This window comes from Corylus avellana, chromosome 4, assembly GCF_965113065.1.
Source record: "Corylus avellana chromosome 4, dhCorAvel1.hap1.2, whole genome shotgun sequence".
NCBI classification, from domain to species: Eukaryota; Viridiplantae; Streptophyta; class Magnoliopsida; order Fagales; family Betulaceae; genus Corylus; species Corylus avellana.
Genome location: NC_142493.1, coordinates 3,239,185 through 3,360,689, shown reverse-complemented (window position 1 = coordinate 3,360,689; position 121,505 = coordinate 3,239,185). Strand labels below are relative to the sequence as shown.

Sequence of the window (121,505 nt, the reverse complement as noted above, 5' to 3'; positions counted from 1 at the left end):
CCCTCATTTATTTTTTTTATTTTTATTTTTTGTATTTTTAGTGTCTTCTTGGGCCCAATTGCTATAAAAAGAGCCCATATTAAAAAATCAAAAATATTTGACCTAAAATTTACATTTACTTGTACATTAAAAAAATTCTTTAAATATTAAATCATAACCGGTTAACTTTTTTTTTTTTTTTTTTTTAAAAAAAAAATTCAACACAACATATAAAAAAAGTTCAGAATTTAGACAACTGTCACAACAAATAATTATAAGTAACACATTAGTCATTGTTTAATCCAATGTCAATTACTTTGCAACAGGCTGTACCTGAAGAGCTGAGGTGACATTTCTTATGCTTTCAAGACATTATAAGACAGCTGGCAAGGGTTTGAGAAGGCACGTGGGGGAATGTAGGAGCTGCAGCAACTACTTAGCAGTTAGTGTTATGGTAGTTAGTTTCTGTTAAGTTTGTTAGCAGCTAAAGCATAGTATAAAGTCTATAGCTCATTCTGTAATTGGTTAGCTTTTGATGGTTGTAAGTTCATTCTGAACTTGGAGGTAGAGCATCCTTGAAATGTTCATGGAGGTTAAGCAATCCTCAAAATTGCTTGTTCAATAAAGATCCTTCCATTTCTCTCTCTTTTCCATTCTTTTACATTCTTTCTCTCTTGTTAAAAGCTCAATTACAGTGCATTCATTATCAGCACTGTAACAAGTGGTATCAAAGCCCTTTGATCCATTGAGTTTTTTTTTTTTTTTTTCTTTTCTTTTCTTCCTTTTCTCTTCTTTCTTTCTTCATGAAAACGAGGTCTGCAATGGCAAAAGATCAGCAGAATGATGAAATGAGAGAAATTCAGATTGCTCTTACCACTTTGGCTGCCAGTATTAGGCAGAAGATGAATGATATGAAGGCTGACCTGAGGGCTGACATGCGAACTGAGATAGCCAATGTGTGTAAACAGAAGGGCACAATGCATCAGGCGGAGGAGGATGTTGATGACCCTCGAGTTCATCCAGCTCAGTGGGGAAGGCAATCAAGGAGGGAGTCATCAAGCTTTAGTGAGGGACTTTACACTAAAGGCTTGCGGCTGGAATTTCCTTGTTTTAATGGGGACAATCCAGATGCTTGGTGTTATAGAGTAGAACAATTTTTTGAGTTTTATGACATCCCTGAAAAGCAGAGGTTGAGTATTGCTGCATTTCACATGGAAGGTAAGGCTTTGTCTTGGTTTCAAGCTTTACGTAGTGCTAATAATCTTTCCAGTTGTGAGTTCTTGATAGCTATTCAAGTGAGGTTTGGTAGAGGGTCTTATGATGATCCTATGGAGTCTCTATCCAAGTTAAAAAAAACTGGTTCTTTAGATGACTATAAGACTCAGTTTGAAGTCTTGGCAAATCGAGTCCATAGGTTGATTGATCCCCATAAACTAAGCTGTTTTTTGGGAGGATTAAGGGATGATATTTGATTGCCTGTTAGAATGTTTAACCCTAAGACATTGAATGATGCCTATTCTTTGGCAAAGATTCAGGAGGAATGTCTTGCAAATAACATCAAATCTGGTAAGTCAATGTGGGGTTCTAGTAGAAGTCAGGGTGTTGTGGGTGAAAACAACTCTGCTTTTATGATATATGGGAATCCTTATGGTAATAGGATGCAATTTTCTCAGCCTAGACAATATCAAGGAGGAGTTGGAGGGAATAACAAGCAGAAAGGTTCTACTCAGGAGAATACTAAGGCTTTTGTACCGGTTCAGAAAATTTCTCCTGCTCAGATGGATAAGAGGAGGAAGAAGGGGTTGTGTTATTCATGTGATGCCAAGTGGAGTAAGGGTCATGTTTGTGCTGTCCCTAAATTGTTTCTTATTGAGGAGGTTGAGGAGGATTCCATCACAGTTGAAGAAATAGTGGGAAAAGATGAGGAAGATCTTGGAAAATTTTTTATGCACCAGGAACCAGAAATCTCACTAAATGCTATCACAAGAACCCATAATCCAAAAACTATGAGAATGGTAGGAATTATCAAGGGTCAGCAGGTTATAATTCTCATTGATTCGGGTAGCACTCATAATTTTGTAGATGAGCAGGTGGCCAAAATGATTGGGATAACAAGCACAAATAAGGATGTGATTAAAGTGAGAATAGCTAATGGTCAACAAATTAGTAGTCCGGGGAAATGTGAAGATCTTTCTGTTAAGGTGCAAGGAAATGTTTTTCCAAGTGGATTTGTACATTTTACCATTAGCTGGTTGTGATGTCGTTCTAGGGATTCAATGGTTGAGGTTGTTGGGTCCAATTCTATGGAACTTTGATGACCTTACCATGGTTTTTCAGTGGGGTGCTAAGAGATGTAGTTTAAAGGGATTACATAAGGGTCCTAACTTGAGCTTGGAAGATGAAAACTCCTTTAGGTGGTTGAAAAAAGGGAATAAGGGGGTTCTCTTACAGTTGGTAGAGACAAAAGATCACTCAAAAGGACACAGTATAGCTGCTTTGGAGGTGGTTCAAAATTCTGGTTTGTGGGATGATATTCTGGAGGAGTTTCAGGATATTTTTCAAGTACCTACTGAATTACCACCAAAAAGAGCTCATGACCATGCAATTAACTTGCAAGAAGGGGTGCAGCCTGTTTTTGTCAGGCCATACAGGTACCCATTTTATCAGAAAACAGAAATAGAGAAGATTGTCAAGGACTTGTTGAAGTCTGGGGTGATTCGACACAGCAACAACCCTTTTTCTTCTCCAGTGATCCTAGTGAGAAAAGCTGATGCAACTTGGAGGATGTGCATGGACTACAGGGCTCTCAACAAGGTGACAATTAAAGATTGTTTTCCAATTCCTGTTGTAGATGAACTGTTGGATGAATTGTGGGGAGCTACTATTTTTTCTAAATTAGATTTGATTTCTGGTTATCATCAGATAAGGGTGGTTGAAAAAGATATTCATAAGACTGCCTTTAGAACTCATGAAGGTCATTATGAATTCTTGGTTATGCCATTTGGTTTAACAAATGCACCTTCTACTTTTCAAAGCCTAATGAACCATATTTTTCAACCTTACCTTAGGAAGTTTATCTTGGCATTCTTTGATGACATTCTTATCTTTAGTAAGGATTAAAACAGCCATAGAACACATTTGCAATTGACCTTAGCAGTCTTGAGGAGTCACAAGTTATTTGCTAAGAAGTCAAAATGTAAATTTGGCTGTAAAGAAGTAGATTACTTGGGCCATATTATTTCTGAAAGTGGGGTAAGGGCTGATCCAGGAAAAATCCAAGCCATGGTTGAGTGGCCTTTTCCAACCAGCATCAAAGCTTTGAGAGGTTACTTGGGATTGACTGGATACTACAGGAAGTTTATAAAAGGTTATGGTTCAATTGCTGCTCCCTTAACAGCTATGTTGAAGAAAAATGCATTCCATTGGGATGTTGCTGCCAAGGAAGCTTTTCAGAATCTCAAGGCTGCAGTGACTGAAGCTCCTGTTTTGGCTTTACCTAATTTTGCACAGCCCTTCGTAATTGAATGTGATACAAGTGGTTTTGGTATAGGAGCAGTCTTGATGCAGAATGGTAGACCTATTGCTTACTTGAGTAAGGCCTTGAAAGGGAGAGCTCTTCTTATGTCTACATATGAGAAAGAGCTGTTTGCTTTGGTGACTGCTATTCAGAAATGGAGACCATATCTGTTAGGCCAAAGTTTTGTGGTCAAAACTGACCAACAAAGCTTGAAATTCTTATTAGAACAGAAGGTGGGTACACCCTTTCAGCAGAAATGGATTACCAAACTGCTTGGTTATGATTTTACAGTGGAGTATAAAAAAGGAGTAGAGAATCGAGTAGCTGATGCATTGTCTAGAAGGGAAGGTTGGGCAGAAGAGGTGGCTCTTTCTCTGTTATCTATTCCAACACCTGATTGGATTGATAGGCTTAAGGAGCAATACCAGGAGGATGAGGAGTTGAAGTCTTTGTTTGCAAGGTGGAAGAGCAATTCCTTAAATTCATCTAAGTATGCTGTCAGGGATGGCCTTTTGTTCTATAAGGATAGGCTGTATTTGGGGAAGTTGTCAAACCATTAAGAAGCAAGTGTTGGCTTTTGTCCATAGTGATCTTGTGGCAGGTTATTCAGGTTATGAAAGATCCATGCAGAGGGCCAAGAGGGATTTTTTTTTGGAAGGGAATGAAAAAGGAATTGAAGCAGTTTATAAGGGAGTGTGAAATCTGCCAGAAGAATAAGCATGACAACACATCTCCAGCTGGATTACTGCAACCTCTTCCAATTCCTTCTCAAGTGTGGTCAGATTTATCTATGGATTTTGTGGAAGGATTACCCCTTTCCAATGGACATTCAGTGATCCTAGTGGTGGTGGACTGGTTATGTAAGTACAACCATTTCATTTCTTTGGCTCATCCATATGCTGCATCTAAGGTTGCTCAGCTTTTTGTAGCTCACATCATCAAGTTACAAAGTATGCCCACATCTATTGTCTCTGATCGTGACCCTACCTTTACTAGTGTCTTTTGGAGAGAGCTGTTTAGATTACAAGAAACTTCACTAAAGATGAGCACTAGCTATCATTCACAAACAGATGGCCAGACTAAATTGGTTAACAAGAGTTTAGAAAATTATTTGAGGTGTTTTACTCAAGATAGGCCTAAGCAGTGGCTATCTTGGCTGCCTTGGGCTGAATACTGGTATAACACCAGTTGGCATGGATCTATCAAAATGACTCCTTTTGAGGCTGTCTATGGCAGATTACCTCCTAGGTTGTTGACCTATGTACCAGGTACTACTAAGGTGGCTGCTGTGGATGAAGTTTCAAGATTTAGAGAAGAGATTCTAGCACTCTTACAGCATAACCTGCAGCATGCTCAGCAGAGGATGAAAAAATATGCTGACTTAAGGAGGTCTGAGTGAACATTGGAGGTGGGGCAGCAGGTTTTTCTCAGGTTGCAACCCTATAGACAGGGCTCTGTGGTGGTTAGGAGAGCTTTGAAATTAGCTCCAAGGTTTTTATGGACCCTTTATAGTGGTCAGGAAGATAGGTGAGGTAGCTTATGAGCTGGATCTACCAGCTACTACCAAGATTCATCCTGTGTTCCACATCTCTCAACTAAAGGCCAAGATAGGAAGAAGCAATATTGCACTTCCCACCTTGCCACCTGTGGACTCCAATGGAATTATTCAGCCTGAACCTGAGGTAGTTTTGGATAGGAGGGTCAGAGCTCAAGCTAATCATGTAGTCACTGACTTGTTGATTAGGTGGGCAGGCCAATCTGCTGAGGATGCTACATGGGAAGAGTTTCAAGCATTGAAGAAGGCCTATCCACACCTTGTGGGCAAGGTGTTTTGAAACAGGGAGTAGTGCAACATGCTGTACCTGAAGAGCTGAGGTAGCATTTCTTATGCTTTCAAGACATTATAAGACAGCTGGCAAGGGTTTGAGAAGGCACGTGGGGGAATGGAGGAGCTGCAGCAACTACTTAGCAGTTAGTTGTTATGGTAGTTAGTTTCTATTAAGTTTGTTAGCAGCTAAAGCATAGTATAAAGTCTATAGCTCATTCTGTAATTGGTTAGCTTTTGATGGTTGTAAGTTCATTCTGAACTTGGAGGTAGAGCATCCTTGAAATGTTCATGGAGGTTAAGCAATCCTCGAAATTGCTTGTTCAATAAAGATCCTTCCATTTCTCTCTCTTTTCCTTTCTTTTACATTCTTTCTCTCTTGTTAAAAGCTCAATTACAGTGCATTCATCATCAACACTGTAACATACTTAATTTGATATTATACGAACCATATCATCATTATACATTAATAATATGATTCACTTGAAGTCTTGAATAAAGTATTTGAATTGTCATTGAATCATATGATTACGTATTGATATTATACATTTATATTATTCATATGCATATGTAGACTTATATAGACTTATAAGTTTATAACATACATTGGAAATAATTTGTACCAGTCTAGATATTTAATTGTTGTATTAGTATGAATTGGTATACTTATGAGTTATGTCATATTATATATGTATAATTTGTTATTATATAATCAAATGATTTAATGATCAATTGTTCATGTGATATAATCATATAAATTATAGTGATAATATATTAATACTCAAATTGTAATTTAAGGATCAAGTGATTATGTTATATGTATAAATATTTTTATAATTATAATTATAAAAATATATTATATAAAAATGCGAGGTTAGCGGTTATGGTTAGTAAACCCAATAACCACTAATTGTTAACCGCTAGGCGGTTATAGCGGTTAGGCAGTTAGCGGTTAATACGGTTAAGCGGTTAAGCAAAACCGCCCGCATTGACACCCCTATCTCTCTCTCTCTCTTAGAGTAGAAGGTCTATATTTAATTAATAAAGTTAATTCAAGTTAGAGTAGGGGAAAAAAATGAATTCAAGGGGAAAATTAGGGATGCCATGTGGAATTTGTTTCTAGAAATGAGGGTTTAGTGTTTTAAGGAATTTATTTTGTAAAAATTTGTTACGTCAGTATCCCATGACCTATGTTTTAGCCCCTTTTAATTTCACCCCTCTAGTTGATAATGCCAAATTATCCAAAATAACACGTGTTTTATTTTAAAAATAAAAAAAAGAAAAATATATTTCAAGTGACTCATAGCCTTGTCATACCCCTAATGGTCGTGGGTCTAGCTCCCATGATTATAAAATTTCACTATAAGTTTGGAATAGTTGTATTAAAAAATGGACATCAATAATATTTTAGTTTATCATTATCAAAGTGTGTTTATTTGTGTATTGAGAACCTAGTTTTTCAATCATGTTTATCTTTTTCGCTACACTAATTTTCTTAATTATGGATTCATGTTTTTTTCTTTATTAATTATTTTTCGAAGAGAAAGAGCAAATACCACGATGATGTATTGTGATACACAAATTAAATTGAAAAATGGTATAGATTTGAGAGAATGTGTTGATGACAGAACTAGAAATTCTAATTGATATTTCAACGAGAAATATATTAAGATTACAAATTAAAGCTCTCTCTCTCTCTCTCTCTCTATATATATATATATATATATTGGTCATACAATCAATGTAAAATTTTTGTCGCATGTCAACATGGATCTTATTGACATGGTTATGCATTACCAATAATCTTTCCATTAATTCCAATGACAGATGAAGGTTTTGTCAATTATAAAAAAAAAATAATAATAATAACAAATAAAAAATTGCCTTTTGGTCATTTTTCTATCTGTCCCTTAACAAATTCCCTTTCTCAACTTGGTTTTCTTTTATTGAAGAAAGAAAAATAGAAAGCCTATCAAGTTGGGGAAATTAAGTTGGCCTCTAAACACACTTTCTTAAGAACAAACAATAAAATTGAATCAAGTGCTATCACGAAATCTAAATCATACTCATATCAAGACGTATGTATAATTAAGATTATGTTATGTGAATGATTTTGCAAACATGTAATAGAATAGAAATTAGGTTCCGAGAGAACATAAACCTTTTAGATTTTAAACAAACCTAAAATCATTTTTTCAAACACAATGTTTAAGTTTAATTTTTTGATTCTCCTTTATTAACTGAATGTCCTTAAATAAGGATACAGTGGAAAGATAAAGATAAAGATACAAAGAAACGGCTAACTAATGGATAACAATTGAAACTAGTTAAGTCTCCTTTAAGTAATTAAACTATTATTTTTTTAAGATATTTATTAAACTATTCTACTCTAGGATAAGGTAAAGACAAGATAACTTCAAGTTTCATAAAATACATGCCTGCTAGTAGTCTCTTTGTTGTAGAATTATACTCTCATAACAAATTATAACTCCGGGGGTTGGCCTAAGTGATAAAAGCCTTAAATTTTGGTAGTATAATCATTAAGTTTGAGGTTTAAATTCTTTTGGGTGCAAATAATCTTTCGGGCCACACCCCTGGTGAAGCCAAAATTTAACCGATCCGTGTCATGAGGTATGTTACACGGGTCTGGAGTTTAACGTCCACTCTATAGATGACACATGTATGATAAATCTTTGGTTCCAAAAAAGCCTTCACAAGAAGATGTGGATGGATAAATCTTTGGTAGATGGGCTCTTTACTTTTCCTTTTTCCCTTTGGATTTGGTGTGTTTTGGTTTTAACCGACTTAAAAAAAGGCTTGTATAAAAACAAAGAGTCCTCTATATACTTTGGTTGAGCCGCATCGGCGTACAGAGAGAAATCTGAGTCTTTTTGTTTCTTCTTTTGAGAGCGCCGCACCATAGCTTTTGTCTCTTTAAGGAGTGAAAACAGAGAGCCAATCCTTTTCCTTTCATTCTTGGATCATCTTTAAAGTTCCTCTCCCGTGTTCGTCTTCTCCCAGCAACGCAAAGTCAGCAAAAAGGGAAAAAAAAAAAAAAAAAATCACAGAGATGTCAAACCGGCTTCTTCCACGCGATCTTCAGAACGAAATCCTGGTAAGACTACCCGTCAAATCGCTTTTACGATTCCAAGGTGTTTGTCAATCATGGAAATCCTTCATCTCTAGTCCCAGATTTATTTCCATGCACACCCAATATAGTGAGAGCACCGACAATTATGCTCACCTATTACATTGGGAGGAGAAAAATGATAAAGACGGAGTGATACAATACCAATTACACCATATCGATGGTTCATTCAACAAGTTTCAAAAACTTGAATATCCATGCCAAATTAGAGATAGAGAGTATAGTTTCGCCCTTGAATGCAAAGGATTAATACTTTTTACTATGACTATGATCAAAGATGAGATTGATGACCATCGTTTCGAGCCCCTGATTCTTTGGAACCCTGCAATTAGAATGTCTATCACGCTTCCTCGACCTTGCATTGATGTACCGGCCAACAGAGGCCGCTGTGTTCATGGGTTCGGTTTTGACCATAAAAGTAACGATTACAAGGTGGTGAGAATAGTCTATGGACGATACTCATCTTTTTCACCTAAGGCGGAACTGTATAAACTCTGCACAGGCACTTGGAAGACGGTTAAGGTTGCCGACGATTTTAAGTATACTATATATGCATGTATGCAGGCTTTAGTTAATGGGGCAATCCACTGGCTTGGAAATCATTTAAGAGGTTGGCCATCTTCCGGTACTGAATTGGAATTTGGTGTTGTGTTGTTTCATATTTGTGATGAAGAATTCCAAGTGATGAAGTTTCCGGATCATCTAATAAGTAGTTTGAAGAAGAATTATGCTGAAATTGGGGTTTATGGTGGATTGCTTTCTTTAATGGAGTATAACCGGCAACAATTTATTCATTTCAGCTGCAGCATTTGGTTAATGAAGGAATATGGCGTAGCAGAGTCTTGGACTAAACAATTTACTATTGATTTAAAGAATGTGTACTTGGGGTCGATGTTCAGTTTTAAGAACAACGAAAGGATTTTGTGGATAAGGCAAAAAAAGCTGGTCTTATATGATCCTAAGGCACATAAATTTATTAATCTAGAAATTAAAGCCGAGGGATTTCTTTTTGCCAAGAATACTTTCGTTGAAAGTCTTGTTTTACTCAATGAAGTAAATGTTATACAAACATGCCAAACTTATTCAAGGAAATGCCGGTGGTGCGAGTCAAAGAAAGGAAAAGAAAAGAAAAGAAAAGAAGATAAGCATGACATCATGAGAGAAGGCTAAGCAAAGCAAAGCAAAGCAAAATAGATCTGAATATCTACGAAGAAAAGGTTAGAAGCATGATATTTCTTATTTATCAATTTATGACATCATTTTTAGTAAATTTGAAGCAATAACTTATGAATGTCTTGTTGCTTATTGGTTCATTTAAGTTCATATAACTGTCACGTTGCTTGAGCATGAGGTTGCATTTCAATTGTTAACTTTAATTAATATGCAATTTTTGTAATAATATTTTCATTTGAATATTCAGCCTGGAATTAAGTTATTAATCTTTTGATTTATATGTATTTGTGCATAACAACTATGTTTAGCAATGCAATTCCTTGAGTGGTCAATAAATTGAAATGTATTACAACCTCTTCAAATCTCATATTTGCTATCTTTTCAGGCTTTTCACTAGCAAGGGTGACCAACAATTAACAACTATGAAAGACAGAGGAACATATAGAAGAGCTAGACCATCTGCTTTTATTTGATCATTACCTTCTTTTCTTTGATAAGATAATATTTAAGTCTTTACTCATTTTATGAAAGATTCATTTATTGAATCGTATCAGATGTTTATTTCATTGAACTTCAGATGTATGATGTTTTTTTTTGGGTATTAATTATTTGTCGGTGAGAAAGATGATGATGTAATTTTTTGATACAATCATGAAATTGCTTGTGGGTGACATGTAATTTATGTGGAATGCAAAAGCAATTTTCAATTGTGCTGTGTTCTTCCCATCTGGACGGAGCAAGGAACTTCACATTCTCATTCAATTGTGCTCTGTTCCTTTATGAAAACTTCTGCTGGTGGGTTGGGTTTTGGCCACACAACTAACGAATACAAGGGGCTAAGGATGGTATTTTCCTCTAAATTTCTTTCCACTCAAGCGGAGCATTATAAACTCCGCACAGGTACGTGGGAGACTGTTATATGTGGCCATAGATAGATCAATTTATGCGGGCTTTCACGAACGGGCAAGTCATTGAGTTGGATATGGTTCAAATGTTGTTAGGGTCAACTTTTCTGAATAGGTGGTTGTGTTGTTTCATATGCGTGATGAGTAATTCTGAGTTATGAAGCTTTCTTAAATGTGATTTTACTATAGTTATTTTGGAGTTTGAGGGAGTTGTTTGTTGGAATTTGACATGGGTAATAGGTTGTCAATTGGAATAGTCTATGAACAAGCTTGGACAATTACAATTAGGAGTAACTTCATTTTAGACTCTTGAATTACTACACGATTTGAGAAGGCCCTTCCCAAGCTTCAAAACCTCTCAATTTAAACCCCTAAACTTTTAATTGTAGTCAATTTAAACCCCTCCGTCAGATTTAGCGGTTAACTTCCTTGATTTATCCTTGAAATGACCAAAATATCTTTGATTTTTTTTTTAAAAAAAAATTTAATTTGGAATTAATGGTAAATTTGAAATTTTATAAAAATTCAGGGGTATAAATGTGTTATTATCTCACTTTTAACGTTTTAAATCTGACGGAATGATTCAAATTGATTGCAATTGAAAGTTTAGGGATCCAAATTGAGAGGTTTTGAAGTTTTTTTTGGGGGGGGGGAGGGAGGGGGGAGAGGGTTCTCAAATTGCGTGGTAATTAAGGGGTTTAAAGTAAAGTTACCCCTTACCATTATCAAGGGATAGTGCTGTGTTTGGTGTAGAAAGGGTAAAAATATCACACCTAGGTATTGCAGAGTACCCATTCACTCCATTTTTCTGGGTGGAGCAGATCATTTATGAAAAGTATTTGATGGGAATGTTATTGTGGTATTTGGTTGTATTTTAATTAATTTGTGATGGGCACAAGATGATAAGATCTATATTTGATTAATAAAGTGAATTCAAGTTATAGTAGGGAAAAAAAAAAAATGAATTCAAGGGGAAAATAAGGGCTGCCATGTGGAATATGTTTGTAGAAATGAGGGTTTAGGGTTTAGGGAATTTATTTTATAAAAAATTGTTATGCCGTTATCCGTTTTAATTAGTCCTTTTTAATTTTACCCCTATAGTGGATGATGTCAAAATACCCAAAATAACATGTGTTTTATTTAAAAAATAAATAAAAAGAAAAATTTATTTCTAGTAACTCACGACCTTGTCATATCCATAGTGGTCGTGGGTCTAGTTCCCACGATTATAAAATTTCACTATAAGTTTGGAATAGTACTTGTATTAAAAAATGAACATCAATAATATTTTAGTTTATCATTATCAAAGCGTGTGTTTATTTGTGCATTGAGAACACAAATTTTCAATCATGTTTATCGTTTTCGCTACCATAATTTTCTTGATTATGGATTCATGTTTTTTTTTTTTTTTTTTTTTTTTTTATTAATTATTTTTCGTAGAAAAAGAGCAAATACCACAATGATATACCGTGATACACAAATTAAATTGAAAAATGGTATAGATTTGAGAGAATGCGTTGATGACACAACTAGAAATTCTTACTGCATGATAGGTGAATGAGAAATATATTAATGATAGGTGATGACACAAAATGATTGTTTCTCAATATATTTCAATTTTCAATTTAATTACCTATTAAAATGGAACCCGATTTTCTTTTAGATTTTGAAATTATTTATAATTGGATATATACTAAATTTCGCAGTAATTTAGACCAAATGCATACGTACCGACCATGTATATTTTTTTAGGCCATATGGACAACATTTGTTTGTGTAGCTAATTTTTTTGGACTGCTTTTTAAGTGGTAGAGGTGAAACTAAAATTTTTGGGTCCAAAAGATGCATCTGACTCGCAAGGAAATGATCAATTCAAACCATCATTACATAAGGAAGATATTGTGTTTGATAATCCCACAAATCAGGGGATTGTATTATGTTCTATCCTTCATGTAGATATGGATCAAATCAACTAAATAAACTCAACTAAATCAGCTACAAGATCAACTAAATCAGCGACAAAATCAACTCAAATCAACAAAAAAAATATATATATATAGAAACAAAAGAACACCCAGCTGAAAAAATCAGAACTTTGCAAAATTTTTTTTGAAATTTTCCATACAAAAGTTGTTACAGAAGTGCAAATCAACTATAAAAGACATGGATCTATGAATCCGTGGATTCTATATAAAAAAGTGAAGGAAAAGTGATGCGGGAGAGAAACAAAAAATGAAGAGAGAAGCAGATGTAGGCGTAGAGGGAAACAAAAAATGAAGAGAGAAGCAGATGTGGGCGTAGAAGGAAAAAAAAATGAAGAAAAAAAAGGCAATTCACCTTAAAAAAAAATGACATTATTACGAAGAAAAATACCATTTTTTTTTTTAAAAAAAATACCAAATAAAAGAAAGACCAAAAATAGATAGGGTTGCTTCATACATTTTTTTTTTTTTTTCCATTTTTTTTTTCTTTTATTTTTAAATAAAAAAATAAGCCAAAAGTTGGACTTATGTAAAAGTTGAGTTTGTATCATGCCTCATAGAGTAATGCAATAAGTCTTCCTAGAGTCATCCAAAATGTGATGTAACTTTTAAAATCACCGTTGAATTTGAGATGTAATTTATTAACTTTTGATCTATTGGTGATTTTAAAAGCTACATCACATTTGAGATGATTCTTGGAGGACTCTAAGAAGACTAATAGTATTACTCTGCCTCATAACTTATATCCGGATGAGGAGTAAAGAAAAACATGGATTTTACAACCTCCAATAATATGGTAAGTTGGTAACACCTCAGATAAAGTAAAAAAAAATTGCACAAAAATACCTTACAACAAAGACACCAGATTTCAGGTTTCTTGCCGTGGGTGTCTGCTCTTTCTCTCTCTCTCCAACAAAACTTGATCTTGTTAGCAAATTCTTTGGATCTTTGTTTTCAGTTTTAATTTCCAAAAATGGAAACAGCAAGAAACTATGTATTTTTTAAAACAAAACTCCCTCTAATGTCCCTCGTGATGATCATCGTGTCTCTGCCGGCAATGGCAAGTCTGGCAGCACACATCTCGTCCCTTGAACAAATTCCCTTTCTCAACTTGGTTTTGTTTTATTGAAGAAAGAAAAATAAAAAGCCTATCAAGTTGGGCGAAGTTGGCCTCTAACCATGCTTTCTTAAGAACAAACCATAAAATGCTAAATCAAGTGCTATCACCGGAATCTCAATTATACTTATATCAAGACGTATGTATAATTGACATTATGTTACGTACGTGAATGATTTTGCAAACACGTAATGGAATAAAAATTAAGTTTTGAGAGAACTTAAACCTTAGATTCTAAGAAAACCTAAACCTTTTAAGTTTTAAAGCAACCTAAAATCGTTTTTCAAACACAATGTTTGAGATTAATTTTCTAATTCTTCTTTAATTATTAACTGAACGGCCTTAAATAAGGATACAATGGAAAGATAAAGATACAAAGAAACTGCTAACTAATGGATTGAAACTAGCTAAGTCTCCTTAAGTAATTAAACTATTATTACTCTAGATATTTATTAAACTACTCTACTCTTGGATAAGGTAGAGACAAGATAACTTCAAATACTTAAAAGAGTTTCATAAGATACATGCTTGCAAATAGTCTCTTTGTTGTAGAATTATCACAGAGATGTCAAACCTGCTTCTTCCACGTGATCTTCAGAATGAAATCCTGGTAAGACTACCCGGCAAATCGCTTTTACGATTCCAATGTGTTTGTAAATCATGGAAATCCTTCTTCTCTAGTCCTAGATTTATTTCCATGCACACCCAATATAGTGAGAGCACCGACAATTACGCTCACCTATTACATTGGCATAAATATGATAAAGACGGAGCGAAGCAATATCAATTACACCATATCGATGGTTCATTCAATGAGTTTCAAAAACTTGATTATCCATTCCAAATTAGAGGTAGAGAGTATCGTTTCGTCCTTGAATGCAAGGGATTAATACTTTTTAAGACAACTATGATCAAAGATGAGATTGATGACCATGGTTTCGAGCGCCTGATTCTTTGGAACCCTGCAATTAGAATGTCTATCACTCTTCCTCAACCTTGCATTGATGTACCGGCCAACAGTGTCCACCGTGTTCACGGGTTCGGTTTTGACCATAAAAGTAACGATTACAAGGTGGTGAGATTAGTCTATGAACGATATGTTGGGAGAGAAAGCGATTATGGAGTTTTTACCAAGAGTACATTAATATAATTAAGTGAACACAACTCTAGCCCAAAAGCCTAAGCTAATGGGCTAAGGTCCACTTAGGTATATTAAGCACTTTTTCTTTTTATATTTTCTCAATGTGGGACACAACACTCACAAGTGCACTCACAACAATCTCCCCATCACTTGTGAATCTTTTTACATTTTCAAGAGTACTGTCTCACGTCAAGAGTTGCGAATGGAGACACAACTCTACACCCGACGCATCCGGACACCCGTCCCAGGAAGGTAACTATGGCTCTGATACCATTTGTTGGGAGATAAAGCGATTATGGAGTTTTTACCAAGAGTACATTAATATACATAAGTGAACACAACTCTAGCCTAAAAGTCTAAGCTAATGGGCTAAGGTCCATTTAGGTATATTAAGCACTTTTTCCTTTTATATTTTCTCAATGTGGGACACAACACTCACAAGTGCACTCACAACACGATACTCATCCTTTTCACCTAAGGCAGAACTGTATAAACTCAGCACAGACGTTTGGGAGACGGTTCAGGTTGCCGACAATTTTAAGTATACTATATATGAATATACGCAGGCTTTAGTGAATGGGGCTTTCGTGAATGGGGCAATCCACAGGGTTGGAAATCATTTAAGAGCTTGGCCATCTTTCAGTCATGAATTTGAATTTGTGGTTGTGTTGTTTCATATCTGTGATGAGGAACTCCAAGTGATGAAGTTTCCGGATCGTCTAATAAGTTGTTTGAACGAGAATTATGCTGAAATTGGGGTTTATGGTGGATTGCTTTCTTTAATGGAGTATAACCGGCAACAATATATTCATTTCAGCTGCAGCATTTGGTTAATGAAAGAATATGGCGTAGCAGAGTCTTGGACTAAACAATTTACTATTGATTTAAAGAATGAGTACTTTGGGCGGATGTTCAGTTTTAGGAACAACGAAAAGATTTTGTTGGAAAGGCAAGAAAAGCCGGTCTTATGTGATCCTAAGACACATAAATTTATTAATCTAGGAATTAAAGCCGAGGGATGTTTTTTTGCCAAGAATACTTTTGTTGAAAGTCTTGTTTTACTCAATAAAGTAAATGCTATTCAAAGTGTGCAAGAATTGTTTAAGGAAAGGCCAGTGATGTGACTCAAAGAAAGGAAAAGAAAAGGAAGACGTGCAAGGGAGAAGGCTAATTATGGTCAGTATTGAGAATTAGAAGGATTGAACAAGACCAATTGGTTTTTCTGTTTTTCTTTGATGTTTTAGTTCCTTGTCCTGTTCTGTGTTTAGTATTTAACCTAATAATTAAGCCCTGTTTTGTCTTATGATTTTTATTTCGAGGGCAAGAACTTGCTTAGAGTGTAAACAGAGAGCAAATTAATCTTTTCCAATATTGAGATTTAAGTTTTCAAGACATACATGTATTTTTTTTTTTCCTCGACAGATTTGAGTAAAGAAACTTTGAATGAACTAGTTAATAAAATAGAAAAATATGGCGTCAAACCAGAACATTTTTTTAGAGTTGTAACTAAAAAAAATAGAAACAGAACATATTTTTCATGAACATAAATCCCAAACCATCCTAGAAAGAGTAGTATGCCTCCAAACTGGAACTATCAAAATCCTTTTTATCAGGACACCCTTTACGTTATATTTGGCATTGCAATTTCATAGATAAAAAGTGCGCAAAAAATTTTGTGTTTTAAAGGAGTTGCTTTTTTTGAAACGCGAAATTTTAAAGGTTAAATTGCGATTTTAAAGGCCAAATCGTAATTTTGTCAAATGTTTAACAGAGGAAATAAAAATGACCAACAGACTCATTTATAAAATAAAATAAAACAGTAATTAGGGATGATTGAAATGGGCTGAAAGATTAAAACCCTACATTATAAATTTTTAAATTTAAATTACTTTTACTATTGGATTTGGTCTGTTCTGGTTTTAACCGACTTTAAAAAAGGCTTGTGTAAAAACAAATAGCCCTCCACTTTGCCTTTGGTTGAGCCGCATCGGCGTTGGTGAGAAAAATCTGAGTCTTTTTCTTTCTTCTTTTGAGATCGCCGCACGAGTTCGTCTTCTCCAAGCCACGCAAATTGAGGAAAAAGGAAAAAATGACAGAAATGTCAAACCGGCTTCTTGTTCCACACGATCTTCAGAATGAAATCCTGGTAAGAGTAGGCGTGAAATCGCTTTTACGATTCCAATGTGTTTGTAAATCATGGAAATCTTTGATTTCAAGTCCTTCATTTATTTCCATGCACACCCAATATAGTGCCAGTTACATTTGCGGAAATATAATGAAGACAGAGTGACGCCACACCAATTACTCTATATCGATGGTTCATTCAATGAGTTTCATGAACTTGAATATCCATGCCAAATTAGTAGAGATTTTAGATTCGTCTTTGATTGCAAGGGATTATTACTTTTTAAGACTATCATTAAACATGAGTTGGATGACCATTGTTTCGAGTCCCTGATTCTTTGGAACCCTGCAATTAGAAAATCTATCTCTCTTCCTCGACCTTCACCAACTACCGTGTTTATCACGGGTTTGGTTTTGATCATACAAGTAATGATTACAAGGTGTTGAGAATGGTCTATGACAATACCAAATTGTTTCCACCTGAGTTGGAACTCTATAAACTCTGCACAGGTGCTTGGGAAAGTGTTATGGTTGCTCACGATTTTCCAAATGTTGTACCTGCTACAAATACGCATGCTTATGTGAATGAGGCAAGTCATTGGGTTGGATTTCAAAAAAGAGATATTGGCCTTATCGCATCCGACTCTTCTAAACGAGTGGTTGTGTTGTTTCATATGTGTGATGAAGAGCTCCGAGTGATGAATCTTTCAGATCATCTAAGTAGATTTGACAATAATAATGCTCAAATTGGGGTTTCTGGTGGATTGCTTTCTATAATGGAGCATAGCCGACAATAACATAATCATTTGAGGGGCATCAACATTTGGTTGATGAAGGAATATGGCGTAGTAGAGTTTTGGACTAAACAATTTATTGTTCATTTAAGGGGGATCTACAGTTTTAGGAACAATGAAAAGATTTTTGGAAGAAATCAAGAAAAGCCAATCTTATATGATCTCAAGACACATAGGTTTATCAATTTAGGAATTAAAGTTGAAGGATTGATTTTTGCCGAGAATACTTTCGTTGAATGTTTTGTTTTACTCAATGAAGTAACTGCTTTACAAACGGGCCAGACTTGTTTGCCCAAGAGAAGGCTTAAAAAAAAAAAAAAAAGGTTAGAAACATAATATCTCTTATTTATCACAGTGCTTGTTGTCTTGTTGCTTATTGGCTCATATATAACTGTCACAATGCTTGTGCATGAGGCTGCATATCAATTGTTAATGTTAATATATATGCAATTTTTGTAAAACTCTTTTTCATTTAACTCTTCATTGTGGTCATTAAATTATAGGGGTAATTATCATTTCCCCCATGAATTATATACATAACTCGATTACCATATACCCCCATCAACTACCAACTTTACATTACTGACCCCATCAAACTACCATTTCGTTACCACCCTCCTTCCGTTAATCAAGGTCGTTAAGTCGAACGGTCAACTCATCACGTGCGCGTAAAGTTACAATACACCCTTAATGACAACAACGCGTTTTAAAGCCGTGATGGTCATGATCCCATCAGAACTCCGCAGTTGAGCATGTTTCTGCTGGAGAAGTACCAGGATGGGTGACCTCCTGGGAAGTCTGATTCGAGGGGAGCCAAAAGCGGACAATATTGTGTGTCATTGGGGTGGAATGTTACATTCATTCTCTCTCTTGCTTCTGCTTAATATTCTGCATCATTATTATTTCAACATAACAGATACAACCGACACCCATTGATTTTTAGGAAACTCAAACATTTCCTCGAAACTAATTTAGAAAATTAAAATTTGTCCTTATTCCAACGCATGGCCTAATAATTTCCTCGGGAAAATTCAAAGGCATTGTTCCTTAGACTTCAATCAGAGCATTTTCCTCGACATAATTTCAGCTACTTTTTGCCCTCCTTAGGCGTACATAACTTCCCCATATTTTTCTGACTATTTCTCCACCATTAGATCTTCTTTAACTCATCCTAGCCACTGTCTTGCTTTCTTCAGGATTTAACTCTCCCCCTCTACCTAGGCACATGTCACTCATGCAGCCAGCCTTCAAAACTCGCCCCCACCCAAAGCCGTTAGATCTCCCTCTTTTAATCTCGATCGTTAAATCGTTACAATCTGCATTTAATGAGCAGCTAGCCCCTACTCCGCACAGAGGAAAAGGATCCTCTCCATTTCAAAGTTCCTCAATTTCCTCCATTTAGTGCATTTTGAGGAAAATGATCATCTCCATTTCAAAATCCCTCTATTTCTTCCATTTAGTGTATTTTGAAGGGTATTGCATTTAATGCACTACCCTCATAAAAACTTTTAGACAACACTACCCTTCAAAATGCACTAAATGAAAAAAATTGAGGAATTTTGAAATAGAGAGAATCCGTTTCCGCATTTTGAAGGGTAGTTTTGTCCAAAAGTTTTAATGATGGTAGCGTATTAAATGCAATACCCTTAAAAATGCACTAGATAGAGGAAATTCATGGATTTTGAAATGGAGATGATCATTTTCCCCCTATCGTAATAGGATCTTCTCTAGTCTATTTTGGATTGGAGAATATCCAGTTAATGGTCAGGATTTCTTTAGAAAGATCCTAAGGTCATAAATGGGACACATGTCCCATTAATAAAAATAATAATAAAACAATATATATATTTTAAAAATAATTAAAAAAGAAAATAATAAAAAATTTAAAAACTGAGGGGTGGCCGGCCACCCTAGTTGAGGCTGGGGGTGGCTTTGGCCACCCCAAACCGCCGGTCTGGGGTGCCGAAGCCACCCCCATGGCCCATTGGGGGTAGATCGGCCACCCCTTAGTTTTTCAAAATTTTTTATTATTTTCTTTTATATATATATATATATATATTATTTTATTATTTTATTATTTTTTTGTTAATAAACAGGTGTCTCATTTATAGCCTCAGGATCTCTCTAAAAAGATCTTGACCATTAACTAGATATTCTCCAGTCCAAAATGGACTAGAAATATCCTGTTCCCCACGTATTGGGGGATCCAGATCCCCTGGAATTCTTAGGGGAATTCTAGTTTCTGAAATTTCAGATTCAAGCCATCCATTTTTATCCAAGAGTCATTATCCTGCCACGTGTCTCACTACAAAGTTTTTGGCGCCGTTGCCAGGGGATTGTTCAATTTTTAAAACCAATTTATTTCTAAATTAGTTTTATTCTTCTACTAATTATAATTAGGTTTTATTTTTTCTGTAATTTGTTTTGTTTTATTCCTTTTACTAATTATTATTATTATTATTTTTTATTTTTTATTTTTTTTAAAAAAGAGATTTTTCTTTTGTTTGTTTTTTGTTTTTTTTGGCTTGTTTTACAGCTCTGCCGCAGCACCTTCCGCACGACCCTGCTAGTGTGATCGATCGCAGCCCTATTATGGTCGAGCGCACTTTGGGCCAAGACAGGAAGTCAAGCGCACCTGCGCTCGTTAACTGCCACATCTTCATTCATACACAACGCAAGTGCAATCGAGGGCAACTACAGTATGCTCGAGCGCACTCACAGCAAAGGCAGCATGTAACACCCCGGTCCCATATTGGGAAGATGAGAATAAGCCAACATAGAGTGGATAGTTTATAGAGATAGTCATGGGTGCTAAGTCCCACATTGCCTAGTTACTAGGTGAAACTGGGCTTTATAATGAATTCTAGGGAAGCTCCAAATTGACTAGTCCTTTTAGGGTGATAGTGCAGATATGGCTAGCGCTTTTCCCTAGGTCGTTACAAGTGGTATCAGAGCCACCTAGTAACGCCAGGTCATGTGGTACTGGAGCACTGCATGACGTGGACCTGACGAGGACATCAGAAGTTTAAGAGGGGGAGTTTGTAACACTCTGGTCTCATATTGGGAAGATGAGAAGAAGCCCACATAGAGTGGATGGTTTATATAGATAGTCATGGGTGCTAAGTCCCACATTGCCTAGTTACTAGGTGAAACTGGGCTTTATAATGAATTATAGGGAAGCTCCAAATTGACTAGTCCTTTTGGGGTGATAACACGAATATGGCTAACGCTTTTCCCTGGGTTGTTACACAGCAACTGTAGCAATTCCGTAGATTTAAGCCAAACATTTATTTTGGTCCTTTTTGTGAGTTTTTCAGTTCTAGTTTTTTTTTTTTTAAAAAAAAAAAAAAAAAATTGTGTTAGTCTTATATATATATATATATATATATATATATATATATATATATAAAATTAGTTAATGTTTTATGTGGGATATTTGCATAATAAAGAGTGAGGGGGAAGCATGAATTTTCATTTTAATGATTTTAATGCATCTCCTAGTTATAGGACACCAGCTCCTACTAACTATCCTCAAAATTTTTACTCACATGAGTCATGTTCATACTGCTCCAATCCTTATCATCATTATAGTGATTGTCCATCATGGGGACAAGCTTCTAATTTTCCATATGTGCAAATGAACACCAATTTCTCTGGTCCAGAGTTTGATTCAGATTCCAATTATTACAATCCGGACTAGAACAACCAATCTAATTTCTCATGGTCAGCTCAGGCTACAGAAAATTACGCTCACCAATTTGATGAAGTGCAACACTCAGACTATATGCAGTTCAATCATCAAACTCAACCTCCTGTTTATCAGTCCACCACTCAAGTGCCACAGCCTGCACCACAATCATCATTGGAAGACATGATAAAAACACTCATACAAACTATCAACCAGTCTGAAAAGAAAGTAGAAAGTTGTTTTCAAGAAATAAAAGGTTTCACCAAACAATGGATTGGACAAAGTGAGAATGAACACCCATCTGAACATCAACTTGACCCAATGACTCAATATTGGGACAATGAGAGCATAGAGAATAACAATAAGGAAGAAGAGCTTCAAAGTCAGTTGATGGCTAAAGGAAACTACATGATTGACGAGGATGAGTCCGAAAATTCTTATCATGAGCATGTCCAAGCCACCTCCAACTTTTAAAGAGAGGAAAGTGATACAAGAAATTATCTTCCAAAAGATGAGGAAATTGCGGATAACAAAGAAGAGCACACAGAGCAAGTTCAGCATGCTCAAGTCACCACCACACTTGAGAGTGAGAAAATTGTTGATAACATTGAGGAGGAAGAAAAAGAAGAAGAAGTTTAGCACCCCGAGCAAGTTGAGTACCATGAGAACAGTGACCCCCCAACAAATCATGATCTGCACAGTGACATGGAAGTAAGTACTGAAGCTCATGCCTGTATCACTGTCCCTCTTGAGACACATCAAGAATCCAAAGCTTCATCGCCTGAATGTCTCAAAGAGCCATCTTATGTCAAGATACTCAAGGATTTGTGCACACAAGCACACAAATCTCGGAACCACTTTCCTAAAAAGATCCTTCGAAGCAAGAAATTCTACATAAGATGGCGAAATATCCTTCCAGAGGGGTATGAAGTTTTGAAGAAGAAGGGATGGAAGGGATTGGTTGGACATCCGCATGATAGGGGGAAGCGCTATAAAGTTTTCTCCTCCAGTTTATTTTATGCACTTCACTCCACAAATTCTTTCTTTCCTTTTTCATTGCATTTTTTTTTTTATTTGCTTTTGTTTCTAACAACAATTAATCTTTTGATGTTTGTTTCTATGAAAATATTGCTGTTAGTTTTTATGACAGGTGTTTTGGTGTTTGAGTTTGGAGGATGCCCTGTCCCTTTTTCACACCTTGATGTTTCCTTACTTCCGGTAATGTATTTCTATACTACACATTAAGGGCAATGTGTAATTCAAGTTTAGAGGTATGAAAAAACACTTTGTTTGTTTATTTTTATTTGTCATTTTTGTGTTAAAACTTTTGAAAAAAATATATATATATATATATGCTATGTTTTTGTTAAATTTGAGTTAAACTGTGACTGTGGTTTGCATTTCATTAGCTTGCTTAAATGGTTGAACACATTATTATGTCATTTGGAGTCTAAGTCCTTTGACTTATTTTTGGGTAAAAGAGATTTAACTTGTTTTGAGATAAATTTTATGAGCACATTAGCATGTTTTATGTGAGGTATGATGTGTGAGCTTAAGCTTGTTCTCTTTGAGATTTGTTGGATGACCTATTGATGAATAACTATTGGCTTGCAAGATATAAAAAATAAAAAAGAAGAAAAAAAAAATAAAAAAGAGAAGGAAAAAGAAAAGAAAGATCATGTTGAATTTTTCGCGGAATAACCGGACCTCTTACCTCATTAAGCATTGAATGTTCCCCTCAAAAGGTGTGAAGTTCAGTGTTGATTTATGATATGACTAATCTGACTTTGTAGCCTTTTTAACTTAATTAATAAGCCCTTAGGGATGTTCTACATCTAGTGCCCAAAAGCCACCTGGTTTGGGAGTCATTAGCCTAACACTTGGTACATGGGTCAATAAGAAAGCTTAAGAGAGTTAGACAATGCAGAGCCTGTAAAAAAAAAAAAAAAAAAAAATGCATATCTTGCCTCAGTTGTTTCATTTGATAGAGATTTTTACAAATTTTCTGGAATTTGTCTTGAGTTTAAACTGAAAGCTTCATGATTGTATACTAATTACACTTTATACTTTTCAGAACATATGAGGTCTCAATTGTCCATTTATGAGTGATTTGATTCTGAATTTCCCTTTTACTGTGATGATGATGTTTGTCTTTTTAAGCTTGCTCATGAATAAGAACCTTGGTTTGTGTGAAACTTCTTTCTTGTTAACAACATAGTGCTACAATGTTTGTGGGTATCATTCCTGTTAAGCTCTCACGAGAATTCACTCGTTCACTAGGGATGCCTAGGGGTTTAAAAGGCTTGTTGCATATACTAAATGCAATCGTCTCTCCCATGAAAGAGGATTTATGTTTCTTGATTTTATTTTATTTTTCGTTTTGTTTTGCTAAGGGACTAGCAAAATGTAAGTTTGGAGGTGTTTGATAAGTGTCAAATATTGCATACTTGGACCCCTTTATTTACATTAGTTAATCCTTTAGCTGTGTCGTTATTTAATGTTTTGTGTTAGTTTTGAGTTTTTAGTGTTTTGTAGGTCGTTGAAGAAAAACTACAACTTTAAAGGAAAAAATGCAAAGTTTGAAAGAAAGCATACTTTGAGAAGACCTAGATAATGTGGTTAAGTTTAATCAAATCCAAGAAAAATGTTAAATTGGATTAAAGATCAGATTGGATTAAATTTCAGATTTGATAAGATTTTGGATTGGATTCAAATTCAGATTCTGCACATGTTTCAGTATTTTGACCATAACTTTCCGCTAAAATATTGTATTGAAGTGATTCAAGCGGCATTGGAAAGCTAACTCAAAATACTACAGTTCATTGTGAAATAATATTTTCCTAATTCGGACGGTTACTATGCCAAAATCACCCCACAATAAAAAGACACAAATCTAGACGAATCTTATTTCGATTTCAGACTTCTATTTTGACTGAGAGATAGACCTCCGAAAAGTTTAGGTTTAATAGGGCTTCTAAGACTTTCCCAATGATATAAATAGACCTCTTTGTATTCAAGAAAATAGACAATTTCAGAGACTAGTTTTGGGATACAATTTTGGAGACAGAATGTAATCCACAGCTTTTCTTTTAGTTTAGTTTTTCTTTAGGTTTAGGTTTTAATTTCATAATCATGTGGAACTAAATTCTCAACTAAGGTTAGGATGAAGCCTCACCGGTGAAGAACAGCATCGCTTTATTGTAAGTTTTTACTATTCCGATTTTATTGGTTTATTATTTCAATTGTTTTACTTCTTTTAAATATGTGGTATGATTCTTGGATATCTTGTTGTGATTCAAGGATACACTTGATGATTTAGGATAATTTCACATAATTGATTACTTGATTTTATTTGCCTAAATAATTGGATATCCCTTGTGATTTGTTCTACGGATACATCTGGTGTTTCAATTAAATTTAGATTCCTTTTGTGATTTGGTCAATGAATGGATAATAGGATGATTTTGATTAATTCTTTGAAGCATAGTAAAACATACATAAGATTTAAATTGTGAGAACTTCGGATTTTTAATATTGATGAATATAAAATATGTTGCTATGATTTGGTGAGTGTAGATTCCACATCCTTAGTGCCTTTATCTATTGATTTACTTAGTTTATTTAGTTTATGTTTAGTCTTTTAATTTTCAAAATCAAAATCAAAACCCTTTTGGAACTAGGTTAGGGTAAAATTAGTTTATATATAAGTTGATCTTTTAAAAATACAATTCTCTGTGGGTTCGACCTCGTACTTGCAATCCATTAAACAATAATCGATTCGTACACTTCAGACACCCCCTTGGAGCCAAGGGGGTGGCCGAAACCACCCCCAATCCACCATCTGGCCACCCCATGGCCAAACCACCCCCAAATGGCTAAGGCCACCTCCAATTTTTTTTTTCTTTTTTTTTTTGAAAAAAAATATATATAATTTTTTTTTTTTTAAAAAAAAAAAAAAAAAAAATTAATTAGGTGGCCACGTCATCACTGATGACGCGGCCACTTATGCCAGGTGTCGAATTTTAATTGGTCCACGTGTCAGTAACGTGGACTTCCGTTAAGTCAACTAACGGTCAATGGATGGAATGACTAATTTTGTCTTTATCAAAACCACATGTACCTCCTGTGATACAAATCAAAACCTAGGGAAAAAAAAAAATAAAGTGTCAAAAGCCTAGGGGGTTTTTAGTATTTAACGCTTAAAATAATAAAAAATTCTTTTGGTTTATGAATGTCAAGTTTTTTTTGTTCCAAACTTCAAAAATAATTAAAGTAAGCCACTCTAGATATAACCTTTTTCAAGCTCCTGTTTACTCCAACTTACTTGTCATAATTAAGTTATATAATTTAGGACATAAATTTTCTCTAAATCAATCCGGAGAAAATATCCTCCTATCTATTTAAAATAGTATTAAGTGTTTATAAATATTTAAAAGACAATGACAGCCCTCTATGCTGTGATGTTTGGAAAAGAGAGGGGCTTTGTGGATATCATTGTGAACGCTGTGAATTCCTCAATTCCGTGTGATAGCCTCTTTGGGCACTTTGTAGAAGATGTAAAATCTGCTATGTGTTACTTGGGCAATTATAATTTTCAACATGCATGCATGTGAGGAGGGAGGCCAATTCTACTGTCCATGGGCTAGCAGAGGAGGCTTGTAACAATGTCACTGATTATGTTTGTTGGCATCAAATTCCATCTTGTATTGATGGTATTATCAGGAATGAAGAATTTCTTTTCCTACCTGATTTGCTCTTTATGAGCTGAATAATATTCTAAAACTTCCACTCAAAAAAAAAAAAAAAAATTAGAGCCCCAGGCGGCGGCCTAATCCGTTACTACCCAAAAATGGAGAGATCCTATTACTACCCAAAGCCGTTAGATCGCCCCTATTTTAAAAAATCTAGGTCTTTTTTTTTTTTTTCCTAAATCATTAGAAGCTGCATTGAATGAGCAGCACGAACTTCCCAAATGTGCTCACTCCAAACGCATCCCTCAATTTCAACCGTTGGATTGACTTCTTTAAATCTCAGCCATCAAAACTCCTTCAATACAATGCAAAAAGATAGAGCGGCGCGTGAACAGAGAGTTTTTGGAGAAGCAATACAAACTAGGGTTTGTCCTATTGGTACGTGTAGGCGTGCGTACGTCTTTAAAAGCCCTTCCTTAGTTCGTCTTCTCCAAGGCAAGCAAAAAATCACAGAGATGTCAAACAGGAGGCTTCTTCCACACGATCTTCAAAAAGAAATCCTGGTAAGACTACCCGTCAAATCCCTTTTACGATTCCAATGTGTTTGTAAATCATGGAAATACTTCATCAGAAGTCGTAGATTTATTGCCAATAGTGAGTATTAAAAATGGGTCCTAACCAATCCAAAAGCTAGCTCAAGAGTTGAGGTTTTCCTCACCCTTATAAATGACCCATTTCTTTAATACCCAGGCAATATGGGACTTCCAACACGCCCCATCACGTGTGGCGGAAGGATATCCAAGCCAACACGTGCGACAATAGGTGACGGTGGGCCACAGCCAATTAATTGGGTTAAGCTCTGATATCATATTAAAAATAAGTCTTGAGCTTAACTCAACCCAAAAGGTAGCTTATTTCCTTAATACCCAGGCAATGTGGGACTTCCAACAGTGAGAGCATGACAATTATTTTCACCTATTACATTCGAGTACATATGAATTACCTTATACGAAAATGCAATTATACCATATCAATGGTTCATTCAGTGAGTTTCAAAAACTTAAACTTCCATGCCAAATTGGAGCTAGAGATTATGAAGTTCTTGATTGTAAAGGATTAGTACTTTTTTGCACTACAATAGGCCAGATCTCCATACTTCGGAGCCCCTAATTCTTTGGAACCCTGCAATTCTATCACTCTCCCTCCACCTTGTATTGATGCAACCTTCGACAAATATTGCAAACAGTACTGCATGTGTTTACGGGTTCGGTTTTGACCATACAACTAATGATTACAAGGTGCTGAGAATGATGTTAGGTAAGTACGAATTTTTTCCACCTGAGGTGGAACTTTATATATAAGCTCCGCGCAGGCGCATGGGAGACTATTAGGGGTGTCGACAATTTTCAGTATGTTGCAAATGAAGGTACGCAAGCTTTAGTGAATGGGGCAAGCCACTGGATTGGATATCATAAAAGTTATAATTATATGGAGATTGAATCTGGCGATCCTGAATACGTAATTGGGTTGTTTCATATGTGTCACGAGGAACTCCGAGTGATGAAGCTTCCAGATCGTCTAAGTAGTTTAAACTTGCATAATTCTGTTCTTCGGGTTTCTAGTGGATTTCTTTATTTAATGGAGCATAGACAGCAACAAGATGCTTGTTTGAGCTACAACGCTTGGATGATGAAGGAATATGGCGTAGTAGATCGAGTCTTGGACTAAACAATTTACCCTTGATTTAAAGGGTTGGCGCTTTGGCCCGATGTTCTGTTTTAGGAACAACGAAAAGATTTTGGGAGAAAAGCTAAAAAAGCCGGTTTTATATGATCCCACAACAGATAGATTCACTAATCTAGGAATTAAAGCCGAGGGATCTTTTTTTGCCACGAATACTTTCGTTGAAAGTTTTGTTTTACTTAATGAAGTAAATGCTTTACAAACGTGCCAGACTTGTTTAAAGGAAGGCCGGTGGTGCGACTCAAAAGAAATTTTGTGCAGCCATGCACCAAATGTTTTGCTGCTATATATGCTTCTTCTTCCTCATTTGGCCACATATTTTTCCAATTCATGCTTCAGAAAAGCCCAATTCCGATCCACCGATCCAAATTTACCAAATTACCAAATCATGGTCATGTTAATATTTATACCTAGTGAAAATTCAACCATTTCACTTTGTCATGTTTATATAAGTGAACACATTGGACAGAAATATATAAAGCTTAGAAAATTCTTTGCACTTCTTAAGACTTTCAAGATTAATAAATTTTGCCCTCTCGAGCTTTCGATGTGATAATTGAACTCTTTGCTGTTACAAAATTCTTTGTGCCTCTGAAGGCTTAAGTCTAATTTGAAGTAATAAAGGAAATAAGAAAATGGAATAAATGGAAATAATTAATTTCTAGAATTGAAATTGTACTTGAGTACAACGTAGGTAGCTAACTCCAAATAACTATAATCTCTTAAAACAAAGTAATACAGACATCATATCGGTTGTGATGTCTTTAAGGGGTAACTCAATCGGTTGTGAACCACACCTCATGAAACAGAGGTTACTAGTTCGAATCCCCCATCCCCCTTCCCCTGTGTGGACATGTCAAAAAAAAAAAAAAAAAATACAGACATCATATGTTAACGTTTTCAAGGGTTTCTATGATTAAAAATTAGAAAATAAAAAGAAAAAGGGATAAATCAATTTCTCCAAAGGAATTGAACCTCCAATTGATCACTTTGAAGGGATTGATCAACCTCCAATTTCTACGGGGAAATTATGTGTATTCTTCCATGAATTACCATACGACATCTACATTTTTTTTATTTTTTTTTGAATTGCCATACGACATCTACATTGAATTTATAGGATAAAGCATGAATTATTTAGGTAAGAAAATCTAAGGTTTAGCCTATTAGACAAACAGCCTATTATAGAAATAAAATTAAATATACTAATACAACTTATTAAGGAAATCAAATATAGGGTTTCTAACAAAGCCACAGCCCACTAACAAGTAACTTATCAGTTTCCACAGAGACAACTCTGCTGATCATCACATTCAACTCATATACGAAGAGCAAAAATGTGTTTTGGTATTATTTTTAGAGAAAAAAGTCAAACAAATACTTTTTGAGTTTTTTTTAGCAAATTGATCAATTTTTGGTTTGACACAGTTTTTATGTACTAAAAATACTTTTTAAGCATCTTAACGTAAATTTAAACAAGCTCTAAATCTCTTTTCTATGAATTAAATCTGAAGTAATGTAAGGAGCTCGTTAAATGTCTTTTTAGAAGTTTTATTAGATTTTTAGAGAAAAGTTAAATGTAGAGAGCCGCATGCATCGTTTAGAACAAATTGAATACCCCCTAGCACAGTATTATCACCTGGATGGCCCTCAACTCTAGGTCTCTCACAACAAATCGAGTTAGCAGATTTTGTGAATGCTCTAAGCCCTTGATTAAAGTAGACATAAAGTCACTTATACGTAATGAAAAATTAGCTAAAATACGTAATAAAAAAGAAAGAAAGTAGAATTATCTATTTTAACTACTCTTTTTGTAAGTTCTTGTTGGCTTAATTCGGTAAGCAAAATGGTGACCAAAAGTGCCAAGATTCATCATCCATTCAATTACCGTTCGGACGAGAAGAAGTGTTGTTCGGATGCTCGAAGAATTCTATTTTCCTCGAGAGCCTCGTCTGCAATCTAGTTTGCAACCCCGTTCGGACGAGCTCGATAAATAGGAATTCCCGAGAGCCTCGTCTGCAGTCTCGTCTGAACCCCGTCCGGACGAGCTCGATAAACAAGAATTCCCGAGAGCCTCGTCTGCAGTCTCGTCTGAATCCTATCCGGACGACTTTTACTAAAAATGTCATATCTTGAGTTTCAAGCCTCTGATTGGAGCAATCTTTGCGGCGTTGGAAAGATAACTCAAGGATCTACAAAGTCATGTTTCACGAGGTTTAGCTAATTCTAATGTTTACTAGGTCAAAACGGGCCATAAAGAGAAGACTACGAAGCTGGGCGGAATGGCTCGTTTGCAATCTCGTCCGGACGAGATTGCAGACGGCCATGTGTTAAAAACACTTTCTGGCTGTGTTTTGTTGTCCCGTCCGGACGGCACATGTTCCCGTCCGGACGCCGCGTACCTGTAACAGTTTTAAATGAATATAAACTCTTTCCTAGGTCTAGGGATGATGGAGCTATTATAAATACACCTCTATAGGAAGAGAGAGGGACGAATTTCTGCATCTAGAATTCGCTTTTGTGTGCTAAGAGGGTAGAGTCTATTCTCTCTCTTAGAGTGATCATTTGTGTTTACTTGTTGATTGTTGATGTGAAGTCAACCGGAGTTCCGGTGAAGGGAGATCACGTAGAAGGATTGTGCCAGCTGTCTCTGGAAAGGGCTACTGCGGTAGAAGGCAAGTGGGTCGCTTGTCTTATACAAGATCGTGTCAATTGCAAAGGTTTTGTAAGTGTGAACGTCTTGTAATCCTTTATTCTTTTACTGAGTTAGTTGATTTCCTGGGTTTGGCTGCCCCGGAGAGGTTTGACAATTAGAGAGTTCTCTAATTGGTTTCCTCTTCGTAACCAAAATATCTGTGTTGTTTATTGTTTATTGTTTCATATATTTTTGGTTGTTTATTAATTGTTAGGTCAGATCTATTTCCGCATAAATTGTGTGAAACACCTATACATTCAAAATAGGTGTCGTTTGGAGTCGTAATATAGAATTTTCAATTGGTATCAGAGCAGGTTCACTCTGTTTGGATTAATTTCCTGAGTGAGATCCTAGACTCCTCATAATATGTCTCACACAGTTGCACCTAACTCACTTCCCGTCTTTGACGGATCCAATTATACGTTTTGAAAAATTCGTATGAAAGCATATCTCAAATCTGTTGACATTTGGCATATTGTTGAATCTGGATGGACTAATCCTGATAAGGCAATTGCCGAATTTTCAAAGGATGAAAAGAGTGCTTCGTCTGCAAATGACAAAGCGTTAAATGCCATCTTCGCATCTATCTCCATCGAAGAATTCTCAAGAATTTCTCGATGTGTAATAGCTAAAGAAGCATGGGAAACATTGGAAATTACTCATGAAGGAACTAAAATTGTGAGAGCTTCAAAAATTCAGATGTTAGTTTCTCAATTTGAAGAGATTAGGATGGAAGAGGAAGAGACATTTGATGATTTTTATTCTAAGCTTAGCACTATTAGAAATTCTACTATTAATCTTGGAAAGAAAATGAGTGATGCTAAGATAATAAAGAAAATCTTAAGATCTCTACCTGCGAGGTTTATACCTCAGATTACTGCTATACAACAGAGCAAAGATCTAGAGTCAATGAGAGTAGAGGAACTTGTTGGTTCTCTTCAGACATTTGAACTCATGTTACCTAAGCCCAAAAGCTCAAAAAATCTTGCTCTTAAGATCAAGGCTGCTAAAGGTAAATCTGTAGTTCATTCTGATGAGGATTCTGGAGACGATGAAGAAATAGCAATTATTGCTAGGAAGTTTAGAAAATTTTTCAAAAACAATGGAAATTTTAGAAGTAGGGAATCAAAAAATTTTGTGAATCCTAGTAATGAGGTTAGAGATAATTATGAAGGCAAAAATGATGAAAATCATAAAGATAAATTATCTCGTGGTCGTAAGTGTCATGAATGTGGTGGTATTGGTCATATTCGTGCTAATTGTGGAAATTTGATAAATTCAAAAGGCAAGGCCTTTAATGTGACTCAAAGTGATGAGTCAGACAATGAGGAAAAAGCTGAAAATTGTGCTAATTATGTAGCCTTTGCGATTTCTTATGATAGTGAATATGAGGCTAGTGAGTCTAACTCTCTAGATAGTGAACATGACATATGTGATAATGAATCAGAAAAGGAGGGTGATTTGCAAAATGCTTATAATGATCTGTATGTGGAATGCATTAAATTGAAGAAGTTAAATAAGCAACACTTGCAGAAACTCAAAGATGTTAATCTTGAAAATGATCGACTTTCTGTTGCTTTAACTGATTTACATGCTATTCATAATACTTTGATGTCTGAAAATCACATGTTAATTGCCAAAGTGAAATCCTTAGAGAATGAGCTTAATGAATCAAGAAATCATCTGAAAACATTCTCTAGTGAAAAGCTAAATCACATGTTGCATAATCAGAAACATTCATTTGATAGAACTGGATTGGGATTTGATAAATCTGCTGTTTCTTCTATTAATGTTTCTTCTCCTTCAAAGTTAATTTTTGTGAAACCAGTTTGTAAAGAAGAAAGCTTGACTAAGAAGAAGGAAATGTATCCTCCAGTTTCAAGTGGTGAGAAAGGTAAGGGAATTCTAACTGATTCCTATGTGTCTCGTTCTACACCGAGACGTGCTCATATGCCAAGGAACCAACCTTCTCAAAGGTTCATTCCTACATGTCATCACTGTGGTAAGATTGGACATATTCGCCGTAATTGTTTTCAGTTGAATAATCATGAGTCAAAAAGAGACTATTTGCATTCTAGGGATAGTCATGAGGAATTATTCAACATGCTAAGGGGTGTTATCACCCAGTTAAATGACTTGGACAAGAGTCGCACTTCTGTTCCCAAAATGAAGAAAGTTTGGGTTAAGAAGGTTGATACCGTTCACCCGTTAAGGGGGAGTGGTATTGGACTCACCTAGTTTAGGTGGGCACATTGCACGCCTAGGATAGACGTTGCTTATATATATATATATATATATATATATATATATATATATATATATATATATATATATTTGTGTCCTAGTGTCATAGTTTGTTGGGTGTTTGTTTTGTTTTGTTTAAATTTTTGTTGTTGTTTGTTTTTGTTGTTTGTGTTTTGGTTTTTTTAACATGTTCTGTTTTGAGTTCATTTAAAAAAAAAAATCAAAAAGACAAAAATATTTTAATTTGGTTGTTTTTCTTTTCTCTTTTTTGTCTTATGTACCCAGATAGTCCATGAATTTCTCATGTTGCTTTCATGGATTTAATTCCTTACATCTTGGAATATTCTAAATATGCATGAGATAAACAATTGTTTCAATGGACTTGTTTTTGTGGTTACCTAAAGCTTGAGCGTATGTGGTACGTTTTACCTATGCTTAATTCTTACACACACTTAAGCTTAATTTGAGGAAATTTTTTAAAAAGTGAGGTATGATAGGTAACTACATGAGGTGTTTTTGACTAGTCATTTTTTTTCAAATTGACCATATGCTAGTTGAACCTAGGGCTTAAAAATTCCTGCATTATTTCTTTTGTATAAAGCACCAATTGTTTAAAGACACTCTCTCAAAGAGAAAAAGAATAAAAATAGCGAAACAAAATCAAAAGAACACGTTCCTTATGGAATTTAATTTCACTGTGTCAAACTTGTGCTATTTTTTCAAAAGAGGATTGTATTGGATGAGAGTGGCTAGGCCCTAGTATGATAAGGTTTGACTTTTGATTGAATTTACTTGTCAAAACCTCGTGTTGGTGAAACTTTCTCCTCTTTTGTAAACTGGTATTTTCTCTCTCATTAAATGGCTTACAAACACAACACACAAGCATGGGTTGAATGGATCATTTTTTCTTGGCTTGGGTTAAACAATATGAGTTTCTTGCCATTTCTAGTCTCATGTATATTTTGCATATTTGGAGTATGTTTGGGATATTCATTGCTAAAATACATGAGTTGTTGATATGTGTATCATGTGTGTTCATTTGACGTTTGAGGGGGAGAAATTTTTTTTAAAGTTTCTTGTTGATTATTAAGTCTTATATTGAGGGGGAGTTTCTGTTATTCATGATCTTGTTGTCTTCTTCATGCATTTTCCTATATGTGATCATGAGTGTTTGATTATTGTTTTTCCTGTTCCACATATGCCTTGATGTTTTTGTGTTGAGTGTTTCAGGAAACATGTTACCTTTTGTCAATTTGTGACAAAAAGGGGGAGTATAAAAATTGGGGAGATGATAGTGACTCGTCCGATTGATTTTGTCACCGAATTGCCAAAGGGGGAGTTTGTAAGTTCTTGTTGACTTAATTCGGTAAGCAAAATAGTGACCAAAAGTGCCAAGATTCATCATCCATTCAATTACCGTTCGGACGAGAAGAAGTGCCGTTCGGATGCTCGAAGAATTCTATTTTCCTCGAGAGCCTCGTCTGCAATCTAGTTTGCAACCCCGTTCGGACAAGCTCGATAAATAGGAATTCCCGAGAGCCTCGTCTGCAGTCTCGTCTGAACCCCGTCCGGACGAGCTCGATAAACAAGAATTCCCGAGAGCCTCGTCTGCAGTCTCGTCTGAATCCTATCCGGACGACTTTTACTAAAAATGTCATATCTTGAGTTTCAAGCCTCTGATTGGAGCAATCTTTACGGCGTTGGAAAGATAACTCAAGGATCTACAAAGTCATGTTTCACGAGATTTAGCTAATTCCAATGTTTACTAGGTCAAAACGGGCCATAAAGAGAAGACTACGAAGTTGGGCGGAATGGCTCGTTTGCAATCTCGTCCGGACGAGATTGCAGACGGCCATGTGTTAAAAACACTTTCTGGCTGTGTTTTGTTGTCCCGTCCGGACGGCACATGTTCCCGTCCGGACGCCGCGTACCTGTAACAGTTTTAAATGAATATAAACTCTTTCCTAGGTCTAGGGATGATGGGGCTATTATAAATACACCTCTATAGGAAGAGAGAGGGACGAATTTCTGCATCTAGAATTCGCTTTTGTGTGCTAAGAGGGTAGAGTCTATTCTCTCTCTTAGAGTGATCATTTGTGTTTACTTGTTGATTGTTGATGCGAAGTCAACCGGAGTTCCGGTGAAGGGAGATCACGTAGAAGGATTGTGCCAGCTGTCTCTGGAAAGGGCTACTGCGGTAGAAGGCAAGTGGGTCGCTTGTCTTATACAAGATCGTGTCAATTGCAAAGGTTTTGTAAGTGTGAACGTCTTGTAATCCTTTATTCTTTTACTGAGTTAGTTGATTTCCTGGGTTTGGCTGCCCCGAAGAGGTTTTACAATTAGAGAGTTCTCTAATTGGTTTCCTCTTCGTAATCAAAATATCTGTGTTGTTTATTGTTTATTGTTTCATATATTTTTGGTTGTTTATTAATTGTTAGGTCAGATCTATTTCCGCATAAATTGTGTGAAACACCTATACATTCAAAATAGGTGTCGTTTGGAGTCGTAATATAGAATTTTCACTTTTATTAAATAAATACACAGTCCAACATATTTTTTTAGGGATAAATGTAAAATTGGTTCTTGTGGTCGTTGGGGCCTAAATTACAAATTAATCACTCCATGTGGTATAACAAATAATTTATAAGTCTCTGTAGTTGGCATAAATTACAAATCACTCCCTTTTGTAATTTAGGTCAACCACAATGACCAATTTTTCATTTATCCATATTTTTTATTCACTTATCTACTTTTTTTAAAATATTATTTTTTATTATATTATATTCTCTTTCTCATCCGTTGTGCTTCTGAATTCTGATTACCCATTCTCTCTTAGAAGAAAAGAGAGAGTATATGATACAAGAAGCCAAATCTACTTTGTGCTCTTATGGCTGCGTGAATTCTCAAGCGAAGCCAAATCTTCTCTTTCACACCTTTCAATCTCAATACCATGGAAGAATATAGGGTTGGATGTTACGTGAATACATAACAGGCCAGGGATAGCGGGGATAGACTTTATATAGTATTTAATGGAATCTAGACTATTTGGATTTTAAGAGGACTTAAAAACATTTTTCAAACACAAAATTTAGAATTAATTTTCTGCTTAATTTTTATTAATTTATCACCCTTTAAATAAATGACTACAAGACTACTAGAATCAAACTAAATACCTAGAGATAAACGATCATACAAAGAACAATAGAAACCTACTACTAAATAACTTCTGCACCACAATATTACAAATAATTAAAAAATTAACTTAGATAACTATAACTATCATTATTTAACATAATTCTATCCTAATAATAATTCTAACTTCTTGTTTTTTTTTTTTTTTTTTTTAAAATAATAATAATAATAATTCTAACTTATCCCCATAGTGCATTTAATGAGCAGAGCACCAACTCCACTCACTCCCCCCTTACGCACCCCCTCAATTTCAACCGTAGATTGACTTCTTTAAATCTCAGCCATCAAATTAAAGCTCCTTCAATAAAAAGAAAAAAAAGATAGAGCGGCGTGCGTACGTCTTTCCTTCCTGAGTTCGTCTTCTCCAAGCCAAGCAAAAATTCACAGAGATGTCAAACCGGCTTCTTCCACACGATCTTCATAATGAAATCCTGGTAAGACTACCCGTGAAATCGCTTTTAAGATTCCAATGTGTTTGTAAATCATGGAAATCCTTCATCAGCAGTCCTACATTTATTTCCATGCACGTGGAACACAGTGAGAGCACCGACAATTATGTTCACCTATTATATGAAGGTTATTACCGCAAAACGAAAATACACCATACCGATGGTTCATTCCGTGAGTTTAAAAAACATGAACATCCATGCCAAATTGGAGGTAGACGTTATAGAGCTATTGATTGTAAAGGATTAATACTTATTAAGACTATGCGCCAAGAAAACAATGATTTGGCGCCCCTAATTCTTTGGAACCCTGCGATTAGAATGTCTATGACTCTCCCTCAACCTTCTTGCATTGATGTACCCATCTACAACTATTACTGTGTTTACGGGTTTGGTTTTGACCATATAACTAATGATTACAAGGTACTGAGAATGGTGTTTCATGCGTACAAATCTTTTTTGCTTCGGGCAGAGCTTTACAAACTCCGCACAGGTTCTTGGGAGACTGTTGGGGGTGTCGACAATTTTCAGTATGTTGCATATAGAGGTAGGCAGGCTTTAGTGAATGGAGCAAGTCACTGGATTGGGTGTCATAAAAGTTATATGCCGATTGAATCTCGTGACTTTTCTGAATTTGTGGTTGTGTTGTTTCATATGTGTCACGAAGAATTCCGAGTGATGAAGCTTCCAGATCGTTTAAGTAATTTTCGGTCTGATGATGCTATTCTTAAGGTTTCTGATGGATTGCTTTCTTTATTTATAAAGCATAGACATGCTTCCTTGAGTTGCAACATTTGGTTGATGAAGGAATATGGCGTAGTAGAGTCTTGGAGTAAACAATATACTCTTGATTTAGAGGGTTGGTGCTTTGAGCGGATGTACTCTTTTAGGAACAACAAAAAGATTTTGGGAACAGAGCGAGAAAAGCCATTCTTATATGATCCCGAGACAGACATATTCACCAGTCTTGGAAATCTAAGAATGAAAGACGATGGATTTTTTTTTACCACGAATACTTTCGTTGAAAGTCTTGTTTTACTTAATCAAGTAAATGCTTTACAAACATGTCAGACTTGTTTAAAGAAGGCCGGTGATGCGACTCAAAGAAAAGAAAGGAAAAGAATAGAAAAGGAAGACATGCAAAAAGATGGCTAAGCAGAGCACAAAGAGAATAGCTAGAAAGAAAAGGTTAGAAACATTATATCTCTTATTTATTTTTGTTGTTTATTGGTTATTTAAGTTCATATGATTGTCCCATTGCTTGAGCATGAGTCTACATATCAATTGTTAACTTTAATTAATATGCAAGTTTTGTAATTAATAAACTCTTTTCATTTGACCATTCAATGTGGCCAGCCAGGTAAAACATAAATAATTTTGATTTATATGTATTTGTGCATAACAATTATGTTTACCAATGCAATTCCTCGAGTGGTCAATAAATTGTAACAATAAATTGGCTATCTTTTCAGGCTTTTTACTAGCAATGGTGACCAACAATTAACACCTGTGAACCTGTGAAAGGGAGAGGAACAATGGATCGAAGAGCAAGACCATCTGCTTTTACTTGATTATCTTCTTTACTTTGATAACATAATATGTTATTCTTTTTACTTATTTGATGAAAGATGCATTTATGGTGTTTTTTTTTTTCCTTTTCAAATACTCCTTTCAACTATTTATTAGATATTTATTGATGAACTTATATTCCCATGAAATAACAGTGTCTTCTTTGTGTGTGTGTTTTTTTTGTTGTTTCAAATATAAAATGCTATAAATCACTGCTCATTGTAAATATCTTTTCATTGTTGACATTTCAATTTGATATATGTTTCCGATAAAATCTTTTAGTATTATTTGAATAGAAAATGCTAGGAGTTCTTCTAGTATTCTTCTGATGTCGTCCCAACTGTGATGTGACTTTTAAAATCACTAATAGATTGAAACTCAATAATGATAATATCAAATTCAAAGATAATTTTAAAAGTCATATCACAATTGGGAGGACACCAAGAAAATACTAAAAGAACACCTAGCATTTCCTTATTTGAATCCTGCAACTAGCTAGCATATATCCTTTTTGTCGTTTTTTCTTTCTTTTGTGGGTCACATGAACCAATTGTTTTCACATAAAGAATTTTGTAAAGAAAAAAGCGGGTATCACACCTTGCTTGACAATTTAAATTGGGCCTAAAAAAAAAATTCAATTCAATCTATTAAATTGTCGTCCGTCTTTAGAGGAGGTAATTTTTACATGCCCTAAGATTACTTGCTCTAGAGACAAATGTGAGTTTAATAGGCTAAGTTTAAAGATCTAAAAGGCTTAAAATGACTTAAGTTTTTGCCAAAAAGTGTTTTTCGACTTAAAAGCTCTATTTCTCAAACACAATCTCAAACAGGCTCTTAAAATATGTTTGGGATTATGTTTGAGAAATATAAATTTTAAATCAAAAAGTGTTTTTTTGGCAAAAGCTACATTTTTTAGCTTTTACCAAAAGTGTATTTTGGCAATTTTTAGAATAAAAAAGTCATATATATATATATATATATATATATATATATATATATATATATATATATATATATTTTTACCAAACATGTAGCTTTTGTTTGGCACAACTTTTTAAGTATTAAACGTACTTTTTAAGTTGTCTAACGCAATCTCAAATAAGCTCTTAGTCAATGATCTTTCTAATATAATCTCTCAATAACAAGTAACTTCCCAGTTCCGATAAAGACAACTTTGAGTTTGCGATTTCAAAAAATGCAATTTTAAAATGTATAATTTGAAAACTAAATTTTTTTTTTAAACGCAATTAAATTTTTAACAAAATTATAATTTGACATTTAAAATCGCAATTTAACTTTTAAAATTCTTGCTAAACCAACCAAAAAGCATCGGCCATAAAGTTTTTTGTTGGATCGCACCTTTGACCATTTCATCTGAAAATCAATTGGTGTCCAATGAAGGAAGCCAAATCCTTTTATGACATTCGAATATTACCCCGCAAGGTATTTAAGAGCCGTCCAAGTGAACAGAGCAATGGGGCATTATTGAACCTCAACAATCCCTCCCTCAACATGACGCTCCCGCGACTCGAACCTATGACCCTGACTCTGATATCATTTGTTGGATCGGGCCTTTGACCATCTCATCGGAAAACCAATTGGTGTCTAGTGAGAGAAGTCAAATTATTTTATGACATTCAAAATTACACTCCACAAAATATTTAATAGCCGTCCAAGTGAGCAGAACAGTGACATTGTTAAACCTCGACAATGCCACAACCCAAAGAGGCAACAGCCATGAGAGGAGCAGCAAAGTAGGCAGCTTATAACTTTCTACGTTCCCAAAAGCATCACTGATGAGTAATGTCGGCCCCGGCTAAATTGGAATTATGCTATTCTGTAACCGAAATTAAGATAGCCTATTCTCACAATAAGACACTCGAACACGCGCAGCCAAACAAGCAACTTTCTTAAACCAGAGTAAGAGAAGAAACCTACCTGTAGCCAAACGACCTTCTTCTTCTTCTACAAAGAACTCACAGTCGTTCCACCACCACGCGCACAAATCTCCGCGAACATCCCACCTCCTCGCACGGTGTTACTCACGTTCAGACCGCCCGCGTTCGAGCCTCCGCGGGAATCCCACGACTTCGCACCGCTACCACCGCTCGGTGTCGCAAACGCCTCCACGGTATGCACACAACTATACTCTCAATCCACACTACACCACTTCGACGCTCGGTACAGGTCTTCCCTTACTTCCAACACACGAATCACACCGCACCCACAGCACCGCTATACAATTTTGTTACTGGGTTTTGTGCGGAAAAAAGTTTCAGCGAGAGGGATATCCTAATTCCGAATAAAGAACCCTTAATTGAAAAAATGGCATTTAGAATCTTGTCTGTCATCAGTGAAATGTAAGAGGAAATGGCACATTGAATAAAGAACTTGATTGGGTGATTTTGTATGAGATCAGAACAGATAAAGAACCCTTTACTCTATATAATTTAAAAGGTGTTGAATTGCTAATTACTTCTACATTCTTAGTGTTTCTCCAATTGTAAAGTCCTGGAGTTAATGTGCTTAACAATTGGCAGATGGGGGAGCTTGCAGCTGAGAAACATGTTCAATACATTTTATCAGTAGAAAAGGTGTGCTTCATATATATATATATATATATATACACACATTTTTTTAGGTTATTCAAGTACATCTCGAATTGCTTACATGACTCTGTTATTATCATTTCTACCAAAAATTTTGTTTTTTTGTTTTGCTTCTTTTTTTTGTTTTTTTTGGTACTCAGAGAAAGGATGATTTAGTATCTGTTGTGATGGAACATCTGAGAATGAATGGGGCATACTGGGGTTTGACAACTCTGGATCTTCTAGGAAAGCTTGACAACGTAGATGTTGACAAGGTTGTTTCATGGGTCATGGAATGCCAGCACGAATCAGGTTCTAAATGGGTGCTTCTTCTTTTTTGTTTTGTTTTGTGGGATGAATGAATTTCTATTAACAACAAAACAAAGTATACGACACACTCCAGCATAAAAGCTGCTAGAACTCTAGATGCCAACAAGGCACCTTACAAACCAACGCCAAAATTCCAATACATACACTAAATGTACCATTCAGCTGACACTCAGCCTACAAAAAAATCACCAGCAGCTATACAACTCTTCAACTACTAACCAATTACAATTACGAAACATACAAATCATTAACAAGTCGACATATCAACAGGGAGCAAAACCAACTCAAAAAACTCTATACAATTTTCAACAAAACAGAAAACTGCAACTAAGCACATTCTGCTGCCTCTGCATATTTTGATTTGCCAAGCAACTACTCTGCACAGCAACATTCTGCTCCCTCTACAGTTTCTGCAGCCACTGAATCTTCATCAGCAACCAGACAGAAACCATCAAACAATCCTCCAACAATCAGGTCAGACAGGATACCTTAATAAAATAAACCAGCAATGCGCAACAGCTACAAAAAACTAGCTATTACACAGGTTCCAGAAACCAGCACCAGAAGAGGCCATCCCTGCCTCAAATTCCAGAAATCAGCTACAGCAGAGACCGACAGCAAATCAAAAACGTCCTGTTAACTCAGAATAGTTGATGGAATATTCCAACTACTACAAATGGCCACATTCTCCTCATTCATCTTGAATTTACCCTTTCCCATAGTTCTGGTTCTAACCTCCCAACAAATTTTATATAACAAATTTTCTTCCGAGTTCAAATGATTTCCAAATTCACATCATTTCGAGGTCTCCATATGTTGTACACTGCCGAGCCCCATGCCAATTTACACACCACAGCCTTCAACTTTTTACCCTGCCATTCTCCAATGTCTTTCCTTAAAATATCTCGAATCCATAGGAATATCAACCTGGAGGCATCTTTGCATTACTGTCCTCTATATCCTCCTACTAAAACCACAACAAAAAATTAAATGAATGTGTGCTTTGGTATTGCCATTGAGAACCATACCAGTTTCCACCAGTGTACCCTAGTCTGCTTCACCCTCAACTCTTCCCACGTCCCCATGCTAGTGTATTTAGTTGATTTGAAGCTAACCATATAGGGATATCATTATTTTCCCTCCCTATCATGGTTAACTTGCTTTGAATGTTAACCAAATTTTCAGATCTAGCCGGCAACCAATCCCATTCTTCCCCTCTAATTACACTTGACAATTTGTCAAGTTGTGTTCCGTTGCACGTTTCATGAGTTAGAATTCGTTGTCTGATGGTTCCCCCTTAAGATTGCTCTTCTTCCAATATTTGAATTTTCATATTGCTATAACCATTCAATAAGTGCAACTAATTAATGATTAAACTACAAGCTTTCTAATGCCTGTAAAAAAATGAAAAATGTAGATGATTATAGTAATGAAGCAGATGATGACACTTGGCTTTGCAGGTGGGTTTGGTGGTAACATTGGACATGACCCTCACATACTGTATACTCTGAGCGCCGTACAGATTTTAGCCCTTTTTGACAAGCTAAATGTTCTTGACGTTGATAAGGTGACTAATTGTATCCTTTGGTATACTGATTGGTGGACTTTAAAATTGTTCAAACTTGACAAGAGATCTTCTATATAATATCATATTAAATAGTGCTTTGTTTTTGTTTCTTTAAAAGTTTGTAGTAGCTGTAGTTTTTATAACTGTTGCAACTCTTTCTACATCCAGATATCCATGCTAGTTAACTGATAGTTTCAAATTTTCTATCTTGTTGATATTTAATGTTGGGTGGAATTTCCACTTTTGCTGCTCAGGTAGGTAACAAAGACATAGATAGGCTCTGTATAAGAGATTTTAAGCATTGGCAAAACTTAATATTTAAACCAACAATATAAAGCAGTGTATATCTACTGTTTCTTGTGGTTCTTAATATTTAAGTCAGATATTGCTGGGCTGCAAAATGAAGATGGATCTTTTTCAGGGGACATGTGGGGTGAAGTTGATACACGGTATTCATTGTTGTTTGGCAGATATTCCCTTCTGCTTTGTTATTTGGCATGTCACTGTTTTGGAAGTTAGCATCTTTGCAATTATATTTTACCAAACCAATTCTTTTTCCTACAGGTTCTCTTATATTTCTCTTTGTTGTCTCTCAATATTACGTTGTTTGAATAAAATCAATGTGGAGAAGGCTGTGAGCTACATTGTAAGCTGCAAAAATTTGGATGGTGGATTTGGAAGCACACCTGGTGGGGAGTCCCATGCAGGGCAAAGTATGTTAGATATATAACGCATAATCTTTGTGTGAAGTTTAACTTTCAGACTAGTACTTGATAAACCAAGTGTGTGTTTTACTATCATCTCGGTCTTTATTTCTTTGTTGGTCGTATTAGGGTGGAACAATTGTTCGGATTTTGCATCTATTAAAAAAAGTGTGTTTAGCTTTTGCTCAGAAGATCCTTACTCCTTTCTCAGATTCAATCGCTGACAATTTTTTAAATTTTGCATCTTTTTAGTTCAAACCTCCATGCTTGATGGAAGCCATTTCCTTCTCTTTTTTCTTTTTTTTTGGTCCAACAGTAATCTACAATAATCCATGCTTTTGTCTGAATAAATTTAAAGTGGAGGTTGCTTAGGCTCACATTCTGCCTATAGATTACAAGTATTGCAGAAAGGTCTGCGAAGTGGAGGTTGCTGTAAAACAGTTTCTTATTGTCAAGAGTTGTACATGAGCTGTCTGTCCAAGTCACTTGTTTATCTCACGAGCAATGTTGACTTAGCTGCTTCTTGAGCTGGTTATGCTAGAGCTGACTACCTTATCTTTTTAAGATAAGTTCAGTTCTTAGGTCAGAGGTCAATACGTAAGTTATTTGAGTGCTCCATACCCAACTGAGATTGTGTGAAGCTTGAGTAGCTTGGTTTGTTTTATAACCCTGTCCTGCATGGATTAGTAGTTGGTGCTGTAATCAAAAGAAAAGTATAAGTGATGAAATAGAAGAAACACTAGAAAATATGTGATTCCTATCTGCATGACACCATTCACAGGCAAATCTCAACTGTGCTTCCACTATAACTTTAAGCTGCAACTGTAAAATAATGGACTTTTTTTGCCCTTTTCCTTTACCAAGTGCCTCACTTCTCATTAGAGTCGGATATTTGAGAGTCGCTCAAAATGCTTGAAACTATTCATTTCATTTTGGCCCGTGTCACCTTTCATTACACTTAACAGTGTTGAACATCAGTCAATTCAAGCTGAAGTTGATACATAGGTGGTAGATATTAGTGTTCTCCTGCATAAGCTATGTAAATGTAAAAATTCAACAGCTATGTTTTTGAGTTTTCTGCATGTCAAATTTAGACTTGAAATTATGCCATGCATTGTCTGCATATCAAACCTTAGTGGTAATTTGCCATATCTATAGTGTTAGGTTCTTAATATCCTGTGTACAATTATGCTTTTTATTTGTCTGGGTGTCAAATCTAGTCCTTGGACTCTAATGAAATTCTTCTGTGTCCACTGTGATTGCAGTTTTCTGTTGTGTGGGTGCACTTGCATTAACAGGATCATTGCATCATGTTGACAAGGACCTTCTTGGGTGGTGGTTATGCGAGCGGCAAGTTAAATCTGGAGGTCTTAATGGCCGTCCTGAGAAACTTCCCGATGTGGGTGTATACTATATTTATTTATTATTATTATTTATAATAATTATTCTTTTGATTGAGACTTAGTTTTCCAAACATGGGACATTTTAGTAGTCTTCCTCACTGATTCTGTTGCATCAATTCAGGTCTGCTACTCGTGGTGGGTTCTTTCTAGCTTGATCATGATAGATAGGGTTCATTGGATCAATAAGGAAAAGCTTGTTCAGTTCATCTTAGACTGCCAGGTCTGAATGGGCTACTCTGTAGATTCAGATTATACCTGTTGGGAATTCTGGGCTTTTAGTCCTGTGTTTATTTCTGTATGTTTGCTTGAATTCTTTTAAGTTTCTCTGAGATATTGTACTTTATCGAAAATCTCAGGATATGGAAAATGGGGGTATATCTGATAGACCGGACGATGCTGTGGATGTCTACCATACGTACTTTGGGGTGGCTGGTAACTAAATGCTGCCTTACTGCCTTTTGGGCTTCTCATTTTTCTGTCTCTGACCTATGCATATGGCATGTGTTAAATCTTTGAACTTTGAGTTGGATCACCATTTCATGTTCCCACTCATTCATTCATTAAGGACTAATAGAACCTGCTTAAAAATGGGAGATCTTTATGGCTGGAAACTGATACGGCACATGATTTTATAATATACCTATTATTTTCTTACTATTTAATCTATAGGGATTAGGGAGGGTTGGGTGAGATTGTGTGGGAAAAGCATAGACTCATTATGTGCAACTGTTCTGCATCCATTTTCGTTTCACCTGATGTCTATTTATCAAATCTAAAGTCAATTCATATTTGTTGTTGCAGGACTCTCACTTCTTGAATATCCAGGATTGAGAGCCATAGATCCAGCTTATGCACTGCCTGTTGATGTTGTAAACAGAATTTTCTTCGGCAAATAATTCTCTTTAGTCATCCTCTATAACATCACTGGAAGCAATTTGGTACCTTTTTTGTTTCTCTGATAACATAAGGAACATTAAGATTGTATTGCTACATATATAAAGCTTCTCCAATGCTGTTTTCAGTATATTCCCTTGTAGATTGACCTAGTTTCTAAAAATTGCATTCACTCGTCGTATCTTCAATGAGTAATGTTAGAAACCACATTTTTATCCCATAATTGTGATGTGGCAATTCCAACTGACCCTTGAATAATGTTATATAAACTCCCTTTTTAAAACTACCATTTAATTAAAATTCAATATAGATTCATCACAAAATAGAAATATTTTTAAGTTGTAATTAATTGACATGATGTATAAAATCCGCCATTCAAGCCAACATTTTTCTTATCTTATTTAACATACTAAGTTTACGAATATTATTTCGAGAATAGACATGGTGTTATGTAAATAAAAACCTTATCATTATTGAGTGTCGTTAGAGGTAATACAAGTGTCTTACTTATCAAAAAAAAAAAAAAGAGGTAATACGAGTGCCTTGCAAGCTGATGTGGCTGTTCATGTGGCACTACCATGTCATCCACAATCAAATATTTGAAAGAGATTTTTGAAATACTACGAAGTGGAAATATTGAGACAAGGTTTGAAGGATTTTGATCAGTAAAGATTCTTTGATAATTGTCTTGAAAAGTAAAGGTACCTTATAATCGGTATGAAAAAGTAGATATTTTGTCAACCATATTTGCCTTGAAAAGTAAAGATGCTTCATAATTGGTCTAAAAAAGTAGATTCTTTGTCGACCATGATTGTTCTGACAAGTAGATTCCTTTATAATTTTTGGAATTCGGGAATAAGAATAACTTATATGTGGAGGTTGCACAACCCTCCACTAAATGAGTGACAACTAAACTTATTATAAATTAGAAAAAAAGTTTGAATGCACTAAATTATACCAACCTAGGGGGTGTTTGGCAAACAACATGCTTTTACACGGCACTATTCTCCTATGGGTTGGCACCTCTTCGTCAGGTACGGCTTGGTTGAACAGACTGGCTTCAGTGAGTCATAATAGCTGGTTTGAAAAATTGGAGGACACCCTATTTCTATTTTACCCCTTCGAAACACCTTACAATGTGCCCAATTTTTTCTCCTGTCTCACAATACCCCTCTTCCTCAGCGAGAAACTTCTTCCTAGTAAGAAACGTCTTCCTCTTCCTTACACCGAGTCGTCTCAATGTTCTTGTAATTAACAAGAACAACATCAGTCCACTGCCACCACACCCAGGCTGATTTCCACCACCGGTAAGTGATATTCTCTATCTCTTTGTCTCAATACTATTTGGTAGTTCTTTTTATTCATCTGAATCTATTTGATATTGGTGCAGACAACAATCCCTATGAAATTCCTTGAAGTTGTGGTTTGTGTGGAGTGATCTTTTTTGTGAGATTATGGTGACCATTATGAATGTAAGTTGTATGTTGTATATGGCTACATATGTTTGGTTTATTTTTTGTATAACCAACAATGTCGAAACTTGCAATATAACCCAAGAAAATACCATAGTGCATATGCAACTATTAAATTGAAAGTGCTCTAGAAGAAAAAAAAAAAAAAAAATGCAGGTGAAACTTAGAATTTTCAATTACATCAAGCATCTAGTTGCAGACATCCTTAAATACGAAGGATTTTTTAAGGGCCTTACTTAAAATCCCTTGTTAGTTAAAAAAATTAAAATAGTCCAAAAAAAGAAAGAACTTTCATCCACTACTGAGCGGTGCGAGTGGGCTGGGCGGCGGGGTTCGCTGGGCGGTTTGGGTGCGGCAAGGCTAGTTGGGCAGTGGGCTAGTGGGCGGTGCGGTGCGAGTGAGCTGGGCAGTGGGCTAGGCGGCGGTGAGCTAGACAGCGGTGGGCTGGGCGGCAGTGAACTTGGCACGGTAGGCTGATATATTGGAGAAAGAATGGGAATGATTATTGCAATTTGCGTGAAAAAACTGGGCGGCGGTAGGCTGATAATTAGGCCATTGCATTGCTGGATTTGGCATGATTACAATTTACGGGCTGGTCCCTTTGAACCCTTGATTCTATGGAATCTCGGATCCCACAATTAGAATGTCTATGATTCTTCTTCCATCTTTCATCAATGTTGCCAACACCAGCTACTACAGTGTATTTCACGGGTTCGGTTACGACCATATAAGTAATGATTATAAGGTACTGAGAGTGGTGTACGGTGATGAGACATTTCCACCTATAGCAAAACTGTTTAAACTCCGCACAAGAGCTTGGGAGACTATAAATGGCTTCGACGACTTTCACTATACTATATATAAGGGTACCAGTATATTTTTGCCACAGGCTTTCGTGAATGGGGCTACCCATTGGTTAGGATATAAAAGGTATTCCAACTTTGAAGAATATGCGGTCTTGTTGTTTCATATGAGTGATGAGAAATTTCGGGTTATGAAATTTCCGAATGTTCTAAATAATACACTACAATTCGATTTAATTTCTCTAGTTGTTTCGGATGGATTGCTCTCTCTAATAGCGTTGAACAATTGGGTCAAGTCAATTGTTGCGTTTGGTTGATGAAAGAATATGGCGTATCAGAGTCTTGGACTAAACAATATACTATTAATTTAGGGGATTGGGAATTGTTGTATCAAAAATTCATTAGTTTCAGGAACAAAAGCGAGTTTCTAGTTGTGACAAGTAGTCAAGAGTTGGCCTTATATAATCTCAAGACCCATAGATACGTTTTTCTTGGAATTAGAAAAAAAAAAAATTGTCTTGGTTGATTTTCAAAACATGCATAGAAAGCCTAGTTTTACTCGGTGAAATAAATGTTGTTTGAGAGTAGGAGACTTCTTCAAGGGAAAGGATGCGGCTCACAAAAGCTCATGGCAGTGGCAATTTCAATTCTTATAGAAAAGTATAAGGTTAGACAATTGTACTATATTGATTTAAGGGATTAGGGAGGGTTTGAAGCGGTTTTTCATATGAAGTATGCCCTTAAGCAGTTGTGTTTTTTTGTTTTGTCAATAAATCATCCGCATCATTTTGTTGTTGCTTATTTTGTTCATATCGTCATTTTTTTTTTTTTTTAAGTGAAACTCAAATTTTCTCATTAATAAATCATCATAACATACAAATTTCAGAAAATTACGAAACATCAAATCAAAAAACTCTCAGAGATGATTGTATCATGAAGGAAACTAGGATATTCGTCCATCCATGTATTATCTACATCTTGTTGGACAGCCGCTTTTGCCGAGAGATGAGCGGTCATATTTGCTTCCCTCCTTATATGTAGCACTTGCCAAGAATGGAAACTATTTAGAATAAATTTCGTATCAGCTATAAAATTCCCATATCGTCACATTGTTTGCACATAAGCTTAAGTATCAGTTGACTCATTTTGAATTGATGTTGTCGCATGGCTTGCCAGTTTAGGGTATTAATGTTTTGATCTTTATGGTCAGTTTGTGATTATGGTTTCAATAAGTTTGTTTTTAAAAATTGCATTTTTTAAATTGCCATTTTTTAAAATCGCAAAGTTGTTTGGTAAAACATGTTTAAAAGTATATATATATTTTTTATCAAATATTTGTTATGTGAAATCGTGATTTTGGTTTACGTCCGCGATTTTTCAAATAAGTACCCCATGACCTGCTTATAGAAATCACATATTTTTTTCTTCATATTTTAGATCATGTGCTTTTTAAATTATAATGTTAAAGATATCTTTTAAAAAAATAGATTATTCTTGTGAAATCGTAATCTTAATCACAAACCTTTGCATAACAATTGATGGGTATAGAAATAAGCCCGACAATACAGCCCAAAATTAGGCCTATCGTCACAAGAGCTCTAGAAGTTCTATAAACCAGAAATAAGGTCTTATCTTTTACCACACTTAGGTACAAAGCTCATCCTACCTTTAAAGAAGCTCTCTCCACACTTTCTCTCCTCAAGCTCAGAAACATTGACTTGAGCGTTAGAGTGGACGACCCCATCCCTCGTCTTGTAGGTGATCATTGGCCCTGTCCGAAGGCGCGAAATTTGGATCTATCAACAACTGCTAAATTCCTTTAGTGGTTAATAAATGATATAGAGGTGCTTCGGTCTTGGCAAAAAACCATTATGTTTTTCTGTCTTTTATTAAAATGTTGACACCTCATCTAAATACATTTTAAGAAACTAAAACTAAAACACGTAACTATCTTTTAAACATTAAAAAACCAACCAATCCACCGGATGGAGAGAAATACGCCGGAGAGAGATTACCGGCGGAGGCGTGGCGGTAATCTTTAAATCTCATGGCTATCTTTTTAGGCTTTTCATTAACAAGCGTGATCAACAGTTACTAACTAGGAGAAAAGAGGAGCATGTGAAAGAGTAAAATTACCTAGTTTGACTTGATTGCCTTCTTTGCTTCACTAAGATAACATTTAAAGTACACATAAACAAACCGTTGACTCCTCGTCTCTCTTATTTGCATATTTTAATTGTTAGTTGATTTCTTTCCTTTTTTTTTTCTTTGGCAAAGCGAGATTTCTTTGAAAAAAAAAAAAAAAAAAACAAAAACAAAAAGGATACACAAGTAGTAATTTAAGTTAAAAAGATGAGCAAAACAAAAAGATTACATCAATGAACAACCGCCTATAAAAATAAAAGATTATTTTTCTTAGGTTTCTTTTAACCATTTTTTTTTAAAAAATATTATCCAATAATAATTATTAATACTTATTTATCACGCTTATATTATATTAAACACATAACAAAAATAAAATAAAAATAATTTATAATACGTTAAATAAGCAACATAAATTTAGTGTGAAGTATGAGGAAAGCTCACGAGTCACGAGCGATTGTGTACGGCGAGAACCCGCCCGAAACCCGACCCATTTTCAACCCAATCCAGTATTCCAGTCGGTGCTCCAGCGCATAAATGTATATAAACTGAAGTCATTTTGCCGCTTCATTTGAACGAGACTGTTTGTTTGTATAAACCTTCCTCGACACACTTTCTCTAAGAAAATGAGTTTGGATTTGTCTCGCTCTGCTAACTCGTCCGGCAGCCAAAGATCCAAGCGAGGCTTCAATAATAACAACAATTCGACCTCTTCAAACCGTTCCAGTAACAGTAATGATAGCAATAAGAAGAAGAAGGTTAGCCAGAAAACCCTAGGCGTGGCCTGGGGCGCCAATTCTATCTCTTCCTCTCGCTCCTCCTCCTTCCGCAAATCACCGTTCTCCGATTTCGGCAGGTGCTCTTTTTTCTTCTCAATTCTTCCAAAAAAAAAAAAAAAAATCGTTTAATGTAGATTTTCTGATATAGTTTAGATGTATTCGGGATTTTTTTTTTTTTTTTTTTTTTTTTTTTTTTTTTTAAATTTTATATATATATGTATATATACTTTTTTTGGATTCAATGATTGAGGATAATTGGGAAATTTGTATGCTAAACATCGGTGTAGTTAGTGCACAACGTCCAAGTACAACATGGTTGCCATTTTTCTTCTGTTTAGTATTTAAATAAAATAGATGTAGCTTTGTGATATATATATATATATATATATATATATATATATATATATATATATATATATTTTGCATTCTTTTTGTTTTTGTTTTATTTTTTTATTTTTCCTTTTTGAGTTTTTCCTTTTCAGTTATTGAACTCAACTAGCCTTAATTGAGGTCAGCTACATGGATTCTTTTATGCTAATCGGCTCTATGTTGGGCCATTGTCCTCAGTTACCTCTTTAATAATCATGTCCTGTACTCCCTGCTTTTGTGTTCGATTATGTGTGTTAATGTGCGTGTGTTGTAGATTGCAACTTGTTACAGTTCTATTGACAATTGCAATGTAGTTATATGGTGGAGAAGAATCGGAAACTTCAGAAGCAGTTTGATGTGGAAGCTTCAGCTTCTTCTCATAGTGATTCGGGTTCCGGGAAGCCTATATTTCATGGAGTTTCCATCTTTGTTGATGGTTTCACGGTTCCTTCCAGTCAGGTTCAATTGCTGTCCAGTAATTATTTTTGGAGCTCTGCCTGGTAGCTGAGAAATAACAGCAGGAATAATGAAAATAAAAACAGATATAAAAGTTATCCACTTTAGACTTTATATTCAAATTCTTCTGGCCATGATCTGAATTAATGGATTATATAATTTTTCATGAAAGGAAAATGATTATATAATTCTTCTATAGTAAAATTAAATAGGTTAAGGTTTTCTTATTCATTGGTGGGATGAGGTGGGATTTAGAAGCCAAATAGTGGAAGTTGCTAAATTTTGAATTTATTATTTCTTGTTATCCTCAATGTTATAGAATAGAAAGCAAGGGCTATTGTTACTCTGGCATTTTTCATATTTATTTATAGCAAGTTATTTCAGGAACTGCGAGGCTACATGTTAAAGCATGGTGGAAGATTAGAGAATTACTTTTCAAGACGTCGTGTAACCCATATTATCTGCAGTAATCTCCCCGATAGTAAAATTAAGAACTTGAGGTTTATCTTAGTTTTCTTTTTTAAACTCATTACATTGGATTTTTTTTTTTTTTTTTTTTTGTTGGAGAAATTCAATTTTATTGTTATTGTTTGTACTTCCAATTCAGATCTTTTAGTGGTGGGCTCCCAGTAGTGAAACCCATGTGGATTTTGGATTCTGTTGCTGCAAACAAACTTTTGAGTTGTAAGTTTATGCATTTTGTTGGTTTAGACTTTTATTGATACATAACATGGTTAGACACTTGAACAATATAGTTCAGTCCCCTCAATATGGTTAAGGTTTGAAATTTTCAATGCATCATTCCTCATTATCAGTTTCCAAGGTCTGAAGATTTCTTTTTCTTCTCATTTGCTATTGATTTCATTTTGTCTTGACCAGGGGTTCCTTACCAACTTGACCAGCTTGCTAATAACCAACCAAAGCTGTCAGCCTTCTTTGCTCTGAAAAGCAGCCCACAGTCCCAGGATGCTTTGCCTTGTGCACCTGTTTGTCCAGGAAATCCTGAAGCCGAAGATTCATCTTTTAAAGGTGGCACATCAGTTGATGCATCTTTTTCTGATGTGGGTGAACCCGTTGAGCACAGTGGGCTAATTAGTGGAGAATCTAATAATCTTATGAATAAGAACTCGAATGTATCATTACTTGAGGAGCCAGCTAGCAGTTGTGGCAAACCTTCCGAAGTGACTATGACAAAACCAAGTAATTTTGATGTGGAAGATGAGAGCAGTGTAAGAAATGAACTGCAGTCAAGTCATTACCAACCCTCAGCATTGGTTAGCAGCAACTTCATGGACATTCATAATATGAAAGGTTCACCAAGTTCAACAGTTGGTGGGCCTTCTAATCAGCATCATTCAACTCTTGAGGATCCCAATTTTGTGGAAAATTATTTCAAGGTACTGAAATAGAAACAAAATTTCCTGTCAGAGATATGGTTGTTTATTCAATAAATATGTGTTTTGATAAGTTTGTTTGCTTGATGTGTTCAAATGAATATCAAACAGAACATTTTGTTCCCTCGAGTTAGTTATGGATTTTGTATGTATCTCCCTAGGGCATTTTCTGGTTGTACTTTTACCATGTTTTGCTATCTGCAGAACTCAAGGCTACACTTCATAGGAACCTGGAGAAATCGATACCGTAAGCGTTTTCCCAGCTTTTCTAATGGGTTTAAGTTCACAAGTTCCAATACTAAAGCCTCTGCTCCAAAGACTGCTGTTATACATGTTGACATGGTAATCTCTATTCCCTTGGCTGTTGTAATTGTGGCTTTTTCATATTTATCATTTTCCTTTTGTGATGGATATACTGTGGTTGTCAACTATACTAATTTTGGAGTAATGTGATTTTTGATCCTGCAAGTATAGATGTACTTTTTTGTTCCATCCTGTATTTATAGTTGTTCCATGATGCTAATGTGCTCTTTCAGGACTGCTTCTTTGTCTCAGTGGTCATCAGGAGCCATCCTGAAATGCAGGATAAACCTGTAGCTGTATGCCATTCAGACAACCCGAAAGGGACTGCTGAAATTTCATCTGCAAATTACCCTGCTCGAGATTATGGTTGGTTTGTGCAAAGTTCTCTCTATCTCAATTAGTCTTACCCTTCGTCTTGGAGGGTTTTTATTCTGTATTTAAGTCATATTCTTATTCTTACAGGAGTTAGAGCTGGAATGTTTGTTAGAGACGCCAAGGCTCTTTGTCCCCACCTGGTCATTTTTCCATACAACTTTGAAGCTTATGAGGAGGTAAGGAGTAAACTATACCTTTGGGCTTTGAGCATGTAATTTTCCTGTTCAAATGAATTGCGGGCAGAGGGTAAGAAGTTGCCTTTCTATTTTCATCTTCTGTTTTGTGTATCATTTTATCTTTTTACCTCTCTCTCTCTCTCTCTCTCTCTCTCTCTCTCTCTCTCACCCCTCTCTAATTTTTTTAAATAGCTGTTGAGTGGGTTGACTAGAAGTGTATTATCTGTTGGATAATTTGCAGGTAGCTGATCAGTTTTACAACATATTGCATAAGCACTGCAACAAAGTGCAGGTTTGCTTGAAAAAATGCATTCATTCAGTGTACATCAGTTTTCACTTGCCACCTTGTAAGTATTTTTACTGCTGTTGAATGTAGGCTGTAAGCTGTGATGAAGCATTTTTAGATGTTACAGACACAGACACAGAGGGGGATCCCCAGCTTCTTGCTTCAACAATAAGAAAAGAGATTCTTGAGACTACCGGGTGCACTGCAAGTGCTGGGATTGCTGAAAATATGCTTATGGCTCGTCTTGCCACTAGAACTGCAAAACCAGATGGTCAATGTTGCATTCCTCCTGAAAGGGTAATTTTTTTTTTTTTTTTTGGCGGGGGGGTGGGGGTGGGGCGCGTGGGTGGGGGGTGGGGTTGAATTTTCATGTTTATAATTTGTTTTGAACTTTCAAGCTTGCAAAGCATGAAATTTTACACCCTCATTATTTTGTTGGGATTCAGTGTCTTTTTCCTTTTTTTTTTTGGTGAATCGTGAATTGAAAACTTCTAGTTGTCTGTTCAGGAACTAGTTCAAACATAATTTTGTTTTTAAATTCTGAGAAATGTTTGTTCATTTATTCATCTTTTTTTGTTTTTTGTTTTTTTTTTTTGTTTTTTGTTTTTTTTTTTTTTTTATAGTCCCATAGCTCATAATATGTAGAAGTTTTATGCCGGGTAGTTGTCGATATTTGACGTTTCTCCCTCTTTTTTGCTCTCTTTACAAATAATTATTAAAAAAAAAAAAAAAAATCCCAATGAAGTTTGTGGTCCAAGGACGCCCATCTTCATAAACTTCACCTCATCTTATTTGTATATGTTCTATATGCTTGTTTGCATCTCTTCAACCAACTCATTGTCTATTTTCTTAATGGCCGTGTTGAGTCTATTGACTATCGTGGATCTATAGTTGGAATTTGGAAGAGTTGACTATAATTGTTGCATCACATGTCACCAAAATTGATGAAATTACCTTTTGTGGACCTTCCATGAGTCACTATTTTGCTTTGATCAGTCGAACTAGGTCATCTTTTCTAGTGCACTGTTCTTCTTTTTATCCTTTTTCTTTTTCTTTTTTAATTCAAGTCTCACTGCAATTATCTATCCACACTGCAAATGATGGGGGTTGACATTCTTTTGAACTATTGAGGATCCTTAATCTTCCATTGGTTGCACGTTTTACTTTTGTCCTTAACACCCCATGGGAGCTTTATTTATTTATTTATTTTATTTTTATTTTTTATTTATGATGAATAAACCCCATGGGAACTTATTGTTGATACAATACTTATGAAATTCTAGAGCATAGCTGAAAACTTGGCTTACCCTTTTTTGTTTCATGAGTTGAATTTCTCTGGTGTGATTTATGTTGCTGCTATATGATGGGCATGTTGCATTCCGAGCTCTGTTCTTTTCTGGTTTCCCCCTAACTTTTTATGTCTTTAATCATGCTTGTTGATGTTTGCTTTGTTTTTAACTTCACCTCTAATATCTGTAAGATTGACTTTCAAAATTTGATTTGTAATGCGTATTTTGTTACTGATACTTCGTAACTTGTTCTAACACACCTATGATGTGCTTCTTTTGGTCTTCTAGGTAAAATCATTTTTCAACATGTTTGAATGATGATTTAGAGACAAAACTTTTTATGGAACTAATGTCTTTAGTCCTTTTATCATACCATGTTGTCGTTACATAAATATTACTATATAAATCTTTTTTATTTTTAACATCTTGAAGTGGGTGGCAAGGGTGACCTAGATTTTTTACACTTTCTATTTTTCTTTTTTCTTTTCTGTCAAAACTTTCCAGTTGGTGCCATTTGCTCATGGTGACTTTTTGTTGGCTAATATTGTACCTATATGCAAATATCATTTAAAGCTATATATAGAAGTCCAGGAATGTTGTGGATACCTCCATATTGCCTAATGTTGTTTGAAAATGTCAGGCGGATGATTATTTAAGTCAACTTCCAATCAAGGCACTTCCAGGAATTGGGCATGTTTTGGAGGAGAAGTTGAAGAAGCAAAATGTTTGGACTTGTGGACAGCTGCGTATGATTTCCAAGGTCTTTTCTATACGAGGCATATTTTCTGTGGTTCATTTCCAAAATGGTTATGTTCCTATCTATGAAGTTTACATTATTTGTTTTCTTTCCTCGAGTTGCAAAATGGAGCATCTCTTATTCTGGTCTATCTTCAATTCTAGACGTACATAATTATACGATAATCTTGACCAGGTCATGATCTGACTAGTCAAATTTGCTCAACATTGATATTGCAATATGTATGAACAACCTCACAAACATTCAGAGCCAACCTTTGCAAATCAGTATGTTTTTTTTTTTGTTAAATTTTTAATAAGTGAGAACAACATTTTGACTAATCTTTTCAAATAATTGTGGTATTAGGAAAGAGATGCAAAGTGAACGAGTACTTAAGACCTTAGATAACTTGATAGAAACATAGATATATTAAAATCCTTACAGGAGATTGCTACAAAAGCTAGTGCAAATTTCTGACTTAACTGAAATTAATTTATGGATTATTAATTAAATAATAGCCAAAATTCTCAAATATGATGTCCCTTTAAATTTTCTCAGATATATAGAGAAAAGATCAATATTTTAAATTTTACTAAACTATAGCAGAAAAAGATGTTGTAATCACTTTTTTATTTCCCTTCCTAATTAGAAAAAAGGACAGGGATACCATATTCAATATATGCCTCAGGAACTCGGGAAAATGTAGAAAAGAGTTAGCACAAGTATAATAAGCAAATTTGGGTGATAATTGTTGTTTATATGAAGTAAACATCTGTTTCATATCAGGTATAATTCTTAGACTTTCTTTTCAATTAAGGAAGGGATTTAAAAAGGGACTTTCTATTCAGTTTAGCATTGAATTCTTAAGGTTCTACTGACCCTGGGAAGAGGGAACCTCTTGATAATGCAAATTCAAGTCCTTATGGAGCAATTTAAGAAGATTTGAGATTTTATCTAGTATGTCAAAACTGACATCTAGATTTGTTTCCATAGTTTGATGTAAAAAATGCTCGTTTGCTTCAGTTTGGCCTGTAGAGTATTTTACCTTACTTCTCACCCTAAGAAAAATGCTGCCTTATACTTTTTGATTGGGTTTTATGCTGTTCTTTAAATATTCATGTCAGAACTTATGCGGACCTGAAGCTGATAATGTCCTGATAATTATTTTCACGGTACGCACAAACACTTCATGAATTAGTTATCTTCCTAGAAGTCTGTGGATAATGGGTAAATCATTTTTCCTCCTTGGCTATCTTTGGAAGGAATAATCCTCGGAATTGTCTCAGTAAGCTATTTGTTAGGGATTGTATCCTAATCGCCTGTCTTTCGCAATACCTTGTCAGACAAACCTCAAAGCTTTATTCATATGATTTAAAGTTATTATTTTCCTATTATTGTGAGTGAGTTATTTCGAACTTATATTATTTAAATATGGTGATGTTCAAGTATATTACTATTCACACCTTTTTGGCATCTCCAGGACTCTCTTCAAAAGGACTTTGGAACGAAAACTGGAGAGATGCTGTGGAATTATAGCAGAGGAGTAGATAATCGGTTGGTTGGGGTGATACAGGTATTAGCAAAGAACATGATTATAATTAACTACATAGTTTTTAGTTCAAATAATTGCTTTCTCTTTAGTTTATGCTTGAGATAGCCAAGTACCAATTCAAACATATGTGTTGGTTGTCATGTAAGTTCTTTGCATTTTGTCAAATGGATGTTATCTACTTTCTTTCATTTTTTTTCTTCAAAAATTTTCCGTTAATTAGGTGCAGTGCTTGGCTGTAAAATTCAATTAGTAAGTACATAGTTATTAGTTTTTTTTCCTAGTCGTATACACCTATTAGTTACTAAGTTGATCTTATCTGAACTTTTTTTTTATTATAGATTGCAATGGCTTATAAGATTGTATATCACCTATCTTCATCTAATGCTTCAGCAAAGAATTTCATGGACCACTGTATAGTTTAAACACCTCCTTGCAACAATGGACTTTTATCACGCTAAATTTCATTCTGTGATTGGATGAAAAGAGGTGCCGATAGCAACATGAGCTCATCAACTTGAATTAGCTTTCTTGTTCAGATCAATCTTCTTTTCTTCTGTGTTGTTCATTTACCATCGTTTCAACCTTGCTTATCAGATAATGTGATCTGCAGGAAAGCAAGTCTATCGGTGCTGAAGTGAATTGGGGTGTGAGGTTTAAAGATGTGAAAGATGTTGGTATTCTGATGCACTGTCAAGCTAGTTTGTTTGGTTTTTTTTTATTTTTTTTTAATTTTTTATAAGAGGTTTGAATGGATAGAATAACATAGTAGTTATTTCAGTGTCAAAACTTCCTCTCAAACCTCTGCAAGGAAGTTTCATTGCGCTTGCAAGGTTGTGGAGTGAAAGGGCGCACTTTTACCCTGAAGGTATTGTCTTTTTGTTAAATATACCATTTGCATATATTTATTATTAATCACTTTGAGTGTAAAAAATAAAATTAAATTATTAATCACTTGAGTGGTTCATGAGTGGGTTCAAATTGACTGGTATAATTCCTTAAGAGATTATTATGCTTTAGATATTTTGGGAGCTTCTTCTAAATGATGGAATTTAATTAATTTGAAACTTCTTGGTTTATGTGATGCATTGATCTAGATAAAAAAGAGAAGAAAAGATGCTGAGGAGCCTGCAAAGTATATGGGCTGTGGAGAATGTGAAAACCTGAGCCACTCCACAACGGTAGAAATACATATTTTTATTCACATATCTATGTGTGCAATCATATCTATGCTGGCATCAATAAATGGTTGTGGCTTTGGGGATTTGGATTTAAAGGTCAATGATGTTATAATAGGTTCCAGTTGCTACTGATGATGTGGAAGTACTTCAAAGGATATCAAAGCAGCTTTTTGGGACCTTCCATTTAGGTAAGTTAGCTTTCCCATATTTAAAATATTTCTCTTGTTCTTTAGTATATATAGAAAAACTTATGGTGTATTTCTTTTCTTTACATAGAACTTATTGTTTGATTGAACTACAGAATTTTCACTTCTCTCACTCTTCCTCACCCCCCAGTGTGCGTCTTTTTTCTTTCCATTTTTGCTTCTGCCTCTTGCAATATAACTGTAATCTATTCCAAATATAGGAAGAGTGAAGTTAGCATTTGTTTTTTCTCGATAGAAGTATACAAAGGCATTCCTATCTAACAGTTGTGACTGGCCTTGGTCTGTCACTGTGTTTGTCACGTATGGACTTGTACGGGTTGGGTGTTGGAACCAGATCTTGACCATTATAGGTTAACTACTCCTCTTTGCTGCACTTTCCTTGATAATAGTAACATGTGTTCTCAGGTTAGTTTTGCAGTAGGAGATGATTTTCCATTTAAAAGGTTCTTGCTGAACGTAATTTTAATCTAGCATCTTCCTTGATAGTACATAAATGATTTTCAAGGTTAGTTTTATTGTAGGAGATGGTTCTCCATTTAAAAGTTTAAAACATCTTCATGTTTAGCTGCTTATTGATTTTACATAGATGTCAAGGAGATTCGGGGTCTTGGCTTGCAAGTTTCCAGGCTTGAAAGTGCAGATAATTCTAAGCAAGGTATGTTGTGTTTTTGAATATTGTCCTTATTTTCTTATCACATCAGCCGTTATGTTGTATGTTGTGCCTGTTTTAAGAGTAAATTAAACCCCTCCACCCCCGCCCACCCACACACACACACACACACACACACACACTCCCCCAACAAGCCACGCTGCTTGGTAGCTGTAGTACTTTATTGTCTGATGGTGAACCTTGTTACTTCATTGTTTGAAGCCTTTGAGAGAAATTCTTTGAAGTCATGGCTCATCTCTGCCTCAGCAAGTACAAAAGAACTATGGAGTAACGATAGTACAGCCAAAGACAGGTTTAATATAGGTAATTTGAAGTTATTATTCTAAACCTGATATACTTGACAATTTATTATGGTATGGCTAGTAATGTTATTAATATTTAAACCACAATCCCCATTTGTTTCTGTGTTTCTCTTGCTAAGCATTGTATTTCCAAAAATCTGATGCCGATCTGGCACAACAGAGAAAATGAGTTGCATGATTGTGTTTTGCTTTCTACTTTGCCTATAAACTGAGCATTGAGTTTTTTTTTTTTTTTTTTTTTTTAATTTAAATTGTTTTGTCCTTGTATTGTGTATCTAATTTTATGGTTTCTATTGGTGTAAATTCAATGTCGCAATTATCAATTTAAGAAGTCTAGCAATTCAATAATGTTTTGTATTTTTTTTTTTTATAAGTAATACAATCTCATTAGAGTAGCGCAATGGGGCGCAACCCTTGTAAATAAGAATTATACCAGAGAACTCCCCTATGAAGGAGAAAAGAAGAAAATAAAACCAAAAACTTAGAAAAACTAGAAAAGGGCAGCTTGAAGATGAGTAGTTAAATACAAAACAATTTTTTTTTTTTTTTTAAATTTAAATTGTTTTGTCCTTGTATTGTGTATCAAATTTTATGGTTTCTATTAGTGTAAATTCAACGTCTCAATTATCAATTTAAGAAGTCTAGCAATTCAATAATGTTTTGTATTTTTTTTTATAAGTAATACAATCTCATTAGAGTAGCGTAATGGGGCGCAATCCTAGTAAATAAGAATTATTCCATAGAACTCTCCTATTAAGGAGAAAAGAAGAAAATAAACCAAGAACTCAGAAAAACTAGAAAAGGGCAGCTTGAAGATGAGTAGTTAAATGCTGTTCTTATCTATTTTTTAACAATTATGTTATATGTCATTGAGGATTCAAAAATGAAGATCTTGCATGGTAATATGCCTATCTAGTAGATCCAAAAAACAAAATGACTTGACACGTGTTTGAAAAATGTGCACTTTTACTTTGATCAGGCGCATGTTGCTTGTGCTTTGTGCCTAGGCTCTGTGAGGCATTTTCCCGTAAGTGCGCATGGCTCTTTTAATGATGCTAGTGTGCAACAAACTGACACTGTGAGGTTCACTAATAGAGTTTGATTAGTGAAAGTTTGCAATAGGAAACTGCAAACGGGTGTCATTCAGATCTCTTTGGGTATCCAACAAAGTAAATTCTCATATATATTTTATTTCTACATGCACATATGTGGAGTAAGAGAGCATTTGGTGGTTTAGGGGGTGATTGGATTAGCTCTCAAAAAACTTTATTTCCCTTTTTCCTTGTGAAATAGGAGTTTCATATCTACTAATCTAGTTGTGGAACATTTTTAATATCTTTTATTGGTTCTAAAGTATCGGCCTTATGTTATTGATCATTGTTAGGTCCAATTGGATGAAATAATATCAGTACAATTATTATTATTTTTTTTTAAAAAAAAAAATTTAAAATATAAGTTATGAAAAGAGTTGAAACAAGTTCGAACATAATGTGCTGAAATGCTTGACTAGATAATAGCTACCAATGTTGCATCACAAGCAGCTAATTCATAAGATGCCTTGTCCTCTCCAAACTAGGTTCGTAGCCAATCATCAAAGGCAGCTTGTTGGGATTATACTTGAGCAGGGGTGAACAAGATATTATATAATCATTGTCATTACTGTAACATATTGACTGCAGAACGTATAAACGAGGCACTTTGACATTATTTCCAGCTTCAGGCTAAAAAAAGTTTATGCTTACTGATAAAACAGCTGCAATTGTTTTCCTAGTCTTACATATTTTTATGTATCTGTCTTCTTCTTCTTCTTCTTTTAACTTTTTTTTTTTTGGTATATTTGATTGATTGAAGATGAATAAAATTGTATCTCACCTGTGAATGGTGCCATTTTACTGATTGTGAAGGACAAGGCGATGGAGTTTCGGGTCAGACATGTGCTAATTCAGTTGGCCTTTCTATTGAAATGGACAATAATATGTCCGATAGTGAAGCTTGTCTGAACCAGGTTTCGGAGCTGCCACCTTTATGTCATCTTGATATGGGAGTTTTAGAGAGTCTTCCTCCTGAACTCTTTTCAGAATTGAATGAAATATATGGCAGAAAGTTAGTTGATTTAATTGCTAAAAATAAAGGCAAAAGTGTAAGCATTAGCAGTTCTTCGAGCACTCATTCACATGCGCGAGTTGAAGGTGAGAGTTTCTTTTTCTTTTCCAATCCATGAATATCAAATAGCTGGTGCTCTGCTAATTCTGAGTTCCTAAAAACACATGTTGAATTTGTTTGCTTAGGTGCAATGAATGAGGGACAGGCAGTTCTCCTTTTTGATCCGGTTCTCCATAATGAAATACCAGTAGAAAAAAAGGTAACATTTTTTTGTTGTTGAATTTATGTATGAATATTTTCTTTGTTTCTAGTGGCTACTTTCTCCAACAATTTTTTCTTTATAATGCCTTGCAGTAACGGGCTATTATCAACTTTATATGAAAGAATTGTCAGTTATTGCTTACACTCCTTTGAGCCTTCTATTAATTTCATGTCAATTTTAATTTTACTTTCTTTAATTGTTAATCCACCTTTTATAAGATCATACGTTTGGCAGCTTTCTAGTTTAAAATGCCACAATAAAGTTTTCACTGATTTTTTTTTATCTTTTGGATTCTTTCTTGTCCTTTCTGTCATCAATTTCTTCTTCAATGTTTTTGTCGATAGCAGACAGTAAATTTTTTATTTTATTTTATTTAAAGTGGGTCAAATTTCACCTTGTCTATAGGAAGAAACTCCAAGGCAACTTTCTTACTTGATTCTTATCTTATAAAGTTGCAACATTATTTCATTTATGTCCATCCATTCTAATTAGAAGCTGAAGGATACGATACAAGGGCATGCTTTGAAGACTATCTTCTGTCCAGTAATAGGACATAAATTTTCTTTTGGTCAATGATGCAAGGCACTGGGTTGTGAGATTTTAAATACGGTGTTAATTAAAGCTCCCAAGGAATCTCAATAAATTAAAATACTATGCTAAAAAGGCCAAAGATGTTGCTTGAGTTGAATCATTGGGTTGAATTTTGAATATTGCCTTGCTAAATATCAGGCAACTCTTCTTATTCTTCCTGTTTCCAATTTTTATTTATTTATTTATTTTTATTTATTTATTTTTTTGAGTTTCATTAAATGAATGAAAGAAAAATGACACTTCAGTTCCTTATTCCATACATAAGAGGGGTATTGCTACCAAGTATTACTGTTGCAGTTGTTTTAAAATGAAAATTAGATTCACGTTTGCTTTATTTACAAGCATTCTACATTATTATTTTTAGCGTATATAGTGATTCTCTATTGTTACTTTTTGCTCGGCAAAGCAGCATATATCTGAGGAAGTTCCGGCAGTCCTTGTTTCTGGGGCAGAATCCTACAGTGTGGCTATTCCTGCTTCTTGTCTTGAAAAAACTGATTTGATGCCCTCGTCTCTAAGTCAAGTAGATGTGACAGTGTTACAACAGTTGCCTGAAGAATTGAAAGCTGACATACTTGAGGTTCTTCCTGCACACAGGAGGCAAGATGTTTCTTCAAATGTTCTCTCAGAAGTCCCTCTGGAATCAAAAGGTATCAAGACAACTGAGAACCACTCTGGATCAAAGGATTCTGTCTTGGATAACAATCTTTGGGCTGGAACTCCTCCACAGTGGGTTGATAAGTTCAAAGTCAGCAATTGCTTGATATTAAACATTCTTGCAGAGATGTATTATGAAGCAGGCTCAACAGGAAATTTATCTCCAATTCTGCAACGTGCAATTTCTGTACCTAAACACCAACTAGATGCAAGTCAGGATGGTTGGGATGAAGCTGCTCACATTTTGCGTGAGCTTCTGAAGCAGTATATTAAACTAAAGATAGAATTTGATATTGAAGAAATCTATGTTTGTTTTTGTCTTCTTAAAAGGTTTGTCCTTGGCCTTGCTAAATCTCTCTCTCGTAGATATATCCTTTAACCATGTCATTGCTACTATAACTGATGCTGGTCTTGTTATCTTTTAATTTGATTTGTATAACCTCTTTGGGTGAGCGTTGGAATGGTTTGGGTCCTTGTTGCATGGGAATTCTTAAGTCCTTGGGCGACAAAAATGTGCAAGGACCTGAACTCATGATGGTTTATAGTTGAGGCTTCTGTGACATGGTATCTTGTGTATTCCAGAGCTGTTTATGAAACACAGATTTGAGCTTCATAATGCATAATAGTGCTTCTATCTTAATGGATTGAAAGTGCAATAATTGGAATGAAATTATTGTGAATAAGACTAAGATTGCACGTTGTAAGGATGTGTGGGTGGCAGATCATATGCAATTTCAAAATGGAAAGTTTCAATGGAATATATTTTTTACTAGACCAGTGCATGATTAGGTGGATTTGGTCTCTTCTTTCTTTGAGTTGTTGTATTCTGTCAGTAAGGCGGGGAGAGGATAGAATTTGTTGGATCCCTTCCAAAAGAAGAAAGTTTGAAGTAAGGTCCTATTACCATGTGTTATCCATTCCTGCTAGTTCCTTTTTCCTTGGAAGAGTATTTGGAGAGTTAAGGCTCCATTCTTGGATTTTATGTCATTTAACATTTCTTGAAAAAATGAATATATGCTCATCTTGTACATGATAATTTGGGTAGTAACTTATCAAAAAATAATTTGGGGAGTAAAGTGTTTTATTTTGTACCAGATTCAGTTTGTATTCTGTTTGTTCTTTTGGAATCCGCTTCTTTGCTTGATGATCAAATAAAACTTCAATAGATTGTGATTGGTTTCCTCAAGGGAGGATAAGATACTTTGCATCCTCATCTCTTTAAATCTGTGACTGTATTATGGATTTTTTAAATTTTTTGTGGCCTTCTAAATCTTAGGATCTTATTTATAGTATCTCTGTTGTGCACGTCTTTGGCTTGGATGATACTCTTTCCTGATTTTTATTCATTTGTTGTAACTTATGAATAAAGAAAACAATTGTATCATTTTATATTACGGTTCTTATTTCTGTACCCTTTGTGGTAACAGTGTACACCATGACGCCATTTTTGTGTTCTTTGCTAGATGTTATATTCCTGATTAGTTGTTTCTGAATCTTTTGTCAAGCATCTTAGACTGCTTTTCTACAAATATTTTGATTGGAACTCAAATATTGCATCAGGTTTGCGATGAAATCAGAACTTTTCCTGCACGTGTACACTGATGTCTTTCCTTACCTTCAGGTTAGTACATTGACCTTCCTGTTTATTGCTCTGGTTTTATCTAGAATGTCCTATGTATAAATTACATTTACTTTTTTTTGAAATGGACTGCAAGACAAAGGCCCAAGATGTGAAACAAGGATTTTGTGCAATGCTTCCTTTTCTGAATTTTGTTCATATTTTTTCCATGCCTCCATGGCTGTCCCTGTTTATACAAATAATGAAAAGGCAGCTTATTAGAGTAATTTATAAATTATTTCAACTGTTTTTATAAAAAGATAAAATAAGAAGTTGTCTATGTTGCTGGTTCAGAGCATTAGGCTTTTATTGTTCTATGGTGGAAAAAAATTACAGACTTGAAATTAGTAGCCTAGGTACTAAATTGAATCCTACCATAAACTACAGGGTAGTAAAACATACCTTAAGCCCCTAGTTTTTGTTTTAGTTGACCTGATATTGTATATTCTAGTTGGGCCTTTTTTACCTAATAGCTTGAGTTTTTGGTTTAGAGAGGACCAACTAGTATGTAAACCCATATCGAGGTCCTTCCATACTTGATCAATGTGGAACTCTCTAAAATAGTGTTGTGGTAACTTGTAGATTTTAGAACAATGTTATCTGGGATACCAATTATATCATTTCATGATAATAAGGTATTGTAATGGAGCAGTACACCACATACTCCAAAATGTGGTGTGATAGGTGTAGGCTTACATATTTGAAGACTAACGAATTAATCCTAAATGCAAGAATGATTTTATTTTTAAGCCATAAATGATAAGTGAAACAAGCATAGATATAACTTGCACATTTGTCTTTCTACCTTAGTTGGAGAAAAAAGTGGTATGCAAAGGCATTTGTGTCTTTGGCTGCTAGGATCTATGTGCTTCCAAATACCTTTCCTATGCTATAACATTTATTTTTGCTAATCTGTGGCTTTTGTCTTATATTTATAAGCAATAAATAAGAAGAAAATGTTTTTTTTTAACAAATTTCCAGAACACTAAAGAGCTGCAATGTCTGTCGAATGTGTACCAAATGTAGATTACTTGGACGTTGATGTTTTGTGGTTATCACAGGTTCAATAGTTGTTATATTGACCTTACATTTTCTGTTTTTGGCCTCTTGAGGCACCTCAGAGATACAGCCAACATTTGGATTTATTGTATGCCTCAAAGAACTTTCTTTTTTGACTGGATCTATTGAACTTTTCTAAAGAGCTTCAAACAATTTGTGTGATGTAATCTACTTTCTGGTAGGAATAGACAACTTCTAACTATTTAAGCAGCTTCCTTGCTATTAGGTGAACTTTCAGCTATGGACAATCCATCTCCCCATCATTCCATATTGTGATGTTGTCTGATATGTATCATTACCTGGTGGTGAGGGTTAGACCTATACATTAAGTCCTGCTCTAGACTCGTTGGAACATATATTCCTATCTATTGCTAAATATACATCTTCATTAACTCTGCTAAAGTAGTTAGCTGCTGTTATCTTAATTTTGGCTTCTGTGTGTTGTCATCTCCTCTGAATTTCTGTTTAGGAACTTTAACCACATTTTGATGTTGAATTTGAAGCATAATTCCTCTATATTAAGCCAACTCTCTCTCTCTCTCTCGCTCGCGCGCACATAGATATACACTCTATTTTTAATTATTCATGTGTCTGACCCTTATTTTCTCATTGAATTGTGAGATGATATTTCAAGGTTCTGATTTTTTCCCCTTTTGGAACTCAACCTTCTAGGCATCATTTGGAGAAAACTATGGAGGAAACTTGCATATATCACTGAAGGATTAGTGCTGCTTAATGTGTTACATTTTTTCTTATTGGCCTTGTTCCACTGTCCAAGGGGTGGGCTGTGCATCATGAGTGATAAATACCTTTAAACCACCATACAAATCCATGGGAAATGGTAAGATTTTCTGGTTATAGTTTATAGCCTGAGCAATAGATTTGCTACTCTTCTCAAAGATTGGCTAATTTGGAATTTTATTATGCAACCATTAGAAATTGTGCTTTTTTAGTCAAAATGCACCCCAAGATTGATCCTTTAGATTATGTCCATCCAGACTACTTGGTGTTGGCTACTTGAATCTAATGAATCTTTCTTGGTCACTCCATTTGATTTGTGACTTACATTTTATTACATCAAAATCTTCATGTCTTAACCCCCCCATAAACTTTAGTCACTTACTTTTGTCTTTCCTGTCCTCTAAGGCTTATTACTTGAATTGTATGTTTCTCTGGAAATCTTTTGCACTTCTTTTGCATATTTTGGATGTGCTTAAATTCCCTTTCTTGCATTGAATTTATTACTTGTTAGTTGTTAGAAACTTTTTAATAGTCAAGCTATAAGTTTTGCCTCCCATTTCAAGTTGACATGGAACCTTTATATTATTGTGTCATTTCTAGAATTGTGACTTTTTCTTTCCTTTTTTAGATCAAAACTGTTGGTTCTTTTTTTTTTTTTTTTTCCCTAATAGGAAGATCACTGGTTCATCTGTAATTATGTGATCTTGACCGTCAATATTTTCAGTTTAAGGTTTGAGGGTGCAAACTGGATTTTAATAGTACCATTTGACCAGTCAAAATCCAGAGACCTCGAGCTAAGCTCCAGCCAAAAATCCATGTTCGAGTTCTGTTCGTCAAAGTTGATACGCTTGCTAGATTGGCTCAGTTGTTAAAACTAATCAATCATAGCTCATGTCAATTTTTTAGTGGTGTGTATTTAAAATTCAAAAGACCTAATAGTTGATTTTACTCGACCTTTGAAGGCATGATTGTTTAAAATAATACAAATTTATGATCTTTAGGCTCTTCCTTCATATGCATTGAAATTTAAATTACCATGTGTAGGATTGCTTTTTGTTTCTATTGGTTTATGGGAAAAGAATAATCCAAGTGTAATGATTATTGAATCTGGATGACAGGAAGCCACGCATAGAAGGCCTATATGTAATAGTTATGCTTGCGAATCTATGAGCTGGATCAGTGAGAGTTGTAGCACAAGTTCGTTTACAAAACAAGCCATATTAGTCTCGACTTTCAGCTTGATAACTACACAACCAAGGCAAACCAAATTTTGACAGGCGCACGACCTAACTCATAAATACATTTGACTTGTTGAATTTGCTGACAAAGATGGAAGCCTGACTAAATTAGTGATGGGTGCCTACACTTAAACTACACTGGGAAGGGACTTCCCACATAAGATTCTTTTACCGAGATCTTGAAAACAGTTGCAAGTTTGTCATTGCTCTTACACGTGAGTATTTAAGTAAAGACATGTTCAACATCACCAGAAATTCTGGATCATCTCCTTCATAACGTGCATTAATTGAGAAACATCTTGGTTTGCCTGAGGTGTTTATTTTTATCTGGTTTTTGAGGCTTGCAGTTCTATTGGTGTTGAAATGCATGGCAGTGGAAGTCTTTGAAACTCAATTCCGGTAACCACCGCCTCTCCCACTCCAAGTCTACAACCTGTATTGAAGTTTGAATATTCGTGTGTTTGATATATGATTGTCATGGCTGAAAATTCAAGCTTGGTTTGGGTGGGCTGAATATTTGTAGAGTGGTGTGCAGGTACTAAATGAATTTCAACGTTAGAGGTGGAATTGGGTACTCGATAGTTTCTTCACCTCCACTTGTTCTCATTAACTGGGTGATTGCTTTGGTTAGGGATCTCACTGCTTGTTCTGGATGCAATCAATTGGAAGTTTGGGTTTAGGGTATCATTTGCATCTACTTCAGCTGGGCCTGGGGGCAATGTCTTCTCTCATAATGCTCATTCTAAAGGCAGCTTTTTTCATTCCTGATGTGAAGCATTTAAGATGTCAACTAAACAAACGGACTTTCAACTGCTCGCTCTCAGTGAGTCATTTGATTGATGTACAATTGGTTTTTACAATACTTGTGATGGAATGTCGTGGCCTGAATTGGTGCTGCTGCGGTTGAAAGATTGCTTTGCCATTACTTCATGATGGGGTAACTTATGCTGCATTAGCTTTCTAGGTGTTTTCCATGTTCACTCATTGAGCATGACAATCAGAAGCAACACAGCTCAATACGCAATGTGGTTTGCAAGCGGTCACTAGTATGAGTTGATGCACAAATATAAGAGAATTCTGTGTCTGTTGGTTATCGAGGCCATTCCTGGAATACTCAAACAACAACCCGACCGTGTGCAACATTACTTTGTTTTTTCACATTCTTTCTGATCAGTTTCTTTGGATTCATTTGCTTCATCAGTATACAGCAACTTCATTTCGTTTAATACAGTATAGCATTACTAGTTTTTTAGCATATTGCATACGTTTTGTTTAAAACAAGGTTGAGTTTGTCAATGGTCATATTTTTTTGAATATATATCGTCATCCTTGATTGTCTCAAAGACTTGGGAAAGCAGAGACTCTACCTGTCATTATAGAAAACTAGTTTTTGTATGATTAAACTATGTAAAACAAAATATAGTATTTTTGCAGCCAAACATGACTTTGAAATGTGAAAAACTAAAGAATGCACTTGTTGGCTCTAAAGTAAAAGCTATTTTTTTCATACAAAAAAAAAAAAAAAAAAAACATTTTGGCTCCTAGTCCTATTCTTCTTATGAATTGGGCATCTCTTGATTTTAAGCTGTGTTCCTTTCATGTATTTGACTTGTATATACCATGGTTACTTCTGTAAAATTTGAAAGTCTTATCATATAAATTAATTCCTCGTGTATCCATTTGACTTATTAGTGTTTTGATGCCTGCTAGAAATAAATGCCGTAACATAATTTGGAGAAAGGAAGTTGATTTGTCTCAAGTTTTTCAATAATCAATTGTTTCAATATCGGGGTGAAGCCGCAGGTGTTGAAGTGTGGAAATATGGACTTTTTAATGCCCGACCAGAACAGAGAAGAAAGAGTGCTCACTTTCTTATGGAGATACGGAAAGATTGATTTTGTGAATTTCCTTCAAAACATTCCCCTTGTTAGGGTTTGCTGAAACTGAGAGTTTGAAACCTTTCGCCTAAATAGACCGCCGAATTTGGCCCAATCCCAACGAGACGACTTCAAAAATTAGGCACAAGACAGAGAGTCCGCTTCCTCTATTAATCTTTTGGCATCTGGGGCACGTCACGTGATTTTGACCCTAGAACTCCTGGCGTAAAGATTGTGACATTTTCAAATGATAGCAGCATTGTATAAAAATACACTCCAGCTGAGTCTTGGTTTTTTTTTTTTTTTTTTTTTTTTTTTTTTTTTTTTGAGATTATCTTTTAGTTTTGCTTGGGTAGGTCTAGTCTGACTTTTAGGCTGTCTTGTTTTTTGAGGGATTGCAATGGATTTTTTTTTTGTTTTTGTTGAGTTTTTTTTATTTCTATAAATTTTTACTCAAAAAAAAAAAAAAATCTTTGTATAAAAAATTTTAGAAAGAAAAGACCCAGAAACTAAGGATAGAAAGAGAGCGCAGTTGTATGCTCAGAATTATTTGTTTATATATATATATATATATATATATATATATATATATATATATATATCTGTCAACAATTTATTTTTTCCTGGCACTAGGGGTAGATAGATATTGATATTATTACTAAAGTTTCAACTAAATAGCAATAGTTTGATGGTAATGGATTTAGTGAGTTGCAGCGTTGGTCAATTTTATAGCTAGAGACGACCCACCAAGAATATGTTACTTGTTAATCTCAAGTAGGAACCGACCAACATTTTCCATGGTAAAATGTCATTTGCACCTTTCTACACATGAGCTTGAGGAGGTGACTTTTTTTTTTTTACTATTCAAATGGGGGGAGGGGGAAAAGGAGGGGCACTTGTGTTTGAACATAGTTTTGTTTGCCTCCAGTAAAAAAAAAAATAATAATAAACGGAGATTACAAGATTGGAGGAGAATTTTAGTTATTATTATTATTTTTTTTATTAATTAGAGGCAATTTGTACCGTTTATTTTTACACAGGAGAATCTTCAACTATCTTTTCACTAGAGGCAAGGTAAACTCATTTGAACAAACCATAGTCTTCCTCATAATGGGAAAAGGAGAGAAACTTCATTGTATTTGGCCATAAAAAGTAGGCAGTCGGAGAAAAGGGCATCTAATTAACTATTTGTTTGACACGAGCAGAGAGGGATAGAGAGCTAAACAAAGGTGAATATCAAATATTAGACATTAAAAAAAAAAAAGGATTTCTGTAGCCTAACAAAACCCCACTAACTCACCTTTTCACGATCAATTGACTTAAAATATTCCAATATTTTATCACATACATATAACTACCCAAGCATTTCAATGGTCAGACCCTTGTGCTTTACGTTTTCAAACACCAAACTAAAAATCTCCGAGTAAACACCGTAGCTCCCCCTCCAACTACCCCACTATAACCCAAAGTCAAAAGAACAAAACACATACAATTCCCCAGCACCCTTATATATATTCGATTCCCCTTTCACTTCCTCCCTACCATTTTCAAAACCCTAAAGATTCCGAGAGATTATGATGAAGAAGGCAATGAAGGGACATTCTCTTGCATTCGCTTTCAACATCATTTTCTTCATCATCTTCATCATCATCCTCTTGCTCTCTCATTCCACCCATGTCGACGGCTTGAGACTTCTCAAAGATCAATCTTATTCTTCAACGATGGGTGGTTTGATTATAAGCAAAGATTATTCTGGGCCCAGCCGTGGGGGAAGCGGCCACTAAGCAAAGGCTCATCAGTTTTGCAGGAAACAAAGAGGCTTTATTCAACAAAGTCATGATGAATATTATTGCTTCAGCTTTGGTCTCAGTCAATCTCTCTCTCTCTCTCTCTCTCTCTCTCTCTCTCTATATATATATACAGCCTCTATTTGTATATATATTTTTTTTGTTTAATTTTTTTTTTTTTCTTCAGTGGATTGTGTTCATCAGTGTAACAATGTAGCCCATATTTTTCTTTTGTTATCATAATAAGTGCATGCATGTCATGATGTCAACCAAGAACAAAAAGGGATTGCATCCTCAACATTGTAAGGATTTGAAGTTAAATGCAAATGGGCAAGTCTCCTTTCTGGAATAGGATGGCAACAATTTCTATCAACCAAATTTCATACGCGCGAGTTTACACATAGGGTAACATTGAGTCCAAAGCATATATATATATATATATATATATATATGGACCTAATAACAATAAGCATGGATGATGGATGTGGCGCGGCAAAGAGATGGAGAAAATTATTACGCGTAACAATTATTTACGAGAAATGATAAAATTCGTTCTTTCAACCATCTTTGTACTGTACGTGAGTGGATGAATCTACTATTGAATTTGTGTGAGACTTACATGAGTCCACAACATTATTTATCTATGCTATTTCCTCGAAGGCCAATAAGAAAAGAATTCATTCAATCAATTAATTACTTTGTTAATGAAATTTATGATCGTCTTGTAATCAAGAGATGTGGGATAAAATCTCATCTATATTAAGAACAACGATGGTTTACGGAATGAGAGGTTCTATGGGTACCAATATTTCTTTTACAAAGAGACAAGTATCAAAGTGATATAAAGCTCATTCATTGGTACTTGTATACCATTTTTCTTAATTAATTGTTTCTATCATCTCCAATATATGAACTCAATCCACGTCAGTTTGGTATCTATATTTTGGTAATTAAAAAATTATAGAATTATCTTCTATTTTTCAGGAGAGAGAGTGAGACGGGAGATGGCTCCTGTGCTTGCATTTAGGACGCAAAACTAAAGAATGAGGCAAAGGTCAATTTATTATATATATATATAAAGCCCTTGGCGTATAGGGAATATATATTGAAGAGACTTTAAGCGTCAAGAAAGCAAATTGAGCATATATGCCTAAAAAACTCCCAAACAAATTGACTTGGCTCCCAACAATATTGTTTCAATTGTCCAAAGGTGGGTTTACGTTTTTCCAAGTTCGAATTCAAAGCTATGGATAAACAACCTTCTAGCACTAGCCAACAAGTAATGCCCAAAGTCAAAGGAAATTAAGCTATTTATTTTATTATAATTGCTTCCTTTTGCATTGGATTCTCTCTAATTAATTTGCTCCAAGCCATCCCAACACCTTGAAGCCCCACAGCTAACAACAAAATAGAGAAATAGAATAGAAATGAAGTATCAATATTCATTCTCTTATATTTGCCTTCAATCACTACAAAAAAAAATAGCATTTTCTGACGTGGCTACAATACATGTTTTGTTGCTACGTCATTAATTTTATGACGTGGAAATTTTACCACGTCAGAAAATTATTTTCTGACGTGTAAATAGTGCCACGTCAGAATTTTCTGACGTGTTTGTTTTAACACGTCAGAAAATTCTGACGTGTTAAATATCGCAACGTCAAAAAATTGTTACAGATTTTAAAACGTAAAAAATTATATATTTTCTGACATGGCCACATTTACCACGTTAGAATTTTCTGATGTGTGAATGTGCCACGTCAGAATTTTCTGACGTAGCTCTGCACCACGTCAGAATTTTTTCTGACGTGGCAGTGTACCACGTCAGAACATTCAGAACATTCTGAATGTCATTTTTCATATATTATGTGTAATTCTATTTAGTAGATTTTTATACAATATGATTGTCATTCAATTGAAAAGATGTAACAGTGAAATCAGCTTTTGGATTACCTTTTTTTTTTTTTTTTTTTTTTAAGCTGATCTATAAACTAATTTTTACTACAACGTCGTCGAGTTGTATAATAACAATTATAGAGAAGTCTAGCTACTAAAAAGCATTACTCTTTGTTCATCATTTCTTTCTTTTTCTTGCTCTCCTACAGCATGCATGTCGAGGGCTTCCTTGGAATATGGATGAAACTATAATGTTTACATAAGGGGCCATGAATAATTCTAAATATATATATATTTTTTAACAATTGATCCATAACTAAACATTCAAATGCTTATATAAAAATATGCTTTATATAAACTATAAAATATTTCGTACATGAGATAATTAAAGAGACAGATTATAAAAAAAATTATTATTATTAGCACAATTTGTTTCTACAAAGTGCATAAGAGGTAGTAGAAAGGATAATTCCAACTTTAAATATGTATAATTGTCTGAAAAATTCTTAAAAAATTGAATGGTATCTAAACTAAGAAATATATTGCATCATAAAATTATTTTTAATGAAAAGAGTTATAAAATATAGGACATAAAGTTCCTCCAAACCAGTCTGGAGGAAATTTTCTCCAACCCATTTAAAATAGTGCCATGTATCTTAAATATATAAAAGACATATTAAATTATGGACAAAGTTTTCCTCCAAACTGGGTTGGAGGAATTTCCTTCAACCTAATCTATAAAAGTGACATGTGTCCCTTTTTTTAATAACATGTGAGATACACATGAGTTTTTAATAAAATTTATTCCAACTTTGTCCCTACTATTAAAAAAACATATGCATCTCACATGTTCATGGGACACATGTTACTTTTATAGATTAGGTTGAAGGAAATTCCTCCAACCCAGTTTGGAGGAAAACTTTGTCCTTAAATTATTAACATCATTAATAGCAGTTTACTAACTTATACTAAATTTAATGTGTCTTTTAAATGTTTATATACACATGCTACTATTTTAAATGAATTGAAATATATTTCTTTCAGACCAGTTTAGAAAAAATTTATATATGCCTTTGAGAAGAAACTTAAAGAAGCTCACACATTTGTTTCAAATTTTTTTGCTGTTGTAATTTTCAGAAACGTTGGGGGACGTGGCTTTTTTGTAAAAAAATTGTGGTAACTTCTACAAATTTTGATTTTTTTTTTTTTCAAAATTTTTAGGGATTTTTCTTAAAAAAAATCTTTAGCACAAGAGGAACAAAACTTTGCGAAAAAAAAAAAAAAAAAAAATCTGGGAAGTGGCCATGGCCCACCCAGGTCCCAAGCCCCTACTTGGGTCCGTCAGCCTTATCCCTCTTAAATATCAATTTCCTTCTTTGTTAATAAAGACTTCATTAGCCAAGCTTTTATTTTGGGCCAAGTACGGATGAACTGGCCCAGGGACATGCCCGCCCCCTCTCTCCCCCCCTCCATTTTTTTTTTTTGGGAAACTTCAATAAGTCCCCCCGAACTTTCAACCGATTTGACAAACACCCCATGTACTTCAAATTCTCTCACTTTGCCCCCCTGAACTTTCAATTTCTATAATTTTTCCCCCATCTGTTAGTTTTTACCGTTAAATCGACATTTTGTGCCCATTATACCATCAATCAAAACTATGTTGTTTTGGGCTCCAAAACTACACCGTTTTGGGCTTCAAAACTACATCACCACCCAGCCCGAAACGACATCGTTTTGAGCATTTTTTTTTTTAAAAAAAGGCCAAATCAGGGTGGCTCTAGCCACCCCCTGGCCGGTCTGGGGGTGGTCGAACCAACCCCATGGCCAAGGGGGTGGTCCGGCCACCCCCAAAAGGCCAAAAAAAAAAAAAAAAAAAGAAAGAAAGAAAGAAAGAGAAGAAAAGGGGGGATCGGGTGTTTTGGGGGTGGCCGGACAACCCCCAAGGGCCTGGGGGTGGTTTCGGCCACCCCCTACCCGCCGTATGAGGTGGCCGAAACCACCCCCAGGCCCTTGGCCACCCCTAAAAGCCCAAACCCATTCTCCCGTGCAAATTTTTTTGGGCTTTTGGGGGTGGCCGGACCACCCCCAAGGGCCTAGGGTGGTTTTGGCCACCCCATACGGCCGGTAAAGGGTCGCCAAAACCACCCCAGCCCCTTGGGGGTGGTCTGGCCACCCCCAAAACACCCGATCCCCCCCTCCCCCCCCCCCCCCTTTTTGGACATTTGGGGTGGTCGGACCACCCCCTTGGCCATGGGGGTGGTTCGACCACCCCCAGATCGGCCAGGGGGTGGCTTCAGCCACCCCGATATGGTCTTTTCTTTTCTTTTCTTTTTTTTTTTTATTTAAAATTTTTAATATATATATATAAAGAATAATAATAATAATTTTAATACCTAAAACGACGTCGTTTTGGGTTGGGTATGTGTTGTAGTTTTAGGGCACAAAACGGTGTAGTTTTGGGATGAGGGTATAATGGGCATAAAAATTCAAACCGTTTGACTTTAACGTTAAAAACTAACAGAAGGGTCCAAAGTGAGAGCAAACCAAAGCTCAGGGGGCCTAAATAAGAGTTTTGGTAATTCAAGGGGTGTTTGTCAAATCGGCTGGAAGTTCGGAGGGGCTTACTGAAGTTTCCTCAAAAAGACTTCATTAGCCAAGCTTTTATTTTGGGCCAAGTACGATGAACTGGGCCCAGGGACATGCCCGCCCCCTCTCTCCCCCTTCCATTTTTTTTTTCTTTTTTTATTCAAAAGGGCAGGCTAGGGAGACCAATTGTGGTTATTCTACCTGTGCATGACTATAGTAGCACCTACCTGTTGGGAGCCGCACAGAAGGGGTCTCCAGTCCCACCAGGGCATCAATGAGAATGAAAGGCTGCTAATACGAATCAGACATATATGAGATTTTTCATTGCGAAAATTCGAATCCACACCCTAATACATGTTCTAATCACTTAAAATTTTTCTTGAGCCACTAAACCACCACTCTTGATGGTATGTGTGTATGGTTTGAGAATGAAGCAAAAGGTCCTTGCACCCATGGCCTACTTGAACAAATGCTAGAATTAGAAAGATAATAAAAGTAAGGATTTAGTGATTTTTTTTTTTTAATTAAATTTTCTGTCAAATCATCATCCTCTTTAGGAAGAGACATGGGATTATAAATTATAAGTTCTTTGGGTTTGACATACATAACATGCATATTTGTGGCATTTTTAACATTAGACTTGGGTTGAAATGTGGGTGTAATATGTAATATGTATCACTATTACACTTTTTATGGCTTGCCATGAAAGACAGGTTGGTTACAGGAGAAAGGTTGTTGAACTGTGGTTATAGAGGAGATGTTCAATGCTCTTTTTGCAGGAATCAATTGGAGAGCCGTAACCATTTATTTTTTGAATGCAATTTCTGCTATAGAATTTGGAAGTTTTGTATGTTCAGATGCAGAGTGGCTAATTCTCCAATTATATGGGAGGATATTCTTCAGTTGGGATGTGGTTCTTGGGGTTGTAAAACTCTTAAAGGCTTGATTTGTCGTCTAGTCTTGTGTTCTGCAGTGTATAATATATGGTGCACTCGAAATGAAATTAAGCATGCAGGTCATCCAAGCACAGAGGAGCAGATTTTGAAGAAAATTCTGTGAGAAGTTCGTGCTAAAGTGGCTGGGACAAGAAGGTTCCCAAAAACTAGGGAGAATCTCGTGCTTTGTTCCTTATGGAACTTGCCTACAGCTCTGCTATGTTGATGCAAGTTGGTGCAGGTTTTTCTGGTTTTTGTGTTTTGCTTCTGCTTTTGCGGCCTGTGTAAAGTCCTCTGTAATGGCTTGGTTAGCTTGTTCTGTTTGCTGTATGATGGTGTCTGCAGGTTGTGATTTCCTTTAGTGTGTTTGGGTTTTGGCCTCTGTGAGGCTGTGTCTTATCCTGTTTGTAATTGGTGTTACTGTGTTTTTGGTTTGTTTGATTTCAATGAAGTTGCTTATTCATCAAAAAAAAAACAATAATCATAACTCTAGTTTGTTGCTATTTTGTTAGGAAATACGATTATGGCCTTTAATTCCAAGTAATTATTAATTGCCATGAAGAAAGTGTATTGAAAAATATGATCTTGGCACATCATTTATCTACCAAGATAGCTTGATAGATAAATGATATGTCAGGAAGATAGACTTTCTCGCACATGTGCTCAAACTTTTCTGGCATATTTGATTACACGCCACGAAAGTTTAACGCTGTCTTGGTGTGTACTCAAATATGTCAAGAACGATTTATTGTCTGCGGTTTGAGTGTTTTTCTTATTTTTGTAGTCAATTGAGCTAATTTATTAACATGTGAGGAAGTTAATTACTACTCCCATACTGTATATATAAATAAATTGGCCAATTAAATTCTATTATTATTGTGCGTTCAATTAGGATAGAAAGTAGTAGACTCCTCCACACCCAAAACACAATGTTTTCCCTCTACAACCATCGATATAGAGATATATATTTTTGTGGTACTAGCATGCAATCTTTGTGGGACAAAGTTTCTTAGAGAAATTTTTTGTAACTCAATTTATATATATTAAAGTGTGTGATTTTAATATATACTTTAAAAAAGAGTAATGCTACCTATTTAATCTCACTTTTATTTTATTGGGTTAATATGACAGTACCCCATGAACCCTTAGATCAGCTGATCTTGTAGGCAAATTGCCGAACCGCATTAAATCTGTATTTCGACTCTCTTTCTTAATCTTTCTCTTTTCGATTCTATATTGTTCATCTATTATTGTGTACGGTAACAACAATTGGTATCAGAGCCTAATCCTACGATGGCTGGGGTTGGTACATCTTCTGCAAAGTTCGACATGATGAAGTTCGATGGATTAGTTAATTTCGAGTTATGGCAGAGACGTATAAAGGATTTGTTGGTGCAAAAAGGGATGGTGAAAGAGTTATATGGGACGAACCAGAAGGGATGGCGGACATAGATTGGAAGGAATTTGAGGCTAAAGCGGTGGCTACTATTCGGCTTTGTCTGGGAGATGACATAATGTATCACGTCATGGACGAAGAATCTCTTGCAGTAGTTTTGGGAAAACTGGAAAGCCGGTATATGTCAAAGTTGTTGTCGAACAAGCTCTATCTAAAGCAACGGTTGTATGGCTTGAAGATGGCGGAGGGCTCGAATCTAAGCTAACACATCAATGTGTTCAATCAGATAATCGGAAATCTGAAGAGGGTTGATATGAAGTTCAAAGATGAAGACAAGGCGTTGATGCTATTGAATTCACTCCAACTGCTCCTATGTATGAGAATCTGGTTACAACTCTAACATGGGGGAAAGAGTCCTTGGAGTTAAAGGACGTTACAGGAGCCTTGTTTGCTTTTCATCAAAGGAAGAAAAAAATTGATGATAACTCTCAAGGAGAAGGGCTAATTGTAAATGGTAACTATGAGTGTGGAAGAAGCAGTAACAAGGGTGATTCAAAAGGCAAGAATTCTCGGTCAAAGTCCAAGAGAAGGAAGGACATCAACTGTTATAAGTGCGGAAAGAAAGGGCACATTGAGCGGGACTGTCCGAACTGGAAGAAGAATAAGGACAACGAGAAATAAGGCTCCTCAAAATTTGCGAACGTAGTGGATGACAATTCAGATGATGCTGATGGTGATATGCTTTCTATTGCATTTAATTCAGAGCATCATGTAGATTCTAGGATTCTGGACTCGGCATGTTCGTTTCACGTGACGTCCAACAGAGATTGGTTGGACACCTATAGCTCAGTTAATTCTGGTATAGTTACTATGGGTAACGGTGCACATTGCAAAATTACTGACATAGGTAATATTAGAATTAAAATGTTTGATGGTATGGTTAGAATATTATGTGATGTTAGACCTGTATCGGATGTGGAAAAGAATCTGATTTCATTGGACACCTTAGACTCAAACGGTTATGGTTATAAATCTGAAGGTGATTAATGGTGCGATGGTAGTGATGAAGGAGCAGAAAAATTCAAAGAATATCTATAAACTGTTGGGAAGTATAGTTGTAGGTGGAATCGCCTCTGTAGAGTCTGAGTCTGATTGTACTGTTTTGTGGCATATGCGGTTGGGTCATATAGGTGAGCGGGGCATGTTGGAGCTTCATAAGAGAAATCTGTTGAAGGGTGTCAAAACGTGCAAACTTGATTTCTGTAAGTTCTGTGTTCTAGGGAAACAGAATCAGGTACAATTCAAGACAGCCACACACAAGACATAGGGAATTTTGGACTATGTTTATTCTAATGTTTGGAGACCTATGAGGACAGCGTCACAAGGAGGACATATGTACCTCATGATCTTTATTGATGATCTCTGCAGAAAGGTTTGGGTGTACTTCATGCGGTACAAATCAAAACGCTCGCCAAGTTCAAGTTGTGGAAAGCTGAAGTGAAGAACCAGGCTGGAAAGAAGGTTAAGTGCCTCAAGACATATAATGACACTGAGTACACAAACGACATGTTCAGAGATTTCTGTGAGCAGCATTGTATAAAGAGACATTTCACAATACGTAAGACAACACAGCAAAATGGTGTGGCGGAAAGGATGAATAGGTCTATTGCAGAGAGAGCACAATGTCTCAGGCTGAATACTGGACTTACAAAGATTTTCTGGGCAGATGTTGTGAGTATGGCATGCTACTTGATCAACAGGTCACCGAGGGCAACACTAGATGGGAAAGTTGCAGAGGAGGTGTGGACAGGTAATGAGGTAGATTACTTTGGATTGAGAGTATTTGGTTGTCCAACCTATGTTCATATACCTAGTAAAGAGCGATTGAAGGTTGATCCAAAGTCTAGACAATGTGTCTTTCTCGGATACGGGGAAAGGGGTCAAGGGTTATAAGTTTTGAGATCCCAAGGCAAACAAAGCAGTGATCAGCAGAGACATAGTATTTGATAAAAATTTCATGTTAAAGAGTACTCAGGATGAAAAGCAGCAGGGGCCAGAAAGCAGTAGCAGTGATAAGCAAGTGGTGCAGGTAGAGTTAGAGACTCCTGTGCAGGAGAACACTTCTTAGGGTATAGAGACCTCTACTTCAGGAGTTGAGCAACATCACATTATAGCCACAAACACACCTAAATGCACTATCAGGCCACCAGTCAAGTACGGTTATAAAGATATGGTTTCCTATGCTCTTATCATCAACAGCGAAGATCCTACTACTTTTCAAGAGGTTGTCAATAGCCAAGAGAAGAGTAGATGGGTGGGTGCTATGGCGGAGGAAATGGAGTCGCTGCGTAAAAACTAGACATGGGATTGGTGGAGCTTCTAGAGAGGAAAAGGGCGATAGGGTGTAAATGGGTGTTCAAGAAAAAGGAAGCAGTATCAGAAAAAGGGAAGAAAAGTTCAAGGCTCGCCTAGTAGCAAAGGGTTATGCACAACAGAAAAGGGTTGATTACGAGGAAATATTTTCCCTAGTGGTCATACTTTCATCAGAGCGGTATTGGTGTTGGTAGCTCATTATGACATGACATTGGAGCAAATGGATGTGAAGACAGCTTTTCTCCATGGTGATTTGGAGGAGCAGATTTACATGGAACAGCTAGAGGGGTTCAGTCAACCTGACTAGGAGCACTTGGTCTGTAAATTGAAGAAGTCACTTTATGAGCTGAAGCAGTCTCCAAGGCAGTGGTATAAGCGGTTTGACTCATACATGATTAGAATTGGTTACAGGAGATGTGAGTATGACTATTGTGTTTATGTGAGGAGCCTTGATGATGGCTCATTTATTTTTCTGTTACTGTACGTGGATGATATGCATATTGCAGCTAAGAGTACAGTGGAGGTCAACAAACTGAAGGTTTTGTTAAGTAGAGAATTTGACATGAAGGATTTGGGTGCAGCCAAGAAGATTCTTGGGATGGAGATTCGCAAAGATAGGGATGCCAAGAAATGGTGGTTATCTAAAGCTGGCTATGTGAAGAAGGTGTTGGATAGGTTTAGCATGGAGAATGCGAAACCGGTTAGTACACCTTTGACGAATCACTTCCGTTTGTCTACCTCACTGTGTCCAAAGACAGTTAAAGAAACTGAAGATATGTCTAAGGTCCCATATGCCAGTGCAGTGGGGTGTCTGATGTATGCTATAGTATGTACCAGGCCAGATTTGGTTCATGTAGTGAGTGTGGTGAGCAAGTACATGGCAAAATCCAAGGAGACAGCATTGGGATGCAGTTAAATGAATTTTAAAATACTTGAAATGTGCTACAGACTACGACATCACTTTTGTCAGATAGAAGAGTGATTTGCCAGTTGTGGGATATGTGGATGCAGATTATGCTGGAGACTTGGATGCTAGGAGATCGACCACGGGTTATGTGTTCACTCTTCTTGTAGGAGGACCCATATGTTGGAAGTCTATGATCCAATCCACGGCTGCGATGTCCACAACTGAGGCAGAGTACATGGCGGCGGCTGAAGCTGCAAAGTAAGCTTTGTGGCTCATAGGGTTAGTCAAAGAGCTAGGTATTCAGCAAGATGGAGTTTCATTGCATTGTGACAGCCAGAGTGCCATTTATTTGGCAAAGAACCAGGTGTATCATGCAAGAACTAAGCACATTGATGTGAGGTTTCACAAGATCAGGGAATTGGTTGCTATAGGTGAATTGTTACTTGAGAAAATCCACATTTCTGAGAATGCAGCGGACATGTTGACAAAGCCTTTTACTGCAGATAAGTTCAAGCACTGCTTGGACTTGACAAATGTCTCCAGGTGCTAGAGAGGAGAAAGATAGAGGTGGCGGCATCCCCAAACCTATCAGTTCCAGGTGAATCCAAATGATTATCTTCGAAGAGGTAAATACTCGCCAAGGTAGAGATTGTTGGAACTGGTGGCTCATATTAATACCAGTGGAATGCTAAGTAGATGAGAGCGGAGTGAACGTCACGATAGCGACGTTCACGTCCATACAAGTAGGGTTTAGGGTTTTTCCTATATATATGTATGATGTAACCCTGAATCTTTAAGAGTAAAAATACAGCCACTTTTTAGTGGACGTAAGCAAATTGCCGAACTACGTTAAATCTGTGTTTCAACTCTCACTTAATCTCTCTCTTTTCGATTCTATATTGTTCATCAATTATTGTGCACGATAACAACAGACTCTAACATATATTTTAGAATGAGAAATGATTAGTGTCAATATTTTTTTTCTTCATATTTTTGTCTATCTCGTATAATAAATCAACCATTAGATTTGTAGACTTATGTGGATTTCACCTAAGTCAATGGTAGATCTCACAAATCTAATGGTTGATCTATTAAATTTGTAGGAGAATATTGACAAAATATAGACAAATTATTGACACCAGTCAAGTCTCATTTTAAAAAGAGTAATACTACCTATTTATTTCATCACACTTTTATCTTATTGGGTTAATGTGGCAATGCTCTTTAGTCCTTAGATCAGTTGTTGATGGTCATTGTTACATTAATCGTGTGGAATGTGGATATAGTATGTAGCATTACTATTTAAAAAATGAAAAATGATATTTTGCATTCTTCCGATATTCTCTGAACATAACATGCTCAATCCACCATTGAATTTTTTGCTTCCCTTTCTAATTAAGATTGATTTAATGGTAGACTCAAGATGTCGTGCAAGAAGAATGTTGAGAAAATACAAAGTAGCATTTCTCTTTAAAAATTTACATTAAAATCACACACACACACACACACACACACACACACACACACACACACACACACACACATAAGAAAACTCTATACATTGTGAACAAAGAACTGAATTTCCTCCCCTCCAAACTGGTCTGAAAAAAATTTTCTTCAACCTAGTCGAATAAGTGTCAAGTGTCATTTCTCACATGTTTTCTTTAAAAATGCACACACACACACTAAAGAAAACTCTATACATTGTGAACAAAGAACTGAATTTCCTCCCCTCGAAACTGGTTTGAAGAAAATTTCCTTCAACCTAGTTGAATAAGTGAAAGTGTCATTTCTCACATGTTTTCTTTAATATTTTAAGAGTCATTTATTGTCATTTTACTAATTTAGGAAACCCAAACATTAATTTTTTAGAAACCCAAAAATGTTAAATAACACTTATCACTTCTTAGAGTAGGTTGAAAAAAACTTCTTACAAACTAATTTGAAGGAAATTTATCTCCGTCAACAAATTAAAAAACATACATATATCACGGGGGATCAACCTATAGATGAGACAAATAAAAAATAGAAATAGCTAAGGCTGTTCGTAAAATTTTATTTGAAAAAGATTGAAAAGAATATTACTCATCCAAATTAAAATTATATTTTAACTATCACCCTTTCCTCCATTCATTTTTTTTAAAAGCATATATTCTTAAAAAAAAATTCTAGTCAGACGTGTATTTTGATGATCAGATCGCACCAATTAAAAAGTCCGATTTAAGAAATTCATTGTACATCACACAATCCATTTAAATACACCAAAATCTCACACACACACACACACATATATATATATATATATACACTACATATATTTCCTCATTATCAAATGACACCATTCGTATTTCATCCTTTTACAATTGTTGTTAGAGATTAAAGGGAAATTATATCAAAATACCTTGAGTAAGCACGCCAAAATTTTTTTGTCTTTAAGTTTTTTTTTTGACAATTTACTCACTAGGTCAATTGAAATGCCAAGAAAATTCATACCGTCAAATTTTTTTAACTGTCGTTAAATTGATTGAAACGCATTATTTTGCTACGTCAGCATAATAATTTTTTATTAATTTAATTTAAAAATTAATACAATTTTTTTTTTTTTTTTTAAAAAAAAAGGGGTGGCCGGAAACCACCCCTGGCCACCCCCAGGTGCTGAGGATGGCCAGCGGGCCACCCCCAGGCGTTGGGGATGGCCAGCGGGCCACCCCTAACCACCAAAGGAGTGGCCCTCAAGGGCTAATAGGGGTAGCCCGCAGTCCACCCCTAAACCTTAGGGGCCACCGCTAAACCCAAGGGGTGGCTGCGGGTCACCCCAAATCACCCAAGGGGTGGCCACTAGCCACCCCTAGGGTTTAGGGGTGGCCTGTGGGCCACCCTAACATCCCTTGGGTGGCTGCAGGTTTGGGGTGGCCTGTAACCACCCCAAGGGTGGTTTTGGGTGGCCCACCTAACCACCCCCTAGGGTTTAGGGGTGGCCTGTGGGCCACCCTAACATCCCTTGGGTGGCTGCAGGTTTGGGGTGGCCTGTAACCACCCCAAGGGTGGTTTTGGGTGGCCCACCTAACCACCCAAGGGGTGGCCGTGAGCCACCCCTAGGGTTTAGGGGTGGCCTACCAGCCCTTGGGGTGGTTCGCGCCTTGGGTTTAGGGGTGGCCTGGGTGTCTTCCGGCCACTCCTTCTATTTTTAATTTTTAAATTAAATTAATAAAAAAAATTATTATGCTGACGTGGCAAAACGGTGCGTTTCAACCAATCTAACGGTAGTTAAAAAATTTGACGGTAGAGATTTTCTTGACATTTCAATTGACTCAGAGAGTAAATTGTCGAAAAAGAAAACTTAAGGGACAAAAAATATTTGGTGTGTTTACCCAAGGTATTTTGATATAATTTCCCTACATTATATCAGCCAATAGCATGCATGCATCATATATTTCCTCATTATTTGTTAGAAAAACAATATGGTACAGTTTATAAGAAATTTGACCTAATCTAAATGAGAACGATCTTGACGCTCTTGTGACTTCAACCACGATAGGCCGCCTTTTTATTTCTACCTATGGAACCTTCGCTTATAGGTGATCTTTTGTACTTAAAAGCTTTCAATAATATCGAAGAAGACTCACCAGCATAGTTTCTCTTTTCCATGATCTTTTTTAAATAGAAGCCACATATTGCCAAATCAAATTGCACAAAAACAAATATAGGAACTGTCATCCTGCTAAACAAACATTTTCATTGGAATATATAATATATTTCATAATCTACTTGTAAAGCCATGGGGTGCCTTTCTACTTCTATCTTTAGCATGAAAAATTAATAGGGGTGAAAAGTGGGTTACGGTTAGTGGTTATTGGCTAAAACCGATAACCGCAACCTCCTAGGCAGTTAATAAAATCGGCTAACTGCTATTAGTAAAATTGATTAACAGCTAGCAATTAGGGCTGTTAAAACCACTTGCTATTTCAGCCCTAAAAATTAATATTACAACATAAGACTAGAGTAAATCTAGCACACGGTTGAATGTGGGTGATGATTGATGGAAGAAGTGTAAATGTGAGATGGAATTGTATTGGATAATTCTCCACTTAGGGTAGGAGTCACAAGCATACAAGGTACTTGATAATATTTCTCAATGCCTTTCTCCTTGTTCCACACTTCTATTTATAGCTAATAACTTAAGTAGAGCTCCTTTCTACTTTTTTTGATGATGGGGAACCTTGACAAGGCAGAGCCCTTCGGACCCACCCCTGCAAAATAAACCTCGGACCCGTGCACCTCACCCTCGAAAGTTTCCCTACACGGATCCTGGCTTTTTACACAAAGGGGTGTGGCCCCAAGGGAAAGTTTGCACCTAGCAAGTCTCGAACTTTGGATCTATGGAGTGATACTCCCTAAGACCACAAGCCTCAATCACTAGGCCAACCCCTTGGGGTTGTCGAGTTCCTTTGTACTACGACTACTTGCCTAGTGATCCCAATCCCTTCTACAAGTTAAGAACCGACTGATAAATGATAAACTTGCTAGATAAAGATAATCGATATAAAGATATAGTAAAGATAGTTACTGCCCAACACTCCTCTGCCACTTTCCACGGTAACACTAATCCAAGCATTTGGGATTAGGTTTCCTACTTCTAACACTCCTATCGAAACCCCAAAACCTAACTGAAGCTAGATGTGGCAAATCCTGCACCCTGATTTTGACCATATATAAAGCCAATCCCATTATTCATGAGTAAAAGTGGGATATAACAAAAATTGATATCTTAAATCAATGATCAGCATATATTAGATCACCGGACAAAACTTTTGGTTTGGTTATTATAGAAGTACCCAAAATCAAAAACCACAACTCCAGACATTTAAAAGCCTTGGGGGGAAAGAAAAAAAGACCGACAAGTACATGAAGATGAAATATCATTGTTTATGTGTTTCACAAAGAGCAGGCACTAGAATATGAATATCAGAATTAATGTGTACTAGAATGTTAGGGTTTGGTAAGGAGAGAAAGCAAGAAACTTACATTAAAAGTCCATTAGCGAGGACAGTGGGGCCCGGCGTCTCATACTTGAAGTTGGAAACAACGGAAATACATAAATTATTCTTCTCGGGCACAGGAGAAACATCAAGTAGGATGCAGTGAAGAAGACGACGAGGTGAATCACGAACAGTTGTAAATTTTATTATGCAGAATCTTTCCTTCTCCAAATGGATTAAACGAGGAATAGGGGGTGGATCATATCAAGAACAGGAAGATCCAGACCTTTAATCCTCCCTGTTAGCCACAAATCCAACTCGAAATCGTACGCCAGCAATTGAAAGTCTGTTGTAATCCAATATAAATAATTTCCTACTGCCACAGACCTCCCCATAAAGGGTCCGATAGGATATTTACGAAGCTTGCGACGGGCAGGGTCAAGCATTTTCCAAGAACAACTCTGCACTTCGTAGATAAAGAAATTTGCAAAAGAACGAAAATGAGGGTCACGTATTCTACCTTGTAGGAATTCTGGAAGTGAAGCAACGAGAATCCTGTTTGGATTCTCAAGAGTTGCAGAGAGAATTTGAATTCCCATGTGACATGGAGGATCCGGCAAGGCTTCCCATAAATCGGTGATGGGGTCATAAACCTCACCGCCCGGGGCGAAGGGAGAAACGCCGGAAGGAGAATAATGGTATCCAGATAAGAGGTATAATTTACCGCCCAGGACTAAGATGTGAGGGAACATTCTTGGAGAAATCATGGATTTAACAGGGATCCAGCTACCGGCGGGATGCCTAATGTTTACCTTATACACATCGTCAATTAAAGATGGAGGCCGATCAGAATCGAAGCTTCGGCCACCAACAGAGTATAGATTGGAGCCTAGCAATACAAAGGTAGAATTAGCCTGTGGAATACGATGTCTCCAAACTTCAGAGATGGACCCCTCAGCGCCGTCAACCGCGTCCGTATGAATCTTCATGATATACCACCTTTCGACGTCATCCTGCTCCCCCTCCTCAGAGAGAGGCATAGAGATGAGGACTTCGTAAGGAGGAGATGATGATGATGATGAAGAACCATCAGTTTTTCTTTTTTTTTTTCTAGGCGAGATGAAACATCAGTTGATTGAACGACCATGGCCCCCTTCAATTCCATCGAGTATTTGTTATAAGGGCGGTTGGTTGGAACTTGGAAGGTGTAGACTGTATAGAGAAGAATTTTACGTCTGGCGTGTGAGGCGATCTGGGATTCTAGCGGTGGAGAGTTTAGGGTTTGGAGGCGATCTCGGATTTTAGGGTTTGATATGGAGAATTGGGGAATTTGCCAAACTCGTTGGAGTGAGGTGTTGAAATTTAAATTTATGATATTTAGGTCTCGTTTGCTTCGCGGAATGTCTAGTTCATTGGAAAAGCATTAGCTACTACTAGAAATAAAAGAGTGTGAAATAGATTCGCTATTCATATTCTTTTGTTTGATTGTAACGATAGAATAGATTAGTTAAACCTATTCTTTCATTTGGTACAATGCAATATGTTGGTAAATGGAACCATATTGTGATCAAATTTCCTAAAAATATCCTTATAATATAAATACAATTTATATTATTAAGGACTTTTATTCTTTTTTTTTTTTAAAAAAAAACACATAAACAACTTTACTATAATTTATTTTTCTTATTTGTTTTTAATTTGTCAGGTATGTGGCTTTTTTTTTTTTTTTTTTTTTTTTGCATTTATGCTACAAAATTATTTGTATAAAAAAAAAAATTAGTTGGAGAATATACAGAGAATCAAAAGAAATCAAAAAACAGATTATATATTTGTATTTTATGAAAACCTTGTAGATTCTGTTTCTCCGTCAAAGAAAAATAAATAAATAAAATAAAAATTGAGAAAAAAGAGATATAGAGAAACAGAAATTAAAAATAAATAAATAAATAAAAAAAGAGAAACGGAGAAAAGAAAATCAGAGAGAAACGGTAAAGAGAATCAAAATAAATTTTTTTTAAAAAAAAATGAGAAATAGTACAGGGAAGAGAGATGGCATAGAGAAAAAAAAAAATTTTGTTTGTACTTGCAGAAAAACTGTATCAAAAGAATTAGAGAGAAAATAGAAAGAGAGATAGAAAAAGAGAGAGAACAAAATATAGAAACGGAGAAAAGATATAAATATATATATATATATATATATATATATATATAGAGAGAGAGAGAGAGAGAGAGAGAGCGAGAGCGAGAGAGAGAGAGAGAAATCTAGAAGAATCAGAGAAAGAGAACGAAATTTAATCCCACAAGTGGGGTTTTTTGTGGCAATTTACACAATTAATTTAATCACACAGGAAATGATTAGCTAAGTCACTCATTTTTTAGTGGTTTAACTAACCCTGTGTGTATGAGATTAGTAGTCCTATGTGAATAGACTATTTCCAAGAATAGAGTGTTACCAAACAAAGGATTAGCAATACCTAGTGTTAGCTAGTCCAATCCAAAGGACTATTCCGCAAACCAGGCGGGGCTTTAGGCTCTTCCTTCATATGCATTGCCATGTGTAGGATTGCTTTTTGTTTCTATTGGTTTATCGGAAAAGAATAATCCAGGTGTAATGATTATTAATTGAATCTGGATGACACGAAGCGAAGCATAGAAGGCCTATATGTAATAGTTATGCTTGCGAATCTATGAACTGGACCAGTGAGAGTTGTAGCACAAGTTCGTTTACAAAACAAGCCATATTAGTCTCGACTTTCAGCTTGATAACTACACAACCAAGGCAAACCAAATTTTGACAGGTTCAGAATCTAACTCATTAATACATTTGACTTGTTGAATTTGTTGATAAAGATATTGGAAGCCTGACTAAATTAGAGATGGGTGCCTACACTTAAACTACCCTAGGAAGGGACTTCCCACATAAGATTCTTTTACCGAGATCTTGAAAGCAATTACAAGTTTGTCATTGCTCTTACACGTGAGTATTTAAGTAAAGACATGTTCTGCATCACCGGAAATTCTGGATCATCTCCTTCATAAAGTGCATTAATTGAGAAACATCTTGGTTTGCCCGAGGCTTGCAGTTCTATTGGTGTTGAAATGCATGGCAGTGGAAGTCTTTGAAACTCAATTCCGGTAACCACCGCCTCTCCCACTCCAAGTCTACAACCTGTATTGAAGTTTGAATATTCGTGGGTTTGATATATGATTGTCATGGCTGAAAATTCAAGCTTGGTTTGGGTGGGCTGAATTTTTGTAGAGTGGTGTGCAGGTACTAAATGAATTTCAACGTTAGAGGTGGAATTGGGTACTCGATAGTTTCCTCACCTCCACTTGTTCTCATTAACTCTTTTGAACAAACCATAGTCTTCCTCATAATGGGAAAAGGAGAGAAACTTCATTTTATTTGGCCATAAAAAGTAGGCAGTCGACTATTTGTTTGACACAAGCAGAGAGGGATAGAGAGCTAAACAAAGGTGAATATCAAATATTAGACATTAAAGAAAAAGGATTTCTGCAGCCTAACAAAACCCCACCAACTCACCTTTTCACGATCAATTGACTTATAATATTCCAATATATATTTTATCACATACATATAGCTACCCAAGCATTTCAATGGTCAGACCCTTGTGCTTTACGTTTTCAAACACCAAACTAAAAATCTCCGAGTAAACACCGTAGCTCCCCCTCCAACTACCCCACTATAACCCAAAGTCAAAAGAACAAAACACATACCATTCCCCAGCACCCTTATATATATATATATATATATATATATATATATATATATATAGATATTCGATTCCCCTTTCACTTCCTCCCTACCATTTTCAAAAGCCTAAAGACTCCGAGAGATTATGATGAAGAAGGCAATGAAGGGACATTCTCTTGCATTCGCTTTCAACATCATTTTCTTCTTCATCATCATCCTCTTGCTCTCTCATTCCACCCATGTCGACGGCTTGAGACTTCTCAAAGATCAATCTTATTCTTCAACGATGGATGGTTTGATGATAAGCAAAGATTATTCTGGACCCAGCCATGGGGGAAGCGGCCACTAAGCAAAGGTACATCAGTTTTGCAGGAAACAAAGAGGCTTTATTCAACATAGTCATGATGAATATTATTGCTTCAGCTTTGGTCTCAGTCAATCTCTCTCTCTCTCTCTCTGTATATATATATATAGTTATATACTGCAGCCTTTTTTGTTTTTTGTTCTTTTTTGTAAAAAATTTTTTTTTTTCTTCAGTGGATTGTGTTCATCAGTGCAACAATGTAGCCCATATTTTTCTTTTGTTATCATAATAAGTGCATGCATGTCATGATGTCAACCAAGAACAAAAAGGGATTGCATCCTCAACATTGTAAGGATTTGAAGTTAAATGCAAATGGGCAAGTCTCCTTTCTGGAATAGGATGGCAAGAATTTCTATCAACCAAATTTCATACGCCCGAGTTTACACATAGGGTAACATTGAGTCCATAGTATATATATGGACCTAATAACAATAAGCATGGATGATGGATGATGGATGTAGTGCGGCAAAGAGATGGAGAAAATTATTACGCGTAACAATTATTTACGAGAAATGATAAAATTCATTCTTTCAACCATCTTTGTATTGTACGTGAATAGATGAATCTACGTCCCCAAGAGGTAGTTCAATCGGCTGGGACCATACTTAATGAAGTGGAGGTCACTAGTTCGAATCCCTATCCCCCCTCTTGTGCGGACATATCACAAAAAAAAAAAAAAGAATAGATGAATCTACCATTGAATTTGTGTGAGACCTATATGAGTCCACAACATTATTTATCTATGCTATTCCCTCGAAGGCCAATAAGAAAAGAATTCATTCAATCAATTAATTACTTTGTTAATGAAATTTATGATGGTCTTGTAATCAAGAGATGTGGGATAAAATCTCATCTATATTAAGAACAACGATGGTTTACGGAATGAGAGGTTCTATGGGTACCAATATTTCTTTTACAAAGAGACAAGAATCAAAGTGATATAAAGCTCATTCATTGGTACTCGTATACCATTTTTCTTAATTAATTGTTTCTATCATCTCCAATATATGAACTCGATCCACGTCAGTTTGGTATCTATATTTTGGTAATTAAAAAATTATAGAATTATCTTCTATTTTTCAGGAGAGAGAGTGAGACGGGAGATGGCTCCTGTGCTTGCATTTAGGACGCAAAACTAAAGAATGTGGCAAAGGTCAATTTATTATTATATATATATATATATAAAGCCCTTGGCGTATAGGGAATATATATTGAAGAGACTTTAAGCGTCAAGAAAGCAACTTGAGCATATATGCCTAAAAAACTCCCAAACAAATTGACTTGGCTCCCAACAATATTGTTTCAATTGTCCAAAGGCCAGGGGTGGGTTTACGTTTTTCCAAGTTCGAATTCGAAGCTATGGATAAACAACCTTCTAGCACTAGCCAACAAGTAATGCCCAAAGTCAAAGGAAATTAAGCTATTTATTTTATTATAATTGCCTCCCATTGCATTGGATTCTCTCTAATTAATTTGCTCCAAGCCATCCCAACACCTTGAAGCCCCACAGCTAACAACAAAATAGAGAAATAGAATAGAAATGAAGTATCAATATTCATTCTCTTATATTTGCCTTCAATTAATGTCATTTTTCATATATTATAAGTAATGCTATTTAGTAGATTTTTGTACGATATGATTGTCATACAATTGAAAAGACGTAGCAGTGAAATCAGCTTTTGGCCATGGATTACCATTTAGGCTTCTCTTTTTTTTTTTTTTTTTTTTTTTTTTTTCAATGCTGATCTAGAAATTGATTTTTAGTGCAACATCATCGAGTTGTATAACAATTATAGAGCTTGTTCATCATTTCTTTCTTTTTCTTGCTCTTCTACAGCATGCATGTGGAGGGCTTCCTTGGAATATGGATGAAACTATAACGTTTACATAAGGGGGCCCAATGGCCCATGAATAATTCTAAAAAAAATATATACTTTTTAACAATTGATTTATAACTAAACATTCAAATACTTATATAAAAACATGCTTTATATAAACTATAAAATATTTCGTACATGAGATAATTAAAGAGACAGATTATAAAAAAATTATTATTATTGGCACAATTTGTTTCTACAAAGTGCATATAATGAGCTAGTAGAAAGGATAATTCCAACTTTAAATATATATAATTGTCTGAAATTTTTTTAAAAAAATTGAATGGTATCTAAACTAAGAAATATATTGCATCATAAAATTATTTTTAATGAAAAGAGTTATAAAATATATGCCTTTGAGAAGAAACCTAAAGATCAAAGCTCACACATTTGTTTCAATTTTTTTTTTTTTTTTTTTGCGGTTTTAATTTTCAGAAACGTTGGGGGACGTGGCTTTTCTGTAAAAAAAATTGTGGTAACTTCTACAAATTTTGTTTTTTCAAAATTTTTAGGGATTTTTCTTCCGAAAAATCTTTAGGACAAGAGGACCAGTACTTGCAAAAAAAAAAAAAAGGAAAAAAACTGGGAAGAGGGCCATGGCCCACCGGGGTCCCAAGCCCCTACTTGGGTCCGTCAGCCTTGATCCCTCTTAAATATCAATTTCCTCCTTTGTTAATAAAGACCTCATCATTAGCCAAGCTTTTATTTTGGGCCAAGTAAGGATGAATTGGGCCGAGGACATGCCAGCCTCCTCTCTCTCTCCCCCCCCCCCCCCCCCCCCCATTTTATTTATTTTATTCAAAAGGACAGACTAGGGAGATCAATTGTGGTTATTCTACTTGGGCATGACCATAGTAGCACCTACCCGTTGGAAGCCGCACAGAAGGGGCCTTCAGCCCCACCAAGGCATCAATGGGAATGAAAGGCTGCTAATACTAATCAGACATATGTGAAAATTCTCTATTGCGGAGATTCGAACCCACACCCTAATACATGTCTTAATCACTTAAAAATTTTCTTGAGCCATTGAACCACCACTCTTGATGGTATGTGTGCATGGTTTGATAATGAAGCAAAAGGTCCTTGCACCCATGGCCAACTTGGACAAATGCTAGAATTAGAAAGATGATAAAAGTAAGAATTTAGTCAGGTTTTTTTTTTTTTTTTTAATTAAATTTTCTGTCAAATTGTCATCCTCTTTAGGAAGAGACATGGGATTATAATTTATAAGTTCTTTGGGCTTCACATACATTAACATGCGTATTTGTGACACTTTTAACATTAGACTTGGGTTGAAATGTAGCACTATTTATAAATTAATCATAACTCTAGTTTGTTGCTATTTTGTTAGAAAATACGATTATGGCCTTTAATTCCAAGTAATTATTAGAGCCATGAAAGTGTAACTTTTTCTTGGTGTATACTCAAATATGTCAAGAACAATTTATTGTCTGGGGTTTGAGTGTTTTTCTTTTTTTGTAGTCAATTGAGCTAATTTAGTAATTTATGAACATGTGAGGAAGTTAATTACTACTCTCATATGTATATATAAATAAATTGGCCAATTAAATTTTAGAGTTAAATACTATTTAAGTATTTGTGGTTTGCATCAAAATCAATAGCCACCTGTGTTTTCAAAAATATTGCAAATGGTACATGTGGTGAGCCAATAAACCCACTTGGTACCTCTGTCAAGATTCCGTTAAGTGTTTTAACAGAATGCCACATCACCCTTACACGTGGGCGCCACGTGGTATGGCATCTGGGTTTTGGGTACAACGACATATTAATTTAATTTTTTTTTAACAAAAAAAAAACAAAACAAAAAACAAAAAAAAAACGCTGGGGTGGCCGGCCATCCCGTTTGGCCTAGGGGTGGTTCGGCCACTCCCAGACGACGCCAAACAGGGTGGCTGGGCACCCCAGTGTATTTTTTTTTGGATTTTTTTTTAAAAATAAAATATGTTTTTTTGGTTTTTCTTTTTTTTTGGATTTTTTTAAAAATAAAATATGACGTGGCACCTAAAGACTCAGGTACCACGCCACGTGGCACCCACGTGTAAGAGTGACATGGCATTTCGTTAAAAAACTTAACAGAATCTTGACAGAAGTACCAAATGTGTTTATTGGCTTACCACAGGTACCAGTTGCGATATTTTTGAAAACTCAGGTGGCTATTTGATTTTGGTTCAAACCACAGGTACTGGAATAGTATTTTATTATTGTGCGTTCAACTAGGACAGAAAGTAGTAGACTCCTCCACACCCAAAACACAATGTTTTCCCTCTACAACCAGCGATATAGAGATGCATGAAGCAAGAAATATATTTCATTCTACAACAATGTGCACATGCTATGAATTGAATTGATATATTTTTTTTTGGTACTGGCATGCAATCTTTGTGGGACAAAGTTTCTTAAGAGAAATCTTTTGTAACTCAATATATATATATATATATTAAAGCATGTGATGTTAATATATATTTTAAAAAAGAGTAATGCTACCTATTTAATCTTACTTTTATTTTATTGGGTTAATATGACAGTACCCATAAACCCTTAAATTAACTCTTGTACGTTAAAAAAATTCTAATAACTGGACACCGTTACATTAGCGTGCGCCATATGGAATGATGATGTAATATGTAGCGAGCATTATTCTTTTAAAAATGAGAAATAATATTTTGTATTCTCTCAGCATACTCAATTAATGTGGCATGCTTAATCCAGCCTTTTAAATAATGTAACACTATATTTACTATGTGACGAGGTATACATATTTCATTTTTTATAATTTTTTTATCAGTAACAAGGGTGTTTTTTTTCTTCTTCCCGGTGTGTTGGATTGTAACATCCCCAGCCCGTTAAGGCTGAGTTTGCCACTTCTCTTCTTTTACAATAAACATTTTTGCAAAGATCTATAAGGTCTATCAGAGTACTTAATTTTAAAAGGTACGATAAATGAATAAAACATTATTCAAAAGATTTTATTACAAGCGAAATTATAAAACATTAAACTTTAGTTGCGGAATATCATATTATTACAATAACTAATATGAAAAGACTTTGAAAATTAATAATTATTTCCGCCCCCATTCCGGCCTCCTATTCTAGCGTCCTTTCTACCTGAAAACAAGAAATAAAACTGAATAAGCCCAAAGGGGGCCCAGCAAGTAACATCCACAACCATAAATAGTTTTACTCCTTGTTCTCAGTTTTAAATATCGTTTTCGCAAATAAATATACTTCTAGCCATAATAATATATGTATGTACGGTTGCATCTCCCGTAGCATATACATACTATTACCTCTAGTAATAAATCATCTTTATAAATCATCATTGTAAATCATCATAGTATATCATTGTTCAAATTATATTATCATTTTTTCGTATTAGGGCCCATGTACACTGTTACCCCTGTGTACGAGGGTTGCGGGTCCTGTGACCATGGCACTGAACTGAGGCCTCAGCCATGCCCGACCGTCAATTAACTCTTTCTCTTGGTGCACTTAACGGTCTGTTGATAGAATACCACCTTCTGGCATAGCCTCCTTCAGTGGTTTCACCTCCATCCGAGTATCGGTACCGAACTCTCATCTTTACTTATCTTGGGGCCAAAAATACTCTCCTCCATACACGTGCCCTCATTTCATAAACATTTAACTCATTTTTTGTACTTTTCTTTGTACTTCTTTTGATGCATCTTAGGGCAACATGTAGGAGGGTTTATCATCATTCTTCTTTCTTATAATCATCATCATTTCTCAACTTTCTTTTCTAAAAAATGGAAACTTTTCCAAATATAAACTTGTGTACTTAGAAAGCATTTAAAGAAATAGAAACTTTCTAAATAATTCTTTTAGAAATCCTTCATGCATGCAACATATCTTCAAGACAGGTAAATAAAATAATCATTTACAGTTTGATACAAGAATGAATAAATAGCATGACATGAAGTAATTTTAGAAAGGGTAGTGAATTTACTTACTTCTAGACTGAAGCTAAAAGTGGTCTGAAGGATCTAGTTGCTCCAATCTGACTAACACCACTAGTATATCTTTTGAAACTAATTTCTCGAGTCCGTTCTGTCTCGTGTTCTTTCTTTCTTGCAACTCTTTGTCTCGCCCTTTCTCTCTCTGTTTCGTGTAAACACTTAGAGAAAGAAGAAAGACCGAGTAGAAAACGGAAGACGGAAGAATATGTGGAAGAGAAGGGAGAGGAGTGGTGAAATTTGTGAAGGGTGAGGACTCTATTTATAGGAAACCATCTCCATCTACCAATCTTCATCTACAAACCTTCATCCACTAATCTCCATCTATAAATCTCCATCTACTAGTACTTATCTATAAATCTCCATCTACTAGTATCCATCTATAAATCTACCCTCCTTCTATTAATACTATTATACCTACCATTGACTATTCTACCTTCTATTTTACTATTCCATCTACCAACACTATTATACCTTCCTTTATCCATCTACAATTCTACCATCCTTCTACTAATACTATTATACCTACCATTGACTATTCTACCTTCCATTTTACTATTCCATCTACCAACACTACTAAATCTACATTTATCCATCTACAATTTTTCTTACCATTTACTATCCTATTATTTCACCAATTACCATTCTCTAATTACCACTCTCTGTAATATCATAAATTTCCCCAGAATTAAAATCATAGGCTAAAATGGATATCAAAATAACATCATCATCAAAATAATCTATTTAAATAACTTTAAAAATTCCGAGGCGCTACATGGATATTCCTACAATATGGAGTTGGAATATCCACCCATGCATCCAATACTGTGTCTAAACAGGATATTTCAATTATTGTTGTAGTCGGGGTAGCATCATTGGTTGGATGGGGTTGTTGTGATCCGGTGCGTAGCCAAGGTACATGCATGCAATCTTTGTGGGACAAAGTTTCTTAGAGAAATTTTTTTGTTATATATATATATATATATATATATATATATATTAACGCATGTGACTCACACTACAAAAAAACTGTACAATTTGTAACGGCACTTTAGTAACGTGTTAATAGGGTTGACACGTTACTAAATGTTAGTAATGTGTGTGGCGTGTTAATAATTTAGGTGTTGCTAAATCCATTTTAGTAACGTATCAATTTTAACACGTTAATATTTAGTAACGTGACAAGATGGACAAGTTTCTAGACTTTAGTAACGTGTCAACCATGTTACTAAATAGTAACGTGTCAATTTTGACACGTTACAAAACCATGATAACAATAGCTATCAATTGTTATTGTTACCAACACCAACATACATCATTTTTCAACATACATCCATATCTGATACATTCATTTGGATGCATTTCTCAACATACATTCATTTCTCAACATCAATAGCTATCAACATATATCATTTCTTAAGTCGTATCTGAACTATAAATCAAGATGATATTCTAGTAACGTGTTACATTTAACATGTTACTAAAATATTTCACAAATTGACACGTTACTAATTGGTAACGTGTCAAAAAGTAATGAATAATAAACACGTTACAAATTGATAAGTTTTTTGTAGTGTCACATATATTTTAGAATAAGAAATGATTGGTGTCAATATTTTTTATAATCTCATATAATAAATCAATCATTAGATTTGTAGATTTATGTGGATTCCACCTAAGTCGATGGTAGGCCTCACAAATCTAATGGTATCTATTAAATTTGTATGAGAATATTGAAAAAATATGGACAAATTATTGACACTAATCATTTCTCGATCATTTTAAAAAGAGTAATGCTACCTATTTATTTCATCACACTTTTATCTTATTTCGTTAATGTGGCAATGCTCATTAATCCTTAGATTAGCCCTTGATGGACATTGTTACATTAATCGTGTGGAATGACGATATAGTATGTAGCATTACTATTCAAAAAATGAAAAATGATATTTTGCATTCTTCCAGTATACTCCGACATAACATGCATGCTCAATCAACCATTGAATTTTTTTGTTTCCCTTTCTAATTAAGAGTGATTTAATGGTAGACTCAAGATGTCGTGCTCGATGAATGTTGAGAAAATACAAAGTAGCAATATTTCTCTTTAAAAATTCACATTAAAATCACATGTTCTGTTGATCTGAGTAAAAATACATACAAAAATCACACTTTAAAAATAAATATTAAGTTAATAGAATAAATGAGAAATTTCTATAACTAAATTTAAAGAAAACTCTATACATTGTCAACAAAGAACAGAAATTTCGTCCAAACTAGTTTGAAGAAAATTTCCTTCAACCAAGTTTAATAAGTGTCAAGTGTCATCTTTCACATGTTTTATTTAATATTTTAAAAGTCATTTATTGTCATTTTACTAATCTAGGAACCCAAACATTAATTTTTTAAAAACAAAAAAATGTTGAATGACACTTGTCACTTATTAGAGTGGGTTGAAAGAAACTTCCTCCAAACTAGTTTGGAGAAAATTTGTGTCCGTCAATAAATTAAAAAACATACATATATCACGGGGCAATAGTCAACCTATAATTAATCCCCCAAACAAATTAGCTACCCACGCGTGCGGCTCCTACAGAAGGGCAAAGACCACCTTGCTTGTTCCTTGCTTCGATATAAAAATAGGAGCAAGAACAACCTTACTGCAAAACAAATCTGTAAGCCTGAAGAGCAAAGTTAAAGAGACCATGGCTTACCTAGGTTTCTTCCTCTCCTTTCTTCTACTCCTAGTAGCCCTGCATGGTTCCCATGCAGTGGAGTACATTGTCAAGAACTGGGCCGAAACAACCCCAGGCGGTGTCCGGTTCGATAATGAGCTGGGCATCGACTACACTAAGAAAACAATGGTGTCGGCCACCAACTTCATATGGAGCCTCTTTCAACAAAGAAAAAAAGATGACAGAAGGAGTGTCGAGAATGTCAGCCTCCTCGTCGATGACACGGAGGGGATCTCGTACGCTATCAACAACGAAATCCACGTCGGTGACAACTATATCAGAAACATAACGGCGGATATCACGTGGGACTTCAATGGGGTGCTTTACCATGAAATGACGCACATATGGCAGTGGAACGGAAACAATCAGGCTCCGAGAGGATTGATTGAAGGAATTGCTAATTTTGTGAGGTTGAAGGCTAATTACGCGCCTCCTCACTGGGTGCAGCCATGTGGTGGGGAATGACAGCTACTCGGTGACGGTGCAATTTCTAGACTACTGCAATGGTCTTTATTGAAAATGAAAAAGAATGCTCAAACTTGGAGAAAAATCAACTTGCCTTCTCATTAGAATTGCATGTACACTATATATACCAAGTCTGTTTGAGCTTAGTCTGAAAACAGAATTAGTTTGAACACGTGCACTGATAAGTGCTAAAATATTCATATTTTTTGCCCTTAACTTGCATGTTTTAATCCTTTAGTTTTAGTTAATTCATGCTATTTTACTTCCTTTTTGTATTTTCTTTGTTTTATAGGCTTTTGGAAGAAAATGAAGTAAATCTGGAAGATTTGGGCCCAAAAGAGGGAAATTGGGAAAAATGGAGTTCCTGACATTGCGATCGATCGCAGGTTCCCTGCGATCGAGCACACTACCAGAGAGGACCAGCCGCGAAGCAGTCATGCGTGTTGGAGTGCAGCGCATATACGATCGATCGAGCGCACGTGGGTTGCAATCGAACGCACTCACGCGCAAGTGCCACATCAGTTGCAGCCAAGACTCCCTTTCCTTCCATATTAGGGTTTTCCAATTCCCAATTATAATAGGATTAAAACTCTACGAATTTCCTAAATTTACTTGCGTAACAAGGACTTCTAAAGCCTATAAATAGACCTCTTAGCCTCTAGGAATAAAGGTGGAGAAAAGAGGCACAAGCTCTGGAAAGGAACTGGAGGCTACATCAAGAGGAGTTTGGGTTTTTCTTCTCTTCCACCTTTCATCTTTTATTATGTAGTTTATATTTTTATTTAGGGCTAGATTGAAGCCCTAGTTATGTTCAATTAATATTTCAATATTGGATCTATTGTGATGGTTATGTTATGCTATTTAACTTGGTTAATTCTTGCTTTCATGAATTTCTCATATGTGTGTGCCTGATCAACATATGCAAGTGGTATGGACTAGTTGATTAAATCAATTTGGATAATTGAGTCCTTGGTTTAATGTAAGTAACAAAAGAAATCCACACTGGGTTCTTGGGTTAATCAACATGGGGAACAGGGAGTAGACAACCATGCCCTAGGCCTCATGTGTTTGTCGATTTCCACAATTTTATGCTTTCTTAAAGAACAACTTAGTAGACACCTATGCTAAATCCTTTAAGAAAGAAAAGAATTAGAGTAGACACCCATGCCTAATTCGTTGTTTAGGGAAATCAATAGCTTAAGGAGTAGACACCCATGCTCTTAGGTTGACAAACATTAGATATGCATAACATGATCAAAGCATTGGCATATTGTTATATTAGCTTAATATAATTAGTGGTGGATATCAAAACTCTAATCATTTTTAGTTTTAGTTTATCTTTTATTTTATTTCTTTATTTTAACTCAATCATGACAATTGAGTTTTATCTTTTAATTAAATAGGACATTACTTCTAAACATAATTTACCAATCCTCGTGGGAATGATCTCGTATTTGCCTGCTATACTATTGTTTTGATCTTGTGCACTTGCAAGTTAAAACGTACTAAATATTATCTATTAATTTGGATAGTATTTGGCACAACATGCACTTACAAATAACAACCAACTTACAACTGAAACTTACAAATAACAAACAACTTACAACTGAAAGCTTAACTAATAAACTTGTAACTTAGTAACTAAACTGCTCCTACAATCATGGAGTTTATTGCATGCTGATGTGGTAGCAGGGTAAGTCACTTACTTTGGCTGCTCTGCTTATACTCTCAATACTCCCCCTCAAGATGAGATTTCATAATATTTCAGGAAGAATAAATATTATGAAGACTCATCTTGGACACCAAAGGATAAAATAAAGAGGAACCAAGAGCTTTTGTAAAAATATCTGCCAACTGATGTTGTGATGAAACATGAAAGGTTCGAATAACACTCATTTGCAGCTTTTCTCGTGCAACATGACAATCAATGTCAATATGTTTTGTACGCTCATGAAAAACAGGATTTGCTGCAATGTGAAGAGCAACTTTACTGTCACAATAGAGCAAGGCAGTTTGAAGGGGAACTTGCAAGTCTTGGAGAAGAGTTCTAAGCCACACAACCTCACAACAAGTGGATGCCATGGCCCTGTACTCAGCCTCTGCAGATGACCTGGAAACGGTTGTCTATTTCTTAGGTTTCCATGAAATTAATGCATTATCAAGGAAAATACAATACCCTATCACAGATTTTCTTGTATATGAGCAACCAGCCCAATCTGAGTCACAAAATGCTTTCATTTGTAGACTAGAAGTAACAGGAAAGAACAACCCTTGAGCAGGAGATGCTTTAATATATCTTAGTACTCTATTCGCTGCTGCTAAATGTGGAACTCTAGGCTTGTCCATAAACTGACTAAGAACCTGAACAGCAAAGAAAATATCAGGTCTTGTTATGGTGAGATAGAGTAGTATACCAACAAGCCTTCTGTATGAAGTAGGATCTTCTAAGATTGAACCAGAATCTTTAGAGAACTTCACATTAGGTTTCATTGGGAATTTTGCAGGTTTTGAAGCCAACATACCAGTATCTTCAAGAATCTCCAAGGCATATTTTCTCTGTCAGACAGAGAGACCAAGCTCACTTCGAGCTATTTCCAAACCAAGAAAATATTTCAACTGTCCAAGATCTTTAAGCTTAAACCTATCATTAAGCACTTGAGTAAACTTGGAAACCTCAACTAGATTATCACTGGCAAGGATGATATCATCTACATATACCAGTAAGACAATAAATGAACCATCTAAAATTCTAGTGAACAATGTGTAATCAGCTCTAGATTGGACAAACCCAAACTCAATCAAAGCAGAAGAAAACTTTGCAAACCACTGCCAAGAAGCTTGCTTTAAGCCATAAAGTGATTTGTTGAGCTTACATACCTTGGACTCCCCCTTTTTAGAAAAACTAGGAGGCAATAACATGTAAACCTCTTTATTAAGATTGCCATGAAGAAAGGCATTATTCACATCCAACATGTGAAGATGCCATTTCTTTGCAGCTGCAACTGCCAAAAGGGTTCTCACTGTTGTGAGTTTAGCCACAGGAGAAAAAGTTTCATAATAATCCAATCCCTCACATTGGTTATAACCCTTTGCTACCAATCTTGCTTTACACCTTTCCAAAGTCCTATCAGACTTTAACTTCACTTTATAGACCCACTTACATCCAATGGCTTGTTTTGAAGCTGGAAGATCAACTACTATCCTAGTATTATTAAGTTCAAGAGCCTTGATCTCATTATCCATAGCCTCACGCCACTCCTCAAATTTGACAGCTTGAGTATATGACTTGGGTTCAACAATAACCGAAACAGAAAGACTAAAAGATTTCTGATTAGATGAAAGCTTGTTATATGAAAGAACTGAAGACAAATCATAAGGAATACCTGAAGATGGAAAGGCTGCTGTGGGTTCTGAAGTGGAGGCAGCAATATGACAATGATAGTCATGCAAATATCCTGGTCTGTGTTTTACCCTAGAAGACTTTCTAAGTGGCTATTTTGAATTTTCTAAATGTGGACTTGCAGAATCAAAATCAAATGTTATATCATCAGGAATTGGAGCTGAGTTATGAGTACTAGACTCCAAAGAAGTGGAAGATGAAGTTGGAATCATAGGATGTGGTAAACTGACCACTGATTCAGGTAAACATTGAGTAGGAATGGGTAAAGGAATGACTTAATCAGATAAAGGAAAATTGTGAATCGGGATATTTGATTGCATAAGGAAAAATGGTTTCATGAAAAATAACATCTCTTGATACAAACACAGTTTTAGAAGTTAAATCATAAAGCTTGTACCCTTTAATACCATATGGATATCCAAGAAATATGCAGGGTCTAGCTCTAGGATCAAACTTGTGTCTATCTTTAAGAAGAGTGTTTGCATAACAAAGGCAACCAAACACTCTCAAATGAGAATAAGAAGGAATTAATTTGAATAAGACTTCATAAGGAGATTTATGATGCAGAACAGAAGTAGGAATCCTATTGATTAAATGTACTACAGTAAGAACACAATCTCCCCAAAATTTTAAAGACAAATGTGATTGAAATCTAAGAGATCTTGCTACATCCAGAATGTGTTGGTGTTTTCGTTCAACAATTGAGTTTTGTTGTGGTGTTTCTACACAACTAAGTTTATGGAGAACACCTTTTGATGCATAAAAATCACTCATGTTGAACTCAGTACCATTATCTGATCTTAAAGATTTGATTTTAGAATTGAATTGAGTTTCAACCATATTATAGAAAGTTTGAATATGGTTTCTAGTTTGAGACTTATGTTGCAATAGATGGATCCAAGTGAATCTTGTATGATCATCAACAATAGTTAAAAAATAAGAAGATCCACGAATAGATTTAACAGAAAAAAGGCCACAAATGTCACAATGAATTAAATCAAAAGGTTGCTTAGAAACAGAAGAACTATGAGGAAAAGATAATCTGTGTTGCTTAGCCAAAGGGCAAATATTGCAATTTTTATTTGATTCATGAAGAATCTGAGGAATTACAGGGGAAAGCATCTTTAAAGGTAAGTCAGAAGGATGTCCTAATCTGAAATGCCACAAACTAGCATTGACAGATTCAACAAAAAAACTAGTAGATGCCAAACTAGTGACTGCATTATTAAACTTGAAAGAACTGAAATTGAAATTTACAGAATTCAAAGGTAAAACAGAAACTGAATTTTGCAGCAAATGATATAAACCTCCAGCCTCTTCACCCACACCAATCGTTCTCCAACTTGTAAGGTGCTGAATGAAACAGAATTTTGATAAGAAAATGAAACAACATTGTAAGCTTTTAACCAACTTACTAACAGATATCAAATTGAATGAAAAAGAAGGAATACAGAGCACATCAGTTAATGTAAAAGATTCTAAAATCTTAATTGTGTCAACATGAGTAACTGATGCATGCTGTCCATTAGGTAACCTTACTGTTTTTGAAGTAACAGGAGTGAAAGTAGTGAAAAATGAAACAGAACAGAACATGTGATGTGTAGCTCCAGTATCAATGATCCAAGGAGCTTTGACAGAATTTGTTAATGAATTCTGTTGAGTTAGAGAAGTAGAAGATGCAAAAACTGAATGTTTTGTATTTAAGAGAGAGACTAGAGAGGTAATTGAGAAATTACCTGCACCTGTCAGATTGGTAGAAGTGTCACCTTGAATAGGATCTGCTGAAATCTGACTGGAGAGTGGAACTTGATGGACAGAAGATTCAAGTTCTGGAATTGGAGGCTTGAACATGTCCATAAGCTGCTGACATTGTTCATAGGTAATAGGCAACTGAGGAACAGTGTAGTTAGAGACTTGACTAGCAAAATGTAGAGCATTCCTTCCTTTGGTGAATTTGTAACCAGGGGGAAAGCCATGAAGCTTATAACACTTTTTCATAGTGTGTCCAGGAATGCCACAATGAGAGCATATAGGCTTTTCCTTACGATTCTGATAAGATCTATTAGCAGCAAAACGATTTGGAGGAACAACCTTTGTAAGCAGAGCAGTAGTGTTCTGATTGAAATAAAAGCTTGAAGAAGAAATCAACTGTTGCCTTTCCTCTTGAATAACAAGGGAGAAGACCTTATTAATAGAGGGAAGTGGATCAATCAGCAAAATTTGTCCTCGAACATGGGAATAACTCTCATTCAACCCCATCAGGAATTGGTAAACATGCTGTTGCTGGTGATAAGACACGATAGTCTTCAATGCTCCACAGGTGCATGTAGGAATTGGTTGATAGTTACCCAGCTCGTCCCATAAACCTTTCAGTGCAGTAAAATAAGAACTTACAGAGCTATTTTCCTGTGACAGAGAAGAAATAGCCTTCTGGAGCTGGAAAATACGCGACCCATTGTGCTGAGAAAAACGATCATGAAGGTCGTTCCACATTTCAAAAGCATCATCAATATAGATGATACTTGTGGCGATCTCCTTGGAAACTGAGTTCAATAACAACGATAGAACCATATTATTACACCTAGTCCATGCCAAACCAGTGGAATCAGCAAGATTGAAGGGCTTCGACAGAGTGCCATTAACAAAATCCAGCTTGTTTTTGGCCGAGAGTGCCATCATCATTGCCCTTTTCCATGAATTATAGTTTTCTCCGTTGAGCTGTTGAGAAACGATCATGGCGCCTAGACTGTCACCATGATGAAGAAAGAAAGGACTAGAAGAGTCCATTTCTGTGGAAGAAAAAGTTGTATTGGAATGAGCAGCAGTATTGATTTCAGGAATCACCATTGAAGGAATGCATTAAGAAGGTATGAAAAAAAATGAAGAAGATGCGGAGAATTCAGAGAAAAAGCTCTGACACCATATTGAAAATGGAAAATAATGCTCAAACTTGGAGAAAAATCAACTTGCCTTCTCATTAGAATTGCATGTACATTATATATACCAAGTCTATTTGAGCTTAGTCTGAAAACAGAATTAGTTTAAACACGTGCACTTACAAATAACAATCAACTTACAACCGAAACTTACAAATAACAAACAACTTACAACTGAAAGCTTAACTAATAAACTTGTAACTTAGTAACTAAACTGCTCCTACAATTATGGAGTTTATTGCATGCTGATGTGGCAGTAGGGTAAGTTGCTTGCTTTGGCTGCTCTGCCTTGACTGCTCTGCTTGTACTCTCAATAGTCTTAGGGATGGGCTTGTGGAAAAACTCAACAGAAAGATGAGAGATAATTATAGTGACAACTTGTTTGTGGAGCTGCTGGGGAAGACGGTTGATTAGCTTTGGAGTGCCTACAAGGCCCAATATGGAAATTAGGCAGCTTAATCATCAGCTATAACTGGTATAATTAGTATATTATTGTGAATAAGATGATTGAGAAGCAGTGTTAATTTGTTATTGTTAGTTCTCTTTTAAAGTTAGTATTTTACTTGGTAAAAAAAAGTTCCTATTTATAGGAAAAATATTGTAAGTAGAATAATATAAATATAATAATCAAATCAAGATATTTGATTACAATAATACATGAAAGGTAAATGACTTAACTTGTATTGAAACAAACTTTAGGAGGGGAGGAGGGAGCTCCCCTCTACTACCCTCTTCTTTCTTTTCCTTCTCCTTGTTTTTTTCTCTTTTCTCTTTCCTATCCACCGCCATCCCACAGGATCTGATTGGGTTTCTAGATTTATTTTCTTCAAAATCAAATATAGTTTTCTCCATCAGTTCCTTCCATCCACGCTACTGTTCACCAGCCACCCTTCTTCCAGTCGCCGGCTTTCATGCATCAATCTGCCGGCCACACGCTGGTGCATGGGTCCCATGTGCCAACGTGTCAGCGACATCGTCACTAGTACAACTTCAATTCGTCAGATCCGCTCCTCCACAGTCTGATGTGCCAGTCTGACTGCACCGATCACCGATCCAGTTTCTATGTCACCAATGGGAGTACGGTGTTTTACGGTTTTTTGTTTCTGTTTATGCATGCATTTTTGTTTTTGCTCCTAGCCTTTGAGCTGAGGAGGGATATTAATTTCGGTGCGGGGGGTTATCTTCATGGCCAGTAAAATAAAGTAAGAAAATATGGGCTACTCATGTCTTAAATCTATTTTGCTTTTGGAAGCCGGAGCAGATATATTCCATAAGAAAAGTTGTACATGAGTTAGCGGAGGCTGTTGTCATAAATAGTTTTTGGATTGTGAGATTTTACGGATTGTATATATGATGTTGTATTAACATAACTTTGGACTATGTTATGTAAGAATGTTATGCTCTGGGATATTGTTAGAGCTGTTATGTTCTAGATCTTATATATCTTGAATGAAATATGAAATATTTTCAGTTAAAAAAAAAGAAAGATAAATGACTTAATAAAGAAAATGAGTAATGCTAGGTACTATATTTTTATCCTCTTAAAATCCTCATAAAACTGATATGACTTTCAAAATCACCATTTAATCAAAATTCAAGTATGATTCATCTAAATTTTAATGGTGATTTTAAAAGGCACATCAGATTTATGAGGATTTTAAGAGGGTAAAAAGATGGTGCCTAGCATTACTCAAAGAAAATACCGATAAACCTAATTTAGAAATATTTGATTAACTCAACTGTTATCATATTTTTCCATATTGAAAGATAGAATACCCTAAAAAAATTTATTCGAATTAGGGTTGATTTTGGAGTTGATACCACTACCTGCTATCTCACGGAAACTTCCCTTTTTATTGCAACTTTGCCTTTTCAAATTGATCAAAAGTATATGCAATTTTATACTTTTTTTTCCTCTTCTTCTCCTACTTCTTTTCGCTGGCAAGAAAGTTTCAGCATTGACTTGTCAAAATTTAATAGCAGTCAAAAGACCTGGTATAGTGGGGAGCCGGCGGCCAGCTTTTTCGCCAGTTTTTTCGAGAATTTGTCTCTTTGAAGCGGCCAGTTTTTTCGAGAATTTGTCTCTTTGAATTTAATAGTGGGGAGCCGGCGGCCAGTTTCTTATTCTTTAATTTCTGCAAGTCTTCTACTCAGCTAATTAATTAATGGGAGTTTTCTTAAACAAGAGAATGGAATATAATCTTTTCCATTAATTTTTTTTAATGCAATATTTCGTGCAAATTAGATGGAATTAAGTATTCCTTTCATTTTCTTCAAAAAAAAAAAAAAAAAAGTATTCCTTTTATTAAATAAGTGAAATATATGTCTTCTTAGCCTTAGATTAATAAAAGATTTTTTTTTAAAAAAAAATAGAGAATACAATAATCAGATCATAATCATGTAGTTTTCATCTTCTTTGAATTTAGTTAATGAGTTTTCAATTTTAAGTATAAGGTCCTTAGGTTTTGCACGCCCAATTTTAAAAATAGATCATTTTGTCACTTTACCATTAAAGTTAACGGTTTGTTATTTGCCACATCTATCTCATTTGGCACGTCAACATCTATCTCATCACCCCAGTGTAATGCCACGCCAACGGAACCGAAGTCTTTTATTATTGTGTGTTTGCTCTTTAGGTTCTTAAGTTATATATTTTTCAAAGTTTTATGTGTCAAATTGATTTTTTTTGTTGGTCTTTTTTTTGTTATGAATGGCTTAACACTTGTTGACGATAAAGTGAAGTGTTCCTAACATGTCAAATGAGTCATGTGACAAATGACAAACGGTTAACTTTGACAATAAAGTGACAGAGTAACATATTTTTAAATTTAGACAAAACCTAAGAGTTGTATTCTTAAAATTGTAAACTCATTGACTAAATTCAAATAAGATGAAAAATTAGGGTCTAAATATGATTTTTCCCATTATGAAATTTGCATTAAATTCCAATAAATCACATATTGTAGAGAAGTGATCAAAAGATGCATATATAGTTACTAAGAAGAGAGTGGAGTTAATTAAATGATATATTGACATGCTTTCACTTAAGTTCTTTAATCTTAAATGTCCAAAAAAAGAAAAGAAAAGAACACCACCCATCCTTATAAATTCAATTAAAAAAATACCGAAAATTGACAAAAACCGTTAATTGTTGAAATTAGAAACTTCTGTCCTTAATCCTTATCCATCACAAGGCCAAAACTTTAGGGGTGTATGGGACAATTAATTTCCTTTAGATTATGATGGTTGCTGATAATGCACGTGAGCCTTTTTTTTTTTTTTTTTTTTAATTTTTTATGAGACCGAGCGAAAAAAATAATATTTATTGTATCCCCACGTTTTCCAGATAAAATTACTACTCAAATTAATGGGCCATAGAAATAAATTCACACAAAATTAAATATTGGACCATCAATTCAAAACTGAAATTGTACATGGAGAGAAAATTATTGAAGTAGTTTTCATATATTTAATTTAGATAATCGATTAAGGACCACGCCTCATATCTAAGTAGTTCATATATTTTTGAACAAGAAACCTTCTTGAATATCATATAGAAACAGACTTTTAAAAACTCCAAGAGACAAGAGCAAGTTGCTCTAAAGATACAATAGAAAAAATACATTCAGGACTCTCCTCCAATCATATCATATCTTGTGCATTAAGAAGAGATTGTTTCGCCAATAAATGAGCAACCATGTTAGCTTCTCTCTTCACGTGACTCACCACCCAACTCCTCCTTGTGAATAAGACACTATGTATATCCTCAACAATCTGTCCGTATGAGCTCCAATCTTTGCTCATATTTCGAAGTACTTGGATTACTAGAAGAGAATCACCCTCCAAAATAATGTTTGGCAGCCCCACCTCACAACATAACTCAGCCGCACCTCACAACATAGTTCATATATAAAGGAAAGGTAATGTCGATACATGTCTCTAACTCAACCGATTAGGACCACGCCTCATAAAATAAAAGTTATTAGTCTAAATCTTTCCCTTTTTTTTGTAAAAAAATAATAATAATAAAAAATAAATTTTAAAAAAAGTTCCTATAGAAAGCAAACATTCAAAATTACTGGCAAATGGCCCTTGTCCAGATCATGATCAATGATTTTTTTTTTTTTTTTTTTTTTTGAATAAATTGGTCAAAGTCAATGCCATGCACAAAACCAAAAAAAGAGGAAGAAGTCTCTCCCTTCCATTATGGCTAAAACCCTAAACGCACGTAATAATATGTAATTAAATTAAGTAGTGCGAGGACTTTACTCCCTATAAAAATCATAGAGCACCACTGCATTTCTTGTGCAAAAGCAACCAAAAAGAAAACCAGAAAGACAACCATGGCTCACCGCATGATGTTTTTCCTCTCTTTCCTAGTAACCCTGGCAGCCATTGAAGGCATTCATGCAGTTGACTACGTGGTCACCAACACCGCCGAGAACACTCCCGGTGGGGTTCGCTTTAACAAGAAGATCGGATCTGGCTACAGCAGGCAAACCTTGGTTTCTGCCACGGATTTCATAAGGAGGACCTTTCAGCAAAACAATGCCGTCAACAGAAAGAATGTGCAGAAAGTGAGCTTGTTTATCGACGACATGGATGGAGTTGCATATGCTAGCAACAACGAGATCCATGTCAGTGCGAGATACATCAACAGCTATTCGGGTGATGTGAAAAGAGAAATCACCGGCGTGCTTTACCATGAAATGACACATGTTTGGCAGTGGAATGGGAATGGGTTGGCTCCTGGAGGATTGATCGAAGGAATTGCTGATTTTGTGAGGTTGAAGGCAGGATACGCGCCAAGCCACTGGGTGCAGCCTGGGAAAGGTGATAAATGGGACCAGGGATACGATGTTACAGCTCGGTTTCTAGACTATTGCAATAGTCTTAGAAATGGGTTCGTGGCTGAGTTGAACAAGAAAATGAGGACTGGTTATAATGCTCATTTTTTTGTTCAACTACTTGGAAAATCTGTTGATCAGCTCTGGAGGGACTACAAAGCCAAGTATGGAAATTAGAGGGGATGGTTAGAACTATATTAATACGATAAATAATGTATCCTGCATCATCATAATTGGTGAAATAAATAAATAAATTATATGAATAAATGTTTTTAGATGATTGTCATGAGTTATTTCATTGTTTAAATATAAATTAGACATCAATATAAGTTTCTAACCCAAAGATATCAGACATCAATATGGGTTTAGTGCGAAAATTTGTTTTATGCCATGGCTGCTACAGTGCTACTCGCTGTGCCTTTCATTCTTTGTCTTCAAGATTTTAATAATAATATAATATGATTTTGAGTGGTCTAAGTGGTGAACATGTGTCAGTCCACCAAAATAAAGCCTCCACGATTGAGATGTTGACCTTTACCATACGAACAACCTCTGCTCTGGATGGACCCAGGAGACATTTATGCAATTTTATTGTTTGGAATGGCTAGCCCACAAATCTGTGCGTTTGATTTGACTTAGGACGAGCTATTCTGCCAAGTCGATCTAAATCTTGTTCGAACCTAAACTTAAAACAAGTTATTCGGTCAAGCTTTTCGGTCTTTTTTTACTGTCCGTTTTGACCCTATAAACGTTGTAATTAGTAAAATTTTATGAACAATGACTTTATAGCATTTGAATCAACTTTGTAACACCACAAAGCTTGCTTCCATCCAACGTTAGAGTCACTAGATATATGTGACATTTTTATCAAGACTGGTATGATGGAAATTAGTTTTGTTGCATCATTTTATTAATCGAAATCTTTTAGCTAGTGAGGGCTTCCACTTTATATTTTTTTGTGAATCGAAGAAGTTTATATAGGAGTACTATAAGGATTTTAGTGGATTTCACACGCTCTCATAGTCTCATGTCAGTAAAATGTGCACAATCTCCAACTCTGAATGGGAAAGGAACGATATATATATAAGCAATCGTCTAAAAACATTTATTTTGATATTTTATTTATTTCATCAAATATGATGATACAGGATACATCAAATATAATCATATTAATAAACTCTTAATCAGCCCTTTTTAATTTCCATACTTGGCTTTATAGTTGCTCCAGAGTTGATCAACAGACTTTCCAAGCAATTCAACAAAAAAGTTAGCATTATAATCACTTCTCATTTTTCTTGTTCAACTCCGCCACGAACCCATTTCTAAGATCATTGCAATAGTCTAGGAACCGAGCTGTAACATCGTATCCTTGGTCCCATCGATCACCCCGTCCAGGCTGCACCCAGTGGCTTGGCGCATATCCTGCCTTCAACCTCACAAAATCAGTAATTCCTTCGATCAATCCTCCAGGAGCCAACCCATTACCATTCCACTGCCAAACATGTGTCATTTCATGGTAAAGCACGCCGGTGATTTCTCTTTTCACATCACCCTGTTAGTTCTTGTGTTGGCTTAATTCAGTTCCAAAATGCAGATGCTACTGTTCACGGCTCAAACACTGATATAGAATGCTCAGAATCCAATCTCCACCGTTCATAATGTAGATTCATGTGTTATGAACGTCCCTGCAAAATTTCAGCTCAATCGGACCAGAAACGCCCATCGATCGGAGTTGTTGATGAAGACTGGACAGTCCGGGTCCAGACCTCCAGAAGCCGGGTCCGGACCCCATTTCCAGAAACTTGATTTTTCAAGCAGGGTCCGGACCTCAATTCCCCGGGTCCGGACCCCAGTTCCCGAAAGTGCATTTTATGAGGCATGTCCGGACCTCAGATCTGCAGGGTCCGGACCTGGGTGACTTATTAGGGTTATTTTCTATTTAAACACGATTTTGCTACATTTACAAGTACGTATTTTTGGAGAGCAATATCAGAGAGCTTAGAGAGAGATATTGTTCTAGATTATTTGAGAAGGGATTAAATACGTGAAGCCAATCGGAGTTCCGGTGAAAGGAAATCTTATAGAAGAATTGTGCCAGATGTTCTGGAAAGGGCTACTGCGGTAGAAGTCAAGTGGGTCGCTTGTCGTGTACAAGGAAGAGTAAATTGCAAAGGTTTTGTAATTCTTCTTGTATTCCTTATTCTTCTTATAGTGGATTGATTTCCTGGGTTTGGCTGCCCCGGAGAGGTTTTACATTTAGAGAGTTCTCTAAATGGTTTCCTCTTCGTAACCAAATATCTGTGTTCTTGATTTTCATTACATATCTGTATTTGGTTGATTATTGATTGTTAGGTCAGATCTTATTCCGTTTAATATTTGTGAATCACCTAGACATTTGAATAAGTGTCGTTTGGAGTCGTTTTAGATTTTTCAATTGGTATCAGAGCGGGTTCGCTCTGTGAAGGATTTATTTCCTGAGTGTGATCCGAGACTCCATATCAAATGTCTCATACTGTTGCTCCTAATTCTCTTCCCGTCTTTGACGGAACAAATTATATGCTTTGGAAAATTCGTATGAGAGCATATTTTAAATCCATTAATGTTTGGCATATTGTCGAATCTGGATGGACACGTCCAGAAAAAGCAATAGCTGAATGGACAACAGAGGAAAAGAATAATGCTACTGCGAATGACAAAGCTATAAATGCTATTTACATCTCTGTTTCAAATGAGGAATTTTCTAGAATTTCTAGATGTGAAATAGCTAAGGAAGCCTGGGAAACTTTAGAAATCACACATGAAGGAACTAAGGTTGTTAGAACTTCAAAAATTCAAATGTTGGTTTCTCAGTTTGAGGAGATTAGAATGCAGGAAGATGAAACTTTTGATGAATTCTATTCAAAGCTTAGTGTCATTAGAAACTCTACCATTAATTTGGGAAAGAAAATGGATGATGCTAAAGTGGTGAAAAAAATCTTAAGATCTTTGCCTGAGAGGTTTATTCCCCAAATTGCTGCTATACAACAAAGCAAGGACTTAGATACTATGAGAGTAGAAGAACTTGTAGGTTCCCTTCAGACCTTTGAGCTAATTCTTCCTAAACACAAGAACACCAAAAATATTGCTCTTAAGGCAAAAAATGTTAAGGTTGACTCTTGTGGTTCATCTGATGAGGATTCTGGAAATGAGGAAGAAATTGCTATGTTTGCTAAGAAGTTTAGGAAATTCTTTAGAGCCAAGAAAGGAAATCTTAGAAATAGCAATTCACAATTTTCTGAGAAATCTAGAAATGAGAATGTTGAGAAAGGAAAGTCACCTAAAGGTATCAAGTGTCACGAATGTGGAGGACATGGACACATTCGTGTTGACTGTGCTAACTTGAGAAAGTCAAATGGCAAGGCATTTAATGTGACTCAAAGTGATGAGTCAGACAAGGACGATGCTGAACAAGGAGTTAATTACTTAGCATTTGGAGTTAGTTATGAGAGTGAGCATGAGAATAGTGAGTGTAATTCTCAAGACAAACAAGGTGTGTCCGATAATGATTCGGAAGAAGAAGATGATTTGCAAAATGCTTATAATAATCTCTTTGTGGAATACACTAAACTGAAAAAGCTGAATAAGCAGCAATTGAAGAAACTCAATGAGGTTAATCTTGAAAATGATCAACTTTCTGTCACCTTAACTGATTCTCTTGCTACTCATAATACTTTGATGTCTGAAAATCAAATGCTAATTGCCAAAGTGAAATCCTTAGAGAATGAATTGAATGAATCAAAGAATCATTTAACAAAATTCTCTAGTGAAAAGCTAAATCAAATGCTACATAATCAGAAACATTCGTTTGATAGAACTGGATTGGGTTTTGATAAATCTGCTATTTTATCTACTAATGTTGCTTCTTCTTCAAAGATGATTTTTGTGAAACCAGTGAACAAAGAAGATAGCTTGGCTGAAAAGAAGGTAATTTCTCCTCAAATTTCCAAAGATGGAAAAGGTAAGGGAACTCTAACTGATTCCTATATGTCTAGTTCTAAGTCGAGAAGTATGCACATGTTAAGGAACCAACCTTCTCAAAGGTTTATTCCTACGTGTCATAACTGTGGTAAGATTGGACATATTCGTCCTAAGTGTTTTCAGTTTAACAGTCATGAGCCTAAAAGAGAATATTTCCATTCTAGAAATAGTTATGAGAAATTATTCAACATGATGAGAGACGTAGTAACACGGTTAGATGTCTTGGATAAGAGTCACACAGTTGTCCCTGATGTGAAGAAAGTTTGGGTCAAGAAGATTAATACCATTCACCCATTGAGGGGGAGTGGTAATGGACTCACCTAGATTAGGTGGGCACATAGACCATGCCTAGAAATTGAGCATATTGATATTTGTCTATAGCTGTTCTAGGGCATTTTTTTCTTAATTTTTGTTTGCTTTGTTTTTATTTTATTTGATTATTTTTTATTCTTTTAGATTGTTTTAATTGTTAGATACTCAGTTTCTCATGTCTTGTGCTCAAATGAATATTTTACATATGAGTGGGGTCAATATTTCTGCAATTTACATCTATTGCTCCATATGTTTCTGATATACCTTGTTTTTCTGAAGACTGTTAAAGGAGTAAGAGTCAGTTTTTCTCATGTTCGAAATTGTGCACTTTTTGCCCCCATTAGGTTTAGATTTTTGTTATATGTTTGGAAATTTGGAGAAAACATTTTGTTTGGAAGATAGGCAGTGTAGAATCTTGCCACTTGACCAACTCGTTAGTTGAACCTAGCTCCAAAAAAATTCCACCATTTTCCAAAAAAAAAAAAAAAAAAAAAAGGGCATAAAATAAGCTCAGATGATTTCATTTTGCTTCTGTCTGTCCCTAAAGAAAGAATCAGTGATCAAATCATTGCGGAAATAGATGATTACTAAAGGACATGGTAAAAGAAAATGATCAGTCTCAGGGGGAGTGTATCGGATGAGGGAATCTAGGTCCTAACATTATAAGGTTTTACTGTGGTTTGAATCAGACTGCTGGTCTTCCTTTACAAAATGTCTGCCTAGATTTACCTTTCATTGATGAAATCTTAGTTAATGGGAGTACTCACACACTACACCATCACATGAGATTTCTGATTATTGCCTACTTGACTGCATTCACAGACCAAGGTTGTGTCATGCATATGGTACATTTACGGTGTAAGTGTAGCTTGTTGATCACTCCGAATTGTTCAGATATTCATACGAGCATACATGATCTATTGCTTATCTATACAAGTTTTCTTTGGTGTTTTGTTTTTTTTTTTTTTAAAAAAAAAAAAAAAAGAAAAAAAAAAAAGAAAAAAAAAAAAAGGAAAGCTTTTGGATATTCATTGTGCAATACATGAGTCATTGATGTGTTATCATGTGTGTTCATTTAACTTTTAAAAGGGGAGAAACATGCTTTGCATTTCCAGTTTCCTGTTGTTCATTGAGTCATACATTGAGGGGGAGTTTTGCTGATGTTTCTTTATAATCACGCATCATTTTTTTTCATGAGTTTTATTTATGTTTTCTTGTTCCACATATGCCTTGATGTATTTTGTGAAGTATTTCAGGAAACATGAAGACCTTTTGTCATTCTGTGACAAAAAGGGGGAGTAAATATGGGGAGATGATGGGATTGGCTCGACATTTTGGTTTTGTCACTGAATTGCCAAAGGGGGAGTTTGTTAGTTCTTGTGTTGGCTTAATTCAGTTCCAAAATGCAGATGCTACTGTTCACGGCTCAAACACTGATATAGAATGCTCAGAATCCAATCTCCACCGTTCATAATGTAGATTCATGTGTTATGAACGTCCCTGCAAAATTTCAGCTCAATCGGACCAGAAACGCCCATCGATCGGAGTTGTTGATGAAGACTGGACAGTCCGGGTCCAGACCTCCAGAAGCCGGGTCCGGACCCCATTTCCAGAAACTTGATTTTTCAAGCAGGGTCCGGACCTCAATTCCCCGGGTCCGGACCCCAGTTCCCGAAAGTGCATTTTATGAGGCATGTCCGGACCTCAGATCTGCAGGGTCCGGACCTGGGTGACTTATTAGGGTTATTTTCTATTTAAACACGATTTTGCTACATTTACAAGTACGTATTTTTGGAGAGCAATATCAGAGAGCTTAGAGAGAGATATTGTTCTAGATTATTTGAGAAGGGATTAAATACGTGAAGCCAATCGGAGTTCCGGTGAAAGGAAATCTTATAGAAGAATTGTGCCAGATGTTCTGGAAAGGGCTACTGCGGTAGAAGTCAAGTGGGTCGCTTGTCGTGTACAAGGAAGAGTAAATTGCAAAGGTTTTGTAATTCTTCTTGTATTCCTTATTCTTCTTATAGTGGATTGATTTCCTGGGTTTGGCTGCCCCGGAGAGGTTTTACATTTAGAGAGTTCTCTAAATGGTTTCCTCTTCGTAACCAAATATCTGTGTTCTTGATTTTCATTACATATCTGTATTTGGTTGATTATTGATTGTTAGGTCAGATCTTATTCCGTTTAATATTTGTGAATCACCTAGACATTTGAATAAGTGTCGTTTGGAGTCGTTTTAGATTTTTCACACCCGAATAGCTGTTGATGTATCTCGCGCTGACGTGGATCTCGTTGTTGCTAGTAAATGCAACTCCATCCCTGTCATCGATAAACAAGCTCACTTTCTGCACATTCTTTCTGTCGGCGGCATTGTTTTGCTGAAAGGTCCTCCATATGAAATCCGTGGCGGAAATCAAGGTTTGCCTACTGTAGTCAGATCTAATAACGTTGTTAAAGCGAACTCCACCGGGAGTGGTCCCAACGGTGTTGGTGACTACGTAGTCAACTGCATTAATGCCTTCAATGGCTGCTAGGGTTAGTAGAAAAGAGAGGGAAAACATCATGTGGTGAGCCATGGTTGTGGTTGTACCAGACATGCAGTGGTGCTATATGATTTATATAAAAGAGTTCTTAGAGAACGTGATTTTGCGGAATGATCTTTGTGCTGCTTTCTTATTGAACTTAAATAGAAAAGACAATACAATCATAATCCATCACCAACTTTGATAACATAAGTTGATGTGAACTAGAAAACTAATAACATAATCCTAATATAAGAATAAGACTTAATTCTAATATAAAAGCAATAACAAGAGAAGAAGAAAGGTTTAATGTAACCACAAGAAAAGAAGGGAGAGATGCAGTAGGAATAGAAGTCTTCAGACAATCACGTGTGCGATCGATCACACTAGGGAGTGCGATCAATCGCACTACCAGGGGCTTCAGGATGCAGTGCGATCCATCGCACTACCAAAAACATTTGCCTTGTAGTAAGTGCGCCCGATCGCACTACCAGGGGCTTCAGGAACTTCTTCAGGGACTTCATCAGCAGTATGCTTAACATGCCCCCTCAAGCAAAAAGGGGATGAAATCACTTGTAGCTTGGATTTTAGAAATAGAAACCGAGCTGAAGACAATCCCTTGGTGAACACATCTGCAATTTGGTCTGCTGTGGAGATGAAGGATACTATGATGTCTCGGTTGAGGACTTTTTCTCTGATGTAGTGATAATCAACTTCGATATGCTTTGTTCTAGCATGATAAACAGGATTGGCAGCCAAGGATAGTGCACTGACATTATCACACCAGACAACTGGAGCCTTTGAAAGAGAAATTTGAATTTCTTGAAATAACATTCGTAACCAAAATAGCTCATTAGTATTTAGTAGTAATAGCAAGGGATCGATTCTCAGCCTCTGTGCTTGATCTTGAGACCACAGGTTGTTTCTTTGAACTCCAGAAGATTAAGCAATTACCAAGGAAGATTGCAAAGCCAAAAGTGGATCTCCTATCATCTGGACAACCAACCCAATCTAAATCACAAAAGGCATTCAGTTGAAGATTTGAGCTGGAGTAAAACAAGCCATGGTGGAGGGTGTTCTTGAGGTATCTGAGAACTCTTTTAATTGCTGACCAGTGAGTAACAGTTGGATGGTGCATATGTTGACAAAGTTGATTCACAGAGAAGGCTATATCAGGTCGAGTTAGAGTGCAGTACTGGAGAGCTCCTACTACACTTTTATACTCAAAAGGATCAAGCAGGGACTCTCCATTTAATTTGGACAACTGAGAACCAGATGGGCATGGAGACTTTGCAGGCTTTGCTTCAATCATCTTGGTTCTATGGAGGATGTCAGTAACATATTTTGCTTGACAGAGATGAATCCCTGTAGAACTTCGAGTAACCTGTATGCCAAGAAAGAAACTTAGAGAGCCTAAGTCTTTAATAGGGAATTCCTTCAGCATTAGCCCAATAATCTTAATATATAAAGCCCCGGGCGTATAGGGAATATATATTGAAGAGACTTTAAGCGTCCAGAGAGCAACTTGAGCATATATGCCTAAAAAACTCCCAAACAAATTGACTTGGCTCCCAACAATATTGTTTCAATTGTCCAAAGGTGGGTTTACGTTTTTCCAAGTTCGAATTCAAAGCTATGGATAAACAACCTTCTAGCACTAGCCAACAAGTAATGCCCAAAGTCAAAGGAAATTAAGCTATTTATTTTATTATAATTGCCTCCTATTGCATTGGATTCTCTCTAATTAATTTGCTCCAAACCATCCCAACACCTTTAAGCCCCACAGCTAACAACAAAATAGAGAAATAGAATAGAAATGAAGTATCAATATTCATTCTCTTATATTTGCCTTCAATTAATGTCATTTTTCATATATTATGAGTAATTCTATTTAGTAGATTTTTGTACGATATGATTGTCATACAATTGAAAAGACGTAGCAGTGAAATCAGCTTTTGGTTACCATTTAAGTTTTTTTTTTTTTTTAAATGCTGATCTAGAAACTGATTTTTAGTGCAACATCATCGAGCTGTATAACAGTTATAGAGCTTGTTCATCATTTCTTTCTTTTTCTTGCTCTTCTACAGCATGCATGTGGAGGGCTTCCTTGGAATATGGATGAAACTATAACGTTTACATAAGGGGGCCCATGAATAATTCTAAAAAAAATATATACTTTTTAACAATTGATTTATAACTAAACATTCAAATACTTATATAAAAATATGCTTTATATAAACTATAAAATATTTCGTACATGAGATAATTAAAGAGACAGATTATAAAAAAATTATTATTATTGGCACAATTTGTTTCTACAAAGTGCATATAATGAGCTAGTAGAAAGGATAATTCCAACTTTAAATATATATAATTGTCTGAAATTTTTTTTAAAAATTGAATGGTATCTAAACTAAGAAATATATTGCATCATAAAATTATTTTTAATGAAAAGTGTAGCGCCCCGGAATTTTCAAAGTTATTTAAACATATTATTTTGATGATGATGTTATTTTGATATCCATTTTAGCCTATGATTTTAATTCTGGGAAAATTTATGATATTATAGAGAGTGGTAATTAGATAATGGATATTGGTGAAATAATAGGATAGTAAATGGTAAGAAAAATTGTAGATGGATTAATGTAGATATAATAGTATTGGTAGAAGGAGGGTAGATTTATAGATGGATACTAGTAGAATGGAGACTTATATATGGGTAGTAGTAGGTGAAGATTTATAGATGGATACTAGTAGGTGAAGATTTATAGATAAGTACTAGTAGATGGAGATTTATAGATGGATACTAGTAGATGGAGATTTATAGATGGATACTAGTAGGTGAAGATTTATAGATTAGTACTAGTAGATGGAGATTTATAGATGGATACTAGTAGGTGGAGATTTATAGATAAGCACTAGTAGATGGAGATTTATAGATGGATACTAGTAGATGGAGATTTATAGATGGGTACTAGTAGGTGGAGATTTCTAGATAAGTACTAGTAGATGGAGAATTATAGATGGAGATTAGTGGATGAAGGTTTGTAGATGAAGATTGGTAGATGGAGATGGTTTCCTATAAATAGAGTCCTCACCCTTCACAAATTTCACTACTCCTCTCCCTTCTCTTCCACATATTCTTCATTCTTCCGTTTTCTACTCGGTCTTTCTTCTTTCTGAAAGTGTTTACACGAAAACAGAGAGAGAAAGGGCGAGACAAAGCGTTGCAAGAAAGAAAGAATACGAGAGAGAACGGACTTGAGAAATTAGTTTGAAAGATATACTAGTAGTGTTAGTCAGATTGGAGCAACTAGATCCTTCAGACCACTTTTAGCTTCAGTCTAGAAGTAAGTAAATTCACTACCCCTTCT

At 35.6% G+C, this 121,505-nt stretch overlaps 7 protein-coding genes and 4 pseudogenes across 7 annotated transcripts; 8 read left to right on the top strand and 3 right to left on the bottom strand.

The window, feature by feature from the left end:
- The first annotated feature begins 8,802 nt into the window (after positions 1 to 8,802).
- Positions 8,803 to 9,639, top strand: LOC132177260 (F-box protein CPR1-like). The gene has a single exon (XM_059589510.2). The coding sequence runs from the start codon at positions 8,803 to 8,805 to the stop codon at positions 9,637 to 9,639; it is 837 nt and encodes a 278-aa protein (XP_059445493.2).
- Positions 9,640 to 14,619: 4,980 nt separating this feature from the next.
- LOC148586152 (F-box protein CPR1-like) lies at positions 14,620 to 15,911 on the top strand. Its single transcript, XM_088515465.1, has 2 exons — positions 14,620 to 14,747; positions 15,251 to 15,911. The coding sequence occupies exons 1-2, from the start codon at positions 14,620 to 14,622 to the stop codon at positions 15,909 to 15,911; spliced, it is 789 nt and encodes a 262-aa protein (XP_088371591.1).
- A 965-nt stretch (positions 15,912 to 16,876) lies between these two features.
- Positions 16,877 to 18,214, top strand: LOC148586151 (F-box/kelch-repeat protein At3g06240-like; annotated as a pseudogene).
- An 18,493-nt stretch (positions 18,215 to 36,707) lies between these two features.
- LOC132177257 (F-box protein CPR1-like) lies at positions 36,708 to 37,559 on the top strand. The gene has a single exon (XM_059589507.2). It carries the CDS (start codon positions 36,726 to 36,728, stop codon positions 37,557 to 37,559), a length of 834 nt encoding a protein of 277 aa, XP_059445490.2. The 5' UTR covers positions 36,708 to 36,725.
- A 2,356-nt stretch (positions 37,560 to 39,915) lies between these two features.
- On the top strand, positions 39,916 to 45,589 carry LOC132179333 (geranylgeranyl transferase type-2 subunit beta 1). The gene is made up of 10 exons (XM_059592037.2): positions 39,916 to 40,104; positions 40,514 to 40,567; positions 40,723 to 40,873; positions 42,352 to 42,468; positions 42,841 to 42,907; positions 43,023 to 43,171; positions 44,428 to 44,561; positions 44,687 to 44,785; positions 44,922 to 44,997; positions 45,367 to 45,589. The coding sequence occupies exons 2-10, from the start codon at positions 40,514 to 40,516 to the stop codon at positions 45,459 to 45,461; spliced, it is 942 nt and encodes a 313-aa protein (XP_059448020.1). The 5' UTR covers positions 39,916 to 40,104; the 3' UTR covers positions 45,462 to 45,589.
- Positions 45,590 to 50,477: 4,888 nt separating this feature from the next.
- On the top strand, positions 50,478 to 69,532 carry REV1 (DNA-directed DNA polymerase). Its single transcript, XM_059592291.2, has 24 exons — positions 50,478 to 50,732; positions 51,339 to 51,483; positions 51,865 to 51,980; positions 52,088 to 52,164; positions 52,360 to 52,877; positions 53,079 to 53,216; positions 53,411 to 53,543; positions 53,640 to 53,728; positions 53,970 to 54,020; positions 54,105 to 54,311; positions 55,944 to 56,063; positions 57,520 to 57,612; positions 58,202 to 58,261; positions 58,370 to 58,456; positions 58,686 to 58,769; positions 58,885 to 58,957; positions 59,562 to 59,630; positions 59,847 to 59,948; positions 61,852 to 62,136; positions 62,236 to 62,309; positions 63,313 to 63,890; positions 65,121 to 65,181; positions 66,910 to 67,078; positions 68,097 to 69,532. The coding sequence occupies exons 1-23, from the start codon at positions 50,503 to 50,505 to the stop codon at positions 66,961 to 66,963; spliced, it is 3,444 nt and encodes a 1,147-aa protein (XP_059448274.2). The 5' UTR covers positions 50,478 to 50,502; the 3' UTR covers positions 66,964 to 67,078; positions 68,097 to 69,532.
- Positions 69,533 to 86,923: 17,391 nt separating this feature from the next.
- LOC148586150 (uncharacterized) lies at positions 86,924 to 87,992 on the bottom strand (annotated as a pseudogene).
- An 11,610-nt stretch (positions 87,993 to 99,602) lies between these two features.
- LOC132180111 (uncharacterized) lies at positions 99,603 to 106,883 on the top strand (annotated as a pseudogene).
- LOC148586149 (uncharacterized) lies at positions 102,776 to 106,344 on the bottom strand. Its single transcript, XM_088515180.1, has 3 exons — positions 105,234 to 106,344; positions 102,975 to 103,507; positions 102,776 to 102,805 (listed from the first exon to the last, which is right to left on the bottom strand). The coding sequence occupies exons 1-3, from the start codon at positions 106,342 to 106,344 to the stop codon at positions 102,776 to 102,778; spliced, it is 1,674 nt and encodes a 557-aa protein (XP_088371306.1).
- A 3,861-nt stretch (positions 106,884 to 110,744) lies between the features above and the next one.
- On the top strand, positions 110,745 to 111,555 carry LOC132179535 (uncharacterized). The gene has a single exon (XM_059592269.2). It carries the CDS (start codon positions 110,777 to 110,779, stop codon positions 111,455 to 111,457), a length of 681 nt encoding a protein of 226 aa, XP_059448252.2. The 5' UTR covers positions 110,745 to 110,776; the 3' UTR covers positions 111,458 to 111,555.
- Positions 111,556 to 112,474: 919 nt separating this feature from the next.
- Positions 112,475 to 118,190, bottom strand: LOC132179874 (uncharacterized; annotated as a pseudogene).
- Positions 118,191 to 121,505: the final 3,315 nt, after the last annotated feature.

What these genes read in the sequence shown, in the direction of transcription:
- LOC132177260 (XM_059589510.2), top strand. Translation starts at nt 8,803, where the DNA reads ATGTCTATCACGCTTCCTCGACCTTGCATTGATGTACCGGCCAACAGA.
- LOC148586152 (XM_088515465.1), top strand. Translation starts at nt 14,620, where the DNA reads ATGTCTATCACTCTTCCTCAACCTTGCATTGATGTACCGGCCAACAGT. An exon ending in TTAGTCTATGAACGATATGT is followed by an intron (nt 14,748 to 15,250) that starts TGGGAGAGAAAG and finishes AACACGATACTC; the next exon opens with ATCCTTTTCACCTAAGGCAG.
- LOC132177257 (XM_059589507.2), top strand. Translation starts at nt 36,726, where the DNA reads ATGTCTATGACTCTCCCTCAACCTTCTTGCATTGATGTACCCATCTAC.
- LOC132179333 (XM_059592037.2), top strand. Translation starts at nt 40,514, where the DNA reads ATGGGGGAGCTTGCAGCTGAGAAACATGTTCAATACATTTTATCAGTA. An exon ending in ACATTTTATCAGTAGAAAAG is followed by an intron (nt 40,568 to 40,722) that starts GTGTGCTTCATA and finishes TTTGGTACTCAG; the next exon opens with AGAAAGGATGATTTAGTATC. An exon ending in TGGGGTGAAGTTGATACACG is followed by an intron (nt 42,908 to 43,022) that starts GTATTCATTGTT and finishes TTTTTCCTACAG; the next exon opens with GTTCTCTTATATTTCTCTTT.
- REV1 (XM_059592291.2), top strand. Translation starts at nt 50,503, where the DNA reads ATGAGTTTGGATTTGTCTCGCTCTGCTAACTCGTCCGGCAGCCAAAGA. An exon ending in GTTGCATTCCTCCTGAAAGG is followed by an intron (nt 54,312 to 55,943) that starts GTAATTTTTTTT and finishes TGAAAATGTCAG; the next exon opens with GCGGATGATTATTTAAGTCA. An exon ending in ACCTGAGCCACTCCACAACG is followed by an intron (nt 58,770 to 58,884) that starts GTAGAAATACAT and finishes ATGTTATAATAG; the next exon opens with GTTCCAGTTGCTACTGATGA.
- LOC148586149 (XM_088515180.1), bottom strand. Translation starts at nt 106,344, where the DNA reads ATGGTGATTCCTGAAATCAATACTGCTGCTCATTCCAATACAACTTTT. An exon ending in TACCAATCTGACAGGTGCAG is followed by an intron (nt 103,508 to 105,233) that starts GTAATTTCTCAA and finishes CCTCCACTTCAG; the next exon opens with AACCCACAGCAGCCTTTCCA. An exon ending in CTAAAAAGGGGGAGTCCAAG is followed by an intron (nt 102,806 to 102,974) that starts GTATGTAAGCTC and finishes TGGTATATGTAG; the next exon opens with ATGATATCATCCTTGCCAGT.
- LOC132179535 (XM_059592269.2), top strand. Translation starts at nt 110,777, where the DNA reads ATGGCTCACCGCATGATGTTTTTCCTCTCTTTCCTAGTAACCCTGGCA.